We start from the raw sequence: 144179 nt of genomic DNA, 5'->3' as shown, positions 1-144179 counted from the left end.
AAAATGTTTGATGCCTCCCTTTTCTTCAGCACCGGCATGACTGGTCTTGTTAAAGCAAAAGGATAGTGGTGCATCTTCAGTTGATATTCTAAGACAATGTTTATTATTAACCATCGTTTACATAGTAAGAGAGCTTGGTGATATGACGTAAATCACATCCACAATATAATAAAATTCCGAAACAGTGGATGATTATATTCCCAAGATTAGGAATTTAAGTTCCATCTGGTACATGCACTAATTGCACAGAGTAGTCTGAATGAGTTAGAAATAATTTTAAAAAGAACTGCAGAACACGCCACTGGGCACAAATCAAGGCATGTTATAAGTCAAGTCAAGTCAAGTCGAGTTTATTTGTCACATACACATACGAGATGTGCAGTGAAATGAAAGTGGCAATGCTCGCGGACTTTAGTGCAAAAGACAAACAACAAAACAACCAAACAAATTCTAAACACAATCATAACACACATATTCTTTTTCATAATAAATAATGGAAGGAAAAACGTTCTGTAGAGTTAGTCCCTGGTGAGATAGGCGTTTAAAGTCCGAATTGCCTCTGGGAAGAAACTCCTTCTCAACCTCTCCGTTCTCACCGCATGGCAACGGAGGCGTTTGCCTGACCGTAGCAGCTGGAACAGTCCGTTGCAGGGGTGGAAGGGGTCTCCCATGATTTTGTTTGCTCTGGAGTTGCACCTCCTGTTGTATAGTTCCTGCAGGGGGGTGAGTGAAGTTCCCATAGTGCATTCGGCTAAACGCACTACTCTCTGCAGAGCCTTTTTGTTTTCACGGAATGATTATAAAATGTAAAAAAAAAAAGAATGAACTATATATTAACATTCTTGACATAATTTATTAGACTGCTTTTTTCCCCACAAAATGCACATGCTTCCATACATACTTAGATGTTAGATGTACAAGTGGTTAATGTCTTCAACTCCTCCACCTTACACCTTAATTTGTGACAGTTCCTTGCAAATCAGAAAGCTGCAATCTGTAAAATAAGAAAGGGTGTCAACGGCATATATTAACACATAAAATGCTGCCAATTGCTAAAGGCCATTAATCACAGACCTACTACATGCTTTGCTAATGTATTGATACTGAACTGAAAACATTTTAATCCGGGATTATGATGAAACATTCAGCTGCGTGATGGATCAATTTAGTTTAGTTTTGTTTAGTGATACATCGCGGAAACAGGGCCTTCAGCCCACCAAGTCTGTGCTGACCAGTGATCCATGTTGAGGAAGTCCAGGACAAGGTGTCACAGTTTAAGGATAAAGGGGAAATCCTTTAGGACCGAGATGAGAAGAACATTTTTCACACAGAGAGTGGTGAATCTCTGGAATTCTCTGCCACAGAATGTAGTTGAGGCCAGTTCATTGGCTATATTTAAGAGGGAGTTAGATGTGGCCCTTGTGGCTAAAGGCGATCAGGGGGTATGGAGAGAAGGCAGGTACGGGATACTGAGTTGGATGATCAGCCATTTTTTCGATGTTGACCTTTTTTTACTGACGTTGAAAAATATGCCGTGACCTAGCTGAGCCCTCGTGTACGCGGGGACTACTCTCGAGCATGAAGGAGAGTTTCAAAGACCTCCTAGGACCTTGTGTCGACCATGCGGTGAGTACGAGTCAAGAATAAACTCGCCAGAACTCGCGGATTAGGTCGCCGCAGTGGGACAGCCCCTTTACACTTCAGTTCCATTCACAACTCCCCAAACACTGAAGCAGTCCACTCCCTCTTTCAGTAGGGCTGGGACAACATTCAAGCAAGAGCTGTTAATTTTTTTTCAAAATCAATATATTGAATATTTTATAGAAACATAAACATAGAAATTAGGTGCAGGAGTAGGCCATTCGGCCCTTCGAGCCTGCACCACCATTCAATATGATCATGGCTGATCATCCAACTCAGTATCCTGTACCTGCCTTCTCTCCACACCCCCTGATCCCTTTAGCCACAAGGGCCACATCTAACTCCCTCTTAAATATACCTAATGAACTGGCCTCAACTACCTTCTGTGGCAGAGAGTTCCAGAGATTCAGCACCCTCTGTGTGAAAAATGTTTTTCTCATCTCGGTCCTAAAAGATTTCCCCTTTATCCTTAAACTGTGACCCCTTGTTCTGAACATCGGGAACAATCTTCCTGCATCTAGCCTGTCCAACCCCTTAAGAATTTTGTACTATAGAAATATTTACAGAATCAGCTGCTGACCTAATGCCTTTTGCTCCGTTTTAATCATTTACTGCCATCTAGAAGGACACGAGTTACAAGGTCATGGCAACATCTAGCCCTGCAGGTCCCTCTCCAGGTCACGCAGCATCCGGGGTTGGTAATATAGCAGGGTTGCTTTCTTGTGCAGAAAGGAACTGCAGATCCTTGTTTACCCTGAAGGTTGACACAAAATGCTGGACTAGGTCAACGGGCTAGGCAGCATTTCTGGGGAAAAGGGATTTGGAGTTTTGCATGTGGTTCTGGCCATCCCATCGCAGGAAGGATAAGGTGACATTTTGGTGCGAGATCCTTCTTCAGATTTCTTGCTCAGACAAATTCCTCAAACTCTGTGCCCAATTATACCTTCACTATAAGGGTTACAGGTTGCCACCATCTGCTCAAAGACCATTAGGAATAGGTATGAAATGTTCACTTTGCCATTTTTACTTACATCCATTACATAAATTAAATTAAAATTGAAATATTAACGCAGTCTAAGAAGGAGCAATAAAGAAAGTCATAAAGGAGATACTTTAGAAGGGAGATGGAATTATATTGGAAATAAATAATGAAATGTGGTTGAAGGAACAGCTGGCAAGAGTTAAAGACGGGATGGGAGAAGAGTCATAGAGTGATACAGTGTGGAAACAGGCCCCTCAGCGCAACATGCCCTCACCGGCCAACATGTCGCATCTACACTAGTCACACCTGCCAGGGACTGGCCCATATCGCTCTAAACCTGTCCTATTCAGTTGAAGTATGTTTTGGTTATAAAAGATGAGAAATTTTAAAGAAATTAATAAAGGGTAATCTCATGAGGGAGTCTGATCAGGCCCTTTAGCCCAATTTACCTGCATCGACCAACATGTCCCATCTACACTAGTCGCACCTGCCCACGTTTGGCCCATATCCTTCTAAACCTCTAAACCTGTCGTATTCATAGATGCTAACAGATCTCATGGCTGGAGAAGGTTATATGGGTTGGGAGAGGCGGGGAGACACCGGCATTTCGAAGGTTCCAAATTAATCCCTGGCTAGATTTTACATTTTCTTATTCATAATCCAAACATGCGTCATTCCATTTTACTTATGTTGTGTGCTCATAACTTCCCCTCTCCACCGTTGTACAGTTGTACCTTGCAGTGGTACAGGGTATTGGTGAGACCACACCTGGAGTATTGCGGACAGTTTTAGTCTCCAAGTCTGAGGAAAGACATTCTTGCCATAGAGGGAGTACAGAGAAGTTTCACCAGACAGATTCCTGGGATATCAGGACTTTCATATGAAGAAAGACTGGATAGACTCGGTTTGTACTCGCTAGAATTTAGAAGATTGAGGGGGGATCTTATAGAAACTTACAAAATTCTTAAGGGGTTGGACAGGCTGGATGCAGGAAGATTGTTCCCGATGTTGGGGAAGTCCAGAACAAGGGGTCACAGTTTAAGGGTAAGGGGGGAATCTTTTAGGAACGAGATGAGGAAAACATTTTTCACACAGAGAGTGGTGAATCTGTGGAATTCTCTGCCACAGAAGGTAGTTGAGGCCGGTTCATTGGCTAAATTTAAGAGGGTTAGATGTGGCCCTTGTGGCTAAAGGCATCAGGGGGTATGGAGAGAAGGCAGGTACAGGATACTGAGTTGGATGATCAGCCATGATCATACTGAATGGCAGTGCAGGCTCGAAGGGCCGAATGGCCTACTCCTGCACCTATTTTCTATGTTTCTATGTTTTCTGCTTCCATCGTTCGTACCAATGAAATATTAGTTTGGATTACTTTGTAAACACTGGAACTTATTTTACATCAGGTTGTTGTCGTTGCTGAGTGTGGCTGAGCGCTTGAATATTCATTGACTTTTATCATCCACATGTGGTATTTATAATGGTTCTTTAAACAAATCCCTGTGTGTTTTAATGTCACATGTCTTGTCCATGTCCCAAAGCTTCCCTCCCCACCTACCCAAACCAACAGTAGCTGTCTGTGGTTTGCTGTTTATTGCAAGGAGTGGCCTGCTGTTAACAGTGGCATTTCATTTGTATAAAGTGCTCCTTCAGTTGTATATCTTTAGGCACCATAGGTGACGAGAAATGATTCAAAACCTTGGTAGTGCTGAAGCTAACTGACTGACTAAAATTCAAACAGTGAAACCATCGTGCTGCAGAGATAAGCACCACAGGGTTTGATTAAACAATTAAACATTTACAGTGCAGCCACTCTTCACTGTACCAACTAAGTTTCTCAAATCATTGCCACAGGTTATTCTTCAAGAGTTATAAAGTCATAGGGAATGGAAACAGGCATTTTGGCCCAACTTGTTCATGCCGACCAAGATGCTCCATCTATACCACTTCCACCTGCCCACATTTGGCCCTTATCCTATCCATTTGCAATCCATGTACCTGTCCAAATTCCAAATGTTGTTATAGTATCTGCCTCAACTGCTTCCTCTGGCAGCTCGTTCCATATACTCACCATCCTCTGTTTGACAAAGTTGCTCCACGGGTTCCTGTTAAACATTCCCCCTCTCACGTTAAACCAATGTCCTCCTATTCCTGATGCCCCTACTCTGCGTAAAATACTCTACGCATTCACCCTATCTATTCCCCTTGTGAGCTTATGCACCTCTATAAGATCACCCCTCAGCCTCCAAGGAATGAAGTCTTGGCCTGCCCAGCACTCTCCCAGTAGTTCAGGCACTTAATACATGGCATCATCCTCGTAAATCTTCTCCATATTCCTTCCAGATTAACAACATCCTTCCTATAGCAGGGTGACCAAAACTGAACACAATATTGCAAATGTGGCCTCACCAATGTCATAGAAACATAGAAAATAGGTGCAGGAGTAGGCCATTCGGCCCTTCAAGCCTGCACCGCCATTCAATATGATCATGGCTGATCTTCCAACTCAGTATCCCGTACCTGCCTTCTCTCCATACCCCCTGATCCCCTTAGCCACAAGGGCCACATCTAACCCTCTTAAATATAGCCAATGAACTGGTCGCAACTACCTTCTGTGGCAGAGAATTCCAGAGATTCACCACTCACTATGTGAAAAATATTTTTCTCATCTCGGTCTTAAAAGACTTCCCCCTTATTCTTAAACTGTGACCCCTTGTTCTGGACTTCCCCAACATCGGGAACAATCTTCCTGCATCTAACCTGTCCAACCCCTTAAGAATTTTGTAAGTTTCTATAAGGTACTTGTAAATCTTGTAAATTCTAGTGAGTACAAGCCAGATCTATCCAGTCTTTCTTCATATGAAAGTCCTGCCATCCCAGGAATCAGTCTGGTGAACCTTCTCTATACTCCCTCTATGGCAAGAATGCCTTTCCTCAGATTAGGAGACCAAAACTGTACGCAATGCTCCAGGTATGGTCTCACCAAGGCCCTGTACAACTGCAGTAGAACCTCCCTGCTCCTATACTCAGATCCTTTTGCTATATATGCTAACATACCATTCGCTTTCTTCACTGCCTGCTGCACCTGCATGCCTACTTTCAATGACTGGTACAAAACAGATGTTTTGTACATGTAAAAAACATTTCTTTCAAGCAGAATTAATTCAGTGTCATCCTCTTAATCTGTACATTGCATTTTATTCCCAAACAAATACATCACCTATCATTGTTCTTCAGAGATGCTGCCTAGGGTGGAAGATTGTAACCTTCATGTGGTCCGCCCTGTTTCGACGAATACAATCAACCTGGCGTGCACAATCAAATAAGATCAAATGGAACAAGTTGTCCTACAACTTTAGGCTGTGCACGTCATACACAAGAAGAAAAAGAGATGCTGCCTGACATGCTGAGTTACTCTGTGTATATTTTTGGAAACCAACATCTCCAGTTCCTTGTGTCTGCGTTTTAATTGTTTTGTGAGATCACATATTCCGCTCCCCATTCTTTTTGCATTTCATGCTCTAAACCAATGAAGTATTAGCTGATTAAGAAGGAACTGCCAATACTGGTTTAAAATGTGGATTGACACAAAATGCCGGAGTGACTCAGCGGACAACACTGAGTGGAAAATAAATTCTCTGGAGAGAAGGAGTGGGTGATGTTTCGGGTCTGGACCCTTTTTCGGCAGTCTGAAGAAAGGTCTCATCCCGAAACGTCACCCATTCCTTCTGTCCAGAGATGCTGCCTGACCCACTGAGTTGCTCCAAAATGTTATGTCTATCTTCAAGTTTTATTTAAGTATCGAACGATTGAATTTAACATCTATACTATTACTAAAAGTCTCATCTTGACCACTTCCTGTCTAAGTTGTAAATATATTTTAGAAAAAAAACACTACCCTATATCGCTATGATTTTTTCGCCATCTTACTCACCGTCCTCCTCTCATCCAACCGCCTCAAGTTTTTTTCTGATCAGTGAAATAATAAAAAAAGTTATGAATGTTTAAAAAAATCATGAGATCAGCAGATTGGTCTTCTCGCCTGCCAGTGACCATGAAGGTAACGCCCCTAAAATCCAGGAGGTGGGGCTGTGTCTGTGAGCTTCATGCAGGCAGAGAGCAAGTTGAACCGGAAGCCTCTGACTGAAGTGGGATTGAGACCGAGAGCTGTGTGTGAGGCCGAAAGCTGAAGGGGCGGGGTGAGCTTAGTCTGCTGCAACCATTCCCCCCCCTTCCCACACCCCCCCTGTGTTCGCGGGCTGCTGTTTTCCCTGGAGGGGGCGTCTGTGTTCTCAGGCGGACTCTGCGGTGTTCGCGGGTGGGGGCAGTGACCTCCACAAGGAGCCAAGTGCCGATGAGTGCAGCTGGGGCTGGGAGCCACTGAGTGAGTCCGGAGCCGGGACCTGCAGCCGGTCGGAGCTGGAGCCACTGAGCCCACACAGCCCCCACTCCCCCACATCACCCCCTCCCCACACACACACCCACCCCCCCCAAACACACCTCACCCCCACACACACTCCTCCCCTACACACCTCCCCTCCCCCACACATCCCTCCTCCCCCCCGCCGCTGCCTTCCCCCCTCCCCCATGCTCCACCTTCCCCACACACACACCTCCCCACACACCCCCATTCCCCACAACCCGCCTCCCCCCACCCCACCACCTTCTCCCACACCACACCCCCAATTCCCACACCCCCCTCCACCACCCCTCCCCCCCCCCCCCCCACCACTCCCCCCCCACACCACCCCCCTTCCCCCCATTTCCCCCCCTTCCCCCCACACCCCCTTTCCCCCATTCCACGCCCCTCCTCCACACCAACCCCCTCCCCCACACCCACACCCCTCCCCCCCCCTCCCCCACACCCCCTCCCCAGAGTTGTGGAACATTGCTTTGAAGGAACGGGTTACGTTGGGGGAACAGGTGAGTGGTGGAATATTGCGTTGGGGAATGGGTTGCGTTGGGGGGGGACCAGGCCTCCCATGTGACTGGGACCCAACGGGTCCCACTGAGTCTAGTTTACATTTAGTTCTCATATTTTGCATTAAACATTTTCTGACCTAGTTCAGACTAAAACTATTTGAGAGAATTCCAAGTAAAGCCTACATACATTTCCATTTGAACATAAGAAACCATATCCAATTACTTAATGTCACTTTGAAAACAAAGGCATGTTGTTGCATTACAGCACATGTAACAGTACTTTACTTACCAATTATTAATATTTGGGAAAGATTTGGTTCTGAAACAAAAAGGCTGACACGTTATATGCACTGCAGGGCACTGAGGTTTACATAGATTGCTTCCATAAAAAATCTGAAAAGATGAGATCATTATAAGAATCTGAAAGCAAGAACATAATGCTGGAATTTAAATTGTGAACTGAATTAAATGGCTGCATACTGGCCCAATTATAACAGCTCCCTAACTTCACATGAGTTAAAGATGTATACAATATGCTGTCAGATCACTTGGCTTAATATATAAATTTGATTGGCTGACATCACTTTTGAGCCATTGTTCTGGAATAGAGACAGATTTATATCACAATAGTTCAAAGCTTTCCAACCGATGTATGTCCACTTTAATTAATCTTTGGTTTGGAAACCATGGGGTCAATAATAGTGGACAGCAATGTCAGATGTGTTGGTGTGCATTGATTACTGATTCCTGCAGGGCCCTGAGGTCTACTCCCTACATCTAGTGCATAATGAAGCAATAGGTGAGCACTGCTGGTGCTCGAGGTCTGTGTGCAGAAGAGCACGGCCTTATAATTAACAGCCTTCAAATTAGGCCCAGCCTGTGGCTGTGTATCTGCCATTTGATGAGATCAAGGCTAAACGTATTATTTCTTATATCAACACAGACAGGAGTCATTTTAGTTTAGTTTAGTTTAGCGATACAGCATGGAAACTGTCCCTCTGGCCCACCAAGTCCGCATCGACCAGAGATACCCTATCTTACGCACACGAGGGCCAATTTACATTTTACACCAAGCCAATTAATCTACAAACCTGTACGTCTTTGGAGTGTGGGAGGAAACCGAAGATCTCAGAGAAAACCCACGCAGGTCACAGGGAGAATGTACCAACTCCATACAGACAGCACCAATAGTCGATATCGAAACTGGGTCTCTGATGCTGTAAGCGCTGTAAGGCAGCAACTCTACCACTGTGGCACTCATTAGGTCCATCAATGTCCATGCCAGCTTCCATGAGAGCTACTCCACCTTGGTGCCACACCCCATCTCCTTATTTTCCTCTACCCCTGCAATTTATTATCAATCACACAGGCCCTTAAATTCCACTTTGACTCATTTTGCAATTAATCTACACAAGGGGGGGTCATACACCATAGCCAATTGAACTGTTAGCATGATTTTGCGATTTTGTAGTAAATCTATATGATTAGAGAACTTGCAAACTTCAGGTAGACAGTATCTATGTTAAGAACAATGCTGTCAGAATTGCAGAGTTCTAGAGCATGCATCACCAAACCAGGCCCTTTGGCCCAACTTGCCCATGCCACCAAGATGCCCATCTACTCTAGCCCCGCCGTCCTGCATTTGGCCCATAACACATAAACCTTTCCTCGCCATGCACAAGTCCAAATATCTTTTACATGTTGTTATAATACTTTCTCCTCTGGCAGCATGTTCCATCTACCCACCCTCTATGTGAAAAAATAGTAAGATTAAACGAGAACTTACCAGTTTGAAGTTTGATCCTTATTTTATGAGGAGTGACGTTGAGGGATTACGTGAAAACCCCGCCGGTACGCATGCGTGTCAATCTTCAAAGCAGCGGTGTGAAATCACAGATAACAGTAATGAACTGAACATAGTAAGATTAGAGAAATAGGATACCAGTTGAACTTTATGATCGAGGGTGGGCGTGGAGGGCACGTAATTCCTCAACGTTACTTCTCATAAAATAAAGATCAAACTTCGAACTGGTAAGTTCTCGTTTAATCTTACTATTTTACTTCGGGGTCACGTGAGTGACTACGTGAAGATTTTAAAGCTCTGTGATTTCATGCCGTGGAAATGAGTCCAGGCGTCATACACTGCATCAGTAGGCCAATGATGAGTGAACATTAAGAATGCATTCAGACATAACATAGATATAGACATGTTGATGCTATTAATGAACAATAGTGGCAATAGTAACCTCCCTCAACCTGGAGAAAGTATGAACTATACGTAAAATAGAGTTGGCAAATACCCCTGATCTGGCAATAGGTTTGTTCTGAATATTTGGACAGATCAATAGTTTGACCATCCTGCAACCGCTAGCTGATGCTGAGGTATAGCGGTCCTGGTGGAGTGAGACTCAATGTCAATGTACACTTCTGTATATGCCAGACCCATATAACCATCTGAAAAAAAAAAAAGAAAAATGAAATGATTCAATTTATTGTCATTGTCAGTGTACAGTACAGAGACAACGAAATGCATTTTTAGCATCTCCCTTGAAAGGGAGACACAGGGCGTCGCGGTGTGCCCGCGCCTGCCGCCGTAAGGATCGTAGTGATTCCTTCTAACAAGTTGTTATGTAACTAACAATATAGCTGTCAGTCTATAAAGCTCTTAGGAACCTTGACATACTGGTGTAAATGCGTGATCACACGCAACCCAAGGTCCATGGGATATGCAACTCTAGTTTGGTCTTGTGTCCCTGTCTAATCTGCTTGATTAATCATAAACAAAACATGTTATTATAGCCCGCGGATATGATCATCCTATCCAATGTTTCAATGACTGGACCCGTAGCGCTGTACTCAGTGCCATGGCGTAATCATTAGTACGTGAGTATGACCATGGACAGCGATGCCGCTGGTGCCCATCGGTGAAGTGACGTAGTACAATGTTAACAACCCATATCTCTGCGTCCCTATGCAAGGGAGGTTTTAAGCTGACGATACCTTCATATTCTAGATGTCAGAGGGTGAGGCCGGACAGAGTAGTTTAGGTTCTCCGCAGCCAAATGATGAGGAGGTACTTCAGGCACAGTAATGGAATATTAATTTAATGTTATAATCCCATAAAACTGAATTTAAATGTGACAGTCATCCGTGCCGTGTTAAAGGTAAGGAAGCAAAAACAATGCTTCCCATTTCCTATGCAGATTGCTGCTATTTGGTGCTATCCCTGCAATCTGTAGTGAGCACTCCTAATGCTTATGGTTTGACAACCCGAGCTGCAGGAACGATCTCTCAGAGTCTGTAAGTCTATGAATTGATTATATCATGCAGAGGATGGTTTCGACATCACAACCGAGCCAGCATCTATTTTATCCGGAAATAACCATTTAAGGTTTATGCTCATACTTCGCCTCAGCAGGAGCCATAGGTGTATTATAGTGCAGGCAGGCACTATGAAAACCCGGAAGCGGGAATCTTGCTGAATTTGCAAGACCCGTCTATTGAGGTGAAATGGAGGAAGACATAAAGAACATTCCTTCCTAGTGTAGCGAGAATGCACCCTTCGCCACTATATGCCTCGTTCACTGTTGATTGAGCCTGGATGCAAGCATCTCAATAATTAGTGTTCCATAGATCCACAATGTAATTAAATATTTTGTGATCACACATTCATTCTGTGTTGTCATTGATTTTGCATAATAATACACCAGTGCTAGATGCGGTTTGGTAAAACTATCACCGGTTACTTTGATTTGATTGTACCTTTGTGATTAACATATACCACCACCTTGTATCACCTTGGACTTATGCATGCAGTTTATGCATATCCACACACCCTATAATGCACAAATGCACCTGGTGTCCATTGGCAGTTGATACCATGACTAAACACTTGATAACTCATGATAATCCCATCTGCCTCCATAACTAGAGATGGTATTAGTAAATTACCCATCTTTGGGCAATAGCATCAGTTTGGAAATGACTGAAAATTTACGGATGAGAGGTTTTAGTGGAGCAAAGCTGTCCATCATTGTAACTTTGATAGTTTTAGCTAAAAATAGCAAGTCTAATTTTTTGTCTCAGAGCTGATCCCAGACAAATAAATGGATGATTATATCCCAATAATCAATAGTTTCAGTTGGTATCAACTTAATTTAAATTTAACTGGACGGGTGTGAACCAATTTCTCAAATATAGCTATGTGGCTGATAAGGCTAATGTTCAATATCATCCAGATTGGCCATGCCACTTATTTGTTAGCTCTGTGCAGTCGAAGCACTGATAGTAGTGATTTTGTAAATAATCTGGAAACTGGAGTTAGCCCATTTTGCAACGCTTCTGAGTGTATCATTGCCTCATCCAGTTAAATTTCAAATATCTTCAACGCTGTGAGCGGATAAACTAATCTTATGTTATCCCAAACCAGTGTAAATATTCAAACCAGTTTAATATTACCAACTTGTATCCGTGACAGGAGACATCATCGATGAGGTTCCATACCTTTATCAGAATGGGAGGACTTATACAACCCGACCCAGGAGCTGCCTCAAACATGTGTGCATGATTTTGCATCTGCTCCTGGGAGGTAGAGGAGCTCGAGTACGAGGTTGGCGCATCTTCCAGGAAGGCCGTTCTGGGCTGTGGCCTAAAAAACGACATTTGTCCTGGTTGTACGGCCTTCAAGCTTTCACCAGCTTCAGTTCATCGTGGTTTGCTGGTGGGTGCGTAGGGGTGCTGCCGTCGAAGATGTGAGGTCTTGCGTGATGATGTGGCCTTCCTGAACCCAACGGCCACTCGTCGAGCTCCTGCTGCTGGTAGTGTTGTTCCTGCACCCCCTGCACACTTGTGGTATCTTCAGCCAAACCCCTGTCTTCAGAGTCAGCCCAGAAGTGACTCCTAATGCTCCTCTCTGTCGAGGGAGATGCATTATGCAGCCCCCAATAAGGTGCTGCTATGGGTGTCCCAGGACCCCCTGGTAACTAGACTCCAATGCCGGAGCATGTCACATTGGAGCTTCTGATCCATCAACCGCTCCATGAGGGATATGCGAACACAGTTGCTCCCGCCAGCGGTGAGTCTTCACAGCCCGACTTGTCCGAGTCTTCGGCCTGTCCGACTTCTGCTTGGCTTTCCCACCAGTCTGAGGTGATGATTCCGACTGTGCAGGTGCCAGGTCGGAAACTGCTGATCAATAGTGATCCAGGTGCAGTCTACAGCTGCTGACTGCCCGCAATTCCACGGTCCTCCGCAGTCAGTCTGGATGCGGTCCATTCCTGTAACTTATTCTCACATAATAGCACAAAATGACCTTCTAGTAAGGAATTTACCTGCATGTCCTTTTTAAACCTTCTGCTGCAGGGCAACGCTCCTCCCGAGCCTGGTCTCATGGTCGTGGTTTGTTACAGCTGGGGTTCCTCTGTGGTCCTTGTAGAAACACTTCCATTGCGGGTTATTTCTCCCCCGAGCTTTTTCTCCACGGTCCCTTATAACAGGGCTTCTCCACAGTGTTCTCCAGGCGGGGCTCCCCCCCCGCACCCGATATGGGTATCCCCGCACTAACTGCAGCCGGGATATCCCCGCGGTCCCAATAAAAGGAATAGCCGTGATTTACAAAGTCGGGGGGGGGGGGGGTGGTATATGAGGCCGCTGGTTTTACTGCCAGCGGCTCAGTAGGCGACTTACCGCGGTCCGCTCATCGCATCCCGCAGTCTAAGGAGCGGGTTCCCCAGGTGCCACCGGCACCAATATGAAGCCACTGGCTCCACCGTCAACGGCTCAAAGGTGAATCCACCGCCACCCGATCCCCGTGTTCTGCGGCCTCTGGAGCCGTTCTGCAGGTGCCCCCGGCACCAATATAAAGCCACTGGCTCTACCGCCAGCAGCTCGAAAGCAAATCAACTGCCGCCCGTGGTAAGTAGAGGTTCCTGCAAGAAGATTTAAACCTGAAAGTTTAAAAAAAACTTACCTCAGGTCTGTTGGTGGCAGGAGAATCACGTCCACCCTGCCAGTCGTAACGCAATACGATAAACGATATGACACGCATGCGTACTGGACGGGGTCTTCACGTAGTCACTCACGTGACTCCGAAGTAAAATTGCCCCTCAGGTTCCATTCTTTCAGCACCTTCCATGCTGACTTCCTGCCTCTCACCTGCCTCAATCGCGCATTGGATCCTGCATCCTTGGTTTAAAACTACCCGCATAACACCATCAAACCATCGAGCCAGGATATTGGTTCCCCTCAATTTCAGGCGCATCTCATCCTTCTTGTACAAGTCACCTTGGCCCCAGAAGAGATTCCAGTGATCCCAAGATCTGAACCCTGCTTCTGCACCAATTCCTCAGCCACGCATTCATCTGCGCTATCTTTCTGCTCCTACCCTCACTGCAACATGGCACCGGGAGTAATGTGGAAATCACTAAGCTGGAGGTCCTGCTTTTTAACCTTCTGCCTAACTTCCTGTATTCATTTTGCAGCACCTCATCCCCTTTACTACCTATGACATTTGTGCCAATAGGCACGACGACTTTGGGCAGCTCCCCCTTCCCCTCCCCCCGTGAGAATGTCATGCAGCTGCTCCGAGGCGGTGGCATGGTGGTGCAGCGGTAGAGTTGCTGAGTTCCTGCGCTAGAGGCCCAGGTTCGATCCCGACTACGGGCGCTTGCCAGTACGGAGTTTGTACGTTCTCCCCGTGACCTGCGTGGGTTTTCTCCGTGATCTCTGGTTTCCAACGTACTCTAAAGAAGTAAAGGTTTATAGGCTAATTGGTTTACAATAAGTGTAAATTGTCCCTAGTGTGTGAAGGATGGTGTCAGTGTGCGATGGCCCTGCTTCCGCGCTGTATCTCCAAAACTAATCTAAGCTAAACGAAACATCCTGGACTCTTGCACCGGGTAGGCAGCATACGATCCTGGAGTCCTGAATGCTTCCACAGAATCTCCTGTGACTGATACTGCTGCTTACCCCTGACGGGGGGGGGGGGGGGGGGGGGGGGGTCATTCCCCGCACCCCTCACCAACAGTATCCAAAAGGGTATATCTGCTTTGAAGGGGAATGGCCACAGGAGTCACCTGTACTCCCTTTCTACTCCCTTTCCTCATAGTCATCCACCTACACTCTTCCTGTACCCTCAGCATGACCACCTCATTATAAATACCATCTATGAATATCTCACACTCCTGGTAGATCCTGTGGTCTTCCAGCATGTGCTCCAGATCCTTAATGTGGCATTTAATGAACTGCGCCTGGACAAAATCCCTGTATATGTAGTTATATACTGTAGTTATATACTGTATATATATAATACATATATATAGGGAATCATGTGTATGAAGGAACTGCAGGTGTTTTTTTTTTACCAAAGATTTCACTGCACCTTCAGGTGCATGTGACAAATACATTTGGCTTTGACTTTGACTTTGACAAATAGCTGGAGTAACTCAGCGGGACAGGAAACATCCCTGGAGAGAAGGAATGGGTGACATTTCGGGTCGAGACACTTCTTCAGAAGAAGTCTCCCATTCCTTCTCTCTAGAGATGCTGCCTGTACTGCTGAGCTACTCCAGCATTCTGCGTCTATCTTCGGTTAAGGAAATAATCTTGATTAAGTGCCGTAAAGGACAGACGACAAGAGAGGGGTGATGGAGGCTCGGTCAATGGATATTTTTTTAAGGTGGAGATTGATAGGTTCTTGGTTAATACAACAGTCAGTGGTTATGGGAGGAAGGCAGGGGAATGGGGTTGAGAAGGAAAGATAGATCAGCCACGATGAAATGGTGGAGTTGACGATGGGCTGAATGGACTAATTCTGCTCCTTTCACTTATGGCCATGAATGTATGACCAAAAGAGAAATAGGAAGAGAACTGTGTGTAGGGCTTGTGTTGGTTTATCAGCATTGCTAATAAAAGCTTCTCTCCAGAAACAGATGCTGACTGGCCTGCTGTGTACTTCCAGCAGTGCTATTTCAGATTGTTTGACAATGTTATTGCTAGGTTACTGGTAGCAAAGGAAATAATGCTGATTTGGATCATTTCCATGTTCATTGTCTCTCCGACTGGGCATCGAGCTCACATTGTGCATTTGCAAATCCCAACACTACCACGTTGACAATCCCAATTGCAGTGGGTGTTTCAATGGCAAGATTGGGGTACACACATCTGCACTGGCACCCTGCCAACCTTCAAAAGGCAACAAGCCCTTCAAACACAGCTACATTATTATGGTTATTAGGGGGAGGATCTGCCTCACAGATCAATGAACAGGCTAGGAGCAAACGTGAGGTTAACAACACAATCCGTAGAACCGGAAGAGAACAAAAATAAGTTCTAATTTTTTTATTTTTAGAATGTTCGAGTTGTAACCACCTGGCGTTAAACCACTGTTCTGTTACCAATATTGATTTATTATTCAATGTAGGCTTGAGGAATAGCAAGTTGCAATCTTGTGGACTGAACTTGTGGATGATTTTGAACTGTACAAATTCACGTAACTCACTTTCTCTGTCTGGATAGAGTGGCCAGGATAGAGTGGATGTGGAGAGGATGTTTCCACTAGTGGGAGAGTCTAGCACCAGAGGTTATAGCCTCGGAATTAAAATATGTTCCTATAGGAAGGAGATGAGTACAGATGTCTCTGCACTGTACACTACACAATGACAATAATAAAGATTGAATTAAATTGATTGAATCTGATGAGGATTTTCTTTAGTCAGAGGGTGGTGATTCTGTGGAATTCATTGTGGAGGCCAAATCAGTGGATATTTTTAAGGCCGAGAATGACAAATTCTTGATTAGAACGGATGTCAAGGGTTATGGGGAGAAGGCAGTAGAATGGGATTAGGGGGAGAGATAGATCAGCCAATGGCAGAGTAGACGATGGGCTGAATGGCCTAATTCTGCTCCAAACACATAAGTGGCCAAATTTGATGCTTCAAAGTTTCTCAATCCTTTAAGACCACCCAATTTGTTCAGCATTGTGTACCTTTTATATGTTTTTGCTCGTGTGTTTTCTCTCATTAAATGGATTAATTAATCTAGCAGCTCTTCCGCTACACCACCACGCCACTCCTTCTCTCTGTTAGGGGATGCCTGGACATAGAAACATAGAAACATAGAAACATATAAAATAGGTGCAGGAGTAGGCCATTCGGCCCTTCGAACCTGCACCACCATTCAATATGATCATGGCTGATCATCCAACTCAGTATCCCGTACCTGCCTTCTCTCCATACCCCCTGATCCCTTTAGCCACAAGGGCCACATCTAACTCCCTCTTAAATATAGCCAATGAACTGGCCTCAACTACCCTCTGTGGCAGAGAGTTCCAGAGATTCACCACTCTGTGTGAAAAAGATCCAGGTAAATGGGCAGCTTCATCAACAAATAACTCAAGGAACTATTAACAGGGCTGAGAAAATGCATTTATTTTAATTTGCAAATGAAGTGTTAAAAAAAAAGTAAGACAACAGCAATTGTGATCATTTCCAGCATCGATCAATTGAGGTGAAACTTAACCTCAATGTGAAGGATAAGTGTTTAAGCTGTTTCTGGGCCACGGCGTTGCTGGTAAGAAATATGTTTATTGGCCAGCCCTCATTGCCCTCATGAATACCGTGATGAGCCATATTTTTGAATCACCACAACCTTTGTAAGTGAAGGTGCTCCCACAGTACTGCTGGGCAGTGAAGGGGTCAGACCCAGGAACAATGAATGTCAGCTGATATATTTCCAAGTCTGTACGGTGTGTGAATTGGAGGGAAAGGTGCAGGAGATTAAGTTTCCATGTGCCTACCGCCCTTGTTCTTTATAATGGTGGAAACTTGGGAAATGCAGTCTACAGGGCCGGTCCCACGAGCATGCGACCTGCATGCGGCAAGCGTGACCAAACCGGAAGCGGGGGCCGTGCGGAGGTCGAGTGATCCCCGTACAGGGCCAGTCCCACCAGCATGCGACTGCATGTGGCGAGCTCGACCAAACCGGAAGCGGGGGCTGCGCGTAGGTCGAGTGAGTGACGTGAAGTTCGAGCGAAGTCCGTGGGATGTTTGCGCGTGGCGTACGACATTGAGACGGCACGCATGCCCGTCGAGGCGGTGCATACGGCGTCAATGTGGCTGCGGGCCGGCAGGACGTTGCTGCGCGGAATTTTTGGATAGTGACAGTTTTCCGGAGTCCCGCGCAATGTCGGTTCCAGCTCCGCACAACTCCATACGGCTCTGCCGATCAAAGTGGGACCGGCCCCGTGAAGCAGTACGGCTCAAGCGACCATGTTAGTTCGCGCTTGCCGCATGGAGTCGCATGATCATGGGACAGGCCCTTAAGGAGTGTGGGCAGTGTCTGTAGTCCAGTTTAGTTTAGAGCTGGAAGCAATCTGACCCAAAATGTAGGGGAGAGAGAAGAAAAAGACAATAATCAGAGAATAAGAGAGGGTGGGTTTCTTAAGTGTGTATCTTTTAATGCTAGGAGCATTGTAAGAAAGGTGGATGAGCTTAGAGCCTGGATTGACACCTGGAAGTATGATGTTGTGGCGATCAGTGAAACATGGTTGCAGGAGGGCTGTGATTGGAAACTAAATATTCCAGGATTTCATTGCTTCAGGTGTGATAGAATTGGGGGGGCAAGAGGTGGAGGTGTTGCATTGCTTATCAGGGAAGATATTACAGCAGTGGTTTGGCAGGATAGATTAGAGGGCTCATCTAGGGAGGCTATTTGGGTGGAACTGAGAAATGGGAAAGGGGTAGCAACACTTATAGGGGTGTATTATAGACCGCCAAATGGGGAGCGAGAATTGGAAGAGCAAATATGTAAGGAGATAAACCATATAACCATATAACAATTACAGCACGGAAACAGGCCATCTCGGCCCTACAAGTCCATGCCGAACAATTTTTTTATTTTTTTTTTCCCCTTAGTCCCACCTGCCTGCACTCGTACCATAACCCTCCATTCCCTTCTCATCCATATGCCTATCCAATTTATTTTTAAATGATACCAATGAACCTGCCTCCACCACTTCCACTGGGAGCTCATTCCACACCGCCACCACTCTCTGCGTAAAGAAGTTCCCCCTCATATTACCCCTAAACTTCTGTCCCTTAATTCTGAAGTCATGTCCTCTTGTTTGAATCTTCCCTATTCTCAAAGGGAAAAGCTTGTCCACATCAACTCTGTCTATCCCTCTCATCATTTTAAAGACCTCTATCAGGTCCCCCCCTTATACACAATACCATTAGTTTCAATATAATTATGGAGAGGGTCAGAACTGGACCTAGGGTTGAGATTTTTGATTGGAGAAAGGCTAACTTTGAGGAGATGCGAAAGGATTTAAAAGGAGTAAATTGGGACAGTTTGTTTTATGGGAAAGATGTGGAAGAGAAATGGAGTACATTTAAAGGTGAAATTTTTAGAGTACAGAATCTTTATGTCCCTGTTCGGTTGAAAGGAAATCGTAAAAATTGTAAAGAGCCATGGTTTTCAAGGGAAATTGGACACGGTTCGGAAAAAGAGGGAGATCTACAATAATTACAGGCAGCATGGAGTAAATGAGGTGCTTGAGGAGTATAAAGAATGTAAAAAGAATCTTAAGAAAGAAATTAGAAAAGCTAAAAGAAGATATGAGGTTGCTTTGGCAAGTAAGGTAAAAGTAAATCCGAAGGGTTTCTACCGCTATATTAATAGCAAAAGGATAACGAGGGATAAAATTGGTCCATTAGAGAGTCAGAGTGGACAACTATCTGCAGAGCCAAAAGAGATGGGGGAGATATTGAACAGTTTCTTTTCTTCGGTATTCACCAAGGAGAAGGATATTGAATTATGTGAAGTAAGGGAAACAAGTATAGCTATGGAAACTATGAGATTCAAAGAAGAGGAAGTACTGACACTTTTGAGAAATATAAAAGTGGATAACTCCAGGTCCGGACAGGATATTCCCTAGGACATTGAGGGAAGTTAGTGTAGAAATAGCAGGGGCTATGGCAGAAATATTTCAAGTGTCATTAGAAACGGGAATAGTGCCGGGGGATTGGCGTACTGTGCATGTTGTTCCATTGTTTAAAAAGGGGTCTAAGAGTAAACCTAGCAATTATAGACCTGTTAGTTTGACGTCAGTGGTGGGCAAATTAATGGAAAGAATACTTAGAGATACTATATATAAGCATCTGGATAAACAGGGTCTGATTAGGAACAGTCAACATGGATTTGTGCCTGGAAGGTCATGTTTGACTAATCTTCTTGAATTGTTTGAAGATGTTACTCGGGAAATTGATGAGGGTAAAGCAGTGGATGTTGTGTATATGGACTTTAGTAAGGCCTTTGACAAGGTTCTTCATGGAAGGTTGGTTAAGAAGGTTCAATAGTTGGGTATTAATGGTGGAGTAGCAAGATGGATTCAACAGTGGCTGAATGGGAGATGCCAGAGAGTAATGGTGGATGGTTGTTTATCAGGTTGGAGGCCAGTGACTAGTGGGGTGCCTCAGGGATCTGTGTTGGGTCCACTGTTGTTTGTCATGTACATCAATGATCTGGATGAGGGTGTGGTAAATTGGATTAGTCAGTATGCAGATGATACTAAGATAGGTGGGGTTGTTGATAATGAAGTAGAGTTTCAAAGTCTACAGAGAGATTTATGCCAGTTGGAAGAGTGGGCTGAAAGATGGCAGATGGAGTTTAATGCTGATAAGTGTGAGGTGCTACATCTTGGCAGGACAAATCAAAATAGGACGTACATGGTAAATGGTAGGGAATTGAAGAATGTAGGAGAACAGAGGGATCTGGGAATAACTGTGCACAGTTCCCTGAAAGTATTGGTATTGTGATCATTGGACCCGAACTGTTCCCCAACGCATACCTCCACCACCTGACCTGTCTCATTTCCTAACAGGAGATCCAGCACTGCCCCTTCTCTAGTAGGTACCTCTATGTATTGCTGCAAAAAACTATCCTGCACACATTTTACAAACTCCAACCCATCCAGCCCATTTACAGAATGTGTTTCCCAGTCTATGTGTGGAAAATTGAAATCTCCCACAATCACTACCTTGTGCTTACTACTAATATCTGCAATCTCCTTACATATTTGCTCTTCCAATTCTCGCTCCCCATTTGGCGGTCTATAATACACCCCTATAAGTGTTGCTACCCCTTTCCCATTTCTCAGTTCCACCCAAATAGCCTCCCTAGACGAGCCCTCTAATCTATCCTGCCAAAGCACTGCTGTAATATCTTCCCTGACTAGCAATGCAACACCTCCACCTCTTGCCCCTCCAATTCTATCAAACCTGAAGCAACAAAATCCTGGAATATTTAGTTTCCAATCACAGCCCTCCTGCAACCATGTTTCACTGATCTCCACAACATCATACTTCCAGGTGTCAATCCAGGCTCTAAGTTCATCCATATTTCTTACAATGCTCCTAGCATTAAAATATACACATTTAAGAAACCCATCCTCCCTTATTCTCTGTTTACTGTATTTTTCTTCTCTCTCCCCTACATGTTGTGTCAGAGTGCTACCATTCTCTGCCTCCTGCCTCACACACTGACTGCAAGCTTTCCCAATTTGAGTCCCTCCCCCCCAACCATACTAGTTTAAAATCTCCCCAGTAGCCTTTGCAAATCTCCCCGCCAGGATATTGATCCCCCTTGAGTTCAAGTGCAACCCGTCCTTTCTGTACAGGTCGCACCTTCCCTAAATGAGGTCCCAATGATCCAGAAACTTGAATCCATACCCACTGCACCAGTCCCTCATCCACTCATTTATCCTCCACCTCGCTCCATTCCTACTCTCACTGTCGCGTGGCACAGGCAGTAAACCCTTGTCCTGGACTTCCCCAACATCGGGAACAATCTTCCTGCATCTAGTCTGTCCAACCCCTTAAGAATTTTGTAAGTTTCTATAAGATCCCCCCTCAATCTCCTAAATTCTAGAGAGTATAACCTGTCGATCCAGTCTTTCTTCATAAGCCAGTCCTGACATCCCAGGAATCAGTCTGGTGAACATTCTCTCCACTCCCTCTATGGCAATAATGTCCTTCCTCAGATTTGAAGACCAAAACTGTACGCAATATTCCAGGTGTGGTCTCACCAAAAACCTGTACAACTGCAGTAGAACCTCCCTGCTCCTATACTCAAATCATTTTGCTATGAAAGCTAACATACCATTCGTTTCTTCACTGCCTGCTGCACCTGCATGCCTACTTTCAATGAATGGTGTACTATGACACCCAGGTCTCGCTGCATCTCCCCTTTTCCTAATCAGCCACCATTTAGATAAAAGTCTGCTTTCCTGTTTTTGCCACCAAAATGGATAACCTCACATTCATCCACATTATACTGCATCTGCCAAACATTTTCCCACTCACCCAGCCTATCCAAGTCACCTTGCAGTCTCCTAGCATCCTCCTCACAGGTAACACTGCCCCCCAGCTTAGTGTCATCAGCAAACTTGGAGATATTGCCTTCAATTCTCTCATCCAGATCATTAATATATATTGTAAATAGCTGGGGTCCCAGCACTGAGCCTTGCGGTACCCCACTAGTCACTGCCTGCCATTGTGAAAATGACCCGTTTACTCCTACTCTTTGCTTCCAGTGTACCAGCCAGTTCTCTATCCACATCAATACTGAACCCCCAATGCCGAGTGCTTTAAGTTTGTATATTAATCTCTTATGTGGGACCTTGTCGAAAGCCTTCTGGAAGTCCAGATACACCACATCCACTGGTTCTCCCCTATCCACGCTGCTAGGTACATCCTCAAAAAATTCTATAAGATTCGTCAGACATGATTTACCTTTCGTAAATCCATGCTGACTTTGTCCAATGATTTCACCACTTTCCAAATGTGCTGCTATCCCATCTTTAATAACTGACTAGCAATTTCCCCACTACCGATGTTAGACTAACTAGTCTGTAATTCCCCGTTTTCTCTCTCCCTCCCTTCTTAAAAAGTGGGGTTATGTTTGCTACCCGCCAATCCACAGGAACAATTCCAGAATCCAAAGAGTTTTGAAAGATTATTACTAATGCATCCACTATTTCTGGAGCTACTTCCTTGTATTCTGGGTAGGAGCCTATCTGGCCCTGGGGATTTATCGGCCTTTAATCCATTCAATTTACCCAACACCACTTCCCGACTAACTTGGATTTCACTCAATTCCTCCAACTCCTTTGACCCGCGGTCCCATGCTCTTTCCGGCAGATTTATGCCTTCCTTAGTGATGACGGAACCAAAGTAGTTATTCAATTGGTCCGCCATATCCTTGTTCCCTATGATCAACTCACCTGTTTCTGACTGCAAGGGACCTACATTTGTTTTTAACTAATCTCTTTCTTTTCACATATCTATAAAAACTTTTGCAGTCAGTTTTTACGTTCCCTGCCAGTTTTCTTTCATAATTTATTTTTCTTTTCTTAATTAAGCCCTTTGTCCTCCTCTGCTGGTCTCTGAATTTCTCCCAGTCCTCTGGTATGCTGCTTTTTCTGGCTAATTTGTACGCATCATCCTTCGCTTTGATACTATCCCTGATTTCCCTTGTTATCCACGGATGCACTACCTTCCCTGATTTATTCTTTTGCCAAACTGGGATGAACAATTTTTGTAGTTCATCCATGCAGTCTTTAAATGCCTTCCATTGCATATCCACCGTCAACCCTTTTAGAATTAATTGCCAGTCAATCTTGGCCAATTCACGTCTCATACCCTCAAAGTTACCTTTCTTTAAGTTCAGAACCATTGTTTCTGAATTAACAATGTCACTCTCCATCCTAATGAAGAACTCAACCATATTATGGTCACTCTTGCCCAAGGGGTCACGTACAACAAGACTGCTAACTAACCCTTCCTCATTACTCAATACCCAGTCTAAAATAGCCTGCTCTCTCATTGGTTCCTCTACATGTTGATTTAGATAACTATCCCGCATACATTCCAAGAAATCCTCTTCCTCAGCAACCCTTCCAATTTGATTCACCCAATCTATATGTAGATTGAAGTCACCCATGATAACTGTTTTGCCTTTGTCACACAAATTTCTAATTTCCTGTTTGATACCATCTCCAACTTCACTACTACTGTTAGGTGGCCTGTACACAACTCCCACCAGCATTTTCTGCCCCTTAGTGTTTCGCAGCTCTACCCATACCGATTCCACATCCTCCAACTAATGTCCTTCCTTTCCATTGCGTTAATCTCCTTTCTAACCAGCAACGCTACCCCACCTCCTTTTCCTTTCTCTCTATCCCTCCTGAATATTGAATATCCCTGGATCTTCAGTTCCCTGCCTTGGTCACCCTGGAGCCATGTCTCCGTGATCCCAACTATATCATTATCATTAATGGCTATCTGCACGTTCAACTCATCCACATTATTACAAATACGGCACTGTAAGGCAGCAACTCTGCCGCTGTACCACTGTGTAGGTCTTCAGGATGGTGATGAAGCCATTTGGCACACTTCCCTTCATTGGGAATGTTTAGAGTACCAAAGTGGGCACTTCATGCAATTTCAAGATACAAGTTCTGGTCACTCAGCTGCACAAAGGATGTCGTTAAGTTGGAAGCGTTCCAGAAAAGATTCATCAGGATGTCACCTGAATTCGTGGGCGTGAGTAATAGGGTGAGCCTGAGCATGGTGGGTGGTGGTTAAACAGTGACTTTATTGAAGTATACCGGATCATGCGTGGCATGGATAAAGTAAACCCTCACAGAGTATAGGATTCAAAGTTCAAAGTAGTTCAAAGTTCAAAGTAACTTTATTGTCAATTCAATTATGCAACAGTAGTTACACATAGGATTGAAATTACGTTTCCCCATACTCCAAATATGCAGTAATATTATAAACACAGACAGACAACATACCAATAAAAATAGACAATAGACATACATTATTTAAAATATTAAAATATTCACAGTATGCCAAAATGTAGCAAAAACTTTGAGGTATTTTATAAAGGGTGCAACAATGAAAGGTGCAATATAGAAAAAGTGCAAATTTTGTACTGGAGACATTGAGCCAAAGTTATTTTCACAGTTTGTTGTCTTTGTTTGGGTACTGTTCATGGAATTTTCTTAAGTGTGTTGAGTAGTCTGATGGCCTGAGAGAAAAAGCTGTTTTTGAATCTGGTGGTTTTGCTCCAGTTTGTGTGCTGGAGTTTGTGTTCAGGAAGTCCAGAGGCGGCACGCACACCCCCATCCACATTAACGGGACGGAGGTGGAACGTGTTTCTAGCTTCAGGTTCCTGGGAGTCAACATCTCCGATGACCTCTCTTGGACCCACAATACCTCTACTCTGATCAAGAAGGCTCATCAGCGTCTCTTCTTCCTGAGGAGACTGAAGAAGGTCCATCTGTCTCCTCAGATCCTGGTGAACTTCTACCGCTGCACCATCGAGAGCATCCTTACCAACTGCATCACAGTATGGTATGGCAACTGCTCTGTCTCCGACTGGAAGGCATTGCAGAGGGTGGTGAAAATTGCCCAACGCATCACCGGTTCCTCGCTCCCCTCCATTGAGTCTGTCCAAAGCAAGCGCTGTCTGCGGACGGTGCTCAGCATCGCCAAGGACTGCTCTCACCCCAACCATGGACTGTTTAACCTCCTACCATCCGGGAGGCGCTACAGGTCTCTCCGTTGCCGAACCAGCAGGTCGAGGAACAGCTTCTTTCCGGCGGCTGTCACTCTACTCAACAACGTACCTCGGTGACTGCCAATCACCACCCCCCCCCCCGGACACTTATTATTATTTATTCAAATCGTTTGCTATGTCGCTCTTCAATGGAGATGCTAAATGCATTTCGTTGTCTCTGTACTGTACACTGACAATGACAATTAAAATTGAATCTGAATCTGAATCTGAATCTGAATCTGAATCTCAGAGGCTTGAACGTATCTGCTATAGGGACATGCAATTACAACTTTCAAATGGTAATCGGACAGATATTTGGATAGAAAGGGTTTACATGTGATATGGGGCAAATACATGCAAATGGTTCTAACCCAGAATTCCAACTTAGTTGGCATGGAAAGGCAGGCCGGAGGCTTTGTTACTATGCTGCATACCCCTATGAATCTATAACACAATCTACAAGTTCACAAGTTCACAAATTATAGTAGAATTAGGCCGTTTGGCACATTGAATCTACTATGCCATTCAATCATGGCTGATCTCTACACCCTAATCTAATTTTACTGTCTTCTTCCCATAACCCTCGACACCCAAGCTGCCTCACAGCGCCAGACATCTGGGTTTGATTCTGACCTCGGGTGCAGTTGGTATGGAGTTTGCACATTCTCCCTCTGGCTGTGTTTGTTTCCGCCAGGTGATCTGGTTTCATCCCACATCCCAAAGATGTGAGGGTTTGCAGGTTAATTGGCTGTCCTGAAATTGCCCCTAGTGTGTAGGGAGTACAGCTTTTTCCTCTTTTCATGTCCATCTTGTTACAAATGTTGCCCTCACTGTCATCGTCCATCCTGAAAAGGGCGCAAGCTTCCGGGGGACAATCAGTGGAAGCCATCACTTGTTGCAATAGATGATGGTGGTAGCAGAATTAGCTCAGGATACTTAAAGTTTCCAGCCCCGCGATGTGGACACTTCTGCTATGGGACCAGGGAGTAGTCAAGAAAGCAGGATAGAAACATAGAAACATAGAAATTAGGTGCAGGAGTAGGCCATTCGGCCCTTCGAGCCTGCACCGCCGTTCAATATGATCAATGGCTAATCATCCAACTCAGTATCCTGTACCTGCATTCTCTCCATACCCCCTGATCCCTTTAGCCACAAGGGCCACATCTAACTCCCTCTTAAATATAGCCAATGAACTGGCCTCAACTACCTTCTGTGGCAAAGAATTCCAGAGATTCACCACTCTCTGTGTGAAAAATGGTTTTCTCATCTCGGTCCTAAAAGATTTCCCCCTTATTCTTAAACTGTGACCCCTTGTTCTGGACTTCCCCTACATCGGGACCAATCTTCCTGCATCTAGCCTGTCCAACCCCTTAAGAATTTTGTAAGTTTCTATAAGATCCCCCTCAATCTTCTAAATTCTAGCGAGTACAAGCTGAGTCTATCCAGTCTTTCTTCATATGAAAGTCCTGACATCCCAGGAATCAGTCTGGTGAACATTCTCTGTACGCCCTCTATGGCAATAATGTCTTTCCTCAGATAATGTAGAACTAGTGAGAACTAGTTGTGAGGAGGATGCTAGGAGACTGCAAGGTGACGTGGATTGGCTGGGTGTGTGGGCAAATGCATGGCAGATGCAGTATAATGTGGATAAATGTGAGGTTATCCACTTTGGTGGCAAAAACAAGAAAGCAGACTATTATCTAAATGGTGGCCGATTAGGAAAAGGGGAGATGCAGCAAGACCTGGGTGTCATGGTACACCAGTCATTGAAGGTAGGCATGCAGGTGCAGCAGGCAGTGAAGAAAGCGAATGGTATGTTAGCTTTCATAGCAAAAGGATTTGAGTATAGGAGCAGGGAGGTTCTACTGCAGTTATACAGGGTCTTGGTGAGACCACACCTGGAGTATTGCGTACAGTTTTGGTCTCCAAATCTGAGGAAGGACATTATTGCCATAGAGGGAGTGCAGAGAAGGTTCACCACGCTGATTCCTGGGATGTCAGGACTTTCATATGAAGAAAGACTGGATAGACTCGGTTTGTACTCGCTAGAATTTAGAAGATTGAGGGGGGATCTTATAGAAACTTACAAAATTCTTAAGGGGTTGGACAGGCTAGATGCAGGAAGATTGTTCCCGATGTTGGGGAAGTCCAGAACAAGGGGTCATAGTTTAAGGATAAAGGGGAAATCTTTTAGGACCGAGATGAGGAAAACTTTTTTCACACAGAGAGTGGTGAATCTCTGGAATTATCTGCCGCAGAAGGTAGTTGAGGCCAGTTCATTGGCTATATTTAAGAGGGAGTTAGATGTGGCCCTTGTGGCTAAAGGGATCAGGGGGTATGGAGAGAAGGCAGGAACTGTTTCTATCAATGCCCGTATCCTGCAGTTGTTTCATTACCTTCATCTTAGTTTATAACTCACAATGTTTATTTTAACTAAACCAACTGTACCATGGAATCTTAACACCATGATAAATCTATATATTGCTTCACTAACATCAGGATGAGAATATCCCTGCAAGCATTTTCAGTTTAGTTTAGTCACGTGTACCGAGGTACAGTGAAAAGCTTTTTGTTACATGCTAACCCAGTCAGCAGAAATATAATACATGATTACAATCATTTACAATGCATACATACATGAGAAGGGAATAACGTTTAGTGCAAGGTAAAGGCAACAAAATCTGGTCAAGGATGGTCTGAGGGACATCAAAGAGGTAGATAGTAGTTCAACACTGCTCTCTGGTTGTGGTAGGATGATTCAGTTGCCTGATAACAGCTGGGAAGAAACTGTCCCTGAATCTGGTGATGTGTGTTTTCACACTTCTATACCTTTTGCCTGAAGGGAGAGTGGAGAAGAGGGAATGGTCAGGGTATGACTCGTCCTTGATTATGCAGCTGGCCTTGCTGAGGCAGCGTGAGGTTTAAATGGAATCAATGAAAGGAGGTGGGTTTGCGTGCTGGCCCAGGCAGCAGGCCGGGGGATTCCCGGCAAGCGGACCCAACTCACTCGCTGCGAAGCAACGATGGAGTTCTCGCCTGCTGTGGGCCCACAGAGGTGGACCTGCCCGGTAGGCCTGGCTCGACCACCACCCTGAGACACTGGCGTCGATGGGCACCGCGCCACCGAGAGCGAGGAGAGACCGAGAGTAAGATGCACTGGCGGGAGCAATCGGGAAATGTCGGGAGGGGGGTTGCGATGGATGGCTTGCTATCACATGCCACATGCAGGCGTAGATAAGACTTCCGTATTTTTGTAACCTAGGTTGTCTGCAAAACAAAGCTTTTCACTAGGTATACACAAAAAGCTGGAGTAACTCAGCGGGTCAGACAGCATCTCTGGAGATAAGGAATTGGTGACATTCCCTATTCCTTCACCTATTCCTTCTCTCCGGAGATGCTTTCTGATCTGCTGAGTTACTCCAGGTTTTTGTGTTGATTTTCTGTTTATACCAGCATCTGCAGTTCCTTCTTGTACTTATCATGAGGTATATGCGACAATAATGTATCATTCATTGATTGATTGAATCATGCATTCATTCATCCATTCATTCATTTATGCATACATTCAATCATTCATCATTCAATCATTCATTCATTCATTCATTCATTCAATCATACATTATCATCCCAAATGTTTCTTATGTCAGCCATTTTCCCCCTCATGCTTCCTGTCATATATGTAAATGTACAGGTTAAACAAATTGTAAACTACTCATCTTTCTTACAATTTTCAAAATTTCCGACGTCCCATGTAAGTCTTTCACAGCAACCTTTGCAAAATATTGTCCTCCAGTAATGCAGAAGTTGTGTTATCCTTGGCATGTGTCTATAGTCTACTCATCATCAGCATTTAATGATTCAATAATTCCATGATACTTTATTGTCACACGTACCTAGGTACAGTGAAATGTTTTTTTTGCATAAAATACACAAAGTGCGCAGTGTTGGCATGTATCTGGTGCCGACAAAGATACAAAGTGCTCATTACAGTCCAGATGGTCCTTCTTTGTTCTTGGTACCCTCATCTTCCCCATCCCCCTTCCACTACCCACCCCTCCCCCCTCCACCTGCTGTATCCCTCTTGGTACTCGGCATCCCAACCATCCCACCCCCTCAAAAGGTTCGCCAGCGAGCCATCCGTCTCCTCTTGATGCATATCCTGCATCTATGTTATCTGTATCTAGCTAGTGGCTGTGATTGCAAAAGTCAAGGGAGAGTATGCACTCAGCATGTCTTCTGGATAATGAATAGGACTGAAGTAACAGGCCCTGAAAATTTATGTCAGCATGATGTGTGGATAAATGGGCAAGTGATATCCAAGAAGGAAGTTTACATCTGCAGATGTTGCTATCTGTGCTGAGCTGAGTCTGCAGAAGGGTCCCGACCCAAACTGACAGCTGTTCATTGCCCCCCTAGATGCTGTCTGCCTTGCTAAGTTCCTGCAGCACTTTATGTTTTGCCTCAAGCATTCTAGCATCTACCATCTCTTATGTCTCTATTTTGCTATATTTGATGCCTCAGCAAGGAAGGGCACCAACATAATCAAGGATGAGTCTCACAGCACTCTTCTCCCCTCTCCCATCAGGCAACAGGTACAGAATTATACATAGAAACATATAAAATTATAAAAGGACTGGACAAGCTAGATGCAGGAAAAATGTTCCCAATGTTGGGAGAGTCCAGAACCAGGGGGCCACAGTCTTAGAATAAAGGGGAGGTCATTTAAGACTGAGGTGAAAACATTTTTTTCACCCAGAGAGTTGTGAATTTATGGAATTCCCTGCCACAGAGGGCAGTGGAGGCCAAATCACTGGATGGATTTAAGAGAGAGTTAGATAGAGCTCTAGGGGCTAGTGGAGTCAAGGGATATGGGGAGAAGGCAGGCACGGGTTATTGATTGGGGACGATCAGCCATGATCACAATGAATGGTGGTGCTGGCTCGAAGCGCCGAATGGCCTCCTCTTGCACCTATTTTCTATGTGTCTATGTTTCTATGAAAACACATACCACCAGATTAAGGGACAGTTTCCTCCCACTGATATTGTGTAACAGTGGTCCCAATCGACCTCATTGGAGACCCTTGGACTATCTTTAATCAAACTATACTGGACTTTATCTTGCACTAAATATCATTCACTTTATCATAGAAACTTAGAAAAATAGTTGCAGGTGTATGCCATTCGGTCCTTCGAGTCAGCACCATCATTCAATATGATCATGGCTGATCATCTAAACTCAGTAGCCTGTTCCTGCTTTCTCCCATATCCCTTGATTCCTTTAGCCCTAAGAGCTATATCTAACTCTCTCTTGAAAACAGAGAGAGAATACATGTATAGTATCTGTACATTCAATTAATTAAGTTTAGATTAATTAGTCATGGTAAACATTGTAAATTGTTGCTAGTGTATTGGATAGTGCTAGTTTTTAGGAATCACAGGTCAGCACAGACTCGGTGGCTGAAGGGCCTGGTTCCGTACTGTACCTCTAAAACTAAAAAACATATTCGCCAAGTATGCAGTCGGACCTGCTGAGTTACTCCAGCTATTTGTGTCCTGAAGAGGGGCAATATAGTTCTGAAGACCCTTGGACTATCTTTAATATGGACTTTACTGGACTTTATCTTGCACTAAACATTATTCCCTTTATTAAGCATCTGTACACTATGCATGGCTCAATGGTAATCATGTATAGTCTTTTCGCTGACTGGTTAGCACGTAACAAAAGCTTTCAACTGTATCTGGGTACATGTGGCAATAAACAAAACTGAACTAAACTAAATAGTTTAACTAATTTTGAACTGTCTCTCCATTACAGGTGAGAATCAGGATGGTTAGTCGAGATGCCAATCTAAAAAAAATATTTAAGTATTTCTCCATCAAGTTCACAGCCTAATCTTGCAAAAGTCGTTTAACTGTTTCACCAAATGTTTGAGGCATGATCCTTTCACCTTAAGTGGAAGATGTAACTGAATGAACTCTTAGCAGCAATTACCTGAACATCCACAGTGGAAAAAGTCAGGCAAAATAATATTTTTGAACTCTTAGCACAATTAACCTCATCCAAGTGTGCAAATAATAGACTGAATGTATTAATGCTTTGCAGCAATGAAGCACATATGTCAATTACTTGATGCAACTGCATCAATACCCTTTGTTCAATTATAGAAATAAATGGCATACAGACAAATGATCAGATGTCTGTTGGTGCTATTAAAATAAAATGAAACATAAAATCAAAGGTTATTAGCTTAGTGAACATTTGGATCTATGTGAACTGTCATGGCCTAATTTGATTGTAACGACCCTAAATCAGAGCTAATACAAGTATTCACATCACTAAATCCTGCCTACCTCAGTTACACATGCAGGGTGTTTGTTTGTTTGTTTATTTGTTCCGAACAAGTAAAGACATAAATAGGAATAAATAACAACAACAAAATCGAAATAGTCAAACAATTGGACATTCCAGGCAATATTTGCAAAGCAATGAAAAGCATAAAGCAAAATTTAAATGTCCAACACTTTTTCTTTACAAGCTCGAAAAGGAGTGAGAAGAAGAATAACTTATTTAATCTCACCCCTTCTCCCTAAACCCTTCTTCCATATTTTAATAATTAATTAATTAATCATAATAATACCCCAGACAATTTTTAGAGATGCATACAGACATATATATACATACAACTGATATACACATACAAGTAATATGTATGAATTAACCAAAACACATAAATAAATAATAAATAAAATAATAAATAAACATTAACCCCTGTTTGTCAACCATCCCCTTCATCCCCGTACCTTGTGAAAAAAAGTTTTTTGTATGTCATTTTGAACTGGTTCATGTTTGGACATTGCTTTAACTCCACCTTCAAACTGTTCCACAATCCTACTCCACAGACCGAAATACAAAATGTTTTTCTGGTCGTGCGGACTCTTTGCACCTTAAAATATTCTTCTTAAATTATAACTCCCCTCTCGTTCATTGAATAATTTTTGTATATTTCCAGGTAAGTTTTTATTTTTGGCCCTAAACATTATCTGTGCTGTTTTAAATGCAACCAAATCTTCTAATTTTAATAATTTTGACTGTAAGAATAATGGATTAGTGTGACCCAGATACCTAACATTGTGAATAATACGTATTGCTCTTTTTTGCAGAATAGTTAATGAATGTAGCAAACTTTTATAGTTTTTAAGAGGGAACTGCAGATGCTGGAGAATCGAAGGTTACACAGAAAAGCTGGAGAAACTCAGCGGGTGCAGCAGCATCTATGGAGCGAAGGAAATAGGCAACGTTTCGGGCCGAAACCCTTCTTCAGACTGATCGGGGGTGGGGGTGGGTGGGGACAAGAAAGGGAAAAGGAGGAGTAGCCAGAAGGCTGGAGGGTGGGAGGAGACAGCAGGGGAGCTGAGGAAGGGGAGGAGACAGCAAGGACTAACAGAATTGGGCCGTCGTCACATACAAAAAGTAATCCTCCGTCAGTTTCGCCACCTCCAACGTGACCCCACTACTCGCCACATCTTCCCATCTCCCCCCATATCTGCCTTCCGCAAAGACCGCTCCCTCCACAACTCCCTTGTCAATTCTTCCCTTCCCTCTCGGTCCACCCCCTCCCCGGGCACTTTCCCTTGCAACCGCAGGAGATGCAACACTTGTCCCTTTACCTCCCCCCTCGACTCCGTTCAAGGACCCAAGCAATCGTTCCAGGTGCGACAGAGGTTTACCTGCATCTCTTCCAACCTCATCTATTGCGTCCGCTGCTCTAGATGTCAGCAGATCTACATCGGTGAGACCAAGCGGAGGTTGGGCGATCGTTTCGCCGAACACCTCCGCTCGGTCCGCAATAACCAAGCTGACCTCCCGGTGGCTCAGCACTTCAACTCCCCCTCCCACTCCGCCTCCGACCTCTCTGTCCTGGGTCTCCTCCATGGCCACAGCGAGCAGCACCGGAAATTGGAGGAACAGCACCTCATATTCCGTTTGGGGAGTCTGCACCCCGGGGGCATGAACATCGATTTCTCCCAATTCTGTTAGTCCTTGCTGTCTCCTCCCCTTCCTCAGCCCCCCTGCTGTCTCCTCCCATCCCCCAGCCTTCTGGCTACTCCTCCTTTTCCCTTTCTTGTCCCCACCCACCCCCACCCCCCGATCAGTCTGAAGAAGGGTTTTGGCCCGAAACGTTGCCTATTTCCTCCGCTCCATAGATGCTGCTGCCCCCCCTGAGTTTCTCCAGCTTTTCTGTGTAAACTTTTATATTTATTGCCCCAGACTTCTGCACAGTAATTTAAATAGGGTAAGATTAGTGAACAGTAGAGAATGCGGCGATGGGGGATTTTGATGCATCCAGACTAACTTTGCTCCAGCTTTTTGACAGGAAGGGGGGGGGGGAGAAGGGGGAGGGGGGGTGGGGGTGTTGGGGGATTGAAGGTGAAGGGGAGGGGGGGATACAGAGAGGGGGAAAGGAGGAGGAGAAGGAAGAGGGGGGGGAGGAGAGGGGAGGGGGAAAAGAGAAGTGAGGGGGGAGAGAAAGGGGGGGGAGGAGAGAGGGGAGGGAGAGTGGGGGGAGGGGAGAGATTGAGGAGTAGGAGGGGAGAGGAGAGGGGAGAGAGGGAGGGAAGGGGGGAGGAAGGAGGAGGAGAGGAGGAAGGAAGAAGAGAGGGGGGGGGGGGAAAAGGAGGAGGGGAAGGGGGGGAGAGGGAGGGAGGGATGTGGAAGCAGTGGGGGGGGAGGGAGAGAGGTGGGGAGATATGAGAAGAGGAGAGAGGATGGAAGGGGAGGAGAGGAAAGGAGGAGGGAGGGGAGGGGAGGGGAGGAGGAGGGGTAGGGGAGAGAGAGGGGAGGGAGAGGGGGGGGGGGAGAGAGGGGGAGGGAGAGGGAGAGGGGGGGGGGAAGAGGAGAGAGGGAGGGGAGGAGGAGGGGGAGGGGAGGGGGGAGGAGAGGAGGGAGAGAGAGGAGAGGGAGAGGGAGGAGGGGGAGGGGAGAGGGGAGGAGAAGGGGGGAAAGGAGAGGGAGGGGGGGAGGGGGAGGAGAGAGGAGGGGGGAGGAAGAGAAGGAGAGGGGAAGGGGAGAGGGAAGGGGAGGAGAGGGGGGGGGGGGGAGGGGAGAGGGGGGAGAGGGGGGAAGGGAGAGAGGAGAGGAGGAGGGAAGGGAAGAGGGAAAGGGGGGAAAAAAAGAGGGGAGAAGGGGGGGGGGAGGGGAAGAAGAGGAGGGGGGAGGGAAAAAGGGGGGAGGAAGAAGGGAGGAGAGAAAGAGGGAAGGAGAGGGGAGAAGGAAGAAGAGAGAGAGGAGGAGAGGAGGAGGGAGAGGGAGAGAAGGAAGAGGGGAGAAGGGGAGGAGAGGAGGAGGAAAGGGGAAAAGAAAGGGGGAGGGGGGGAATGAGGGAGGGAGAAGAGGGGAAAGGGGGAGGGGGGGGGAAGGAGGGAGAGGAAGGGGAAGGGAAGGGAGAGGAGAGGAAAAGGAAAGGGAGAAGGAAGAAGAAGGGAGGAAGAGGGAGAAAGGGAAAGAGGAGAGAGAGGGGAAGAAAGAAGAAGGAGGAAGAGAGGAGAGAAGAGGAGGGAGGGAAGAGAGGGAAGAGAGAGGGAGGAGGGGGGGGAGAAGGAAGGGGGGAGGGAGAGGGGGAGAAAGGGGGGAGGGAAGGAGGGGGGGGGGAAGGGAGAAAGGAAGGGGGGGAGGGAGGGAAAAGGGGAGGGAGAGGGGGGAGGAGAGGGGAAAAAAAGGGGAGGGGGGGGGAAGAGGAGGAGGGGAAAGAAGGGGGGGGGGGAGAGGGAGAGAGGAGAGAAGGAGGGAGGAGGGGGAGAAGGAGGAGGGAGGAAGGGGAGGGGAGGGGGGAAGGGAGGAGAGGAGGGGGGGGAGGAAAGAGGGAAAAAGAAGAGGGAGAGGGGGGGGGGGGGGAGGAGGGAGGGGGAGGGAGGAGGGGAAAAAAGGGGAGAGAAAAAGGGGGGGAGAGGAGAGAGGAGGGAGGGAGAGAAGAGGAGGGAGGAAAGGGAGGGGAAAAGGAGAGGGGGAGGGAGGGAGGGGGAGGGGGAGGGAAAGGAAGGAAGAAGAGGAGGGGGGGAGGGGGGGAAGGGGGAGGAAGGAGAGGAGAGGAGAGGAGAGGAGGAGGGGGAGGGGGAAAAGGGAGGAAGGGGGAGGGGGAAGGAGGGAGAGAGGAGAGGGAGGGGGAAAGAAGAGAAGGAGAGAGAAGGGGAGGGGAGGGGAAGGGGGAAGGAGGGGGAGGGGGAGGGAGAGGGGGAGGAGGGAGAGGGGGAGAAGGGGGAGGGGGGAAAAAGGGAGGAAGGGGAAAGAGGGGGAAGGGGGGGGGGAAGGAAAAGGGGAGAGAGAAAAAGGGAGGGAAAAGGGAAGAGAAGGGAGAAAGAGGAGGGGGAGAAGAGAGAGGGGAGGAGGGGGGGGAGAAGGGGAGGAGAGAGAGAGAGAAGGAGAGGGAAGGAAGAAGAGGGGTTAAGGGGGGGAGAAGGGGAAAAGGGAGGGAGAAGGAGAGAGGAGGGAGAAAATGAGGGCGGAGTGAGAGGGAGAAGGGAGAAGAGAAGGAGGGAGAAGGGATGAGAGGAGGAGGGGGGGGGGAGGGAGAGGGGGAAGAGGGAGAAAAGGGAGGAAGGGGAGAGAGAAAGGAGGGAAGGGGGAGGAGAGGAGAGGAAGGGAGAAGGGGGGGGGAGGGGGGGAGGGAGGGGGAGGGGGAAGAGGGGGAAAGAGGAAAGGAAGGGAGAGAGAGGAAAAGGAAGAGGGAAGGAGGGAAGAGGGAGAGGAGAGAGGAAGAGGAGGAAGGGGAGGAGGGGGGGGAGGGAGGGGGAAAAAGAGGAGGAAAGAGAAGGGGAGGGGAAAGAGGGAAAAGAAGGGAGAAGAAGGAGAGAAGGGGAAGGGGGGGAGAAGGAGGGGGGGAGGAAGGAGGGGAGGGAAGAGAGAGGGAAGGGAGGAGAAAAGAAGGAGAAGAGGAGGAAGGGAAGAGAGGGAGGAAGAAAAAAGGGGGGAGGGGGGGAGAGGAGGAAGAAGGGAGGAAGGAGGAAAAAGAAAGGGAAGGAGGGAGAGGAAGGGGAAAAAAGGGAGGAAGAGGGGGGAGAAGAGAGGAGAGAAGGGAGGAGAGGGAAGAAAGGGGGAGAGGAGAAGAGAAGAGGGGGAGAAGGGGGAAGGGGGGAGGAGAAAGGAGGAGGAAAAGGAGGAAAGGGGAGGGGGGAGAGAAAAAGAGAGGAGAGGAGGGGGGAGGGAAAGAGGAAAGAGAGGAAAAGGAGAGGGGGAAAGAAGGGAGGGGAAAGGAAGGGAGGGAGAAAGGGGAGGAGGGAGGAGGGAGAGGAGAAGGGGGAGGAGGGGGAGGGAGGAGAGGAAAAGAAGAGGGGAGAGAGAGGAGGGAGAAGAGAGGAAGAAGAGGGGGGGAAAGGGGAGGAAAAAGAGAGGGGAAAAAAGAGGGGGGAGGGGGGGAGAGGAGAGGGGGAGAAGGAAGGGGGGAGGAGGGGGGAAGGAGAGAGAGGGAATGAGGGGAAGGGGAGGGGGGAGGGAGGAGAGGAGAGAAGAGAGAAAAAGGGGAGAAGAGGAGGGGGGAGGGGGGGAGGAGGGAAGAGAGGAGAAGAGGGGGGGGGGGAAGAAAAGGGAAAGGGGGGAGAAAGAGAGAGGAAGAGAAGAGAAGGAGGGGGGGGGAAGGGGAAAGGAAAAGAGAGGGGGGGAGAGAAAGGAGAGGGGAAGGAAAAAAGAGGGGGGGAAAAGAAAGGGAGGGGGGAAGAAGGGAAAGAAGAAGAGAGGGGAGGAAAAGGGGAGGAGAGGGGAGGAAGGAGGGAGGGGGAGAAGAGGGAGGAGAAGAGGAGGAGAAAGAGAGAGGAAGAAGGAGGAAAGAAAAGAGGAGAGGGAAGAAAGAGGGGGGAGGGGAAAGAGAGGGGAGAAGGAGGGAGGAGGGGGAGGGAAGGGGAGGGAGGAGAAGGGGGGGGGGGGGGGAGGGAGAGGAGAAGGGAGGAGAGGGGGGAGGAGAGGAAGAGGGGAGGGGAGGGAGGAGAGGGGGGAGAGAGGGAGGGAGAAGGGGGAGCGAGGGGGATGGGGGGGGGGGGAGAGAGGGGGAGAGAAAAAAGGGGAGGAGGGGAAAGGAAAAAGAAAGAGGAGGGGAAGAGAGGGGGGGGGGAGAGGAGGAGAGAAGAGGAAGGAGGAAAAGAGGAAGGAGGAAGGGAAGGGGGGGGGAGAGGAAAGAGAAGAGGGAAAGAAGGGAGAAAGGGAAGGGAAGAGAAAGGGAGAGAGGAGGGAAAAGGAGGGAGGGAGGGGAGAGAGGAGAAAGAAAGGAGGGAGAGAAAAGGAAGAAGAGGGGGAGAGGGGGAGGAAGGGGGGAGAAGGGGAGGAAGGGAAGGGAGGAGAAGGGGGGAGAAGGGAAGAGGGGAGGGGGGGGAAGGGAGAAAGGAGAGGAGGGAAGAGGGGGAGGAAGAGAGGGAGGAGAGAGGAAGGAGAGAGGAGAAGAGAGGGAAGAGGGGAGAAGGGAAGAGAGGAAGGAAGAAGGGAAAAAGGAGGAGAAAGAGGGAGGGAGAGAGAGAGAAAAGGAGGGGAAGGAGGAAGAGGGAGGGAAAAAAGGAGAGAAGGAAGGAGGGGAGAAAGAGGGGGGGAGGGGGGAAAGAGAGGTGAGAAGAGGGAGAGGAGGAGAGGAGAGGGGGAGAAGGAGGAGGAGGAAAGGAGGAGAGGAGGAGAGAGAGAGGAGAGGAGGGAAGAGAGAGGAAAGAGGGAGGGGAAGGAAAAAGGGGAGAGAGAGGAAGAGGGAGGGGGAAAGGAAAAGAGGGAAGGGAGGGAGAGGGGAGAGAAAGGGAAAGAAGAGGAGGGAGGAGAGAGAAGAGAGAAGGGGGGAGGGGGAGGAAAAAAAGAAGGAGGAAGGAGAGGGGGAGAGAAAAGAGGGGGGAAAGGGGAAGGAAAAGAGGAAGGGAGGAGAGAGAGGAGAGGGAGAAGGGGGAGGGGAGAGGGAAGAGAGGAAAGAAAAGAAGGAGGGGAAAAGGGGGAGGAGGGGAGGAGGAAAAAGAGGAAGGAGGGGGAGAGAGGGGGGGGAGAGGGGGGAGGGGAGAAAGAGGGAGGAGAGAGGAGGAAGAAGGGGAGAAGGGGAAAGAGAAAAGAAAGAAAGGAGGGGAGAGAGGGAGGGAGAGGAGGAGGGGGGGGAGAAGGGGAGGGAGGGGGGGGGGAGAGGAAGAAAGGGGAAAGGAGAGGAGAGGAAGGGAGGAGGGGAAGAGAAAGGAAAGGAGAAGGAGAAGGGAAGGAGGGAGAAAAAGGGAGAGGAAGGAGAAAAAAAGAGGAAAAAGAGAAAGGGAGAAGAGGAAAGAGGAGGGAGGGGAAGGGAGGGAGGAGGGGGGAGGAGGGGGGGGGGGGGGGAGGGGGGGGGGAGGGGGGGGAAGGGGGGAGGAGGGGAGAGGAGAGGGAGAGAGGGGGGAAGGGAGGGAGAAGGAAGGTGGAAAAGAAGGGGGAAGGGAAGAGAGGGAGGGAAGAGAGAGAAGAGGGGGAAGAAAGGGGAGGAGATGGAGGGGAGAGGAAGGAAAAGGGGGAAAAGAGGAGGAGGGGGGGGGAGGGAAGGAGAGGGAGGGAAAGAAAAGAAAGGGAGATGAGGAGGGGGAGGAAGGGGGGGAGAGGGGGGGGGGGGGGGGAGGGAGGGGGGGAGGGGGGGGGGGAGGGAGGGAGAAAGAGAAAGGGGGAGAGGGGAGGAGGAGGGAGGAGAGGAAGGAAAGGGGGGGGGAGGAGGGGAGAAAAGAGAAGGGGAGGGAGGAGGGAAAAGGGGGGGAAAGAAGGAAGGGGAGGAAGAAAGGGGAGGGGAGAAGGGGAGGGGGGAGAGGAGAGAGAGAGAGGAGGAGGAAGAGGGGAGGAGAAGGGGGGGGGTTGGAATAAAGGAGAGAGAGAGAGAAAGAGAGGGAGAGAGAGAGAATGAGGGGAGAGGATGATGGAAGAAGTGAATGAGTAGAGGGAAGGAGAGAGAGGGAAGGAGAGGGGGGAGGGAGGGAGAGAAGAAGGGGAGAGAGGAGAGGAGGGATGGAAGGTGAAAGGGGGGAGAGGAGGGATGGAGGGAGAGGGATAAAGGACACGAGGGAGAGAGAAAATGAGGAGAAAGAGGAGAGGAGGGATGGAGAGAGAGAGAGGAGGAGAGAGGGGGAGTGAGAGAGAAAGGGGAGAGAAGGGAGGGGGGAAAGGAGGGGAGAAAAAAGGGGGGGGGGAGGAAGAAAGGAAAGAAGAGAGAGGAGGGGGGGAAGAAAAGGGAGTGGGGGGAAGAAAGAAAGGGAAGAAAGGGGGGAGGAGGAGAGGAGGGGGGAGGAGGAGGAAAGGGGGAAGAAGGGAAGAGAGGGAGGAGGAGAAAAAGGAGAAGGGAGGAGAGGGGGGGGGGAGGGAAGAAAGGGAAGGGGGGAAGGGGGGGAAAGAAAGAAGAGAAGAAAGGGGAAGAGGAGGAGGAGGGGAAGAAAAAGAGGGGAAGAGAGGGAGGGAGAAAGGAAGAGAGGGGAGGGAAAGAAAAGGGAAAGGAGGAAAAGGGGAAAGAGGGGGAAGAGGGAGAGAGAGGAAGGAGAGGGAGAGGGAGGGAGAAAGGGGAGAGGAGAAAAGGAAGGGAAGGGAAGGAAGGGGGGGGAGGAGGGGAGAAAGAAAGAGGAAGAGGGAAGGGGAAGGGAGGAAAAAAAAGGAGGGGGGAGAAGGAGGGGGAAAGGAAGAAGGGAGAGGGGAAAGGGGAGGGAATGGAGGGGAGGGGAGAGGAGGGAGAGGGGGGGAGGAAGGGGGGGGGAGGAGAAGAGGGAAGGGGAGGAGAGAGAGGAGGAGAAGGTGGAAAAAAGAATAATGAAGGAAAGAAGAAAGAGAGAAAGGAGGGAAGGGGGGGGAGAAGAAAGGATGGAGAGGAAGGAAGAGAGAGGGTGAGGGGGAGAAGAGTAGGGAGGGAAGAGGGAAGGAGGAAAGAAAGGAAAGGAGAAGGAAAGAGGAAGGGGGGGGAGAAGAGGGGAAGGGAGAAAGGAGGAGGAAAGAAAGGGGGAGGGGGGAGGGGGGAGGGGGGAAGGAGGGGGGGGGGAGGGGAGGAGAAAGAGGAAAAGAGGAGAGGATGGGGGGGAGAGGGGAGGAGGGGGGGGGAGGTGGAGGAGAGGAGAGCAGAGGGGGGGGAGGGGAGGGGGGGATTTGGGGGGGGGGGGGGGGGGAGGGGCGGAGAGCAATGAAGATCGGAGAAGAGGAGAGGAGAGGAGAGGAAAGGGGAGGGGAGGAAGAGAGAAGGAGAGGGAGGAAAGGGGGGGAAAAAAGGGGAAGAAAAAGGGGGGGGGGAAAGGAGGAAAGGGAGGGAAGAGGGGGGAGGAGATGAGGGAGAGAAGGGGGGGGAAAAAGGAAAAAAGGGAAAAAAAGGGAAAAGGAAAGAGAGGGGGGGAGAGAGGAGAGAAGGGAGGAGGGGAGAGGGAAAAAAAGGAAAAAGAGTGAAGAGAGAGAGAGGAAGGGAAGGGGGGGGGGAGGAGAAGGGGAAGAGAGGGGAAGAAAGGAAGAAAAAGAGAGAAAGAGAGGGGGGAGGAAAAGGGGGGAGGGAGAGAAAGAGGAGGGAAAAGAGGGGGGGGGGGAGGAGGGAGAGGAAAGGGGAGGAGAGGAGGAAAAGGAAGAGGAGAGAAAGAGAAAAAGGGGGGGGAAGGAGGGGAAGAGAAAGAAAAAGGAGAAAAGAGAAGAGAGGAGGAGAGAGGAGAGAAGAGAAGAGAGGAGGGAGTATTGGAGAAAGAGAAAGGAGGGAGAGGAGAGGGGAAGGAAGAAGAGAGGGAGAGGATGAGGGAAAAAGGGGAAAGGGAGGGGAGGGGAGGGGAAAAGAAAAGAGAAAAAAAGAGGGGAGGGTGATAGGGGGGGAAAGAGAGAAGGGAAGAGGAAAAGAGGAAGAGAGGAGGGGAGGAGGGGCAGGAAGGGGAAGAGGAGGAAGAGGGAGGAGGGAGGGGGAGAGAGAAGAGGGAAAGGAGGGGGGGGGGAGGAGGAAGGAGAAAAAATGAAGTGGAAGAAGAGGGGGGAGGAGAAAGAAAATAAGAGGAGGAGGGAGGGAAATGATGGGGGAGGAAGGGGAGGAAGAGGGGAGGGGAGGGGGGAAAGGGGAGAAGGAAGGGGGAGAGAGGAAAAAGAAGAGGGGGTGAGGGAAATGAGAAAAGAAAGGAAGATGAAGATGGAAGGAGGGGGAAAGAGAGGGGGGAAGAAGGAGAGAGAAGAGGTGGGGGAGGAAAAAAAGGGAGGAGATAGGGTGGGTTGGAGGCAATTATGGAAGGTGGTTTAGGGGGAGGGAAGGGGGGGGGAGGGGAGAGGAGGAGAGGGACCAAGAGGAAAAGAGGAGTGGAATGGGGAAATGGGGGGAGGAGGTTTGAGATGGGGAAAGGGAGTAGGAAAGAAAGGGAAGGGAGAAGGAAGGGTGAAGAAGGAGGAAGGGGGTGGGATTGAAAAAGGAAAGAGGAAAAGGAAGGAGAGAAGAGAGAAGAGAGGGGGGAGGGGAGAAAAAAAAGGAGGAAGGGAAGGTAGGAAGTGGGGGAAAAAAAAAAGAAATAGGGGGAAAAGGAAGGGGTGAGGAATGGAAAGGAACTGAAAGAAGAAGGTGAGCGAAGGGGAGGTTAGCATAATGAGTGAGGGGGAAAAGGGGAGGAAATAAGATGTTCCCAAAGAGGAAAAAGGATAAAGGAATTAGAGGGAGTAGGAAGGAATTTGAATAAAATTGCTCCATTAGGAGGGTACATTTCAAAAGAATAAAGGGGAGATGGGAGGGGAGGAAAGGGAATAGAAGAAGAGAGGGGGGAAGAGGAGAGAAGTGGAGGGAAGGTAGGACGAGGGGGAGAAGAAAGGGATGGAAGAAAGAAAAGTTGGAAGGAAGATGGGGGTGGGAAAGGATAGAGTGTGAGAAGGGGAGTGGGGAAAGGAGAGAGGAGGGGAGTAGGGGGGGGAGGTTAATAGGGGGGAGGGAAGAGGTCAATGGAGGGGATTGAAAATGAAAGAGTAAAAAAATAGGGAAATCAAAAGATGGTAGAAGGGAAAGATGGATCGAAGCAAAAGAGGGAGTTTTTAAGGGACAAAGGAAAGGAAGGTGGGTTGGCTCCAAAAGGGATCCCTGGGAACTGTATAGATAAAAGGAGTTTTGGATGAGAAGGGGATCTAAGAGGAATTGCTTAGGGGGCTTTGTTTATTGTCCCAGAGCATTTGATGAAGGAGGGTTTTTAAAATGAAGGGTTGAAAACCTTAAGATTAAATGAAGGAGGGAAAGTAGATGGGGAGATAAAAGGAAGGGGATAAGGGGGGGGTAAAAAAGAAGGGAATATCTGTTACTTTGGTGAGGGGGGGGGGTAATTTAATAAGAGGGGAGGGGAAGGCATGGAGAATACCTGAATTATTTGTAGGGCCCCGTCATATTGATACAAATTTGATAAAGTCTTACATGCTTTTTGACAATTGACAGTTTTAGGTAATCCGATTTTCCAGCTGATTCCATCCATTATAAACCCCACCATTCGTGAATCAGTTCAATTTCAAACCCCCATTTATCTTTATATTTGCTTGTGTATTTGTTCTGCAATTACCAAATAACATTATTTTGGTTTTTCTCAAGTTTAATGATATTTTGTTCCTGTCAAACCATGTTTTCAGTTTGCCCATTTCCTTTGTTATTTTGTCCAGTAGTTGTTTTAAATTCTCCCCAGAACAAAAAATATTTGTATCGTCTGCAAACAAGACCAGCCTCAAGGCATTGGACACATTACAAATGTCGTTTATATGCATGATGAATAGTTTTGGACCCAACACTGACCCCTGGGGGACACCACAAGCAATGTCCAAACATGTACAATTGTAGCTGCCCAGCTTCTCAAACTGTTGCCTGTTACTTAAATAGCTTTTTATCCAATCCAGTACTAGACCTCTGATACCATACCTTTCTAATTTTTTAAATAAAATATCATGATTGATCGTATCAAATGCTTTCTTTATATCAATAAATATCCCAGCTGCATATAGTTTATTGTCAATAGCGTTTGTGATATCTTCAATTGATTCTATTATTGCAAGTGATGTTGATCTGTTTCATCTGAATCCATATTGACTTTCAGGGATTAGTTTATGCTTTTCTACAAATATGTCTAGTCTATTGTTGAACATTTTTTTCTAGTATTTTGGAGAACTGAGGGAGTAAAGAAACAGGTCTGTAGTTTGTGAAATGATGCTTGTTCCCAGTTTTGTATATTGGTATGACTTTTGCTATTTTCATTTTGATTGGAAAAGTACCGGTTTGGAAAGATAAATTACATATGAATGTTGGAGGTTTGGAAATCCCCTCAATGACCATCTTAACTAACAACATGTCAATGTCGTTAAAATCAGTAGACATTTTGTTTTTATATGTTTTAACAATGTCCAACAGTTCTTTTTCATCTACTGCCATAAGAAACATAGAGCATAGTGTTGATGCTACTGTTCAATTTACTGAACAAGCTTGCACTGTTTGCTGTGATTTGCAAATGAAGTTGCAGACAGCCCATCACATGTACCATCAAGTATCACTGACCTAAATGGGCATCTTGGTTGTTTCTATCAACAAAGATAATAATCTTCCTTCACATCTCCTGAATAGAGTCAAAGAGCACATAAACAAGTCCTTCACCCCAACTCGTCCATGCTGACCAAGACGCCCCATCTAAACTAGTTGCGTTTGCCCATATCCATGTCCCTCTAAACCTTTCCGCTCCATGTATCTGTCCAAAGTAGTGCTATTGTACCTGGCTCAACTACCTCCTCTGGCTGCTCATTCTTTATACCCAATAGGAAATATACAACTACACTAAGTTGGAAAGGGTACAGAGAAGATGTACGAGGATGTTGCCAGGACTAGAGGGTCTGAGCTATAGGCTGAGGTTGAGTAGGCTGGGACTCTCTATTCCTTGGAATGCAGGAGGATGCAGGGTGATCTTATGGAGGTGTCTAAGATCATGAGGAATAGATTGGGCAGATGCACAGAGCCTCTCGCCCAGAGTAGGTGAATCAGTAAGTTGAAGGGGAAAAGATCTGAGGGGTAACTTTTTCACACAAAGAATGGTGGATATATGGAACAAGCTGCCAGAGGAGGTAGTTGAGGCAGGGACTATCCCAACATCTAAGAAGCAGTTAGACAGTTACATAGATAGGACAGATTTGGAGGGATATGAACCAAATGTTGGCAAGTGGGACTAGTGTACCAAGTTGGACCTGTTTCAACACTGTATCACTCTATGACTCTCTGACTAGGTCTTGTCTATGGAAGGAATGCACTACAATGCTGAGAACTATATGCTACACTCTATATCTATCCCTTTGCTCTACCTATTGTGCATGAGTTTGATGCATGTGTTTATGACAGTATTATCCGATCTGTTTGGATTGCATGAAAAACAAGTTTTCACTGTACCTCGATAAATGTGACCATAATAAACATGAACCTAAAAGTCCTTGTGGTTCTTTGACTTAAAACAACTGCTTATCCCCAGAGTTTGGTATGCTCTTGAAAATACTAAATGCTTTTATTAGTCAACAGTTGGACATGATCCATATAGTTCTTTCAAGGAAAATCACAATTCCACAGTTTACTTTAATGAGAAATACACTCAAATTATATTTTCAACAAACACTAATTAATCTTAAAACTTTTTTACCTCAAACAAAATTCTATTTACTTCACCAATCATTAGGTCATAGGTGATAGGAGAAGGATTATGCCATTTGGCCCATCAAGTCTACTCCGCCATTGAATCATGGCTGATCTATCTCTCCCTCCTAACACCATTCTCCTACCTTTTCCCCATAACTCCTGACACCCATACTAATCAAGAATCCATCTATCTCTGCCTTAAAAATATCCATTGACTTGGCCTCCGCAGCCTTCTGTGGCAATGAATTCCATAGATTCAGCACCCTCTGACTAAAGAAATTCCACCTCATCTTCTTTTAATCAAATTTGTTCGTATGCGTGCTTGTTTGACACAATGGCCATAAAACTCAGTTATAACGAAGGGAATTTCCTTGCTTAAAATTTTTTTATATATTGCAAGAATTGAAATAGTGACATTTAGAATTATGTTTTGCCTATTTAAATCAAAGTTATTGATTAACCGTCCTCACTTCTAATTAAGATGAATTTTGAAATGTGAGCAATTAAATTAAATTGATCTATTGATGTCAAGTGTGAAATTGCGGCCAACTTTGCCTGTGAATATATGGTTCATTTCACAATAAAGCAGGCAAGAGATCAAATCCAATATAGTTCTAACCCTACGATCCATAAATAGGACGTGAGCAAGAGGCACAGGTCAATTGTGGTGGATTGCAGGGGCAGTAGAATATAAATCTATCAATGGGAGATACAAGAACAAGAAAACAATCTCTATCTATGTAGCGCCTTCCACTTGCTCAGTAAACTCCGAAGCTGTTTACCGACGATGAAGTACATCCAAAGTATAGTCACCTGGGAAATGTGATTTGTTATTTGTGCTGCACCAACACATCATTGAACATTGTGCTAGAAATAAAACAGAAAACCCTGAAAGAGATTAAAAACCGATAGTCATTCGATAGTTGGTCACAGCAATGTGGATCAATATTGATCAAACAGGTGGATCAATATTGACCTCAGAACTCTGCCTTTTGGACAATACTTTGGGATCTTATACTTCATAAGTCCATGTTCATAAGGAATAGGAACAAAAGTAGCCCATTTAGCCCACCAAGTCTACTCCACCATTCAATTATGGCTGATCTATCTTTCCCTCTTAACCCCATTCTCCTGCCTTGTCTTCATCACCCCTATCACCCTCTCCTGCCTCAAATGGCAGACTGGACCTCAGACTAACATTTCACCTGAACTACAACACCTCCAACAGTGCAGAACTACTCAGATCTGTATCAATATGTCATCTTGATTCACCTGCTCAAGTCTGCAGATTGGGGCTTGAAGTCATGACCTCCCGATTAGGGCCTCTGTGTCTGCGTTGACGAATTAGATCAAAACATTTGTTCCCATGTCTGTATCCTGGAAGATTGAGCTGCCAGTCCTGCTTTTCCCTGAACCACTTCCCCTAATTCAACATGCTGATTCATGATTGAAGATCATCTGATTTATCGATGAGGCTCCTTAGGTGAAAGTAAATGTTGTTGAACTTGCCAGCTCTCCCACATATCCCTGATCTTCTATATGTTGCAGGAGGAACATACATCTGTTTTAGATTCCCTATTGTTTATCCCTAGTCTCTCCTACTAAAATAAAAGAATACAAACCTTAAGGGCCTGTCCCACGAGCATGCAACTGCATGCGGTAAGCGCGACCAAACCGGAAGCGGGGGCTGCGCGGAGGTTGAGTGATCCCTGTACAGGGCCTGTCCCACGAGCATGTGATTGCATGCGGCAAGCGCGACCAAACGGGAAGCGGGGGCCGCGCGGAGGTCGAGTGATCCCGTATGAGTTGATGTGAAGTTCGAGCAAAGTCCGCGGGAAGTTCGCGCTAGGCGTACGCCATCAAGACGTTGTCGGCGAGATGGTGCGTACGGCGTCGAGACGGTGCGTACGCCTGTTGAGGAGGTGCGTACGGCCTCAATGCGGCTGCGGGCCGGCAGGCCATTGCCGCGCGGAATTTTTGAACAGTGTCAGTTTTACGGAGCCCCGCGTGATGTCGGGACCAGCTCCGCACAACTCCATACAGCTCCGGCGATCGAAGTGGGACCGGCCCCGCGAGGCCATACTGTTCAAGCGACCACGTTAGGTCGCATGCTCGTGGGACAGGCCCTTACCTGGTCACAACCCTCTTACCTCCTTGAAGCCTGATGTCACCAATGTCTACATTTTAACCTCAAAGGCAGCACCTCACAGCCCCTCCTAAAATAGTTATTATCATTCCACCTGCCTCACTTTTTACATCTCTCGCTCTCGGTCGATCCTGAAAATCAAACTAAAAGAAGTCAAGAGCTACAATATATTTGAACTGCCATGGAACCCACACAGTGTAAAGAATTAACTGTACTCAAACTCAATGGAATAAACTGATTTTATTTCCAAAATCTCACCCAACAGAAGCACTTTTATGGTTAACTCTAAACATTGGCTAAGCCATCATAACATGCTCTTCTACCCAGTACTTAGGCCACAAGCCTGTTGAATAAACTCTAAGTAAAATTAGTTTATAAAGAATTGGTGGGTATATGAAATGAGCTGCCAGAGGAGGTAGTTGAGGCAGGTACTATAACAGCATTTAAGAACATGGATAAAATAAAGTTGAGAGGGATATGGGGCCAATGCAGGCAGGTGGGACTAGTGTAGATGAGCCATTTTGGTTTGCAAGTTGGGCCGAAGGTGGACACAAAATGCTGGAGTAACTCAACGGGACAGGCAGCATCTCTGGATAGAAGGAATGGGTGACGTTTCATAGAAACATAGAAACATAGAAACATAGAAATTAGGTGCAGGAGTAGGCCATTCGGCCCTTCGAGCCTGCACCGCCATTCAATATGATCATGGCTGATCATCCAACTAAGTATCCCGTACCTGCCTTCTCTCCATACCCTCTGATCCCCTTAGCCACAAGGGCCAAATCTAACTCCCTCTTAAATATAGCCAACGAACTGGCCTGAACTACCCTCTGTGGCAGAGAGTTCCAGAGATTCACCACTCTCTGTGTGAAAAAAGTTCTTCTCATCTCTGAGTTTTAAAGGATTTCCCCCGTATCCTTAAGCTGTGACCCCTTGTCCTGGATTTCCCCAACATCGGGAACAATCTTCCTGCATCTAGCCTGTCCAACCCCTTAAGAATTTTGTAAGTTTCTATAAGATCCCCTCTCAATCTCCTAAATTCTAGAGAGTATAAACCAAGTCTATCCAGTCTTTCTTCATAAGACAGTCCTGACATCCCAGGAATCAGTCTGGTTGAGACCCTCTCTTCAGAGGGCCTGAAGGGCCTGTTTCCACGCCAGATGACTATAATTCTATGAATCTCTAGGTAAAGGCTTCTGATCAGGAATATTTTAGGATCTATCTGCAAAAAGATTTTTGTAATCTATATATTTACATAAGTAGGATTGCTACAAAAAATGCTCATGATGCTTGGTCACTCCCAAATTGATTGCAAAATATTGAGATCTTCCTCTTGTTACAATACCGACTAAGTAACCACTATTAATCAGCCATGTGGTACGACGATCATTCACATTCAATCACATAGCAACAATACTGAGCCCTTTTGCCAGCCGACTCCAATGCAGTCAGATTTGAAAACAAAAATACACCTGGATGAGTTACTGCTCCTTTTAGTCTTTTATATTCACGCAATTTCTTCTTATAAATCAATATAATCACCTCATTTCAATTATATTGAACCTTTGCCTCAAGGTTTCAGCAACATATAAGATACTGTTTGTGTCCCTCCGTTATTAGCTCTTTCACAGCCAACAGTGGACCTTTGTGGGCTCCACCTTTCCTGAGCCATCGGTGCTGGCACTGATTTGTTAAGTACCTTGTCATACCTCTAGTTCCCCCCTCCCCTGACTCCCAATATGAAGAAGGGTCTCGACGCAAAACGTCACCTATTCCTTTTTTCCGGAGATGCTGCCTGACCCGCAGAGTAACTCCAGCATCAAGTTGTTTAATTTATTTGCTTAGACATTAATTCCCCTTGTTCCAATTACTGCTGGATTATTTTTTTAATTCTGAGAAATTGAGCATTCCTTGAATGTCTGTGGGGATCTCTACACTTTAGTTCTTACTGGCCAAAGAGGCGCCTCAGTTCAACTTATCTACACTGAGGTGTAAAGGATATGGATAGAGAGAGTCTCCTGTTTCTGATGTAAGCAGCTTATGTTTCTTTATCCCAATAGCACAGTTTGATGTGAATCCCATTACTCCATCCCTAGGGCCATTGATTGGATCACCAGGGATCAAACAGATCCATATCCTGGCTATTGCTCAAGCCATTTATCTACCTCTGTCACCAAAAATATAATAATTTTAACTTGCACTTTTAAAAAGGCACGGTAATATTTCCTTCTTATCTATACAGTCTGTGTTGGAATTAATGGTCTACTGTGGTGGGAAGGTTGATTAGCTCTTGCGCTGTATCAGATGATCCCAGTAATTCAGAAGCAGGTTGGAAGCTGCAGTGTTTTAACTTCAAAATATTTTGTAAGAACAGAATTAGTCCCGTTTTTATCACCAGAAAACAGCCTCCTCTCAGAAGACTGCTCGATATATGAAATAGACTTGGGGGGAAGAAAAAAAAGCTACAGCTTAAACTGAACCATTTAACTGCTTCAAAAAAGGAGCTGGATGAGGATCTGGTTGGAAAGCGGATTAAAGGTTAGGGAGATAAGTATAGAACTGAGCAAATGCTCCATGAGCCATAATGCGTTCTTGTGTTGCTGTTATCTGGAAGACAGCAGGTGGAGGTTGAATCTGAAGTGTCAACGAAAAATGAATATTTTTTAAAGAATGACAACACCCTTTAACTTACCAATTAATTTTAAAATACAATGGGCATAACATTCAATAGCACAAAAACACTCAATATGGTGGGTTGTATGCACACATCTCTGGAGGTAGATCCAAAGGATATCACCAAGTAGGTATGTTTTTAAATAAAATGTTGAACCACGCTGCTCAGGACAGCAGTCCTGAACTTCTATTTACCTCACTAGTGCCCCTTGAAATATCTTTGATCGGACTTTACTGGCTTTATCTTGCACTAAACGTTATTCTTTTATCATGTATCTATACACTGTAAATGGCTCAATTGTAATCAAGTATTGTCTTTCCGCTGACTGGATAGCATGCTACAAGAGTTTTTCACCGTACCTCGGTACACGTGACAATAAACTAAACTGAACAACTGCACGAGAGCTGCTTATACATATTGCAGATCTACCAGCTTCTAAATGTCAATACCAGCACCATACTGTTCCCTCACAATCATAATCTTTAGCCAAACTTCACCATCTCAAAATTGCCTACACCTATAGTATCACGTAAGTTACAGTAGTCTGAGGCACACTATGGTCAATGTGCGCAACAGTCTTAATGCAAGAACCCTTCTTTGCATCTAATTCTCAGAGTGGTATAAACATTTTTTATTGACACATAACAAATCTTCAGAGCGTTTGATGAGTTGTGTTGAGGTACCATGATTGAACAGATCTTAGGAGTTGTGTGGAGGTATAAGTGAGGTGGCTTGACGGTCCTTTTTTGTCTCCTGCTTATTTCTGCAACCATCACACTGAAATGAATATTTTTTTGTAAATGTCTTCTTTTAAGCTTTAACAATTCTCTGCAGAAAGGAGAGTTACAGGTATAGAGGACAATATTTATCCATTCTCGGAGAGGGATATGGAATAACCCATGACATCCATTCTCAAGGTTCACTATTATTGTAATCACTTTAACACAATATTCTTAAAGGATTGGACAGGCTAGATGCAGGAAATATGTTCCCGATGTTGGGGGAGTCCAGAACCAGGGGTTACAGTTTAAGAATAAGAGGTAGGCCATTTAGGCCTGAGATGAGGATAAACATTTTCACCCAGAGAGTTGTAAATCTGTGGAATTTTCTGCCACAGAACGCAGTGGAGGCCAATTCACTGGATGTTTTCAAGAGAGAGTAATACCCCTGTCCCACTTAGGAAACCTGAATGGAAACCTCTGGAGACTTTGCGCCCCACCCAAGGTTTCCGTGCAGTTCCCGGAGGTTTTTGTCAGTCTCCCTACCTGCTTCCACTACCAGCAACCTCCGGCAACCACCTGCAACCTCCGGGACCCGCACGGAAACCTTGGGTGGGGCGTAAAGTCTCCAGAGGTTTCCGTTCAGGTTTCCTAAGTGAGACAGGGGCATTAGATTTAGCTCTTTGGGCAAAAGGATTCATGGCATATGGGGAGAAAGCAGGAACGGGGAAATGATTTTGGATGGTCAGCCATGGTCATATTGAAGTGCTGACTAGAAGGACCGAATGGCCTATTCTTGCACCTATATTTCATTGTTTCTATGTTTCTAACTCCTGGAGTCAATTAACTCAATATAGCAGAGGCACCTGCTGTAATCCAGGTTTTACTGTCAATCGTAAGGTATATTGTGATAACTGTTAGTCAATGAAGACTGAAATTTTTTATCATTTTGTTTAGAAGCTGTAGGTAAAACCCATTAAAACATTTTAAAAACTTAGAAAACAGAAAAATAGGTGCTCGTGGAAATCTTTTTTTTTTTTTAACTTACATACTGACACTACGTAGGAATTTAATTATAATAGCAGGAGATCATGGTCGATGGAAAATAAAGATTTTTGCCAACTGTTTTACTGCAATGGTGCACTGAGATAGCATAACTAAGATCTAATTTACATACTGAAATTATAAGCTGAATTGAAGAAGACATTTTTCTGAAGAGTTTCAGATAATTGTAGAATGTTTTGTCAATCCCGGGCATGTTATTACATTGGACAGTGCACTCATAGTATGTTGTCATATCACTCATCCTAGTATCCTTGACCTGAATCCACAAGATTACTATCATTTTTTTGTTCCAAACATCAACGCCCCTCGCCTGTGTTCACCTATTACCTGCCACACTTTGTCCTGCCTCTCCTCTCCCAACATTCTTTCCCCCTCCCCCTCACAATCAGTCTGCAGAAGGGTCCCTATGCATGTTCTCCACAGATGCTGCCTGACCCGCTGAGTTACTCCAGTGCCGTGTGTACTTTTTCATGAATCAACATCTGCAGTTGCTTGTTTTTACTACAATTTATGTACTACCTTAACTTCTCAAAAGGTTGAAAAGTCTATTTTGAACAGGCAAAAACCCATGCTGACTAATAGGAACATTGGCGTTAATGTAGAAACAAGTCAACTTCCCCTCAAACCTATTCCGTCATTTAAGCAGATCATGACTGATTTGATTGAACCACACTTTGGTATTTCTGCCCATCCCTGTGACCTTTGCACTCCCTAACACAGTCATGCTTCTGGCACAAAAGCAAATTATCATGTACCTCATTAGAGGGAAGGAGAGCATGCCGGGGATCCCAGGACATCATAAGCATGACCTATATCATGGGATCATACTTATCTGTAGTTTAACTGCAGCTGCTATGTGCCACTTTTGTGGAGTTGGTAAATAATATCTGCTTATAATAATATTCAACAGGAACGCAGGAGTTTCAGGACATGTTCAATCCATCCATCCATCAAGAAATCAATCAATCAATCAATCAATCAATCAATCAATCAATCAATCAATCAATCAGTTTTATTCGTCACATACACATAGAAGTGCAGTGAAATGAATTTGCCAGCAGTGGTACAATCAAAAAAGAACACACAATACACAATAAAATTAAACACAAACATCCACCACACCATTCTTCATAAATGCATTCTAACAACATCTTCATCTCATGCAAATACTGAACTCATATTTCTTGTGTATAGATATTCTACATTGCATTAGAGTTTGAATTTAGTTTATTGTCACGTGTACCGAGGTATAATGAAAAACGTTTGTTGCTGTTAACCTGTCATCAGAAAGACAATACATAGAAACATAGAAACATAGAAAATAGGTGCAGGAGGAGGCCATTCGGCCCTTCGAGTCAGCACTGCCATTCATTGTGATCATGGCTGATCGTCCCCAGCAATAACCCGTGCCTGCCTTCTCCCCATATCCCTTGACTCCACTAGCCCCTAGAGCTCAACCTAACTCTCTCTTAAATCCATCCAGTAATTTGGCCTCCACTGCCCTCTGTGGCAGGGAATTCCACAAATTCACAACTCTCTGGGTGAAAAAGTATTTTCTCACCTCAGTCTTAAATGACCTCCCCTTTATTCTAAGTCTGTGGCCCCTGGTTCTGGACTCGCCCAACATTGGGAACATTTTTCCTGCATCTAGCTTGTCCAGTCCTTTTAGAATTGTATTTGTTTCTATAAGATATCCCCTCATCCTTCTAAACTCCAGTGAATACAAGCCTAGTCTTTTCAATCTTTCCTCATATGACAGTCCCGCCATCCCAGGGATCAATCTTGTGAACCTACGTTGCACTGCCTCAATCACAAGGATGTCCTTCCTCAAATTAGGAGACCAAAACTGTACACAATACTCTAGATGTGGTTTTGAGTATTCATGATTACAATTGAGCCATTCTCTCTTTGAAAAAGTGGAAAGCAATCAAGTCAAGTGAATTTGAGAGACAAAGTGCTGAAGTAACTCAAATGACTCAGGCAGAAATTCTGAAGAATATAGATTGGTGATATTTTGGGTTTGAAGAAAGGTCCTGACCTAAAACATCACCTATCCATGTACTCCAGAGATGCTGCCTGACCCATTGAGTTACATTAGCACTTTATCTCTCGAATTCTCTTGACTTGATTGGTATTTACTTTTTCAAAGAGAGTATGACTCAATTGTAATCATGTATTATCTCTCTGCTGACTGGTTAGCACGGAACAAAATCTTTTCACTGTACCTAAGTAAACCAGCATCTGCAGTTTCTTGTTTCTTCAAGTCAAATCGAGTTTATTGTCATATACTTGGGGGATTGGTACATTGAACAATTTACTTGCAGCAGTATCACAGGAATGTAGACTCAGATAACACACAGAAAATAGACTATTAAAAAGATGCTCATAAGTTATACGATAGTGAGAAGAAAAAAAATGTGCAAAGACATTAATGTAGAACCCAATTAAAAATAATCCCATGTTAGTGCAAGTGATATTACTTAGTGTTCCTTTGCTGTGGTAGTATTACGGTTGTGCAGATTGGTTCAAGACCCTTATAGTAGCTCTTCCTAAACCTGGTGGTGTGGGATGTCTGCTTTCTGTACCTCCTGCCTGACAGTTACATGAAGAAAAAGGCACGGCTTGGCTGGTGGGGATCTTTGATGATAGATGCTGGCTTCTTGAGGCAGCATCTCATGTTGATGCTTTTGATGGTGGGGCAGACTGTGCCTGTGATGAACTGTGCTGAGTCAGCCAGTCTCTGTAACCTCTTGTACCCCTGTGCATTGAAATTGCTGTAACAGACCATGATGCAACCAGTGAGGATACTTTGTATAGTTTGCCAGTACAGTTTGCAGAGTTGTAGAAGTTTGTTAAAGTATTCACAGATTTGCCAACATTCATTAAACTTTGAAGAGAGTAGAGATACTGGGGCATTATTTTTATGACTACAAATGTTTCAAAGATTTCAAGGGTCTTATTGTCACATGTACAAATTAAGATACAGTGATATGCGAATTACCATACAGCCATTCAAAAAAAAAGCAACAAGACACACAACTACATAAAAGTTAACATAAACATCCACCAATTCGGATTCCCCACATCCCTCACTGTGATGGAAGGCAAAAAAGTCCAATCTTCCTCTTTATTCTCCCACGGTCGGGGCAGTCGAAACACCTGCGTCGGGGCGGTCAAATCTCCTGCGGCTTGGAGTTCCCAGAGTCAGTCTCTGATCGGAGACCGCGGGCTCTGTGATGTTAAAGTCCACATGCACCTACGGTTGGAGCTCCATGGTCGACCCCTGGCAAAGGGATCGCCGGCTCCATTATGATAAGTCCCATCGCACCTCAAGCTCTCAAAATCGATCTCCAGCAAAGTCCGCCAACTCATCGATGTTAGGCCGCAGTGTGGGTGGAGATACAATATGGGGGAAAAAATCGCATCTCGATCGATGTAAGAGATTAGAACAAGTTTCCCCCAACAGAGACATTCCCAATTGTTATCTGACAATGGAACCATCCTACCAACAAATAGAGAGCGGTCCTAATCTACTATCTGCCTCATTGAAACCCCTCGGACCAGTTTTAATTGGACTTTACTGGACTTTATCATGCACTAAATGTTATTCCCTTATCATGTATCTGTACATGGCTCGATTGTAATCATGTATTGTCTTTCCACTGACTAGTTAGTACACAATAAATAGCTTTTCACTGTACCTCGCTACATGTGATAATAAACTAAACTAAACTAAACTAAAGTGATGTTAATTCTTTCTCAGGATCAAAGCTTTTGCTGCTGCTTTCTGATTACAAGCTACTCACATGTTTGTGCCTGGGTATGGATGAGAATTCTTGGCATTTTTTGTTGCCATTTCTATTGGGATTGCTATTTTGCTACAAGGCCAAACATCGTGCTTGACAATTTGCCTGGAATCTGCTGATCAGTTAAGTCACACACAAATCTATCTCACAGAATATAATGGAGCATTCATCAAAGTTGCAATGACTAGATAAATCCATTCATGCAACTATGTAGTCATTTCATATTTCTTCTGCTCTGATTCTTCCTGCTAAACTTGTAACCTTCGACTATATGAAATGATTGGGGATTGAATACTCGCTGCCTGCACTTTTCCGTGACGGAATATCACTTGCATTGTGTGGGGGCTACCAGAATATTAAGCATACAAGGGGTCTCACAGCTGAACTCCATAACTGGAATGCCCTTCTATATTTAATTAAATCAGTAGTCAGTCCTGCACATTTGATATTGTACCAAGGTACCATGGTCTAAGCGGAAGCTCAGAGGGGATAGAGCCTTTTCTGTTGCTGCCCCGGCACTCTGGAACACCTTGCCGCTGCAGATCAGACAGGCCCCTTCACTGTCCATCTTTAAATCCTCCCTAAAAACTCACTTTTATTCACTGGCTTTCGACACTGGCTGAGACATTGTTCCTGTTTTAGTGCTTTTAATGTCTTTTAATTTTTTACTGTTTTTATAGTCCTGTCGTCTTAATGGTTTTAGTAGTTTGTAATAACTTTTTGTTGATTTCCCATGTACAGCACTTTGTGGTAACTGATGTTGTCTAAAAGCGCTTTATAAATAAAGTTATTATTATTATTATTATTATTATTGTAGTGATATTGGTAGATTATTGTCACAGGTACAGTGAAAAACTCTGTTTAATGTGGTATCCATGTAAATCAGACTAAACATGTGTACATAGGTAGTAGAAAAGAGAAAATTATCAGTGTGCAAAGGTTGCCTTGAGGTAGATTGAACATTTGGAAATGGATTCTTGCCATTTTGGAGGCCCATTAAAAGGTCCAAAAAAAGTGGGGAAGACACTGTTTTTGAATCAGGTGAAATGTGACTTCAAGCTTTTCTATCTTTGGGTGGCAGAGTGGCACAGTGGTAGAGTTGACGCCATACAGCACCAGAGACTGGGGTTTGATCCTGACTATGAATGTTGTCTGTACAGAGTTTGGACGTTTTCTCTGTGACCACATGGGTTTTCTCTGGGTGCTCCGGTTTCCTCCCACACTCCAAAGATATACAGGTTTGTAGGTTAATTGGCTTTAGTAAAAATTGTAAATTGTTCCTATTGTGCAGGATAGTGTTAGTCTATGGGGTGATACCTGGTCAGCATAGACTCAGCGGGATGAAAGTCCTGTTTCCTCGCTGTGTCTCTAATGTGTAAAGTCTAAAGTTCTTCCTGACAGGAGAAAAGAGAGGTTAGACTGGCTGCACTGGGAATGATCCATGACTAAGGCTGGCTACTTTCCCAAGGCTATGAAAACTATAGATGGAGTCAATAGTGAGGGAAGATGCTGGAGTAACTCACCGGGACAGGCAGTATCTCTGGAGAGAAGGGATGGGTGTTGGGGAAGTCCAGGACAAGGGGTCAAAGCTTAAGGATAAGGGGGAAATCCTTTAAAACCGAGATGAGAAGAACTTTTTTCACACAGAGAGTGGTGAATCTCTGGAACTCTCTGTCACAGAGGGTAGTTGAGGCCAGTTCATTGGCTATATTTACGAGGGAGTTAGATGTGGCCCTTGTGGCTAAGGGGATCAGAGGGTATGGAGAGAAGGCAAGTAGGGGATACTGAGTTGGATATCAGCCATGATCATATTGAATGGTGGTGCAGGCTCGAAGGACTGAATGGCCTACTCCTGCACCTAATTTCTATGTTTCTATGTTTCTATGTGATGTTTTGGGGTGAGCCCTTCCTCAGGAGGCTGGGTTTCGTGATCTTCTTCCTATCGAGTAAACACACGAGATTAGAAGTTGTTCAGCCAGAGCTGAACACACTTCTCGACATCTGCATACGATGGTGTCTGTCATAGAAACATAGAAACATAGAAATTAGGTGCAGGAGTAGGCCATTCGGCCCTTCGAGCCTGCACCGCCATTCAATATGATCATGGCTGATCATCCAACTCAGTATCCCGTACCTGATGTATCTCCTCATCTCGGATTTCCCCCTTATCCTTAAGCTGTGACCCCTTGTCCTGGACTTCCCTAACATCGGGAACAATCTTCCTGCATCAAGCCTGTCCAACCCCTTAAGAATTTTGTAAGTTTCTATAAGATCCCCTCTCAATCTCCTAAATTATAGAGAGTATAAACCAAGTCTATCCAGTCTTTCTTCATAAGACAGTCCTGACATCCCAGGAATCAGTCTGGTGAACCATCGCTGCACTCCCTCTATGGCAATAATGTCCTTCCTCAGATTTGGAGACCAAAACTGTACGCAATACTCCAGGTGTGGTCTCACCAAGACCCTGTACAACTGCAGTAGAACCTCCCTGCTCCTATACTCAAATCCTTTTGCTATGAAAGCTAACATACCATTCGCTTTCTTCACTGCCTGCTGCACCGGCATGCCTACCTTCAATGACTGGTGTACCGTGACACCCAGGTCTCTCTGCATCTCCCCCTTTCCCAATCGGCCACCATTTAGATAATAGTCTGCTTTCCCGTTTTTTTTTCCTGTCTTGCGCTTCTTGTGCGTGGTGGTGGAAAAGATTGGTGAAACCAGGGAACGTGAACTCGCTTTTTGACCCCAGTGAGCAGAAGTTCCTTGATGTGTTCACATTTTTATGCAAATTTGTGTAATCTTAAACAGTTGCCATATCATGCAGTAATACACCCAGATAGGATGCTTTCCATTGTCCATCTGTAGACATCTTCAATTTGGTCGTAGATTCATAGGCATGCAGCATGGAAACAGACCCTTCAGCCCAATTCATCCATTATTTGCCCAAATCTAGCTCATATCTCTCCAAACCTTTCCTATCTAAGTACAAGGAAATGTGTTTTTTAAACATTATTATTGTATCTGCCTCAACAACCTCCTTTGGCAGCTCATTCCTTATACCCTACACCTTCTGAGTCAATAGGTTGCTCCTCTGATCCCTATTAAATCTTCCCCCTCTCACCTTGAACAAATGTCCTCTGTTTCTTGATTCCCCTATGTGTAAAATAATCTATTCATTCCCCCTATCAATTCCCCTCTTCCTTTCACTCCTAAGATCACATAGAAACATAGAAACATAGAAATTAGGTGCAGGAGTAGGCCATTCGGCCCTTCGAGCCTGCACCGCCATTCAATAAGATCATGGCTGATCATCCAACTCAGTATCCCGTACCTGCCTTCTCTCCATACCCTCTGATCCCCTTAGCCACAAGGGCCACATCTAACTCCCTCTTAAATATAGCCAATGAACTGGGCTCGACTACCCTCTGCGGCAGAGAGTTCCAGAGATTCACTGCTCTCTGTGTGAAAAAAGTTCTTCTCATCTCGGTTTTAAAGGATTCCCCCCTTATCCTTAAGCTGTGACCCCTTGTCCTGGACTTCCCCAACATCGGGAGCAATCTTCCTGCATCTAGCCTGTCCAACTCCTTAAGAATTTTGTAAGTTTCTATAAGATCCCCTCTCAATCTCCTAAATTCTAGAGAGTATAAACCAAGTCTATCCAGTATTTCTTCATAAGACAGTCCTGACATCCCAGGAATCAGTCTGGTGAACCTGATCACCCCTTAGCCTTCTGTGCTCCAAGGTTGTGGTGGCCCCCTCCCTTTCCCATTGGAGATCTACCAGAAGTGCTGCATCTGCAGAGCCATCTCCATCATTAAGGACCCTTACCATCCCTCCCACTACACCTTCTCACTCCTACCGTCTGGGAAGAGGTACAGGAGTATCTGCTGCAGAACCAGCAGAATGCTAAACAGCTTCTTCCCACAAGCAATAAAAATGGTTAACGGACTGTGTCCGCTCCCCATACACATACACCCCCACATCTAAACTCGCCCAACACCTTGCCAGCTGGTCACCTGTCAAGGTCAAGCCACTGAACAGCACCTTAAATTGTTCCTTGTTAGGGATTGATTGTTCTGTCTGAATGTCTGTTTTAGTTCTATTTTAGTTCTATTTTAGCGGTGATAATTTGTAACTTGTATTTATTGCTGTTTTGAATAATTGCACTGATGACAAAACTGATGAGAAACTATTTTTTGTTTCTTCTGTGTATGCAAGTACTCGGTTAAATGACAATACAGTGAATACTGAATACTGGATACTGAAATACTGAATAAAGTCCTAGCTTGCCCAAATTCTCCCTGTTCCTCAAGCCCTCGAGTCCTGGCAACATCCTCATATCTTCTCTGCAGCCTTTACAGCTTACTGGCACCTTTCCCATAGCAGAGTGATACAATACTCCAATCCGGCCTCACCAGTACTAATCAACATCCTGCTGTAATTCCTGATAAACATCTTCACTGTCTACAATACCACCTACATTAGTGACACCTCCAAAATTACTAATCATGCCTTGTGCATTCTCATTCAAATGATGATAAATTGTAATGGGCCGAGCACCAAACCCCGAGACACACCATTAGTCAAAGCTCTCCAATTCAAATAAAATTCTTCCACCACCACCCATTACTTTATATCATGAAGCTAATTATGTATCCAGTTAGCAAGCTCTCCCTAGATCTCATGTGATTAACCTTTCTGAGCAGCCTACCAAGTAGAACTTTATCAAAGGTCTTGCTGGTCGATATGAACTATGTCTACAACATGTTCTTGGTTATTTCTTCAATCAAACTCAATCAAATCATGCTCCTCAATGAGAAAATATTATTGGAAGTAAAGAACACTCCCATTCCTCCTTTTTTTAAATTTAGTTTAGAGATACAGTGTGGCAGCAGGCCCTTTCGCCCCCCAAGTCCTCACTGACCAGTGATCTTTGCATGCTAACACTATCCTACACACATTAGGGACAATTTACAATTTTACCAAGCCAATTAATCGACAAACCTGTGCATCTTTGGAGTTTGGAAGGAATTCGGAACACCCAGGGAAAACCCACGCCGGTCACGGGGAGGACATACAAACGGCACCCATAGTCAGGATCAAATCAGGGTCTCTGGCACTGCAAGGCAGCAAATCTACCACTACATCTTAGAATGTCCACAACATTTTATCTTTCCATATTGAGGATTCATATTCCTGAAAACAAATTTGGTGTTTGCAAGTGGTAGTTTGTGCTGCAGCCTAGATCTCCTGTGCCTAGATTCTAGGTGAAGGGGGAAAGATTTAATAGGAATCCGAGGGGTAACTTTTTCACACAAAGGGTGGTGGGTGTATGGAACAAGCTGCCAGAGGAGGTAGTTGAGGCTGGGACTATCCCACCGTTTAAGAAACAGTTAGAGAGGTACATGGATCAGACAGGTTTGAAGGGATATGGACCAAGCACAAGGCAAGTGGGACTAGTGTAGCTGGTACAATTATTGGCCGGTGTGGGCGAGTTGGGCCAAAGGGCTTATTTCCACACTGTATCACTCTATTACTCTCCCACTAGTTGAAACATCTTCTCCACATCCACTGTATCCAAGCCTTCATTATATTTCAATGAGGTCCCCCTTCTTTCTTCTGAATACTAGCAAGTACAGCCCTGTGCTGTCAAACGCTCTTCATGTGTGAACCCACGTGTTCCTTGGATCATCTTGTAAAATATTAAGCACAAAGCACTGATTTGTGTGTTTAATTCTGGGCATCTGACAAAAAAAGGACAAAGAAGATTCCAAGCATTGTTTGTAACCCTTAGAAAAGATGAAGTAGTTCTGCTTAGTGAAGGCCTTCATCTGTGTGGCGTCATTCTGTGATTTTAACTGACCTTCATGTTTTTTTTTCAAAACATTTTAACCAGAAAGAATCTTTTCTAAATGTCCTCTGGTCTCTGTAAACCACTCAGCAGCAGGCAAGTCAACGCATGATTAATGCATTTTCTCAAATTCCACTTTTGGTAAAACAGCAGAGGAATTAAAGGTGAATGCACCAGTATTTATTTACTGATATCCCACGGTGCAATGTTGTGACATCCAGCATGAGCAATCACACTCATCGCATTTCACCATTTGTCCTTGAATTACTTGGTTGCATGGGCCAAATCTGAAGTGATCATTACCTGGACTTTGACAAGTTACGCTTTGACTTGTGATATTTCTTCTGAGCTAATGTTATAAATATTCACTTTTTTTTGTTCTCATCCTTCAAAAAGTGTTACATTTAAAGCATGACTTCAGGATCTATTTCATCATTGGATTATGAAGGAATCACAGACCAAGGTCAGCCCTGACTATGAATGGAAGTTACATGACTGAGGAATGACAAGTAACATGATCAAACTAGTGGACCTGTCATGACTGATATAGACATTTCCAGATCTGTATTCACATCAGCTTAAAGTCCTAAATTAACAATGAAACACATCAATGATAAAATAGACAATAGACAATAGGTTTGAAACATTCAAAAATTATTTAACGAGCGTGTGGGGGGTTTACAATTTAAGAGGAATATTTAATTTTAAGAAACAAAGAGTCCGTACGACTAGAAAAAGCTTTTGTATTTCGGTTTGTAGAGTAGGAGTGTGGAACAAATTGAACGAGGAATTAAAGCAATGTACAAACATGAATCATTTTAAAATGATATATAAAAAAATAATTTTCAAGGGGTACCGGGATGGAGGGGATGGTTGACAAGTGGGGGTTAATGTTAGTCTATTGCTTTACAATTGTTTACTTATGTTTGGTTACTTCATATATGAAGTTTGTATGTGTATAATAGTTGTATGTATATATATGTCTGTAGGTATTATGGGAAATTGCCTGGGGTAGTATTATTATTATGAATTAATTAATTTTTAAATATGGTAGAAGTGTTGGGGAAAAGGGGTGAGATTTGATAAGTTATTCTTCTTCTCACTCCTTTTCGAGCTTGTACAGACACAGAGTTGGACATTGGAAATTTGCTTTTTGTTCTTTTCATTGCTTGTAAATATTGATTGTAATGTCCAATTGTTTGATAATTTCGATTTTGTTACTATTAATGTCTTTAATGTCTTTACTTGTTCGGAATAAATAAAATAAATAAATAAATAAATAAATAGGTGCAGGAGTAGGCCATTCGGCCCTACGAGCCAGCACAGCCATTCAATGTGATCATGGCTGATCATCCCCAATCAGTACCCATTCCTGCTTTCTCCCCAGAGAATTCCACAGACTAAATACAACATTCATAGCAAAAGGATTTGAGTATAGGAGCAGGGAGGTCCTACTGCAGTGAGACCACACCTGGAGTATTGCGTACAGTTTTGGTCTCCTAATCTGAGGAAGGACATTCTTGCCATAGAGGGAGTACAGATAAGGTTCACCAGACTGATTCCTGGGATGTCAGGGCTTTCATATGAAGAAAGACTGGATAGACTTGGCTTGTACTCGCTAGAATTTAGAAGATTGAGTGGGGATCTTATAGAAACTTACAAAATTCTTAAGGGCTTGGACAGGCTAGATGCAGGAAGATTGTTCCTGATGTTGGGAAAGTCCAGAACAAGGGGTCAGAGTTTAAGGATAAAGGGGAAATCTTTTAGGACTGAGATGAGAAAAACATTTTTTACACAGAGAGTGGTGAATCTCTGGAATTCTCTGCCACATAATGTAGTTGAGGCCAGTTCATTGGCTATATTTAAGAGGGAGTTAGATGTGGCCCTTGTGGCTAAAGGGATCAGGGGCTATGGAGAGAAGGCAGGTACAGGATACTGAGTTGGATGATCAGCCATGATCATATTGAATGGCTGTGCAGGCTCGAAGGGCCGAATGGCCTACTCCTGCACCTATTTTTTATGTTTCTATGATATAGTCTCAAAATGCCACGTTTGAAACCAGATGTCCACTTTCCATTGTTATCATCGTTTTAAGAAGTAACACACACATATGTACGTATATATATGTGTGTGTATATATATATATGTATATATATAATACATTTTTAAGAGGAACTGCAGATGCTGGAAAATCGAAGGTACACAAAAATGCCGGAGAAACTCAGCGGGTGCAGTAGCATCTATAGAGCGAATGAAATAGGCAACGTTTCGGGCCAAAACCCTTCTTCAGACTGATGGGGGGTGGCGGGGAGAAGAAAGGAAAAAGGAGGAGGAGGAACCCGAGGGCTGAGGAAGGGGAGGAGACAGCAAGGGCTAACAAAATTGGGAGTATATAATAAGTTTATTGGCCAAGTATTCATATAAAATAAATTTGCCTTGGTGCTCCGCCCGCAAGTAACAACATGACATACACTGACAGTTTGGAATGACACAAACATTAAACATTAATAATAAAACATTATTATTATACATGTGCATTAAATAAAATACCAGAGCAAAAGGGGTCTACAGATATTTTGGTTATTAAGTAGAGCTATTACTCGTGGGGAAAAAAGCTGTTTTTATGTCTGGCTGTGGCAGCTTTGACAGTCCGGAGTCGCCTTCCAGAGGGAAGTGATTCAAAGAGTTTGTGACCAGGGTGAGAGGGGTCAGAGATGATCTTACCCGCTTACTTCCTGGCCCTTGCAATGTACAGTTCATCAATGGAGGGAAGGTTGCAGCCAATAACCTTCTCAGCTGATCGGATGATTTACTGTAGCCTCCGGATGCTTGGTGGCTGAGCCAAACCAGACCATGATGGACAAGGTGAGGACAGACTCTACGATGGCTATATAAAATTGGACCTTCATTGCCTGTGAAAGATTGTGCTGCCGCAGGAAGTACATCCTCTTTTGTGCCTTTTTGACTGTGGAGTCGATGGTGACCTGTCTAGGAAGGAAGTGTAGATGCTGGTTTATACCAAAGATAGACACTGGAGTAACTCATCGGGACAGGCAGCATCTCTGGATAGAAGGAATGGGTGATGTTTCGAGTCGAGACACTCCTTCGATCAAGAGATACTGCCTGGCCCGCTGTGTTACTCAAGCATTTTGTGTCAATATCAGGCACATGCCGTCAGGATGGGCAAGGTAGGCACTGCCTACTCTGACTTAAATTATAAAATGGTAATTACTAAATATAAATAGTGAAGGCATGGGAGAATAATGCCTATCTAAGCAATCGATCTCTTAGGTAAGCATAATACTCCGTGCCTTTCATCTGCAGCACTTGCAACACGTGAAGGTCAGTGCAGCCCACGTGCCGTCAACGCTGCTTGAAGCCGTCAATGACAAGCGAGCTTCAACTGAAGGCAGCTGAAATTCTGCCTTTGCTGTACTGCGCATGCACAGCGCTAGTTTCTTGGTGAGTTTTTCAAGTATGGATTGCCATTATCTTAAGTGTATCTTAGGAAACAAAGAGAGAATAGTGGAGTTTGTGTACCAATAATGTGGTAAGTACATTTCTTGGTGCTATATGTTTTTAAATACCATATTTCCCGGGGTGGGTGGGAGGGGGGGGGGGGGGGGGGGGGTGGAGAGTTCCTTTCACAGCGTGTGGGCTGTGAAAGGAGTCTGGATTGGGATAAAGTTGCGGGGTGGGCAGGAGTGTTGTGAAGGGGGGGATCGGGATCATGCCATATAACCATATAAGATAGAACAATTACAACACGGAAACGGGCCATCTCAGCCCTACAAGTCCGTGCCGATTCCTGGCCCTACAAGTCCGTCCGTCCATGCCACTAGCGAGTCACCGCATTGAGGCGAGGGGGTGGGGGGGGGGGTGGTGGTGAGAGAAGTAGCTTGGGTGGCTGTGAGCGGCCGCCGGGCCGGACAGTGGAACCGGCCGCCACCTCAATGCCTTCTGCTGGCCCCCGCTCACCTCTGTCCTGCCGCTCGTTGGCCTCACTCATGTTTGCCGCTTCCTGCAAATCCTTAAATTCCGACAGCGCGATTGAGGTTACTCAGCTGTGGGAATTTAAGGATTTGCTGGAAGCGGCTGACAAGAGCGAAGTCGGCGAGCGGCAGGTGAGAGGTGTTCTGACGGAGAGCACTGCCAGAGGTGAGCGGGCCGACAAAAGGCGCTGAAGTGGTGGCCAGTTCTGCTGTCGGGTCCCGGCGGCCGCTCGCAGCCACCCGAGCTGCTTCTATCCCCGGCTACAATGCGGTGGCTTCGCGTCCGGAATGCCGCAGCAGCGGTGAGTGAGTGAGCTACTGGTATTATCCCCGACCCCCTCCATCTCAACACTCCTGCCCTCCCCGCAACTTTATCCCTGGTCAGACTCTCCACACGCTGTGAAAGGAACTCTCCCCCCAATTAGTCCCTTGAACAAGTCTTGTCATTCAATAAGATGGCAACTAATTCAACTTTTCACTGTTTCCCGTTTTTCCCACCATCTCACCACCTGCCATCATCCTTCACCCCACCCATTCAGTAATTCAGAATAAAGGAGACTTGGAAGCCTTGGGCAAATTAAATTGTCACTGTCTTTATTTTTATTTTTTATTTTTATGGAGAGAACAATCTGCGCATGCGCGGTTTAAGTTTTTTTAAAGCCGACTGATTGCCTACCTTGAGTAATTACTCACGGCACGTGTCTGGTCTATATATATATATACTTCTAAATTTGCTGAAGGATTTCATAGCAGATGTAAAGGCTGCAGTTTGCAATTTTCAAAATATCAATCATAATACAGCACATCATCAATATGTTAATCAGGGCTGTTTTAATTACCCCCTCTGATGCAATCTTTTGATGGTTACAATACCAGTGGTACCTTCTAATCATCAGACCACCACACAAAATGTTCATTATTGAAGTGGCAATGTGACCTTCTCCTGTGATGTGCTATCTCCCTCATTTTTAAAGTGTGCCGTTCAGATAAAACATCCCACTTCAATGGTACCCAAGTCTAAGAACGTAGCTCTCCTCAAGAGCGTATAGATTGCAGTGGTTCATATTTCTAATACTGCACACTTAGATTGGAAGAAGTGCATTTTAGGCCAACAGGTGAAAAAAAACACATCTTCTTGCCACAAACAATGCACATTAATGTCAAAATATATATTGAAAAACAACTCATTGCATCACTTTGAAATTTCAAACAAAACAAAACTAGCTGTACAACTATTTTATGGTTTCATGATTTATGATTTGTCCCCCGCCTACAATCAGCTCACCATTCCGTGATGTATAAATGTTGCCTGAGCATTTACGATGTTAGAACACAGAAATGTACAGGACTGGAACAGGCTCATTGACCTACAATGTCTGGGCCGAACATGATGCCCAGTTAAACTAATCTCATCTACCTGCTCATGATTCGTATCCGTTAATTCTCTGCATATTTATGTGGCTATCTACAAGCCTATTAAACACTACTTTCATATCTGTCTCCACTATCATCTCTGGCAGCACATTCCAGGCACACAAACCCTCTGGGTAAAACATTTGCCATGCACATCTCCTTTAAACTTTGGCCTCTCACCTTAAAGCTATGCTGTTCAAAATTGTCATTTCTAGCTGTGAGGAAGGTTCTGACCGTCTATCCTATCTGTGCCTCATAACCATATACACTTCTATCAGGTCTCCCGTTAACCTGTGGCGTTCCCAACAAAACAATCCAAGTACCTCTAATCGCTCCTTGGCTAATAGCCCCCACAGCTAATAGCCCCCAGTCCAGCCATTACTCTGGTAAACATCTTCTGCACACTCTTCAAAGCATCCACATCCCACCTGTAATGGTGCAACCAAAAAGTGCACGTAATCCCTCAAATGTGGCCGAACCTATGTCTTATATCTGAAGATCCCTCTGTACATCAATGAACTTATGATAATGTACAGAATCAATAGAATTACTAACCTAGGCCAGGTGTATGTCAACATATATGCTCTAACCTCAAATGCACAATTCCAGCTCTTTTCCAGCTAATTCCCCAACTGCAATCAGTCTAAGGAAGGGTCCCGGCCTGAAATATTGCCTCTCTATGTCCCCCAGAGATGCTGCCTGACCCGCTTAGTTATTCCAGCACTGTGTTGTTTTTTGCAAAACGGCATCTGCAGTTCCCTGTTTCATGAAAACAAAATGCTCACTTACTTCAGTTAGAATTAATAACCTTATTTTGCATGATATTTATTTTGTCTGATATTATTTTAAACCTAAGTGTGGCTATGAATTATTCCTTCTCTTTTGAATGCTAATATTCCATAATTCATCAACTGTTGCAGGATTAAATGGAGAGTAACTGATTTAATAGAGCTTTTGTACCAAGAAGGGAAAATTGGAGGAACAGCATATCGTATTTCGCTTGGGCAGCTTACAGCCCAGTGGTATGAATTCTGATTTTTCTAACTTAAAACATGCAGAGATTTCTCAAACTTCATAACCATGGCATTCCCTCTCGTTTCATCCCTCCCCCACCCAAGTGGTATCAGCATCGCGTTTTCACCAACAAACAGCTAACAATGGCCTTCCCTTTATTATAGTCAATGTTTTGCATATCTTTCATGAGCCTGTTCCAGTCCTGTACATTTCTGTGTTCTAACATCGTAAATGCACAGGCAACATTTAAACATAGTGTACAAACTCCGTAGAGTTTGTTTTTAAATCTCTGAATGGGCTCGCCCCGCCTTACCTCTCTGAGCTGCTCCACCCATACGCTCCTGCCCGGTCCCTCAGGTCAGCTGATCAGCTGCTCCTGGAGGTACCGAGGTCTAATCGGAGGCTCAGAGGGTATAGAGCCTTCTCTGTTGCTGCTCCGGCACTCTGGAACACCCTGCCGTTGCACATCAGACAGGCCCCCTCACTGTCCATCTTCAAATCCAGTGTTAAAACACATTTGTACTCCCTGGCTTTTGACCATGCCTGAGACTTTGCTTCTGTTTTTGGTGTTTTTGATGTTTCTTTATTTTACATGTCTTTTCCTACTATTTCTTTTGATTGTTATTTTTGGTGTGTATTAACTTTTGTGTCAATGATTAGTGATGTACAGCACTTTGTTGCAACTATGATTGTTTTATAAATAAAATTATTATTATTATTATTATTATTATTATTATTAATCTCTCCACATAATCAACAATATCTCTTGTTTCCTTATCCCCTGACTGGTTTGAAGAAGGGTCTGGACTTGAAACATCATCCATTCCTTCTCTCCAGAGATGCTGTGTCCTGCTGAGTTACTCCAGGTTTTTGTGTCTATCTTCAGAAAAAAGTTATTCTCTAGCAGGGATAATCAGAAGGGTCCAAACATGTGTAAATTCCATGGTTTTGTTTCATATTTTCTCCATATTATATTATTCATGACATTAAGATACAAATGTTACATTATAGATGGCAATCAGTTTGTGAAAGGAGCCATTCCATTGAAGGGAAGTAGGTCAAAAAGTCATAAGTGGTAGGAGTAGAAATAGGCCATTCGGCCCATCAAGTCTACTCCGCCATTGAATCTATCACTCCCTCCAAACCCCATTCTCCTGCCTTCTCCCCATAACTTTTGACCCCCGTACTAATCAAGAATCAATTTATCTCTGCCTTAAAAATATCCATTCACTTGGCCTCCACAGCCTACTGTTGCAAATAATTCCTTAGATTCACCACCCTCTGAATAAAAAAAATAATCTTCTCATCTCCTTCCTAAAAGAACACCCTTTAATTCTCAGGCTATATCCTCTAGAGAATTCTGTCAATCCCATCGCCTCTCTCCTTCCCTGTAGCTCTGCATGCTACATTTTTCCCCAAATGCTTATTCTTATTTGCCTGTTGAAACTCTTGATGGACCCTGATGCTGCAACCTTTTACAAGCAGTAAATTCCAGATCATACCCTTCTCATATTCATATTCCACACTCTGAATAAAAAAAAATAAACACCCTTTAATTCTCAGGCTATATCCTCTAGAGAATTCTGTCAATCCCATCACCTCTCTCCTTCCCTGTAGCTCTGCATGCTACATTTTTCCCCAAATGCTTATTTTTATTTGCATGTCTTGATGGACCCTGATGCTGCAACCTTTTACAAGCAGTAAATTCCAGGTCATATCCTTCTCATATTCATATTCCACACTAAACCCCTGTATATTATGACCATCTCCTTAAAACTATTATAAATGCTGGAGTAACTTAGCAGGACAGGCCGCATCTCTGGGGAAAAGAAATGGATGATGTTTCGGGTCAGGACTCTTCTTCAGACTTAGTTTAGTGTGGAGAGACAGCGCGGAAACATGCCCTTCGGCCCACCGAGTCCGTGCCGACTAGCGATCCCCGCACATTAACACTATCCTACACACACTGGTGACCATTTTACATTCATACCAAGCCAATTAACCAGCGGACATGCACATCTTTGGAGTGTGGAGCGAAGAATACATAGAAACATAGAAAATAGGTACAGGAATCGGCCATTCGGCCCTTCGAGCCTGCACTGCCACTCAATATGATCATGGCTGATCATCCAATTAACCTACACACCTGTATATCCTTGGATTGTGGGAGGAAACTAAAGATCTTGGAGAAAACCCACTCAGGTCACGGGGAGAGTGTACAAACTCCGTAGAGACAGGACCCTTGATTGGCATGGAACCTAGATCACTGCCGCGGTAAGCGCTGTAAGGCAGCAACTCTACCGCTGCGCCACTGTGCCGCCCCTATTAACCTATTAACCTTATTACCTAAACCTATTAACTAAACCTATTAACTCTCCCTTCAAAAATGGAAACTGTTTAACTCAACATACACAGGATGTAACGACAAGTAACCTTATCATTTCTTCTCTTAACTTTTTTTCTTCAAGCCGATTAACCACAGTTTCTCCAGCTTTGACATTTTATTTGAAATCCCTTCAACTAGAAACTATTCAAGGAAATGTGCTCTATACCCTCTCTAGGACCTTTATATCCATCCTGAAGCAAAGTGCCTTGAATTTATTGCAATGTTCCAGTTCTGGCACAAATGGGGTTTATAAGCATCCATATAACCTCGATGCTTTTTGTTCCCTTATGTTGCTTTTATTGAGCCAAACAGTCCATATTACCATACCATTTTCCTACCACTTTCAAAGGTTTGTGCACAAATTTAACAGGGTCATGCAGACGTTGTAGAGCACTGCTCCAAAGTTATTTCTCCACTTTGATTCTGTCGGAATGTAACACTTCATATGTTGTTGCATTATATTTCATCTGCTTCCAGCAACCTGATTCAGAAGCTAGGGGGAAAAAAACTGGTTAAAAATAGAAATTTCAGCAAAAAAATCCAGCATTTCAATGCACAAAATGAGGCACAGATCAGGTCCAATGATATCCTAGCAGCGATAGACAGCACGCATACAGAAGGAGGTAGGACTTAAGATAGAATGTTACTCTTCAGATATTTGCACTGCATAACTGACTGCAAGAACCAGAGTCACCATTTGCCAAAACTATTAAATGAAAAGAAAATTAGCAGAAATTCTCACAACAGAAATTAAAGGGTGGTTATCTTTGTTTAGTTTAGAGATAATGTACGGAAGCTGAGTCTTCGGCCCACCGAGTCTGCACCGACCAGCGATTACCACACACATTAACACAACTCTACACACACGCACTAGGGACAATTTACATTTATACCAAGCCAATTAACCTACAATCCTGTATGCCTTTGGAGAGTGGGAGGAAACCAAAGACCTCGAAGAAAAGCCGTTCAGGTCACACGGGAGAACATACAAACTCTATAAAGACAGCACCTGTAGCCAGGATCGAACCCTGGCCTCTGGCATTGTAAGGCAGTAACTCTACCGCTATGCCACCGTGCCGCTCTAATGTGGTGTAAATTCAGTATTCAGTATTCAGTATTTACTTTAATGTTATTTTAACTGAGTACTTACATACACAGAAGAAACAAAAAAATATTTCTCAATCAGTTCCCGTCAGTGCAGTTAATAAAAACAGAATAAATACATATAGCTTTAAAATTAAAATTAACATATCTAAAATAGGCCTAAAAAGTAAAATATAAACAGACATTCAGACCGAACAGTGGCTTTTCTTTGTTTAAGAAGGAACTGCAGATGCTGGAGAATCGAAGGTACACAAAAAAGCTGGAGAAACTCAGCGGGTGCAGCAGCATCTATGGAGCGAAGGAAATAGGCAACGTCTTTGACAGGTGCCTAGCTGTCAAAGTATGGACGAGGTTAGATTTGTTGGTGTATGATGTATGGGGAGGGGACACAGTCCGTATGGGGAGGGGACATATCCCCCAGTTGATGCAAATAAAGGGATATTGTGTATGAAAACAAACAAAATTGGGTTAGGTCATTTTATCAGCCATACTTGAATGCCATCTGGAACATCACGATATTTCAACAAACTATCTAGTTTAGTTTATTATTGTCACATGTCCTGAGATACAGCGTAAAGCTTTTGTTTTGCATGGTATCCAGTAAAGAAAAAGACTATACTTGCGCACAATCAAGCTGTTCACAGTGCAAAGATAAAGGATAATGGGCACACCATTTAGTGCAAAGATTCCACACAAGTCCAATGCCAGCAAATCATCAGAAAGATAAATGTCTTTCTTCTTAAGTTTGTATGCCTTCCCTAAAAATACAAATCACTTTCTGTTGTTAATATTTTATTTTAGTAATGGGTGTTATCCATATTTGTTAAATTCCAAGACTTCAAATGAATAACAATGATGTTGTAGCATAGTAAAATGATTACACAGCGTAATTACCAAGCACTGCTCTTACTGTGCAGATAGATCTGCCTGGCTATTTTTCTTGCTGCAGTGGAGATAATTATCACCTCTGGGCTTGCTTTTCAGCTCTTTATTAATGAAATATCTTTATCTTGCCCACCTATTTTGTATCATTAAGGAATTCTCTACAACCGTTAATTCCTTCGGCAAGAAAATGTTTGTTTCAACGGTACCTGTGATAGTCAAATATGATCTTTCTAAATCTCTGATGGCTTTTTATGCGTTGTTTTAAAGCATTTATTAATGAATAGCTCCAATGAACACTCCCTCTTATTAGTCCTATACCTCATTCAGGGTTTCAATGCCTCTCACTCCACTATAGTTAGTCAAAATAAACATGCACCTTCTTAGATGTTATCTTGGCATCTTGAGAATTTGATCTGAAAGACTGGCAATGATTTAAAATTGATTGAGCTATTTCTATTCTTATCTCTGCTGGTAATGGTTCTTGACCGACAAGGTTTGTGTTCTTTTTATACAATTATTGATGAGTTAGGTTACACATATCTATTTCAGTCTACGTCTTTCAATACACCAACATGGACCTCCTTGACCAGCATGTTCAAGTTCAAGTTCATTCAAGTGGGTTTATTGTCATGTGTCCCTGATAAGACAATGAAATTCTTGCTTTGCTTCAGCACACAGAACATAGTAGGTATTTACTACAAAACAGATCAATGTGTCCATATTCTTTTTACCAAAGCCAATTAACCTACAAACCTGTATGTCTTTGGAGTGTGAGAGCACCCAGGGAAAACCCACGCGGTCATGGGGAGAATGTACAAACTCTGTACAGACAGCACCCGTTGTCAGCATCATACAAGGTGTTTGGCGCTGTAAGGCAGCAACTCCACTGTTGTGCCACCATGCTACCAGCATGCCAGTGTTGCTAAGCGCAATAGACCGATATTGATATAAAAAGCTGGAGTAACTCATCGGATCAGGCAGCATCTCTGGAGAGAAGGAATGGGTGATGTTTTAGATTGATACCCTTCTCTCCAGGGATGTTGCGTGTCCCACTGAATTTCTCAAGCTTTTTGTGTCTATGTTGGGTTTTTCAACAAGCATCTGCTGTTCTCTCCTACATAGGCTGATATTGATAAACGTTTCTCCCAACCTTCATTAAACAAATATCCTTCCCCAATCTATCAGCTAAATTTCACACAACCTGTTACCAAATTAAGAAGAATTGGCCATTTGGTTTCACAAGGGGTGGGTTAGAATAGAATAGTTTCTTTATTGTCTTTGTAACATGAACCATGTACAACAAAATTTAAAAATGTCAGCCAGTCAGTGCACCATTCAAACATTTCTAAAAGCTAACGATACATACAAGATAAAATATTAAAAGATAAACAACTAAAATAAATATCACGAAAATAGCACGCATAAACACCCAACCCTCCATCCTTCTGTCGATTTCACAGTGTACCACAGTCCCTTAGTATGTATCGCCCCTGCGTTCCTTGGCGGCTACATTTAGTGCTTTTATAGCAGTGGGGTAAAAACTGTTTTTTAGTCTGTTCATCCTTGTCCTTGTAGATCTGTACCGTCTGCCTGACGGCAACAGTTCAAACAGGGAGTGTCCGGGGTGGGAAATGTCCTTTATGATACTCTGGGATTTTTTGATGCAGCGGGAACTGTGTAAGTCCTCCAAGGTAAGGAGGTAAGGTTGAGTTTGATCTTGCATATTAAGACACACAATGAGATCATCCACCCTCAAGTCCACGTTTGTTCTCTTTCTCCTTCTCACCCTTTGGCCCTGTAACATATTCTTTCTCATATGCCCATTGGTTACCTACACCGGAGGTCATTTATGGTAACTAATTAACTTACCAACATCCTTTTGAGATGTGGAAGAAAATTGGAGGGAATCATTATAGTGATGAGGAATATGCAAACTCCACAGAAACAGTATCAGTTAGGGGTGGCATGCTGGCACAACAGTAGAGTTACTGCCTTACAGCGCTAAACAACCTGTATGATGCTGACTGCGGGTGCTGTCTGTACAGTGTTTGTACATTCTCCCCATGACAGCGTGGGTTTTCCCTGGGTGCTCTCACACTCCAAAGACATACAGGTTTGTAGGTTAATTGGCTTCGGTAAAAAGATTGTGCATTGTCCCTAGTGTGTAGGATAGTGCTAGTGCATGGGGATTGCTGTACAACTTGGACTCAGTGGGCCAACACTGTATCTCTAAACAAAACTAAAAGGAACACCACGGGTAATGATTAAACACATGTCCCTGTAGACTACTATAGTCGGCATAGATTAGTTTTAGTGTTAAACAGTAAATGGTACTTAACAGAGGAATACTTTAAGAGAGATTGCAGGAGGTAGATTTTCCAAAGTAGGGAGTACAGTAGTAGTATGCGGGGTGAGATAGAAGAAGGTGGAAAGGGCAAATTGTGAGAGGATAAGCTGCGCATTGACTCTCCAAAGATGACAGTCAACATTACTGAAATAATGTCTGATATGAAACCATCTGCAATGTATCCACCACTTGTCAGGCTTTGTCCTGTCTCCCACCTCTCGTCCAGCTCTCCCCCCCCCGCCGCCGCTACAATCAATCTGAAGAAGGGTCCCGACCAGAAAGGTTGCTTATTCATGTTCTCCAGAGATGCTGCCTGGCCCGCTGAGTTACTTCAACACGTTGTCTCTCTTTTCATAGCGAAAGTATTTGAGTATAGGAGCAGGGATGTTCTACTGCCGAAGCTGTAGCGGTGGCAGCGGCAGCAGCAGCGGAGACCTGAATCGGCACCGAAGCTGTAGCGGCGGCAGCGGCAGCGGAGACCTGACTCGGCCCTGGAGCTGTGGCGGAGGCGGTGGAGACCTGACTCGGCCTCTGAGCTGTGGCGAGGCAGCGACCACCCGCGGAGTTTGAACCGTCGCCTCGACGCAGAGGGAGAACAAAGAGGGAAGAGCCAGAGACTTTAAGATTTTGCCTTCCACCACAGTGAGGAGGTGTTTGGTGAACTCACTGTGGTGGATGTTAAATTTGTGTTGATTGTGTGTTTTTGTCATTTTTTTAAATTATATGTTTGACTGCAGGGAAACAGAATTTCGTTCAGACCGAAAGGTCTGAATGACAATAAACTAATCTAATCTAATCTAATCTAATCTACTGCAGTTGTACAGGGTCTTGGTGAGACCACACCTGGAGTATTGCGTACAGTTTTGGTCTCCTAATCTGAGGAAAGACATTCTTGCCATAGAGGGAGTGCAGAGAAGGTTCACCAGACTGATTCCTGGGATGTCAGGACTTTCAAATGAAGAAAGACTGGATAGACTTGGCTAGAATTTAGAAGATTGAGGGGGGATCTTATAGAAACTTACAAAATTCTTAATGGTTTGGACAGGCTAGATGCAGGAAGATTGTTCCCGATGTTGGGGAGGTCCAGAAAAAGGGGTCACAGTTTAAGGATAAGGGGAATTCCTTTAGGACCGAGATGAGGAAAACATTTTTTACACAGAGAGTGGTGAATCTCTGGAATTCTCTGCCACAGAAGGTGGTTGAGGACAGTTCATTGGCTATATTTAAGAGGGAGTTAGTTGTGGCGAAAGGGATCAGGGGGTATGGAGAGAAGGCAGGTACTGGATACTGAGTTGAATGATCAGCCATGATCATATTGAATGGCGGTGCAGGCTCGAAGGGCCGAATGACCTACTCCTGCACCTATTGTCTATGTTTCTATGTTTTTGTAAAGCAGCATCTGCAGTTCCTTGTGTCCACAGATTTAGCGTGACTTTGAATCCAAGTAGCCCAATCCTTGTGATTATCACAGGAGAGCTGTGTGGAAGGAGGTTAGCAGGCACGGAAGAATGGTTTTTCGTGGTTATTGAAACATTATTCAACTTGTTCTTTTCTTCCTCTTTTACTAAATTGGAAAAATTTCAGGATGAAGCCATTGGCATTTGAAAGAAAGTTGAGTACAAATAAACAAGCAAAAAAGGAATATAAATCTAGATGGCTGTGCAAAAATGAGAACAAAAGGATGTGTCAACACAAGTGCAGCTTTATGCTGGGTATGGGCTGACTTAACCAACACAAAGCACAGTAATTCTTTCCTGAATCTACTTCACCCACTCTAAATGCCTGAAGCAATTTGCTGAAGTTGTGGGAGACTAAATTGACTAGTTTCCACGTCTAATGGAGCTGTTCCTTAAATGTTTAGAATCAGTGAATGTTCCAATCATTTGATTTGCTACCTCGGGAATTTCATATTTAAGCTCCCGGAAAGGCTTACAACAGAAAACATCTCCCTACCTTTTCTTGTTATGTTGAAAAAATGAATCATCTGCTGTAATTTTGGAATACATATTCTCAATGTATTCTCTAATTTCAATTCATATCCCTCTACCTTCACTCTCTTTCATGTCCCCTCCCACCCCATTCTGCACCCATTTCTCCCACCATCTCTCACCCCATCCACACCCTCGCCTTTCCCTTTCTTTGTGCAATCACCTTTTATCTCCGAGTTCCTCATTTTCCTTTCATCCACCCCATCCCCTTCCATCTACATTCTTCCCTCTGGCTTTATATTTCACTCCTTTTCTCTCCTTATTCGACACCATTTTGTCTCCTTTTCACCTCTAGACTCTCACTATTCCACCAATCTGCTAATCAAGCCTCTCTTACCTGTATCCACCTTTTACTCTCCAGGCTTCGATCCAAACGTATCTTTTTTTCCATAATTTAGCTTTTGGTGTGCTGGCCTTTATAAATCAGAGCATTGAGTATAGAAGTTTGGATGTAATGTTAAAATTGTACAAGGCATTGGTGAGGCCAATTCTGAAGTATGGTGTACAATTTTGGTTGCCTAATTATAGGAAGGATGTCAACAAAATAGAGAGAGTACAGAGGAGATTTACTAAAATGTTGCCTGGGTTTCAGCAACTAAGTTACAGAGAAAGGTTGAACAAGTTAGGGCTTTATTCTTTGGAGCACAGAAGGTTAAGGGGGGACTTGATAGAGGTTTTTTAAATGATGAGAGGGATAGACAGAGTTGACGTGGAAAAGCTTTTCCCACTGAGAGTAGGGAAGATTCAAACAAGGGGACATGACATGAGAATTAAGGGACTGAATTTTAGGGGTAACATGAGGGGGAACTTCTTTACTCAGAGAGTGGTAGCTGTGTGGAATGAGCTTCAGATTCAATTTAATTGTCATTGTCAGTGTACAGTACAGAGACAACGAAATGCCAGTGAAGGTGGTGGAGGCAGGTTCATTTTTATCATTTAAAAATAAATTGGATAGTTATATGGACGGGAATGGAATGGAGGGTTATGTTCTGAGCGCAGGTATATGGGACTAGGGGAGATTATGTGTTCGGCACGGACTAGAAGGGTTGAGATGGCCTGTTTCCGTGCTGTAATTGTTATATGGTTATATGGTTAATTTCACCTCCCTATTACAATCCGTCTGAAAAAGGGTCAGGACTGAATCGTCACTTTTCCATTCCCTCCGCAGATACTGCCTGACCTCTTTTTTTTAGTTTAGTTTAGAGATACAGCGCGGAAACAGGCCCTTTGGCCCACCGATTCCACGCCGACCAGCGATCCCCGCAGACTATTATTATCCTACACACACTAGGGACAATTTTACCAAGCCAATTAACCTACCAGCATGCACGTGCATGGAGTGTGGGAGGAAACCAGAGCTCCTGGAGAAATCTCACGCAGGTCACGGGGAGAACGTACAAACTACATACAGACAGCACCCGATGAAACCCGTTTTTTTGGCCCAGTAAGTCAGCAACTCAACCGCTGTGCCACCGTGCCACTCTGACAAGGAAAAGCAGTGAGGTTGGTTCTTCTTCAGATTCAGATTCAGATTCAGATTCAGATTCAGATTCAATTTTAATTGTCATTGTCAGTGTACAGTACAGAGACAACAAAATACATTTAGCATCTCCCTGGAAGAGCGACATAGCAAATGATTTGAATAAATAAAATAATTGAATAAGTGTCCGGGGGGGGGTGGTGATTGGCAGTCACCGAGGTACGTTGTTGAGTAGAGTGGCAGCCGCCGGGAAGAAGCTGTTCCTCGACCTGCTGGTTCAACAACGGAGAGACCTGTAGCGCCTCCCGGATGGTAGGAGGGTAAACAGTCCATGATTGGGGTGAGAGCAGTCCTTGGCTATGCTGAGCGCCCTCCGCAGACAGCGCTTGCTTTGGACAGACTCAATGGAGGGGAGCGAGGAACCGGTGATGCGTTGGGCAATTTTCACCACCCTCTGCAATGCCTTCCGGTCGGAGACAGAGCAGTTGCCATACCATACTGTGATGCAGTTGGTAAGGATGCTCTCGATGGTGCAGCGGTAGAAGTTCACCAGGATCTGAGGAGACAGATGGAACTTCTTCAGTCTCCTCAGGAGGAAGAGACGCTGGTGAGCCTTCTTCTTCTTGCATACGGCGTGCACAGCCTAACTTTGCAGGACAACTTGTTCTATTTGATCTTATTTGATTGTGCATGCCAGGTTGATTGCATTTGTCGAAACAGGGCGGACCCCGTGAAGGTTGCAATCTCCCACCCCAAGGTTGGCTCTTCAATTTGCCCAGACAAATGTACTTGTAATTGGTGTACTACATTGATGGACAGAGTGAAAATAACATCCCATGAAAATAGTTTTGAATGCAATGAGCAATGTAAGAGGCAATGTCTTAGATCAGGAAGCTCAATCCATATCTACAGGTGATTGAACATGATAGGAATGCATATATGCTTACAAAGCTTTTCATGGCCTCAGTCAATTGCTTTCTGAATTCAGTGTTATGTGCTAAATGTGATGAGCAATTTACCCAGAACAAGCTTACAGAAACAGCAATGTAATGATACCTGGACCTTGGTCAGAAGAGGAACAAACATTTATCTGGGCAAATAAAGAACCAACCTCACTGCTTTTCCCCAAAAGTGTAGTATTTTTGCATTTCATTTCAACAAGGGCCAAATGCAGAGAAATCTATCAGAATGGGAAATTGGATTGCAGTCAAAGTCCCATAGGCAACACAGTAAGCATGCTATATTAGTACCAGTTTGTTACTGTTAAATGTTTGCATGTAAAAGAATACGCACACTAATTTCGAGAATCAGAGGGCATAGCTTTGGTCCAATGAACCAGATATGATAAGAGAACTCGAGGTAAAGGAACCGCTTGGAGGTGGTGATCATAATATGATTAGTTTTTATCTGCAATTAGAGAAGGAGAAGGTTAAATCAGAAGTGTCAGTGTTGCAGTTGAACAAAGGGGGTTATGAAGGCATGAGAGAGGAGCTGGCCAAGGTAGACTGGAAAGGGATCCTAACAGGAATGACGGTGGAACAGCAATGGCAGGAATTTCTGGGCATAATCCGGAAGATGCAGGGTCATTTCACTCCATAAAGGAAGAAAGATTCTAAGGGGAGTAGGAGGCAACCGTGGTAGACAAGAGAAGTTAGGGATAGAATAAAACTAAAAGAAAAGATGTATAACACAGCAAAGAGTAGCCGGAAGCCAGGGGATTGGGAAACTTTCATAGGACAACAGAAGGAAACAAAACGGGCAATACGGGCTGAAAAGATGAAGTACGAGGGAAAGCTGGCCAGGAATATAAAGAAGGGCAGTAAAAGCTTCTTTAGATATGTTAAGGAAAAAAGAGTAGCAACGTCAAATGTGGGTTCCTTGAAGGCAGACACGGGTGAAATTATTATGGGCAACAAGGAAATGGCAGAAGAGTTGAACAGGTACTTCGGATCTGTCTTCTCTAAGGAAGACACAAACAATCTCCCAGATGTACTGGAGCACACAGGATCTAAGGGGGTAGAGGAACTGAAATAATTTTCATTAGGCGAGAAATAGTATTGGGTAGGCTAATGGGACTGAAGGATGATAAATCCCTTGGGCCTGATGGTCTGCATCCCAGGGTCCTCAGGGAGGTGGCTCTAGAAATAGTGGACGCATTGGTGATTATTTTCCAATGTTCGATCGATTTAGGATCAGTTCCTGTGGATTGGAGGATAGCTAATGTTATCCCACTTTTCAAGAAAGGAGCGAGAGAGAAAATGGGGAATTACAGACCAGTTAGCCTGACTTTGGTGGTTGGAAAGATGCTGGAGTCAATTATTAAAGAGGTAATAATAGGGCATTTGGATAGCAGTAAAAGGATTAGTCCATCAGCATGGATTTATGAAAGGGAAATCATGCTTCACTAATCTTCTGGAATTTTGTGAGGATGTGACAAGTAAAATGGATGAAGGGGTACCAGTGGATGTAGTGTATCTAGACTTTCAGAAAGCCTTTGATAAGGTCCCGCAGGGAGACTGGTGACTAAAATTAGAGCACATGGTATTGGGGGTCGGGTGTTGACATGGATAGAAAATTGGTTGGCAGACAGGAAGCAAAGAGTAGGAGTGAACGGGTCCTTTTCTGAATGGCCGGCAGTGGCGAGTGGAATGCCGTAAGGCTCGGTGTTGGGGCCGCAACTGTTTACCATATATATTAATGATGTGGAAGAGGGAATTAGGAGCAACACTAGCAAGTTTGCGGATGACACAAAGCTGGGTGGCAGTGTGAACTGTGAAGAGGATGTTACGAGATTGCAGGGTGACCAGGACAGGTTGAGTGAGTGGGCAGATGCGTGGCAGATGCAGTATTATATAGATAAATGTGAGGTTATCCACTTTGGCGGCAAAAACAAGGAAGCAGATTTTTATCTCAATGGGGTTAGGTTAGGCAAGGGGGAGGTACAGCGAGACCTGGGCATCCTTGTTCACCGGTCACTGAAAGTTGGTGTGCAGGTATAGCAGGCAGTGAAGAAAGCTATTGGAATGTTGGCCTTCATAACAAGAGGATTTCAGTATAGGAGTAAAGAGGTTCTTCTGCAGTTGTGTAGGGCTCTGGTGAGACCACATCTGGAGTATTGTGTACAGTTTTGGTTTCATAATTTGAGGAAGAACATCCTTGCGATTGAAGCAGTGCAGCGTTACGAGATTGATCCCTGGGATGCCGGGAGTGTCATATGAGGAAAGATTGAAAAGACTAGGCTTGTATACACTGGAGTTTAGAAGGATGAGGGTAAATCTTGATGCAAGCTAAATGCAGGAAAAATGTTCCCAATGTTGGGCGAGCCCAGAACCAGGGGCCACAGTCTTAGAATAAAGGGGAAGCCATTAATTTGCCCACCACTGAAGTCAAACTAACACGTCTATAATTGCTAGGTTTACTTTTAGAACCCTTTTTAAATAATGGAACAACATGCACAGTACGCCAATCCTCGGGGACTATTCCCGTTTCAGCCTCCTAGCATGCCATTCGCTTTCTTCACTGCCTGCTGCACCTGCATACCTACTTTCAATGACTGGTGTACCATGACACCCAGGTCTCATTGCATCTCCCCTTTTCCTAATCGACCACCATTTAGATAATAGTCTACTTTCCTGTTTTTGCCACCAAAGTAGATAACCTCACATTTATCCACATTATACTGCATCTGCCAAACATTTGCCCACTCACCCAGCCTATCCAAGTCACCTTGCAGCCTCCTAGCATCCTCATCAAAGCTAACACTGCCCCCCAGCTTAGTGTATTCCGCAAACTTGGAGATGTTGCATTCAATTCCCTCGTCAAAATCATTAATATATATCGTAAATAGCTGGGGTCCCAGCACTGAGCCTCGTGGTACCCCACTAGTCACTGCCTGCCATTGTGAAAAGGACCTATTTACTCCTACTCTTTGCTTCCCGTTTGCCAGCCACTTCTCTATCCACATCAATACTGAACCCCCAATGAAGGGAGAAAGACTTTATAGGAATCTCATGGGTAACATTTTCACACAAACGGTGGTGGGTGAATGGAATGAACTGCCAGAGGAGGTTGTTGAGGTAGGGACTTTTAAGAAGCAAATAGACAGGTACTAGGATAGTAGACAAAAATGCTGGAGAAACTCAGTGGGTGAGGCAGCATCAATGTAGTGAAGGAAATAGCAACATTTTGGGTTGAAATGGCTGAAGAAGGGTTTTGACCTGAGTCGTTGCCTATTTCCTTCACTCCATAGATGCTGCCTCACCCGTTGAGCTTCGCCAGCATTTTGGTCTACCTTTGATTTACCAGCATCTGCAGTTCCTTCTTAAACAGGTACTTGGATAGGACAGGTTGAGAGGGATATGGTACAAATGCAGGCGTGGGACTCGTGTAAATGGGAAACGTTGGTCGGTGTTGGCAAGTTTGGTCTCAACCCGAAACGTCACCCATTCCTTCTCTCCAGAGATGCTGCCTGAAGTACTCTAGCATTTTACGTCCATCTTCAGAGTAAGTTCAAGTTCAAGTTCAAGTTCAAGTGAGTTTATTGTCATGTGTCCCTGTATAGGACAATGAAATTTTTGCTTTGCTTAAGCACACAGAAGATAGTAGGCATTTACTACAAAACAGATAAGTGTGTCCATATACCATAATATAAATATATACACACATGAATAAATAAACTGGTAAAGTGCAAATAACAGAAAGTGGTTATTAATAATCAGAGTTTTGTCCGAGCCAGGTTTAATAGCCTGATGGCTGTGGGGAAGTAACTATTCCTGAACCTGGTTGTTGCAGTCTTCAGGCTCCTGTACCTTCTACCTGAAGGTAGCAGGAAGACGAGTGTGTGGCCAGGATGGTGTGGGTCTTTGATGATACTGCCAGCCTTTTTGAGGCAGCGACTGCGATAAATCCCCTTGATGGAAGGAAGGTCAGAGCCGATGATGGACTGGGCAGTGTTTACTACTTTTTGTAGTCTTTTCCTCTCCAGGGCGTTCAAGTTGCCGAACCAAGCCACGATGCAACCGGTCAGCATGCTCTCTACTGTGCACCTGTAGAAGTTAGAGAGAGTCTTCCTTGTCAAACCGACTCTCCGTAATCTTCTCAGGAAGTAGAGGTGCTGATGAGCTTTCTTGATAATTGCATTTTGTGTTCTCAGACCAGGAAAGATCTTCAGAGACGTGCACGTCCAGGAATTTGAAGTTCTTGACCCTTTCAACCATCGACCCGTAAACCAGCATCTGCAGTTCCTTCCTACAACAAAAGTATTGCCTTGGTTCACCACAGAGGTTGAAGAGACTGTTTTTGTGCTGTACTGTTCTGTGTTATGTTCACAAATTTCTGCGAAAACATAGTATATTCGAACACGGCATTCCTTCAGCATTGCATTGACGTCTGCTTAGATGTGTTCAAGTCGAATTCAAGGCCAAAATGTTTCAAACAGTGAAGGTTACTACTGTGCCACAGCAGAGACAAGAGGGCTACCATTGTGCCACAGCTCCCTCTAAGGGCCTTCGACCGTTATGTTCAATGTCTTGAACATTATTACCACAGGTACTGGAGAAGATGGATGATTTCATTTGCTTAGTCTATCAAGAAGTTAAACGTCTTTCAGACTTTAGAAATGCAGCACGGAAAACAGGCCCTCTCGGCCCACCGAGTACATGCCGACCAGCAATCACCCGGTACACTTGCACTGGTCAGAAACATATTTCAATCATAAATTAACAGGAAGACATGCAGGAATTTAACTTTGATCCATTTTGTAGGACATGTTAATGATATCCCTGTTACACAAGCACATGCAGAAGTATACACAGACACACCCACAATGTGCCTACCATATCTTGTGTTCGATCATTTGCCGGTGCTGGCAATTCTAGCCCCAACAGTACACAATGCTGTTTTGGAGACAAGTAGCCAAGGTGAACCTCAAATGCACACAATTATAAAAGAAGGTTGATCATCCAACATTTCACGAACAGATTAGTTTAGTTTTGATTAGAGACACATTGCGGTAAGGGGCCCTTCGAAACATTGACCCCTCGCTGGCCAACGATCCCCACACACTAACACTATACTACACACGAGGGTAATTTACATAGAAACATAGAAACATAGAAATTAGGTGCAGGAGTAGGCCATTCGGCCCTTCGAGCCTGCACCGCCATTCAATATGATCATGGCTGATCATCCAACTCAGTATCCCGTACCTGCCTTCTCTCCATACCCCAAGCCAATTAGCCTACAAACCTGCATGTCTTTGGAGTGTCGGAGGAAACCGGAGCTCCCGGAGAAAACCTACGCAGGTCACGTGGAGAAACTCTGTACAGACAGCACCATGGACAGCATCTTCTTAGTCAGGTTCTCTGGCAGCAACTCTAGTGCTGTGCCTGCCACCATGTTTCCAAGTGGAACGTTCAAAGAAATAGCCTTATGGGCCTGTCCCACTTAGGCGACTTTTTAGGCGACTGCAGGAGGCAGTCACCACATGTTCGCGGGTGGTTGCCAGGGAGTCGCCTTCATGGTCGTGAGGAGTTCCCACATTCTGGGAACTAGTCGCGGCCTCATTATCTTTGCTGTGAATTTTTCAATATATTCGACTAGAATGAAGCCACCATGGAGAGTAGCGAGAACTTTCGAGCCGTAGGTGGGTCGCCAGGAGGTCCTAATGGGTTGCCAAGAGGTCGAAGGTTCTTCGAGATTCTCGTAAGTTGTAGCCGGTGCTGACCTGGTAATTTCATTGGCCCATTGGGGAAATAAAAGGTAAGCAGTAGTTCTGAAAACCAAGGATAACCGACCGGTAATGCTAAATGGCCAGCAAGCTTCACAGCCATGTATTTCTGGCTTCTTAAAAGTTGTCACCACTCCTTCTCCCCCCCTTCTACACCTCTCTCTCCCTCCTCTTTTAAAGGACTTACCGTACACTGTGCTTTAGCCGCCTTTTTACAGCGGCAACATTCCTGTTCATCACGGGGTCTGTTTCACCTTGGCATTGCACCGTGTGAATTTTTTGACAGCAGTCCCCCGCTTGCCCTGTCCCCGCCTGCATAACGGGCTGGGGAAGGAAGCGATGTGTTTTTGTGTGTGTGTGTGTGTTCCACTCTGACAGTCGCCATTCCAGTTGCTGGTTTTTCAGGCGGTTGCCGGCAACTTGACAGTCACCGGCAGTCTGCTGAAAAATCGCCTAAGTGGGACAGGCCCATTTCCAATGGAATGACAGTGCCAAAGGAGTACCTATCTTCTGGAACAACAGGAGTGGCTGGGCCAGCAACCAGGACAGTGTTTAGCGAATGACCTGGCCGACACCTGCTATCCACTGGGAGTGTCCGAGCCTACATTGGGATAGTGCTAAATATGCATCTGACCAATACTGAAGCACACCAAATATTATATCACCCAAAGGGCGGAAGGGTGGTGCTGTGGTAGAGTTGCTGCCTTACAGCGCTTGCAGCACCAGAGACACGGGTTCAATCCTGACTACAGGTGCTGTCTGTACAGAGTTTGTACGTTAAAAGATGAAATAGCGGCACATTTGAATAACAGTAACAGGATCGGTCCGAGTCAGCATGGATTTACGAAGGGGAAATCATGCTTGACTAATCTTCTAGAATTTTTTGAGGATGTAACTGGGCAAATGCACAAGGGAGAGCCAGTGGATGTAGTGTACCGGGACTTTCAGAAAGCATTTGATAAGGTCCCACATAGGAGATTAGTGGGCAAAGTCAGGGCACATGGTATTGGGGGTAGAGTGCCGACATGGATAGAAATTTGCTTGGCAGACAGGAAACAAAGAGTAGGGATTAACGGGTCCCTTTCAGAATAGCAGGCAGTGACAAGTGGGGTACCACAAGGCTCGGTGCTGAGACCGCAGCTATTTACAATATACATCAATGATTTAGATGAGGGGATTCACAGTATCATTAGCCAATTTGCAGATGACACAAAGTTGGGGGCTTCAGGATGTTGTAGGTCACGGGCCGGTGGTCGGAGCTCTTCTCTGGCTATCCCCGGTGAGGGATCCCAGGCTCCGGTAAGTCCGCAGACCGTGGCTTCAGGATGTAACAGTCCACGGGCCAGCGATCGGAGCACTCCCTTCTGGCAACCCTTCGCAAGGGCTTGCCCGCTCCATGATAAAGTCCATACTGCGCCCGCTGCTGAAACTCCGGGCCAAACTGCGGGAAAGTTTAGAAACTCCTCTCCAATCCATGCTGTTAGTCTGAAAGGGAGGCGACATGGAAAAAATGACCTCTCCATTGAGGAGGCGACCGAAAGCTGTTCCCCTCCCCACCCTTCCACCCCCCTCACCACTACCCACACAAGACACACCGAGAGACACTAAAACAAACATTTGGACACACTAAAAAAATTAAAAAAAATTAAAAATAATGCACACGCTGCTGGCAAGGCAGCCATCTCGCATTGCCCCCTCCGATCATGGTTCTGTTTTCGGAACATATGACAATAAAACCCTCTTGACTCTTTTTGAGTAAATTAAATCCTGTTGGGTCCATTGCAAATATTTGAAAGCATCTCTAGTCTATAGCACAGCACTAAAAAGGTTTGTTGCTGAATACATTGAATTGTCAGAGGTGGACACTGGGCCTCACATGGCCTGGGCATCACATTTTCGGGGTGGACTTCCGGGCGGGGGGTGGCATTACTGTGGATTCAAGTGCGCTCTCGTAATTTTGTCCAGGTCAAAGGAGGTGCCAGACCACCAGGTGCTGGAAAATTGTTGGTGGACCTGCATAAAGTCTACAATTTGTAACATCGGTTCATGCTGACTAATGCCCCTGTCCCACTTAGGAAACCTGAACGGAAACCTCTGGAGACTTTGCGCCCCACTCAAGGTTTCCGTGCAGTTCCCGGAGGTTGCAGGTGGCTGCCGGAGGTTGCAGGTAGTGGAAGCAGGTAGGTAGACTGACAAAAAGATCCGGGAACCGCATGGAAACCTTGGGTGGGGCGCAAAGTCTGCAGAGGTTTCCGTTCAGGTTTCCTAAGTGGGACAGGGGCATAAGGGTGTGTGCACATGCTGGGCTAAAGAAGGGTCTCGACCCGAAATTCACGTATTATTTTTCTCCAGAGATGCTGCCTGTCCCGCTGAGTTACCCCATCATTTTGTGTCTATCCTAGGCTTTGTATACTATTATAGCCAGAATCATAACTCAGCTATTTAATATAGAAAATCCTTATTGTTTTCATTAAGACATCAGTTATAGAGTACATTAAGTACATTTTATGAACATCCACAGCTGCATTAATGAAAAAATGCGGAACATTTTGTCATTTCAGTTCAGCAAGAGCAAACCATTTCATATAAAATGTTGCCACAACCTATGGCAATATAGCAGTGACACATAATTCCTCGGCAATAAAATCAATGTAGGGTGAGGATCATCGTTTACTGATGACTTTCACAAATAAGTGTATGAAAAGTGAATAAGCAATTAAATCTGTCCAACATTTCAGCCATTTCAATATTTTCATTAGCTTCCATCACGCCACTTTAAAGTGAGCAATCCCTTTTGCTGATTTTAATGATCCATAATTCAGCTCTGCTAAAGAAAAAGCCTGTGGACCATGTTCTCTGGAATTTGTCTTTTGTTCTTTCAGATGGCTGATCAGAGGATGCATGTACTAGACTATCATCATTTGCTTATCACATTAAACGACCTTCATTTTACTCGTTCTGCCTCAATCACCATCATCACTTATTCAGACCTTTAGTTTAAAATACTCCTGACACACGGCCTTGGATTACATCAAACCTTCCCCAACTTAATTCATAGAAAGATAGAAACATGGGTGCAGGAGAAGGCCATTTGGCCCCGAGCCAGAACAGCCATTCAATACGATCATGGCAGGTCAACTAAAATCAATACCCCGTTCCTGATTTTTCCCCATATCCCTTGATTCCTTTAGCCCAAAGAACTAAATCTAACTCTCTCTTGAAAACATCCAGTGATTTGGCCTCCTGAGGCAGAGAATTCCACAGATTCACAACTCCCTGGGTGAAGACGTTTTTCCTCATCTAAAAAGACCTAAAAGGCCTACCCCTTATTCTTAAACTGTGACCCCTGGTTCTGGACTCCCTCAACATCGGGAACATTTTTCCTCTATCCAGGCTGTCCAATCCTTTAAGAATGTTATATTTTTCTATGATCCCCTCTCATCTTCTAAATATGAATCTATGCCTCTATAGTGTTATTCCTTCAGAATAACTGTGCTCCGAGCAGCAGTCAAACTAACATAATGTGAATGCAGACACAAAATGCTGTAGTAACCCAGCGGGACAGGCAGCATCTCTGGAGAGAAGGAATGGGTGATGTTCTGGTCAGGACCCATATTCAGGCCCAAAACGGCACCTATCCCTTCGCTTCAGAATCAGGATACAGTGAAATTTGAATTACCTTACAGCCATGCTAAAAAAGCAACTGCTTAAAAGTTAACATAAACATCCACCACAGCTGATTCCCCACGTTCACTGTGATGGAAGGCAATAAAGTCCATCTTCTTCCTCTTTATTCTCCCACTGTCCGGGCAGTCGAACCATCTGCAGTCGGGACGGTCAAAGCTCCCGCAGCCGGCGGTAGAAGCCTCCGCGTCAGGGCAGTCGAAGATCCTGCAGCTTGGATTTCCCAAAGTCATTCTCTGACCAGAGACTGTGAGCTCCATGATGTTGAAGTCCCGCAGACTCCCGTGGTGGAGCTCAGAGATCAATCCCTGGCAAAAGGATTGTGAGCTCCGTAATGTTAAGTCTGCATTCACCTCGAAATCGGTCTCCAGCAAAGTCCGCCAAATTTTCTGCAACCAAAAATTGGCAATGGAGAAAATCGATAAACCTGTAGCCGTAGGTACAGTTGTCAAGGTGTCGCCGTGTAGTTGTAGGTAGTCGTACGTAGTTTTAGTTAATCGCCTCTGCTAACCGGGCATTTTCATTAGTTCATTGGGGAAAAAAACGTAAGCACGAGCTTTCAGAACCAAGGATAAAGGGCCTGTCCCACGAGCATGCGACTCCATGCGGCAAGCGGCTCGCGGGGCCGGTCCCACTTCGATCGCCGGACCCGTATGGAGTTGTGCAGAGCTGGTCCCAACATCGCGCGGGGCTCCAAAAAAACTGACTGTGTTCAAAAATTCCGCGCGGCAACGGCCTGCTGGCCCGCAGCCACCTCATCGCCGTACACACCGCCTCGACGCCGTATGTCATGCGCGAACTTCCCACGGACTTCGCTTGAACTTCATGTCACTCACTTGACCTCCGCGTGGCCCCCAATTCTGGTTTGGCCGCATGGAGTTGCATGCTCATGGGACAGGCCCTTAACCAACCGATAATGTTAAATGCCTGCCAAACTTCACAGCTGTGTATATCTGGCTTATTAAAAGTTGTCTGGTTTCTTAAAAGTGTCTCCACTCATTTCTCCCCCCCCCTTCTCCTCCCCCCTTCTCGCCCCCCTCCCCTCACCCCTTCTCACCCCCTCCCACCCCTCCCCCCTCTTTTAGAGGACATACCATACACTGTGCTAGCCATCTTAACGTTAATTGGCTTGATGTACTGTATGTGTGAATTGTGTCTGTAGGATAGTGTTACTGTGGGAGGTAGATAAAAATGCTGGAGAAACTCAGCGGATGAGGCAACATCTATGGGGAGAAGGAATAGGCAACGTTTCGGGTCGAGACCCTTCTTCAGACTGATGTCATTACCCTTGCGAGGTGCTGTTCCTCCAATTTGTGCTGGGCCTGACTCTGGCAATGGAGGAGGCCCAGGATAGAAAGGTCAGATTCGGAATGGGAAGGGGAGTTGAAGTGCTGAGCCACCGGGAGATCTGGTTGGTTATTGCGAACCGAGGTGTTGGCCGAAGCCTGCGCTGGTCGGTGCAGACTCAATGGGCTGAAGAGCCTGTTTCTGCACTGTATCTGTACACTAATATAACAAAAACACTACCTGAGATACCAATGTATTCAATAATGTTGCAGGAAAAATATTTCTGTGACAAATAGAGAGTGTGGATTATTCTCCCATGTCTACTGTTATTATCACATTCTATTGCATGTGCATTCTTCCGACAATCTAAATTATTCTATTTGATGGTGCAAATTAACTTTGGAATAAAAAACACAAAGGTTTTAGTAGGCAGGAGCCTTTGTGAAAAAGACAGCAAGATGTATTTTTCAGACAAGTAATAGCATTTCATGGCACAGAGTGGGTTGTACTGATCACAATGAACCTTCTACTTCATTACTTAAGACTTTACATGCAAAATACTATCAGTGCCACTTAATAATAAATGTGGCTTCAGGCAAAAAGATCTCACTTACAGTGAAATTAGATCTTGCAAAAATTCATACTCAAAGTTAGAATGTAACCAAATGGTATCAACCTGCCGTTTTAATGAACTGACTCCTCTCTATTAGCAATAAGCATTGCACCAATTATCCACAGTTGCCACAATCCCGACTGTGCCTCAACATCATAAGGTGTGATGGATATTCACTGTCCAGGGCCAAAATGTTTATTGCTAGCTTCAGCGTTTAAACACAACAACAAAAAAACTGTCCAAGGTCCACTCTGCTTATTGCTAAACTCAACACTCACAAGCATACCAGAAAAACTATTTAAACTTCTAATCAATAACCTTTGCCTATCCACTTGACACGATTAAGGGAAACAAGACGTTGTTATACCATGATGACCCAGTAATGCGAACAATATCAGGAAAGTTTAGCAGCAGTTGTAAAATATCACATACAAGTGATGTTTGTTACAACACGATTAGTAAAGACACACACAGAAAAGACATAAATAGTAGAAGTCAAAAGGAATTAGTAGGTTTAGTTTAGCTTAGAGATACAGCGACGAAACAGGCCCTTCGGCCCACTGGGTCCGTGCCGACCAGCAATCCCTGCATATCAACACTATCATACACACACTAGGGACAATTTTTACATTTACCAAGCCAATTAACCTACAAACCTGTACGTTTTTGGAGTGTGGGAGGAAACCAAATATCACAGAGAAAACTTACGCAGGCCACGGGGAGAATGTACAAACTCCATACAGACAACAACCGTAGTCGGGATCGAACCTATGTCTCCAGCGCTGCATTCACTGTAAGGCAGCAACTATACCACTGCGCCACCAGGCAGCCCTTTTTTTTACAGTGTTACTGAACACATTCTGAATGTAATCCCCAAGTTCGATCCAAGAAGGGTATCTGCTGAGAGCTTTATTCCTACAATAGTTGACTTGTTTGGCTGTTTTATAATTCTTTGCAAGAATTTTACTTGTGCTTTGGAAATTTTTGCAAAATTATAACCTCTATTGGAAGTTACTGCTCATAATAAAACTTAAAATACGGTTGGCTACACTCAATATCATCACATAGGAAGCCTTACAGTTATGCATTTCTTTTAACTCTTGGTTAGATATTTCATGCTTTTAATGAAATCAACCATTATGATTAAGTGATAATTTTCCCATGAATCTCATTTGCACTGTTTTGTATTTCAAATCTCTTATATTTAATCTCCTATGTTTCATTGCAGGAAATATGCAGAAAGCTTGAGAATTAATCTAGAGTTGTGGCACTCCAAATAGACTATAGTAATGTCATCCCATTACAAGCAATTGAATGTCACTAATTCAGGAAATTGTCATGGGACCTGTCAAAGATAAATTGCTACGCTTCAAGAAGACAGAAAGGGATAGGGTTGGGTACAGTGCTTAAAAATGCTTAAAGTCCTCTTCATGCATTATAATAATTCTGTGCTTTAATGAAGGTTGAAACTGAGCATGTGTAACTGATACTCACAGCAGGAGGGAAGAGACAAGGACTTTAAGACTTTTGCCTTCCATCACAGCGAGGAAGGCCTAGTGGACTCACTGTGGTGGATGTTATATCTGTGTTAATTGTGTGCTTTGTTATTTTATTCTATGTTATGACTGCAAGGCACAAAATTTCATTCAGACTGAAAAGTCTGAATGACAATAAAGGATACTAGGCTTGACTTCATACTTGATACTACTTTAGTAAGATTCTGTTCTCTGTTGTCAAAGGACAAATGGAAATCGTAAAACAATAAAATAAGGCCAATAGGATAACAGGACATTTCCTTGTCTGTAATGGTGTGAAATTCAACTGTGTTTACTCACCTGTGTCTTTCAGAGGTGCACGGATGTATACAGTATTTGTAGCATACAGTATATACAGTATACACTATTTGTAGCATACAGTATATACAGTATACAGTATTTGTAGCATACAGTATATACAGTATACAGTATTTGTAGCATACAGTATATACAGTATACAGTATTTGTTGTTATACGGTCATTTGATAGATGGAAAAGTGCTAAAGTGCCTTCTACAGTAAACAAAACATTGAAGGGAAATTTTGTTCGTTGAGCAGATTCCTAGATTGCTTCCTGTGATCACTGTATTTGGCACGGTTGAATAAAGACGTGTTAGTCTTATCCAATCTTAATGTTGTGTTTCAAAGTTTGCTTTGACAAATATTTGTAATATTTAGTTCATTGGTACCCTCCTATGGTCAAAACTATTTTAAGAGGTTAAGGGAACACACTCTCATTCAAATCCTTAAAAGGTTTCAAGGATCGGTTCCTGTGACTGTGGGGTAGCCAATGTATCCCACTTTTTAAGAAAGGATGGAGAGTGAAAACGGGGAATTATAGACCAGTTAGCTTTTCATCGGTAGTGGGGAAGATGCTGGAGTCGATTATCAAAGATGTAAAGCAGCGCATTTGGAAAGCAGTGACAGGATCAGTCAAAGTCAGCATGGATTTATGAAGGGGAAATTATGCTCTACTAATCTTCTGGAATTTGTTGAGGATGTAACAAGTAGAAGAGATAAGGGAGAGCCGTGGATGTGGTGTATATGGACTTTCAAAAAGATTTCGACTAAGTCCCACACAAGAGATTAGTGTGCAAAATTAGAGCACATGGTATTGGTGGTAGGATATTGACATGGGTAGAGAACTGGTTGTCAGACAGGAAACAAGGAGTAGGAATTAATGGGTCCTTTTCAAAATGGCAGGCAGTGACTAGTGGGGTGCAGCAAGGCTCATTTACAATATATATTAACGATTTAGATGAGAGAATTAAATGTAACATCTCTAAGTTTGCGGATGGCACAAAGCTGGGTGATAATGTGAGCTGCGATGAGGATGCTATGAGGCTGCAGGGTAATTGGATAGGTTGGGTGAGTGGGCACATACACATGCAGTATAATGTGGATAAATGTGAAGTTATCCACTTTGGTGGCAAGAATAGGAAGGCAGATTATTATCAGAATGGTGCCAGATTAGGAGAAGGGGAGGCGTAACGAGACCTGGGTGTGCTTGTAAATCAGTCACTGAAAGTAAGCATGCAGGTACAGCAGGCAGTGAAGAAAGCTAATGGCATATTAGCCTTCAATGCGAGAGGATTTGAGTTTAGGAGCAAGGAGGTCCTACTGCAGTTGTACAGGGCCCTGGTGAGACCACCCCTGGAGTATTGTGTGCAATTTTGATCTCCTAATTTGAGGAATGACATTATTGCCATTGAGGGAGTGCAGCGTAGATTCACCAGGTTAATTCCCGGGATGGCGGGACTGACGTATGATTGAAGAATGGGTTGACTGTGCTTGTATTTGCTGGACTTTAGAAGTAAAAGAGGGGATCTTATGGAAACATATACAATTCTGAGAGGATTGGACAAAGTGGATGCAGGAAAATGTTTCCCGTTATTGGGGGAGTACAGAACCAGGGGTCACAGTTTAAGAATAAGTGTAGGCCATTTAGGACTGAAATGAGGAAAAACGTTTTCATGCAGAGACTCGTGAATCTGTGGAATTCTCTACCATAGAAGGCTGTGGAGGCCAATTCACTGGATGCTTTCAAGAGAGAGAGAGAGATTTAGCTCTTAGGGCTAATGGAATCAAGGGATTATGGGGGAAAAAGCCAGTATGGGGTACTGATTTTGGATGATCAGCCATGATCATATTGCATGGGGCTTGAAGGGCTGAATGGCCTACTGCTGCACCTATTTTCTATGTTTCTGTGAAAATCTATTGCATACATCTGTAAAGGATGCATTCACTATGCTCATCACGGAGTTGTTGAAAACATACTCTCATCACATCATAATAACATTGGATACTATAAATTATCCTCCGTTCAGGCTCATGATAAAAACATCAAAAGGTGATGTGCATGTGAGAAATAATAAATTATAGTGCTAAAAGGAAATAAGGAGAGAGAGAGAGAATGGTGGAATCAGAATTGATTGGGTGGCACAGTGGCACAGCAGGAACGTTGCTGCTTTATAGTGCCAGAGACTCGGGTTTGATCCTGACTGTGGGTGCTTTCTGTACAGAGTTTACTTTGACTATCATAACAGGTATCCTCCATGGATGTTCCCACATCCCGATGATACAAACAAAGGCTGGCTGATTAGTTGATCATTTAATTGCCTCAAATGTGTAGGTGACTGGTAGAGGACTGGGGAAGTGGAGTGAATGAAAATTAGGTTTAAAGTATGATTTATGTAAATGCGTGATTCATGGCCAGCATGGAATCCCTGGCCTGAAAACCTGTTTTCATATTGTATCGCGCCACTTTGTGAAATAATTGTCAGCTTCAAACAAAGTAATCCAACACTTCCCTTCCCTCCCCATATTTTCATGCAGCTTTGCAATCTATTCTGTCTCACAACAGTCCCCCAACTCCCCTTTGATCCTTTCGCACTTATTTATATGTGTGGTGATTTACAGTAGCCAACTAACGGCAGAAAATTAACAGCAGAAAATTGTGGACGCAGCTTAGACCATCACACTTCCATTGAATCCATCACGCTGCCAAAACAAGGCCGGAGGCATAATCAAGGATGTCTCACTATAGACACTTCCTCTTTTCCCCTCTCCCATGAGGAAATAATTATTGCCAACTATCACCAACTAGCGAGCAGTCCTGGGCTACCACCTACCTCATCGGGGTCACTCGGACTGTTTTAATCAGACTTTACAGGACTTTCTCTTGCACTAAAGTTTATTCCCATTATCCTGTATCTGTACACTGTGGAGGTCTTAATTATAATCATGTATAGTCTTTCCGCTGACTGGATAACACGCAACAAAAAAGATTTTCAATGTACCTCGGTACACGTAACATTAAACTAAACTAAGCTAAACCTATCTGCATATCTTTAGCATGTGGGAGGAAACTGGATGAAAATGTTCATCATCATGGTGAGAAAATGAAAAAAATTGTCCATTTGGGTAGCCGCCCCGAATCACGATCAAACCCTTATCTCTGCAGTTGTGAGGTGTCTTGAGTTTCACGTATTGAAATGTCACAAATCTTGAAGGGAAGTACTCAGTTGAATTTCCAGAGTGATAAGCAAGGGCCCAGAAAGTGTCATTATTAAACTTTACCCTGGAAATCAATGATTTTCATTCCAGTTGTACCGGATAAAACACATCACCACGCGATTGTATTTCCCAGCCTTACTTTTATCCTCTCCATCAACACCTGAACAATTATTAGATTGCTGAGTGAAATTGATTTGCATCAATGAAATAAGCATTATCTTCTACCAATGCAAGATGGATCTTCAGAGAAACACCCACATAGGATTACTGCAAGAAGTTTGCCAACAAGTGGGTCTCTTAATCAAAAGTTCAGCACTTGTCCATTCCTAGACTTTCCGGTGATAATTCACAATTCATTCCAAAAGTACAGTGATCCCACACATACTGAGATGGAAGCAACAGCAATGATGTGATGTTTTAGTTTTTAGTTTTTTTAGTTTAGTTTTGGAGATACAGCACGGAAACAGGCCCTCTCATGGATCACTTGATATGAAACTCCGGCAAACAGGCCCTTTGGCCCACTGAGTCAGCACCGTCCAGCGATTCCCGCACATTAACACTATCCTACACACACTAGGGACAATTTCCACTTTTCCAAGCCAATCTACCTACATGCCTGTACGTCTTTGGAGTGTAGGAGGAAACCGAAGATCTCGGAGAAAACCCACACGGTCACGGGGGGAACGTACAAGCTTCGTACAGACAGCACCCGTAGTCGGGATGGATCCCGTGTCTCCGGCGCTGCAAGCACTGTAAGGCAGCAACTCTATCGCTGCGCTACCGTGCCGCCCTTCAATGCTTGGAGAAGAATGAATGATGTGTAGAAAAATATTCCGAAAAGCAAGCCCTGGAGTGAGTAGGTAACCTAAGGTGAATGGCTATATGAGTGCAGAGATTGGCATACAACATGAATGGAAATAGAAAGCAAAGCCCTATCTGCTAGGTTAGGATGTCAGATAACAGGTAGGGTTATTAATATTTATCAGTCGGCATTCTATTGAAATCTTTAATTTTATTCTGAGCTGGCTGTAGGGAACAAACCTTTCCTTCTGCCCTAAGCAATTGCAAATATTTCCTAATCCCTGTAGCAATCATCCCTTCCTGACCCGTCGTGCATTTGTTACATTTTCTGCTTTTGTTGTCCTTACAGCTCTAATGACATTGCTGCGATATTGAAGCAACTGCCTTTGCAACACCCGATACATTCTGCTGCCAACTACCAAACCCACCCCATTAGTAACTGTAACTGAACCACATTGCTCACAACTACAGCATGCTATTTGATCTGGTGCTCTTGTTCAGACCCCATACCATCTCCAATACAAGAACTCTCTATTTTCAACTCCCGGTCTTTGCTTGCATCTGCACCTGCCTCAGCTCGTCTGTTGCGGATATTTTGGGTCCAAGATAATATTGGGTCCACGGGCTTTGCAAGTTGACAAGCAGACAGAAAAACAACATAGAAACATAGAAAATAGGTGCAGGAGGAGGCCATTCGGCCCTTCGAGCCAGCACCGCCATTCATTGTGATCATGGCTGATCGTCCCCTATCAATAACCCATGCCTGCCTTCTCCCCATATCCCTTGATGCCACTAGCCCCTAGAGCTCTAACTAACTCTCTCTTAAATCCATCCAGTGATTTGGCATCCACTGCCCTCTGTGGCAGGGAATTCCATAAATTCACAACGCTCTGGGTGAAAAAAAAATTCTCACCTCAGTCTTAAATGACCTCCCCTTTATTCTAAGACTGTGGCCCATGGTTCTCGACTCGCCCCACATTGGGAACATTTTTCCTGCATCTAGCTTGTCCAGTCCTTTTATAATTTTATATGTCTCTATAAGAATTTCCCCTCATCCTTCTAAACTCCAGTGAATACAAGCCTAGTATTTTCAATCTACACATCGCATTCCCTGCATCAAGAGATTTTGTTCCGAACTATTTATTTAATCAGAGTATGACTACCTTATTGTAATTTCACCTTGTTTCGGAAGGCTTGCAGGTTCATCTATCCTCCCTTCATCATTTTAAATGACTATTTCAGATGGTCTTGGTTTTTGGTAAATGTGAAGATTAAGTGTAATCCCGATGGAGAATTTTTCAAAATCACGATGGCGTTAAGGGAAAGATTTGCACATTTGCTCATGGGTTTACACACCTCCTGTATTTCAAGCTCCCCGAGGTGCATTGACTGTAATCCCCCCATGGGTTTTGAAAGTGGAAGCTCCCCACACCCCCCCCCCCCCCCCCCCCCCCCCTCAATGTGGGTTGCTCCTTGAAACTAAAAATGTCCATTCATTTGATGTGTCGATGATGAAATGTTCATCACGTTCACTGCTCTTCACGGCAAGAAGCAGAGCTGCCGCAGTGAATGGGTAGATAAATGAGAGGAGATATGGAGGTCAGTTCCACTGGCACCTCAAGCTGCTGCTTGTCACTGAAAAAAAGTTTATTGATTACCTGGTCCCTCATACCCGAGGCTGGAGATTCTGCCGCCTGTAATTGAAATAAATGGCTTTTCAAATGAGAGTTTTCCAAATGACACCCAAATTATTGCCATGATTTAATTTCCTGCTCAGGACAGCAGACTGAGGAAAATCATTTCAGCAGCTCATTTAAACACACGGTAGTGTGGTTTAAACCTGCCATCAACTGAAATAGGCAGTATAATTAAATATTTCACAATTGTAATTATTCTCCAGATTAGTATTACAGTAGGATTTAATTTTTTTATTTTTTCTCATCTCATTCAAATGGGTGAGGCTGTTACTCTAAAGTTGCCAAACTGCAGATGGAATAAAATGTAGCAAAGAGTGCAGTCATGCATATTGGTACAGGGTAGTATGAATGAAGGTGTAGACTGGTTTCTAAATGGGGTGAAGAATCAGAAATCAGAGGTGCAAAGAGACTTGGAAGCGCTGGTGCAAGATTCCCAAAAGTTTAATTTGCAAGTTGAATCGGTCGCATGAAATGCAATTTTGCATTGATTTCAAGAGGACTAGAATTTAAAAAACAGGGAGGTCATGCTGAGGCTTTATCAGGCAATGGTCAGACCGCACTTGGAGCATTACGAGCAGCTTTGGGCCCCATATCTTTAGACTTTTAGCCTATAGACTTTAGAGACACAGTGCGGGAACAGCCCTCATCCCACCAAGTCCGTGCTGACCAGTGATCGCCCTGTACACTAGCAAGAGGCTTAGTTGGGTGGAATCTATAAACTGCTTCCAGGAAACCTTTTTGAATCAACACATAGGTAGTCCTACTACAGAGGGGCATGAATGGTGGGAGGGGGGTGGGGCAGGGGGGTGGAGGGTGGGGGTGGAAGGGGGGGGGGGGGGGGGGGGGGGGGGGGGGGGGGGGGGAGGGGGGGGGGGGGAGGTGGTGGTGGACAATAGTGTAAATGATACCAGGCAAGTAGTGCGAGTCAGTGGGGTGGATTTGGAGCTATATTTATGGGCTCTTAGATTCAGATTCAGATTCAGATTCAGATTCAATTTAATTGTCATTGTCAGTGTACAGTACAGAGACAACGAAATGCATTAGAGACAACGAAATGCATTACCTCTTAAGTTCCCCCCGGAGGGATTGAGTGGATTGAGCGTTCTGGATGCCACATAACAGGAATGCTCATGGAATGGTGTTCAGGTTCTTAGACCAGTGGTCTGGTCTACGATCCTGAGGTGTAACATTTTATATCCAAATTGTGGACAAATGATCTTCTCCCCTGTTGCACTCGCCAGTGAGAATTGTCATTCCAAACACATTAACCCATCCAGACCAAAGTTAGGTAACATCTCTGGGAAAAGGAATTGGTGACATCACCCTTTTGTCTGTTCAAGTATGTAGCCTTCTGCCTGAAGAAAGAACTCGACTCAAAACACCACCAGAGATGTTGCCTGACGCTGAGTTACTCTGGTATTTTGTGTCTATCTTCGGGTGTAAACCAGCATCTGCAGTTCCTTCCTAAGAATGGATCGACTGGGCTTATATTCACTGGAATTTAGAAGGATGTGAGGGGATCTTATAGAAACAAATAAAATTCTTAAGGGATTGGACAGGCTAGATGCAAGAAAAATGTTCCCCATGTTGGGGGAGTCCAGAACCAGGAGTCACGTTAAGAATAAGGGGTAAGTCATTTAGGACTGAGATGAGGGAAAACGTTTTCACCCAGAGAGTTATGAATCTGTTGAATAGAAACATAGAAACATAGAAATTAGGTGCAGGAGTAGGCGATTCGGCCCTTCGAGCCTGCACCGCCATTCAATATGATCATGGCTGATCATCAATCTCAGTATCCCGTACCTGCCTTCTCTCCATACCCCCTGATCCCCTTAGCCACAAGGGTCACATCTAACTCCCTCTTAAATATAGCCAATGAACTGGCCTCAACTACCCTCTGTGGCAGAGAGTTCCAGAGATTTGTGTTCACTCTCTGTGTGAAAAAAGTTCTTGTCATCTCGGTTTTAAAGGATTTCCCCCTTATCCTTAAGCTGTGACCCCTTGTCCTGGACTTCCCTAACATCGGGAACAATCTTCCTGCATCTAGCCTGTCCAACCCCTTAAGAATTTTGTAAGTTTCTATAAGATCCCCTCTCGATCTCCTAAATTCTAAAGAGTATAAACCAAGTCTATCCAGTCTTTCTTCATAAGACAGTCCTGACATCCCAGGAATCAGTCTGGTGAACCGTCTCTGCACTCCCTCTATGGCAATAATGTCCTTCCTCAGATTTGGAGACCAAAACTGCACGCAATACTCCAGGTGTGATCTCACCAAGACCCTGTACAACTGCAGTAGAACCTCCCTGCTCCTATACTCAAATCCTTTGCAATGAAAGCTAACATACCATTCGCTTTCTTTACTGCCTGCTGCACCTGCATGCCTACCTTCAATGACTGGTGTACCATGACACCCAGGTCTCGCTGCATCTCCCCCTTTCCCAATCGGCCACCATTTAGATAATAGTCTGCTTTCCCGTTTTTGCCACCAAAATGGATAACCTCACATTTATCCACATTATACTGCATCTGCCAAACATTTGCTCACTCACCCAGCCTATCCAAGTCACCTTGCAGTCTCCTAGCATCCTCCTCACAGCTAACACTGCCCCCCAGCTTAGTGTCATCCGCAAACTTGGAGATATTGCCTTCAATTCCCTCATCCAGATCATTTATATATATTGTAAATAGCTGGGGTCCCAGCACTGAGCCTTGCGGTACCCCACTAGTCACTGCCTGCCATTGTGAAAAGGACTCGTTTACTCCTACTCTTTGCTTCCTGTTTGCCAGCCAGTTCTCTATCCACATCAATACTGAACCCCCAATGCCTTGTGCTTTAAGTTTGTATACTAATCTCTTATGTGGGACTTTGTCGAAAGCCTTCTGGAAGTCCAGATACACCACACCCACTGGTTCTCCCCTATCCACGCTACTAGTTACATCCTCGAAAAATTCTATAAGATTCGTCAGACATGATTTACCTTTCGTAAATCCATGCTGACTTTGTCCAATGATTTCACCACTTTCCAAATGTGCTGCTATCCCATCTTTAATAACTGACGCTAGCAGTTTCCCCACTACTGATGTTAGACTAACTGGTCTGTAATTCCACATTTTCTCTCTCCCTCCCTTCTTAAAAAGTGGGGTTACGTTTGCTACCCGCCAATCTTCAGGAACTACTCCAGAATCTAAAGAGTTTTGAAAGATTATTAATAATGCATCCACTATTTCTGGAGCTAATTCTCTTCCTCAGAAGGCAGTAGTGCCATTCTCTGGATGTATTCAAGAGAAAGATATCTCTTAGGGCTAACGGAATTAAGGGTTATGGGGACAAAGCAGAACGGGGTACTGATTTTGGATGATCAACCACGATCATATTAAATGGTGGTGCAGGCTCGAAAGGCCTAATGTCCTACTACTGAATCTAGTTTCTATGTTTCTTACATGGACTTGTTTTATGTGGGTCTCGGATAATATCTGGAATTAATATTTAACCTTCTGTATTTTTACCATAACATTCCAGCCGCCTTCGATATACTTTTACTTCAATGCACAGCAGAGATACATGCCTCTGATACTGCAGAGGGATGAGGCGTATCTTGGGTTGACTCACGGTGGGTGACTCAATCTACAACGGAAGTTGTTGGGGGAGCTGAGCCACGGGCCTTTAATGCTAAGGTAGTGTCGCAACCATGGGGAGAGGGAGAGTTCTACACATACGAGATGTGCAGTGTATGTAACCTTTTATCCCATGCAAGATTCAGCAGCCGGAATTCCTATCTGGAATAGTCCAAGTTTTATTTTAACTTCACAATCTGGTGAAAGAACTCTAAAAGCTGTTTTTGAAGGTACATTGTCTCAATGTTGTTGTTTTAGGCTTCCTGCCTAAAAGGAACCAGAAGTGAATGCAGAACCTATTTAGTGCAGTGAATAAGGGTGAAATCTAATATCAAGGTATTTCAACTTCAACAACCTTTTGCACATTGAGATGTTTTCTTATCAGGCTTCTGAAAGACTCCAATCCCAAGACAGTGTGACCTAATCCTAAACTTCCCAAACAGATAAACAATTTCCTCTCTTTGAAACTTTTCATCTCCCATGCTGTCTGGAAAATGTTAACCAGGCCACTCCTTTGCCTTCCAAATCAATTTTATATTTATATTCTCTCCACATACATTAACACTTAGAGTTCAGGCATTATTCTGGTTAATACACTCTGCACCACCTCCACAGCCAACACGTTATTTTTAAGTAAGATCAGCGGTGTCAACCAACAAATTGTATATTGCTCTTCCGGTAAGACAATAGATTTACAGAGGCGAGTGTAACAGGTCCACCCTGGGACACTTTCCAAGCTGCAGGAGTACATGCTGAGGGATAAATTTAAGCTTGGTGCAACCATTGCAAAGGCTCCATGGAGAAGGACTGCAAGCTGAGATCCTGCTGTGATATGATATTGAGGGATTGGGTCCTGTATAACAGTCTGTAAACACTCGATGGGCTTAATATCCAAGGAGGCCGTATGAGTGGTATTTGTGCTTTGTACTTTTTTATTTACTTGCATTTTAATGTTGCTTTTTTTACCTGCACTTTTTTTAACTATTCGTACTGTTTTTATCAGGAACTGGATTGTTTTTTATTTATGCGTAAAATGTTTAAGTTTTTATATGCGATGCTCCGGTATTCCCTGGGAAACGTCTTCTCATTTTGCACTGTACGACTGTTGCTTTGCATGGTGACAATACAGGATGATAATGATAATGATAGTAATGATAATGATATGTGAACTTGATGACACCACAATGATTTGATACACGTGTTGGCAGGGTTCTGGGGAATGTTGTAGAGCAGAGGGGTCTGGGAGTGCAGGTACATATTTCCTTGAAAGTGGCATCACAGGTAGATATGGTGGTCAGGAAGGCTGTCGGCACAATGGCCTTCATCAACCAGAGGACTTGAGTATAAAATATGGGAGGTTATGTTAGAATTTGTACAATGCATTGGTGAGGACACAAATGTAGTATTGTGCTCAGTTTTGGTCACCCTATTATAGAAAGATGTTCTACAGCTGGAAAGGGTGCGGAGAATATTTACGAGAATGTTTCTGGGACATGAGGATCTGAACTATCGGGAGAGGTTGAGCAGGCCAGGACAATTCTTTGCAGCACAGGAGGATGAGGGGTGATATAGAGTTGTATAAGAGCATGAGATGAATATATAGGGTAAAGCACAGTCTTTTACATAGAAACATAGAAACATAGAAATTATGTGCAGGAGTAGGCCATTCGGCCCTTCGAGCCTGCACCGCCATTCAAAATGATCTTTGGCTGATCATCCAACTCAGTATCCCGTACCTGCCTTCTCACCCATTTACACCTCTGATCCCCTTAGCCACAAGGGCCACATCTAACTCCCTCTTAAATATAGCCAGTGAACTGGCCTCGACTACCCTCTGTGGCAGAGAGTTCCAGAGATTCACCACTCTCTGTGTGAAAAAAGTTCTTCTCATCTCGGTTTTAAAGGATTTCCCCCTGATCCTTAAGCTGTGACCATTTGTCCTGGACTTCCCCAACATCGGGAGCAATCTTCCTGCATCTAGCCTGTCCAACCCCTTAAGAACCAGAGTTTACCCAGAGTAATTAAGAACAAATGGACATAGGTTTAAGGTGGGGGAGATTTAATAGGAACCTGAGAGGCAACCTTTTTACAAAGAAGGTAGTGAGTGTATGGAACGAGCTGCCAGAGGAGATAGTTGAGGTAAGTACTATCACAATGATTAAAACTCATTTAGACAGGTACATGGATAGGATAGGTTTAGAAGGATATAGTCCAAACACAAGCAGGTGGGACTAGTGTAGATGGGGCATGTTGGTCAGTGTGGTCAAATTGGGCCGAGTGGCCAGTTTCCACACTGATGACTATGACTCTATATGACAAATGTCAACATTATGAATGTGTAGACTGGGCAAAACTATGAATTATAGAGAAATATACATGCACTGATATCATAATTCATGTATATTTTTTGTGAATTATGTTTATTTTTTAAATAGAAATAAGCAAAAGATGCAATGAAAAAATGACATGGGTGTTTTGGGCAATAAGTATACTCTAGCTAATATAATTGAAACAATGTATCATATTAAGTTGGCAGGAGATTGCAGTGCGTATGTTTGCTATGGGACTGGCTGTAATTGAACAATGGTCTTGTCACCAGAACTCGCTGGTGAGCTTGTGCACTTGTTGGTTTCATTACCAGAAGGCTGACGTTGCAAGACAAAGACTTGAATGAATACGCCACAGTCGTTACAGACTTCGTAAAGAAATGTGTGGAGGACTGCATCCCTACAAAAACCTTCTGAGTGTTTCCCAATCAGAAACCTTGGATGAACTTTGAGATCCGCACTCCCCTGAAGTCCAGACCCAGGGCATTCACCTCCGATGATACAGTGGCCTACATGAAGACCAGATACGACCTTGGTAAGGCCATCAAAAAGGCCAAAAGGGACTTCTGCTCCAAACTGGAGGACGAGACAGATGTTCGGCAGCTGTGGCGGGTCTGAATGCAATCACCACCTACAAGGCGAAACCAGGAGGCAGCTCGAATGTCGGTGTAACATCACTCCCTGACGAGCTCAATGCGTTTTACGCACGCTTTGACAGGGAGAATACTGATGTGCCTTCCCGATCCCCCATTCGCTGTGATGGTATTTAAGTCTCAGTCACAGAGGCCGATGACAGGAAATCCTTCAGAGGGGTGAACCCCCAAAAAGCACCTGGTCCTGATGGTATACCCGGTCGTGTTCTAAAAACCTGTGTGGAACAACTGGCGGGAGTTTTTACGGACATTTTCAACCTCTTACTACTGAGGTCTGAGGTCCCCACCTGCTTTAAAAGGGCATCAATTATACCGGTGCCCAAGAATAGTAAGGTGACGTGCCTCAATAACTATTGACCAGTGGCACTAACGCCGGTGGTGATGAAGTGCTTCGAGAGGTTGATCATGGAGCAAATCAACTCCTACCTCAACAAAAACCTGGACCCACTGCAGTTCGCTTACCGCCACAACAGATCAACGGTGGATGCGATCTCGCTGGCCCTCCACTCCACACTGGACCACTTGGACAACAAAAACTCATATGTCAGGCTGTTATTCATTGATTACAGCTCGGCATTTAACACAATCATCCCCTCCAAACTGTTTACCAAACTCGCAGAACTGGGTCTCTGCGCATCCCTCTGCAACTGGATCCTCGACTTCCTCATCCACAGACCACAGTCTGTTCGTATTGGTGGAAATGTGTCAGCCTCGATAACAATCAGCACAGGAGCACCTCAAGGCTGCGTGCTCAGCCCCCTGTTGTGCTCACTCTATACTCATGACTGCGTAGCGAACCACAGTGCGAACTCCATCATCAAGTTCGCTGATGACACCACTGTTGTGGGGCGTATCACTGATGGGGATGAGTCAGAATATAGAAGACAGATAGAGCAACTGTCCATATGGTGCCAGCGCAATAACCTGGCCCTCAACAGCAGCAAGACCAAGGAACTGATTGTGGACTTTGGAAGGAGTAGGAGGGGACCACAGCCCCATTTATATCAATGGGTCGATGGTTGAAAGGGTCAAGAACTTCAAATTCCTGGGCGTGTACATCTCTGAAGATCTTTCCTGGTCCGAGAACACTAACGCAATTATCAAAAAAGCTCATCAGCACATCTACTTCTTGAGAATATTACGGAGAGTCGGATTGTCAAGGAAGACTCTCTCTAACTTCTACAGGTGCACAGTCGAGAGCATACTGACCGGTTGCATCGTGGCTTGGTTCGCCAATTTGAGCGCCCTGGAGAGGAAAAACTACAAAAAGTAGTAAACACTGCCCAGTCCATCATCGGCTCTGACCTTCCTTCCATCGAGGGGATCTATCGCAGTCGCTGCCTCAAAAAGGCTGGAAGTATCATCAAAGACCCACACCATCCTGGCCACACACTCATCTCCCTGCTACCTTCAGGTAGAAGGTACAGGAGCCTGAAGACTGCAACAACCAGGTTCAGGAATAGCTACTTCCCCACAGCCATCAGGCTATTAAACCTGGCTCGGACAAAACTCTGATTATTAATAACCACTTTCTGTTATTTGCACTTTACCAGTTTATTTATTCATGTGTGTATATATTCATATCATGGTATATGGACACATTTATCTGTTTTGTAGTAAATGCCTACTATTTTCTGTGTGCTTAAGCAAAGCAAGAATGTCATTGTCCTATACAGGTACACATGACAATAAACTCACTTGAACTTGAACTTGAAGACCTCCAGACTTATTTCTCATAGCCCTATGGTCATGCACAGTGTGGAGGAACAAAGGGATATTGAAGGATATCTATTCTAATGTTAAGCTTTGCACCACAGGCAAGTACGGTCATAAGAAAAACAAACCAAACATTTCAGTTTATTTTCAGACAGACATAATTGAAAATTGAGGAAGATGTAGAGAGTCATAGAGTCATAGATTGATCCAGTGTGGAAACAGGCCTTTGGCTCAACTTGCTCACACCAGCCAACATGCCCCAGCTACATGTCCCACCTGCCTGTGTTTGGTCCACTAAACCTGTCTACGTCTATCAAATCATAGTTATACCACAATCTGAGTACTGAAACAGTCTGCTTACCATATTGTAAATGTGCTGGGGAGGTTCCAGAGAAGATTTACATTGGATTACAAGCCAGAAGTGTGAGGATATACTTATCATTAAAGTTGGAGAAACTGTGTTCTTTTTCTCTCGAGAAAAGAATGCTGAGGAATGTCTTAATAAAAGGTGTTTAAAACTTTTGAAGCATTTCAATGGAATAGATGCCAAGAGAATGTTTTTTGCCTGTGGGGATAAAGCATAACTACAGATCACAGTGAACAAACAATTGGGGAATTCAGGAGGAACTGAAGGAGAAGGTGGAAAAAACAGCTATGCTCGCACACAATGTTTTTGAAATGAATCGAAGAGGAATAATGCAAGGAGGCAGAACAAGTGCCTGTGCAATTGCAAGTAGAAGATTACTCTTAAGGAAAGAAGGGAGGAAGCTCTGTTGGAGCACAAGTACCAGCATGGACAGGTTGGGCTAAAAGGTGTATTTCTATGCTTTGTATTCCATGTAATTGGGCTCCATGGATTAGCTAAAATAAACCAAGCACACAAAGCAGCTGAAAAAAATGTTGACAGATAGTAAAGGTGTTCTCCACAGCTTCACCCTGATATTCAGAGAAATTCAAACAATTAAAAACATACGTTAGAAATAAATATATATATTTCTGTGGCAGACTCCTGGGTCTAAGTGCTGGCGCATCCAGCATGATCATGCTCGATCAATAGACTTCATGTGGAGTGGCAGAGAGGATATCACCCACAACTTCTAGACGCTTGCATTTGCACTGCACTGCCGCATGGATCTGCCAAGTACTGCTAATAGAAGCCCCAACATGTTCTGCACCAAGAACAACTCTTCAAAACATACCTCCTTCACTGTAAAGACATTGCAAATATTCTGAAGTCAATAAATGTTCAATCATTCATTTTCTAATACAATTCTCATGATACTAGCGATCTGTGTTTATTTAAATGAACTAATTAATTACATTAAAAAATGTGAGCATTTGAGGCTGTGGGCTTGTACTCACTGGCATTTAGAAGGATGAGGGGTGGGGGGCCTCATTGAAAGTTACCAAATAATAAAAAGCCTGGATCGAGTGGATGTGGACAGGATATTTACACTAGTGGCAGAGTCTAAGACCAGAGGGTACTTCCTCACAATAAAATAATGTACCTTTAGAAAGGAGATGAAGAGGCATTTATTTAGTCAAAGGGTCGTGAATCTGTGGAAATCATTGACACAGAAGGCTGTGCAGGCCATGTCATCAGGTATTTTTAAGGGTGTCAAAGGTTATGGGCAGAAGGCAGGAGAATGGGGTTGAGAGAGAAAGATTGGTACTGTTCAGTTTAGTTTATTGTCACATGTACCAAGGTACAGTGAAAAGCTTTTTCTGCTTGCTAACCAGTCAGTGGAAAGACAATACTTGATTACAACCGAGCCAATTACTGCACACAAATACAAGTTAAGGGAATAACATTTAGTGCAAGGTAAAGCCAGTAATGTCCGATCAAAGATAGTCCAAGAGTCAACAATCTGCCCTAACTTGACAAAAGCAACTGATTTTGTCAAAATCGAGTTATTTTACAATGTTTTAGGGCATTTGAGATATGCTCTACACAACGGTGAACAAAATAAGTCTTCTCTGAGTACAATTTGAAAATATTTATACCAGAGAAGTAAGAAATTCCATCACAGAGAGCTGAAAGAAAAACTCGTTTTCCTCATTTATAAGAAAAAGCCTTTCTGTCAGTTGCTTCATCTTGTCAAAGTAGTACAGCAATGAGGAAGATAGTAATTCAGGAGTGCTCTCTGGTTGTGGTAGGATGATTCAGTTGCCTGATAACAGCTGGGAAGAAGCTGTCCCTGAATCTGGAGGTGTGCGTATTCACGCATTTATCTTTTGCACGATGGGAGAAGGGAGCAGACGGAGTAGCCAGGGTGCGACTTGATTTTGTTGCTGATAGATAGATTAGCCATGATTGAATGGTGGAGTTTACTCAATTGGGTATATGGCCTATTTCTGCTCCTGAAGGGCCTATCCCACTTACATGACATCTTCGGCAACGGCCGGCACCTGTCATAGGTCGGCGAAAACTTTCAACATGTTGAAAATTCAGCGGCAACCAGAAAGATGCTACGACTCTTTGGGTGACTAGGAGACCTGTCACGACCAGGTCGCAGGTGTCGTGGGGTGTCACCAGGGGGCATGTCGCCAGGAGGTCACCTGTATGGTTGTGAGAGCTTGCCAGGGGTCGCCTGTTTGGTCGTGAGCGGTTTCCTGGTCACCCAAAGAGTCGTAGCGTCTTTCTGGTAGCCGCTGAATTTTCAGCATGTTGAACATTTTCGGCGACCTATGACGGGTGCCGGCAGTCACCGAAAAGGTTGTGTAAGTGGGACAGGCCCTTAAGACTTATGAGCTTATGAACATATGTGTAACCTGGACATACCGTACTCTTTTAACATTATATAACTCAAGATAATGACAAAATTGACCAAACAGTTTCAAAAATTAACCAGATTCTTTTCAGCTATGAATTAAGAATTATTTCAGTACTTCTCTGGTACCATCTGTGTTGTATCTATAATGTTAATTTGATAATTATGCTAAAATTCAAATTAATTGATTTCACATTCCCTCTCCCACGTAAACTTTATTCATCCTCTCTAGCCAATGAATAGTAAAGGGGGTTATTAAATGAAAAGCACAAATGGATCATTTCTTTGGAAAGTTTTTTAATTTCCTTACAGCACCAGAGACCCGGGTTCAATCCTGACTATGGGTGCTGTCTGTACGGAGTTTGTACATTCAGGGAGAATGTGTAGAGTTATCATCAGTTTCCTCCCGCACTACAAAGACGTACAGGTTTTTCGGTTTAATGGCCTTGATTTAAGTGTAAATTGTCCCCAGTGTATGAGAATGTTAATGTGCGGGGATCGGTCGACTGAAGGACTTGTTTCCGCGCTGTATTTCTAAACTAAACTAAACTAAATTAAGCTAAACTATTGGAAGGACATTATTGCCATAGAGGGTGTGCAGAGAAGGTTCACCAGACTGATTTCTGGGATGTCAGGACTGTCTTATGAAGAAAGACTGGATAGACTTGGTTATACTCTCTAGAATTTAGGAGATTGAGAGGGGATCTTATAGAAACTTACAAAATTCTTAAGGGGTTGGACAGGCTAGATGCAGGAAGATTGTTCCCGATGTTGGGGAAGTTAGGACAAGGGGTCACAGCTTAAGGATAAGGGGGGAATCCTTTAAAACCGAGATGAGAAGAACGTTTTTCACACAGAGAGTGGTGAATCTCTGGAACTCTCTGCCGCAGAGGGTAGTTGAGGCCAGTTCATTGGCTATATTTAAGAGGGAGTTAGATGTGGCCCTTGTGGCTAAGGGGATCAGGGTGTATGGAGAGAAGGCAGGTACGGGATACTGAGTTGGATGATCAGCCATGATCATATTGAATGGCGGTGCAGGCTCGAAGGGCCGAATGGCCTACTCCTGCACCTAATTTCTATGTTTCTATGTTTCTATGTTGAATAGGTTCATATTTCTTTCTACTCAAGTCTCATCTGAGATTTAAAACGAACAGCACCAACGAGCCTGACGTGTGATAATTAAACTCACAAATCCACATTCAGCTCCCACACTACAACTCTCATGATACAGCAAAGGACAACAGGGAGGCACCTCAAACAGCTGCCGCACAGGGTTTGCAGTCAGTTGTTAGCAACAAATAGCAATTGAACGAATATCTGCAAAGAAGCGAGGCTTACTCACCATGAGGTGTTGATTTAAATGGTTCCATTTTCAACAACCATAATCAATATGCATCTTGTGCTATTCAAAAACAGTAAACGCTACCCAGGAAAATATAGCAGAATATCAGAATCACACTAAAGAGAAACAGTAGCGGCACGGTGGCGCAGCGGTAAAGTTGCTGCCTGCCAGTGTGCTTGTAGACTCTGGTTCAATCTTGACTACGGATGCTGTCTGTTGGGAGGTTGTATGTTCTCCCCGTGACCTGCGTGGAGATCTTCCGTTTCCTCCCATAATCTAAAGATGTACAGGTATGTAGGTACATGTAGGTATGTAGGTTTCACGGAACACCTTTGCTCAGCCCGCCTGAACCAACCTGATCTCCCGGTTGCTGGACTCTTTAATTCTCCTACCCATTCTTACACAGACCTTTCTGTCCTCAGTCTCTTCCATTGTCAGAGTGAGGCTAAACGCAAATTGGATGAACAGCATCTCATATTTCGCTTGGGCAGCTTGCAGTCCAGTGGTATGATAATTGATGTATCTCACTTCAGGTAGCCTCGGCATTCTCCCTCTCTCTATCCCTCCCCCACCCAAGTTGCACCAGCTTCTCATTTTCACCCAACAAACAGCTAACAATAGCCTGTTTCCTTTATCATCGTTACTTTTTTGCATATCTTTCATTCATTGTTCTTTATTCTCTCCACATCACCGTCTATATCTCTCGTTTCCCTTATCCCTAACCAATCTGAAGAAGGGTCTCAAGCCAAAACATCGCCCATTCCTTCCCTCCAGAGATGCTGCCTGTCCCGTTGAGTTACTCCAGCTTTTGTGTCTTTTTTTAGCTATATAGGTAAATTGGCTTGGTAAATGTAAAAACGATCCCTAGTTGTGTGTAGGATAGTGTTAATGTACAGGGATCGCTGGTCGGCACAGACTTGGTGGACCGAAGGACCCGTTTTCATGCTGTATCTCTAAACTGAACTAAACTAAACTAAAAATAGCATTACTGGAACTAAAACAGCTACACTCGTGCGTTTCATCAGATCCCTTTGTTATTTATAACCATTTATTAATTTTGCTTCTGTGATTCTGATAAATAGTTAATGGTAAAATTAACCGTACATAAATCTATGCCAGGTGTTCTGAGATCCAATCCAGAATAGCTGGAGGCTGCCTAGATTACAAAAAAACAAGGCAGCATGAGGATTGTAGCTGGCCTTAGTAATCATGTTGACAAGGTCAAGAAACCACACCATTTCTCATCGTGGCCTCAGTGGTTCTTCGACATTCTTATGCTGGTTCAGAGCATCTTTTTATGCAGATAAATAGGCCGGGCCATAAATCTTGCACGGAGGTTCATAATATCCAGGAATATATTAAGGAAGAAAATGAATGCACTTTCACTGTGTAATGACATAAATGAAAGAAACATGTGCTTAAAATGGAAACAAATTTGTATACACAACCAAAACCTCAGGTCATATATCATTAGGTCATTAGCAATGTCAACTGGATGCCACTTAATGGATAATGTGTTCAATCGGGCTACCGTCCTTGAGTGTGTGGACACATTTAAACATAGAACTATATGCATACAATGATTCAGACACCAATAAAATTATTAAACACACGCATTTGTTTCAAAGAATCACATGATAATTTACGTAAATCACCAGCTGTGACTTCTAGAAACAAGGAACTTCAGACACTGGTTTACAAAAAGAAGACACAAAGTGCTGTAGTAACATAGAAACATAGAAAATAGGTGCAGAAGGAGGCCATTCGGCCCTTCAAGCCAGCACCACCATTCATTGTGATCATGGCTGATCATCCCCTATCAATAACCCGTGCCTGCCTTCTCCCCATATCCCTTGACTCCTCTAGCCCCTAGATCTCGATCTAACTCTCTCTTAAATCCATCCAGTGACTTGGCCTCCACTACCCTCTGTGGCAGGGAATTCCATAAATTCACAACTCTCTGGATGAAAAAGTTTTTTCTCACCTCAGTCTTAAATGACCTCCCCTTTATTCTAAGACTGTGCCCCCTGGTTCTGGAGTCGCCCAACATTGGGAAAATTTTCCCTGCATCTAGCTTGTCCAGTCCTTTTATAATGTTATATGTTTCTATAAGATCCCCCGTCATCCTTCTAAACTCCAGTGAATACAAGCCTAGTCTTTTCAATCTAGTAGCTCAGCAAGTCAGGTGGTATCTCAGGAGAACATGGATGGGAGAAGTTAAGGGTCCTGACCCTTCTTCAGACGATGGGTCCAGGCCAAAAACGTTGCCTTTCCATGTTCTGCTAAGATGCTGCCTGACCCGCTGAGCGACTTCAGCTTTGAGTTCTGTAAGGTTTACCAGAGGCTGTGGCAGAGTCGTCACTTCACTGGTGCTTGGTACAGAATCCCTACACTGCTTGGTTGACACTAGTAGGTAACAATTGTTGAAAGGAATCAGAGGGGTAACTTTTTCACACAAAGGGTGGTGGGTGTATGGAACAAGCTGCCAGAGGAGGTAGTTGAGGCAGGGATTATCCCATCGCTTAAGATCCAGTTAGACAGGTACATGGATAGGACAGGTTTGGAGGGATATGGATTAAGCACAGGCAAGTTGGACTAGTGTAGCTGGGACATTGTTAGCTGATGTGGGCAAGTTGGGCTGAAGGGCCTGCTTCCACACTGCATTATTCTTTGACTCTATGACTCTCTATGATAGACGTTTGAGGTATGTGGGTGGAAAACCTGTCTCTGGACCCATGTCAAATTTATATTTCAGATCTGAGATGCCAGCATTAACTTTTGTTGGTGTCTAAATCAGTGCATGCATTTGGTTTTATGGTAAAATATATCAATGTACTCATTGGTGGTAGAATCTTTTTTCTGCAGGTGCTGCCTGACCTGCTGTGCATTTACAGCATTTCTGTGTATGAATGAACTGCAGATGCTGGTTTAAACCCAAGATAGACACAAAATGGGGAGTAACTCAGTGGGACTGGCAGCATCTCTGAAGAGAAGGAATGGGTGACTTTTCAAGGCGAGATCCTTTCTCGACCCGATACATCGCCCATTCCTTCTCTCCAGAGATGCTGCCTAAGAAATGGGCTTTTGGACTATCCAAGATCACAGCTTGTTTGTAATGTCCATTGAAAAATTTGGCAATTTCCGAGTATGACATGGGCCATCTTGTTTAATTACAAAGTTAATTTGGTGTCTAATTAAACTTATTGTCCCTCAGAGTTGCTCCAACATTTTGTGTCTACCTACAGCATTTGCTGCTTTTATTTCAGATTTCAACTTTTGTAATTCTACAGTAATCCCATTTTATTCTCCTAATATCACCTCCCATAAAATCACCTCCCTTCCCTTCAACTCATTCCGAGCCCTATCTCATCCCCGATTCTTTCACCTGCACACTGGGGCCAGTATCCAAGAGGGTGTTTAGAACAGTATGTGGATGATGCAACCCGACGAGGGGACATACGGGACAATGTGTTGGGAAAGAATGCTGGGCAGGTGACTGGTCTTTAAGTGGAAGACCATGTTGAGAACAGTGATTACACCTCCATAAGTTTTAGGATAGTTATGAATATGGAAACCTCCGGACCATGGGGGAATTTACAACATACAGCAATGATTTAGATGAAGGGATTCAAAGTAATATTAGCAAATTTGCAGATGACACAAAGCTGGGTGGCAGTGTAAACTGTGAGGAGGATGCTTTGAGAATGCAGGGTGGCTTGGGCAGGTTGGGTGAGTGGGCAGATGCTTGGCAGATGCAGTTTAATGTGGATCAATGTGAGGTTATCCGCTTTGGTAGCAAAAACAGGAAGGTAGATTATTATCTATGCAGTGTCAAGTTGGGAAAAAGGGAAGTACAAAGGGATCTGGGTGTCCTTGTTCATCAGTCAATGAACGTAAGCATGCAGGTACAGCAGGCAGTGAAGAAAGCTCATGGCATGTTGGCCTTCATAACAAGATGAGTTGATTATAGCAGCAAAGAGGTCCTTCTGAAGTTGCACAGGGCACTAGCAAGACTACACCTGGAGTATTGTGTGCAGACTTGGTCTCAAAATTTGAGGAAGGACACTCTTGCTATTGAGGGAGTGCAGCGTAGTTTCACAAGGTTAATTCCCGGGATGGCGGGACGGTCATTTGCTGAGAGAATGAAGTGGCTGGGCTAGTATATTCTGGAAATGAGGATGAGAAGGGATCTTATTGAAACACACAAGATTATTAAGGGTTTGGACACGCTAGAGGCAGGAAACAGGGGCCACAGTATACGAATAAGGGGAAAGCCATTTAGAACAGTTTAATTTGATAGTTCTTCACTACAGTGGTACTCTTTAGACAATAGACTTTAGAGATACGGCGCTGAAACAGGCTCTTCTGCCTACTTGGTTTGCACCAACTAGCTATCACCCCGTACATTAATACTATCCTATACACTCGAGACAATTTTACCAGTTAACCTGCAAACCTGTACGTCTTTGGTGTGTTGGAGGAAGCCAGAGCATCGGGAAAAACCCACAGTCACAGGGAGAACCTACAAATTCAGTACAGACAGCACCCATGGTCTGGAATGAACCCAGGTCTCTGGTGTTGTGAGCAACAACTCTACTGCACTGCCCTGTCAAGGCGAGGGAAGACAAGAGGGAGACGAGAAAAGATAAAATGAAGTAACATTATCAAATTCACTCCTCTCCATTATAAAAACCTTTGAATAATGTTCTGCAATTTGTTCTCTATTACTTCTCTATACAATAATAAAACAATTGCTAACTTATATCCGTGAAGAATTTCAAACAATTCAATGCTCAGTACAATTTCCTAATGTCAATTGAGAAATGAATACAAGTCATAACAATAGTCGTGTAGGATTTGTTATCAGTAATTTGAATTTAACGTACGTGACTAGGGTCAAGAGTAAATTTGGAGATTGTAAATGAGGAACTCAATGGGTTAAGTTGATGACATAAGAAACTGCAGATACTGGAATTTTAAGCCAAACACAAGGTCTCATAACTCAACAGGTGGGGTAGCATTTGTGGAGAAAGTGGACAGGCAATGTTCCGGTTGAAACCCTTCTTCTAACTGTGGTGAGGAAAAAACTGGAGAATAAATTTGGGAGCAAGTCAAAGCCTGTCAAGTGATAGGTGGATACACGTGAGTGGGTTTTTTATTTGAGGATGGGTGGATTAAGAGGCAAAGATGAGATCTGAAATGGACTGGAGGAATTGTTCTTTATACTCCCCCCACCCCCCCCCCCCACCCCTCCCCCTTCTCACTATTTCCTGTGCCTCCTCCACCCTGATGTGCAGTAATTTCTCCCACAATCGCACTCCTTTCCCACTCCCCTACCCATCCATCTATATACTTCTCTCTGGCTTAACATTTCACCCCTCTTTTCTCCATATTGACACCCTTTTGTGTCTCCTTTTCACCGCTAGTCTCAGTCACTTAATCCCTCCATCTGCCAGTTAATTACCATTCCTTCCACGGATTCTGCCTGATAAGTTGAGCTGCTCTCACACGTGTTTTGATTAGGTTGGAGCAATCATTTCCTAGAAGCATGGACTTTTGGATAAATATATTATTTAAAAAAATAATCGTTACCGGACGTTTAATCTGAAATAGTAGATATTGTCCAAAGGAAAAATGCAAAGAAAAATCAAAAATGTAGTCTCTGGGTGAAAGTGACATCATGCTGTTTGTTTTGCCATATTCCAAGAGAAAGATCTGTATTTCTGCAGGGCCTTTCAAGTCATGGTGAGTCACGTTTATTGTCAAATGTGTAAATACGGTGAGGTACAGGTACGAGAAATATCTTACTTTCAGTTCAGTTCAGTTGAGTTCATTGTCACATGTATCAAGGTATAGAGAAAAGCTGTTCTTAGAGACATAAAGTCATAGAGTGATACAGTGTGGAAACAAGCCTTTCGGTCCAACTTCCTCACACATGTCCCAGCTACACAAGCCCCACCTGCCTGCGCTTGGTCCATATCCATCCAAACCTGTCTTATCCATGTACCTGTATAACTGTTTCTTAAACATTGAGATTGTCACAGCCTCAACTACCTCCCCTGGAAGCTTGTTCCATACAACCACCACCCTTTGTGTGAAAAAGTTACCCCTCAGATTATTATGAAATCTTTTCCCCTTCACTTTGAACCTATGTCCTCTGGTCCTTGATTACTCTGGGCAAGAGATTCTATACATCTACCCGATCCATTCCTCTCATGATTTTAGACACCTCTATACGATTACCTTCATCCTTCTGCGCTCCAAGGAATACAGACACAGCTTACTCAACCTCTCCCTATAGCTCACACCCTCTAGCGACATCCTCGTAAATCTTCTCTGAACACTTTCAAGCTTGTCAATATCCTTCCTATAACATGATGCCCAGAACTGAACACAATACTCTAAATGCGGTCTCACCATCATCTTATACAACTGCAACATGACCTCCCAACTTCTATACTCAATACTCTGACTGATGAAAGCCAATGTGCCAAAAGTATTTTTGACCACCTTATCTACCTGCGACTCGACCTTCAAGGAACCATACACCTGAACTCCTAGATCACTCTGCACTACAACACTACCCAGAGGCCTACCAGTCTAACCAGTCAGCTAATCAGTCAGTGAAAAGTCAATACATGATTTACAATTGATAGAATACATGAATACAATTGAGCCATTCGCAGTGTACAGGTAGGTACATGATAATGGAATAGATTTTAATGCAAATTGAAGCCAGTAAATTCTGATCATATATAGTCCGATATAGTCAGAAGACAGTAGTCCTGCTCTCTGGTTGCAGTAGGATGGTTCAGTTGCCTGATAACAGCTTTCAGCCGCATGGCTGGTGCATATACTCCTCCAAACACACAAAACAAAGTATACATAAAATTCATATTGCCAAGATGTCCCAAAGTGTTCTGCCATCAAAGAAGTACTTTTGAAATGTTGTCAGAAATTTGTATTGAAGGAAATGTGTAATCCAATTTGGACAGAGCACCAGGTCTGAAGAAGGATCTTACTCGAAATGTCACCCATTCCTGCACTCCAGAGATGCTGCCTGTCCTGCTGAGTCACTGCAGCTTTTTGTGTCGATCTCCTGAAAAAAAAATGTGATAATGACACCTGTGATGTGCGATGAAGCACATTTGTTATTCCCATAACATTGGGAATAACACCCTTGCTTTTCTTTAACATGGTGCCAGCGGATCTTTTACATTTTGCTGATTTCTCAGATCTCTATTCGGAAAATTGTCACCTCTAATATTGGGCAGCGGTAGAGTTGCTGCCTTACAACGCCAGCGACCCAGGTTCGATCCTAACTACAGGTGCTGTCAGTGTAGAGTTTGCAGGTTCCCCCTGTGGCCACATGGGTATTCTCAGGGTGCTCCAGTTTTCTCCCACATTTCAAAGACATGCCGGTTTGCAAGCTTCTGTAAATTGGCATAATTTCATGTTCATAAGTTCTAGGTGCAGAATTAGACCATTCTGTACATCGTGTATTCTGCCATTCAGCCATGGCTGATCTATCTTTTCCTCAGACCCCATTCTCCTGTGTTCTGCCCATAGCCCGTGACACCCTTACTAATCAAGAATCTGCCAATCCCTGCCTTAGAAATATCCATTGATGGCCTCAACAGCAATCCGTGGCAGTGAATGCCACAGATTCATCACTCTCTGACCATAGATATTCCTCCACATCTCCTTTCTAAATGTACATCATTTTATTCTGAGGCTACGGCCACTGGTCTTAGACTCTCCCACTAGTGGAAACAGCCTCTCCATTGTATCCAGGCCTTTCACTATGCGGTAAGTTTCAATGAGACCCTCCCTCATCTTAACTTCCAGCGAGTACAGGCCCAGTGCCATCAAATAGCTCCAGAAATAGTGGATGCATTAGTAATAATCTTTCAAAACTCTTTAGATTCTGGAGTAGTTCCTGAAGATTGGCGGGTAGCAAACGTAACCCCACTTTTTAAGAAGGGAGGGAGAGAGAAAATGGGGAATTACAGACCAGTTAGTCTAACATCGGTAGTGGGGAAACTGCTAGAGTCAGTTATTAAAGATGGGATAGCAGCACATTTGGAAAGTGGTGAAATCATTGGACAAAGTCAGCATGGATTTACGAAAGGTAAATCATGTCTGACGAATCTTATAGAATTTTTCGAGGATGTAACTAGTAGCGTGGATAGGGGAGAACCAGTGGATGTGGTGCATCTGGACTTCCAGAAGGCTTTCGACAAGGTCCCACATAAGAAATTAGTATACAAACTTAAAGCACAAGGCATTGGGGGTTCAGTATTGATGTGGATAGAGAACTGGCTGGCAAACAGGAAGCAAAGAGTAGGAGTAAACGGGTCCTTTTCACAATGGCAGGCAGTGACTAGTGGGGTACCCCAAGGCTCAGTACTGGGACCCCAGCTATTTATATATATTAATGATCTGGATGAGGGAATTGAAGGCAATATCTCCAAGTTTGCGGATGACACTAAGCTGGGGGGCAGTGTTAGCTGTGAGGAGGATGCTATGAGACTGCAGGGTGACTTGGATAGGCTGGATGAGGGGGCAAATGTTTGGCAGATGCAGTATAATGTGGATAAATGTGAGGTTATCAATTTTGGTGGCAAAAACAGGAAAGCAGACTATTATCTAAATGGTGGCCGATTGGGAAAGGGGGAGCTGCAGCAAGACCTGGGTGTCATGGTACACCAGTCATTGAAGGTAGGCATGCAGGTGCAGCAGGCAGTAAAGAAAGCAAATGGTATGTTAGCTTTCATTGCAAAAGGATTTGAGTATAGGAGTAGAGAGGTTCTACTGCAGTTGTACAGTGTCTTGGTGAGACCACACCTGGAGTATTGCGCACAGTTTTGGTCTCCAAATCTGAGGAAGGACATTATTGCCATAGAGGGAGTGCAGAGACGGTTCACCAGACTGATTCCTGGGATGTCAGGACTGTCTTATGAAGAAAGACTGGATAGACTTGGTTTATACTCTCTAGAATTTAGAAGATTGAGGGGATCTTATAGAAACTTACAAAATTCTTAAGGGGTTGGACAGGCTAGATGCAGGAAGATTGTTCCCGATTTTAGGGAAGTCCAGGACAAGGGGTCACAGCTTAAGGATAAAGGGGAAATCCTTTAAAACCGAGATGAGAAGAACTTTTTTCACGCAGAGAGTGGCGAATCTCTGGAACTCTCTGCCACAGAGGGTAGTTGAGGCCAGTTCATTGGCTATATTTAAGAGGGAGTTAGATGTGGCCCTTGTGGCTAAGGGGATCAGGGGGTATGGAGAGAGGCAGGTACGGGATACTGAGTTGGATGATCAGCCATGATCATATTGAATGGCGGTGCAGGCTCGAAGGGCCGAATGGCCTACTCCTGCACCTAATTTCTATGTTTCTATGTTTCTAAATGCTCATCATGATCCCAACCATTCCTGAATCATTCTCTGTATACATCCTCTGGACCCTCTCCAAATGCAACACATCCTTTTTCAGTTACGGGGCCCAAAACTGCTCACAATTCATGTCCTTAGATTGTAGGATAGAATTACTGTACGGGGTGAATGTAGGGCGGCGCGGACTCGGTGGGCTGAAGGACCTGTTTCCATGCTGTATCTCCAAACTGAACGACAATTAAAATACAGCAGTGCTTCCACCGGGACTAACAATATGGGTCTGGAGTGTGACTTTAACCCATAACCTCAGACTAACTCAAGAAGCAGGCTGTAGATGCAAGGCTTGTCACTGGTGATACATTATCCATATTATTTTTGGCTTGTTATTCATTTAATCTGGAAGGTCATTCATTCCATGTGGAGTTAGCGTCTCCTGATTTTTTTTCCCCGTACAAGAGGCAGAATGACCTGTATCCTTTCTTATAATCAAACCAAATCATTCACAGCAATTAAATTGTTTTAAAAGAAAACAGTTAAATAATACGTTCACGCTTTATTCTGGATCTTTTCCCAAACTTTCAGGTGTCTAACATGCATACAAACAAAAATGATTTTCCATTCAAAGGAAGAAAGCGACAGTACTTAGATAAAAGCAGATAATAATGTTCATGCCTTTTCAGTGTAGGCTATAAATTTCACCAGGAAGGACAAAAAAGTTAATTTATAAAATAGTAGCTTGGGACATACTACAGCTGAGATACCCTCCAGGTGTAAAAGATTATACCATTCACTTAAAATCTCGACAAGTTGACTCCAGATTATATACCACTGAAACTAATAAATTGCATGGTGTGGTGAAGCTAATAGCGAGTTCCACTGTCACAAATACTGTCCTCTCCCTGCAAATAGTCTGAATGGAGGTGGTGTAACTTTACAATCAATGCTTACACTAAATGCAACCTGCTCCTTTACAATTGAATTCAAACAAAATAATAACAAGGTGTTGCTGGAATCACATGAACACATAGCTTGCGGTAAGTAACATGTCCTCCTTGAAGCTGCATTTACAGTATCATTCACAATATCACAATATTCTTATGCAGTGTTGCTCGAAAAAATAGTCATTGTCGGAAAGTGAAAGAGCTGATGTTTGCCAAGCGATCTTTCATAGGCAGCACCAGAATAATAAGAGTTCGTTCAAGAGAGTGTGTTGTCGTGTGACCCTGATAGGACAATGAAATTCTTGCTTTGCTTCAGCACAACAGAACATAGTATGCATAAACACAGAACAGATCAGTGTGTCCATATACCATTATATAAATATATACACACGTGAATAAATAAACTGATAAAGTGCAAATAAACAGATAATGGGCTATTAAAGTTCAGAGTTTTGTCCGAGCCGAGTTTAATAGCCTGATGGCTGTAGGGAAGTAGCTATTCCTGAACCTGGTCATTGCAGTCTACAGGCTCCTGTACTTTCTACCTGAAGGTGTGGGTCCTTAACATAGAAACGTAGAAACATAGAAATTAGGTGCAGGAGTAGGCCATTCGGCCATTCGAGCCTGCACCGCCATTCAATATGATCATGGCTGATCATCCAACTCAGTATCCTGTACCTGCCTTCTCTCCATACCCCCTGATACCTTTAGCCACAAGGGCCACATCTAACTCCCTCTTAAATTTGGCCAATGAACTGGCCTCAACTACCCTCTGTGACAGAATTCCAGAGATTCACCACTCTCTGTGTGAAAAATGTTTTTCTCATCTCGGTCCTAAAAGATTTCTCCCTTATCCTTAAACTGTGACCCCTTGATGACCTTGATGTCCTTGATGATATTGCCAGCCTTTTCGAGGCAGCGAGTGCGATAGGTCCCCTCGATGGAAGGTAGGTCAGAGCCGATGATGGACTGGGCAGTGTTTACTACTTTTGTAGTAACAAGATAACTTAAAGTCATGCTGTACGGAAACAGGCCCTTCGGCCCAGCTTGCCCATGCCGACCAAAGTGCCCCATCTACACTTGTTCCACCTGTTTGCGTTTGGCCCATATCCCTGCAAACCTTTCCTATCCATGTACCTGTCGAAATGTCTTTTGAACCTTGTTATAATTTCTGCCCATATTCTGCAGCTCATTCCATATACCAACCAACCACCCTCTGTGTGAAAAGGTTGCCCCACAGATTCCTATTAAATCTTTCCCATCTCACCTTAAACCTACATCCTGAAGAAGGGTCTTGACTCGAAACGTCACCTATTCAGGCAGGGGAGCTTAGTTTAACTTGGCATCCAGTTCGGTTGTCGGCCAATGGGCCTGTTCCTATGCTGTACTGGTCTGTGTTCTAACCTTGTAAGTGCGTAGCCAGCATGTACACATCTGGGAATAGTCAGCTGATTGTATGCACATTTATGACACATTACTCTTTCACGTCTGGATGCTGGTGACAAATCATAAATCAGAAATTAGCTGCGCAGTTAATTTTATTTTGTTTAAAATTTCAAGGTGATGCAATGAGTTTTGTTTTATTTTAGTTTAAATATACAGCATGAGAAAAAAGCCCATCGAGTCCGACTAGCAATCCCCGCATAATAATATAATAATAATTAATAATAATAATAATAATAATTTTATTTATAGAGCACTTTAAAAACAAACATAGCTGCAACAAAGTGCTGTACATCACTAATCATTGACAAAAAAGTTAATACACACCAAAAATAACAATCAAAAGAAATAGTAGGAAAAGACAAGTAAAATAAAGAAACATCAAAAACACCACAAACAGAAGCAAAGCCTCAGGCATGGTCAAAAGCCAAGGAGTACAAATGCGTTTTAACACTGTATTTGAAGATGGACAGTGAGGGGGCCTGTCTGATGTGCAACGGCAGGGTGTTCCAGAGTGCCGGAGCAGCAACAGAGAAGGCTCTATCCCCTCTGAGCCGCCGACTAGACCTCGGTACCTCCAGGAGCAGCTGATCAGCTGACCTGAGGGACCGGGCAGGAGCGTATGGGTGGAGCAGCTCAGAGAGGTAAGGCGGGGCGAGCCCATTCAGAGATTTAAAAACAAATAACATTATATCTATATTATTACATTACATAGAAACATAGAAATTAGGTGCAGGAGTAGGCCATTCGGCCCTTCGAGCCTGCACCACCATTCAATATGATCATGGCTGATCATCCAACTCAGTACCCCGTACCTGCCTTCTCTCCATACCCTCTGATCCCTTTAAGCCACAAGGGCCACATCTAACTCCCTCTTAAATATAACCAATGAACTGGCCTCAACTACCCTCTGCGGCAGAGAGTTCCAGAGATTCACCACTCTCTGTGTGAAAAAAGTTCTTCTCATCTCGGTTTTAAAGGATTTCCCCCTTATCCTTAAGCTGTGACCCCTTGTCCTGGATTACAATGCAATGTTCAAGGCTAGAACTTTTTTTTTTTTTTTCCGCCTGTGGTCCTTAAATTTATCTCCTCATATTTAAGTGTGCAGTGAACTTCAGTATTAGAAATATGAAACACTGCAATGTATACGCTCTTGAGGGGAGCTAAGACTTGGGTACCATTGAGCATTGAAGTGAGATGATTTATCTGAATGGCACACTTTAAACATGAGGTAGACAGCAAATCACAGGAGAAGGTCACATTGCCACTTCAATAATGAGCATTCCATGTGGTGGTCTGATGATCAGTAGATACATGCGTGTACTGTAACCATCTTAGAGGAGTAAATAAAATAGCCCTCGTGATACAAATTGAATTGAATAGAATTACATTGAATTGAATTGAACACTTTATTGTCATACATGTGACAAGTCACAGTGAAATTCCTTACTTGCGTACCCAATGTATGCAAATAGTGGCCCATAAAGGGTGCTTACAAAGTTTATAAATCCCCCCCCCCCCCCCCCCCCCCCCCCCACCAAGTGCGGCAGGTCCCCCTTTGTTCTTCCAATTGATGACATGCAGCATTATCACTGATATTTTGAAAACGGCATCCACAATTCTCTGCAATTTCTGGCAGTCTTGGGCAGAACTGTTGCCAAACCAACTTATGATGTAAGGTACACAAAAAAGCTGGAGAAACTCAGCGGGTGCAGCAGCATCTATGGAGCGAAGGAAATAGGCAACGTTTCGGGCCGAAACCCTTCTTCAGACTGATCGGGGGTGGGGGTGGGCGGGGACAAGAAAGGGAAAAGGAGGAGGAGCCCGAAGGCTGGGGGATGGGAGGAGACTTCTTAAACAACTTATGATGTATCCTGATAGGATGATTTCTACTGAAATTGGTAAGAGCTGTAGGAGACATCCAAAATGTCCTACGGCTTCTGAGGAAATAGAGGCATTAGTGTTCTTTCTTGGCCATATTGTCAACGTGGTTAGACCACAACAAACTATTGGTGATATGAGGAACTTGAATCTCTTGCCCATCTCCACTCCAGCACCATTGATGGATATGATAGTTTAGTTTAGTTTAGTTTAGTTTAGTTTAGTTTAGAGATACAGCACGTAAACTGGCCCTTTGATCCACCAGGTCTACGCCGACCCGCACATTGACAGTATCTCACATACACTGGGAACAATTTACATTTACACCAAGCCTATCAGCTTACAAACCTGTACGTCTTTGTAGTGTGGGAGGAAACCAGAGCACCCGGGGAAAACCCACATGGTCATAGGGAGAACATACAAACTCTGTACAGACAGCGCCCACTGTCAGGATCAAACACAGGTCTCTGGCACTATGAGGCAGCAAATCTACTGCTGCACCACAATGCCACACAATCTAAATAGATAGAAAGTTTAAGAAGGAACTACAATGCAGGAAAATCGAAGGTAGACAAAAGTGCTGGAGAAAATCCACAGGTGCAGCAACATCTATGGAGCGAAGGAAATGGACAACGTTTTGGGCCAAAACCTTAAAGATGGTTTTGAATAAGATGCCGGAGTGTATGAAATTGAGGTTGAATCCTCAAACTTGCTATTCAGATGACAGTATGCTTGCAATTGAAATCCAGCTGACATGATTTCTCATGACTGTTATATTTATATCATTCAGTCAGCTACGGACACTCCTGAATGAAATGCCATGGACAGATGATCGGGGTCGGAGCTCTGAAATTTAACATTAAATTTAGCAATGATTCTACAGATCCTATGCAGCTACTTGGAAACGTGGAAACATTTTACTTTAAAGTTAAGTTCACAGTAGTTCCTAAATACTCTGGCTGTGACTATCCTGCATTAGATTCCTTCGCCAAAATTTCAAAACTGGAACCAATCACTCTTATCGAGTTGAATTCTATCACTCTTGCACATAGAGCAAATTATAATCATAATCAAGACTTCATTGAAAAGTGTCATCCAGTTATTCCTAGTGTATTTATACCATGCATCCTTCATGTGTGAAAGCATGATGCTTCACCTTCACTCCTCTGTTCCATTTTGAAACTAATTGGCTTCACAAACCTGTCACCTGAATACGCCCCCTTCTTGGAATGTGCTTCAGGACCTAGAATTTCACAATAAATTTAATCCATTAGCGAGACAAAAATTAGGCCAAACCAACATGGAACTGGAGTACCGCTGGGCCTCTGTTAGATATTTTTCTCACTTGAACCAATATAACAGAAACATTCTAAGTAGACCAATGTAAATTAGAGCATTATGACCATATAGAAACATAGACAATAGGTGAAGAAGAAGGCCATTTGGCCCTTCGAGCCTGCACTGCCATTCATTGTGATCACGGCTGATCATCCACAGTCAGTAACCCATGTCTGCCATCCCCATATCCATTGATTCCGTTAGCCCTTAGAGCTCTATCTCATGCTCTTTGAAATTCATCCAATGAATTGGCCTCCACTGCCTTCTGTGCCAGAGAATTCCCCAAAACCACAACTCTCTGGATGAAAATGTTTTTTTCACATCTCAGTTTTAAATAGCCTCCCCACTCTTCTTAGACTGTGGCCCCTGGTTCTGGACTCCCCCAGCATCGGCAACATTTTTCCTGCATTTAACTTGCCCAGTCCTTTTATAATTTTATACGTTTCAATAAGATATCCTCTCATCCTTCTAAATTCCAGTGAATACAAACCCAGTCTTTCCAATCTTTCCTCATATGACAGTCCTGCCATCCCGGGGATTAATCTTGTGAACCTACGCTGCACTGCCTCAATAGCCAGGATGTCCTTCCTCAAATTAGGAGACCAAAACTGCACACAATACTCCAGATGTGGTCTCACCAGGGCCCTGTACAACTGCAGAAGGACCTCCTTACGTCTATACACAAATCCTCTCGTTATGAAGGCCAACATGCCAGTAGCTTTCTTCACTGCCTGCTGTACCTGCATGTTTACTTTCAGTTACTGATGTACAGGACACCCAGGTCTCGTTGTGCTTCCCTTTTTCCAAATCTGACACCATTGAGATAATAATCAGCCTCCTTGTCCGTGCCACCAAAGTGGATAACCTCAAATGTATCTACATTATAATGCATCTGCCATGCAACTGCCCACTCACTCAACCTGTCCAAGTCACCCTGCAACCTCCTAGCATTCTCTTTGCAGTTCACACTGCCACCCAGCTTTGTGTCATCTGTAAATTTGCTAGAGTTACTTTTAATCCCATCATCTAAATCATTGATATATATTGTAAATAGTTGCGGCCCCAGCATCGAACCTTGCGGCACTCCACTCGCCACTGCCTGCCATTCTGACACAGACCCGTTTATTTCTACTCTTTGTTTCCTGTCTGCCAACCAACCCTACCCCCAATAACATGTGCTCTAATTTAGCCCACTAATCTCCTACGTAGGGCCTTATCAAAGGCTTTCTTAGAGTCCAGATACATTACATCCACTGGCTCTCCTTCACCCATTTTACTTGTCACATCCTCAAAACATTCCAGATTAGTCAAGCAGGATTTCCCCTTCATAATTCCATGCTGACTTGGACCAACCCTTTTACTGCTATCCAAATGTGCCTTATTAAATCTTTAATAATTGACCCCAGCATCTTCCCCACCATCGATGTCAGGCTAACTGGTCTTAAATCCCCTGTTTTCTCTCTCGCTCCTTTCTCGAAAAGTGGGATGATATTAGCTACCCTCCAATTCACAGGAACTGACCCTAAATCTATAGAACATTGGAAAATGATCACCAATGCATCCACAATATCTAGAGCCACCTCCTTGAGTAACCTGGGATGCAAACCATCAGGCACTGGTAATTTATCATCCTTCAGTCCCATCAGTCTACCTAATACTATTTATCGCCTAGCACAAATTTCTTTCAGTTCCTCTGTCACCCTAGATCATCTGTCCTCTAGTACATCTGGGAGATTGTTTGTGTCTTCCTTAGTGAAGACAGAACCAAAGTGCCTGTTCAATTCTTCTGCCATTTCCTTGTTCCCCATAATAATTCAATCTGTTTCTGCCTTCAAGGGGCCCACATTTGTCTTTGCTAATCTTTTTCTCCTAACATACCCAAAGAAGCTTTTACTATCCTTCTTTATATTCTTGGCCAGCTTACCCTCGCACTTCATCTTTTCACCCCATATTGCCCTTTTTGTTACCTTCTGTTATCCTTTGATAGTCTCACAATCCTCTGGCTTTCCGCTATGTTATATACTTTTTCTTTTAGTTTTATTCCATCCCTAACTTCCCTTGTCAGCCACAGTTGCCTCTTACCCCCCTTAGAATCTTTCTTCCTCTTTGGAATGAAATGACCCTGCATCTTCTGGATTATGCCCAGAAATTCCTGCCATTGCTGTTCCACCATCATTCCTGCTAGGATCCTTTTCCAGTCGACCTTAGCCAGCTCCTCTCTCATGCCTTCATAATCCCCTTTATTCAACTGCAACACTGACACTTCTGATTTAACCTTCTCCCTCTCAAATTGCAGATTAAAACTTATCGTATTATGGTCACTACCTCCTAGCGGTTCCTTTACTTTGAGTTCCTTTATTAAATCTGGTTCATTAGATAAAACTAAATCCAGTATTGCCTTCTCTCTGGTCGGCTCCATGAAAAGCTTTTCTAAGAATCAATCTCGGAGGCAATCTACAAACTCCCTTTCCTGGGGTGCTGCACCAACCTGATTTTCCCAGTCTACCTGCATATTGAAATCTCCCCTAACCACAGTGGCATTAACTTTGTTACATGCTGATTTTAACTCCTGCTGCAACTTGCACCCTGTATCCAGGCTACTGTTTGGGGTGCTGTAGATAACTCCCATTAGTGTCTTCTTACCTTTTCAATTCCTCAATTCCATCCACAGCAACTCTACATCATCCTTATGTCACCCCTCGCAAGGGACTGAATTTTATCACTCACCAACAGAGCTACCTCACCTCCTCTGCCCACCTGCCTGTCCTTTCTATAGGATGTATAACCCTGAATATTCAGTTCCCCGTCCCGATCCTCCTGCAGCCACGTCTCTGTAATCCCCACAGTCATATCTACCAATCTCTAACTGAGCCTCAAGCTCATCCACTTTACTTCTTATACTTCATGCATTCACATATAATTCTTTTAACCCATCACTCACCTCACTTTTCACATCGATTCCTATTTCACTTTCCAATAATAGTCAGTACAATTTACAACAGTTCAATGTATTCAGCCGCTTAAAAGCCATTTGTGGTTGTCAGAAATGTTATTATTTAGTTATTTAGTGTTATGACTTTAAAACTGTATTTTGGTGAGGTGGGAAGATTAAGATATGTTTTCTCTATTATTGATTTTTTGGAATTTTTCACACGGTAACAGAGGGCCTTTGAGGAAAGTGCTCAGAAGGTAGTGGAGGACAATTCTCTGGATGCTTTCAAGAGAGAGTTTGATAGAGCTCTTAAAGATAGCAGAGTCAGGGGATATGGGTGCAAAAATGGGGTACTGATTGGGGATGATCAGCCATGATCAAAATGAATGGCGGTGCTGGCTTGAAGGGCCGAATGGCCTATTCCTGCAACTATTGTCTATTGTCTACTGCTTAGACACTACCATAATTCACCTCACTTGCTACACAATGGGGTTCCTTGTGGGAATTGTGTTTTACCGGGATCAACCTTCACACTTATAGATAATACCACAGCATAATTCTTGGCTTTCCCTGATGTTCAGAATCGAGGTAGGAACTAAACCGTGACACCTTTGCAGAAAATAAAATCCATGAACCTCTTCGGAAATGTTAAGCAATTCATGGGCTGGATTTTTCTTGGGGTGGGGGGGGGGGGGGGGGGGGGGGGGGGGGGGGGGGGGGGGGGGGGGGACTAGGGGGGGGGGGGGGGGGGGGGGGGGGGGGGGGGGGGGGGGGGGGGGGGGGGGGGGGGGGGGTGGGTGGGGGGGGGGGGGGGGGGGGGGGGGGGGGGGGGGGGGGGGGGGGGGGGGGGGGGGGGGGGGGGGGGGGGGGGGGGGGGGGGGGGGGGGGGGGGGGGGGGGGGGGGGGCGACTAGCATTCCATTATTAATGTGCAAATTGGACAGTAGGTTCTGGGAATCATGAAATATGCTTTATATTGTAGATGTCCACAAATTGTTATTCAATTCGCACTAGCTAATTCACATAAATAATACTCTAATTAACACACACACAATATTTGTAAAAAACACTGCAGTCCTGAAGTGAATAGCATAACTACCTTTTCAATAAGGTGAAAATATTTCATATGTTGTCATTCAACAAATTATGGCACAGAAATGGAGGAAGTATCTGAATTTAACTCTGCTTACAAAAACAAAGCAAAAGCACAAGGAAATAGGAGCAGGAATGCATTTCGTTGTCTCTGTACTGTACACTGACAATGACAATTAAATTGAATCTAAATCTGAATCTGAATCTGAGGAATAGGTTCTAGGTGCAGTATTAGGCCATTAGGCCTATCAAGTCTACTCTGCTGTTCAATTATGGCTGATCTATCTTTCCCTCTCAACACCATTCTCCAGGGTGCACAAAAATGCTGGAGAAACTCAGCGGGTGCAGCAGCATCTATGGAGCGAAGGAAATAGGCGACGTTTCGGGCCGAAACCCTTCTTCAGACTGATGGGGGGTGGGGGGGAGAGGGAAGGAAAAAGGGAGAAGGAGGAGCCCAAGGGCGGTGGGATGGGAGGAGACAGCTCGAGGGTTAAGGAAGGGGAGGAGACAGCAAGGGCTAGCAAAACTGGGAGAATTCAACGTTCATGCCATCCGGACGCAAGCAACCCAGGGGGAATATGAGGTGCTATTCCTCCAATTTCCGGTATTGCTCACTCTGGCAATGGAGGAGACCCAGGACAGAGAGGTCGGTTTGGGAATGGGAGGGGGAGTTGAAGTGCTGAGCAGGTAGGTTATTGCGGACTGAGCGGAGGTGTTCGGCGAAACGATCGCCCAACCTCCGCATAGTCTCCACGATGTAAATCAGCTGACATCTAGAGCAGCGGATGCAGTAGATGAGGTTGGAGGAGATACAGGTGAACCTTTGTCGCACCAGGAACGACTGTCCTTCGCTCCATAGATGCTGCTGCACCCGCTGAGTTTCTCCAGCATTTTTGTGTACCTTCGATCTTCCAGCATCTGCAGTTCCTTCTTGAACACCATTCTCCAGCCCTCCCCATAACTCCTGACACACGTACTAATTGAGAATCTGTTAATCTCTGCCTTAAAAGTATCCATCGAAAAGGCCACCAGTCCCCTCAAGTCTGCCCCACTATTTAATATGACCACAGCTGATCTATGTTGACCTCAACTCCTCTCCCAGTCCCATAACCTTCAATTCCTCCATTTTCAAGTCTTTTAAATCATAAGCCCTTATTCTGTAGCCATGTTCCCGTTTTTGTGACTCTCCCATTTGTTGCAAATCAACCAACCAATGCAACTAAAACTTTCTTTACTAGTTCTGGGCACCTTTATTTGACATTATAATTGCCACTTTATTTGTTTGGTATAATTGCAGTTATAAGCACGCGTCTTACAGAAGCAAGGGAAAGGATCATCTAGTCCCTTGAACCCATTGCACAACCAAATTCCATTAGCGGACCCCAGGCTCCGTGAATGAAAAGTATTCCACATTAATGGCTGCATCACACTGGATTCAGGTTCAGTAAAATGATCGAGAGAAAGGTTAGAATGAAAGAATTATTAAAAGTTAACACACATTACAGAGAAACCTATTTTAATTCTCCAGTGACTAAAATTTGAAAGCATGAAAATTCTGCATTCGTTGTGGTTGCATTTTAACACTGAAGAGTTTGACCTGCAGCAATTAACACTAACACTTAACTCCTTGTTCTAAAAAAAGATATGTTCATGTGAAAACAATTTGCTAAAACTTCTTATGACAAGTTTGCTTGATCTTGTATGTGTGCATGAGAGAGTTTGAGTGTGAGTGTGAGGATGAATAGTAAGGTTAAACGAGAACTTACCAGTTTGAAGTTTGATCGTTATTTTATGAGGAGTACGTTGAGGGAATACGTGAAGAACCCCGCCAGGACGCATGCGTGTATTTCTTCAAAGCAGCGGTGTGAAATCACAGATAACTGTAATGACTGAACATAGTAAGATTAGAGAAGAAGATACCAGTTGAGTATATGATCAAGGGTGGGAGCGGAGGGCACGTACTCCCTCAATGTACTCCTCATAAAATAACGATCAAACTTCGAACTGGTAAGTTCTCGTTTAATCGTACTATTTTACTTTGGAGTCACGTGAGTGACTACGTGAAGATTTCAAAGCTCTGTAATTTCATGCCGTGGAAACGAGTCCATGCATCGCATCTGCCTTAATGACTGTGGGAGGAATTGTGTTAACAAGATTAGACATGAATCCGATATTGAAATCCATGATAAATTTATTAACACCAAATTATAGCCCCTATTTATGGGGTGAAATTATATTACAGAACTTAAAATTGTTTCTGCAAACGTTCCAGGTTTAATTACTGGTTTATGATAAAATAGGTGGAATGTTTTCTCCCTTGACCATCCTGCTGTCTTGAGGATTTGGTCCATCGGTACATCCAACTGCATAGCTGCCCATGTAGCTTCAGCCCTGGTGGAATGAGATTTTAAAATGTTAGTATCCACCCCAGCCTTTATTAGAACCTATTTCAGCCATCTTGAGATGGTCTGGACCCTCACTTTTTTGTGTGGTTGCTTGTGGCTGATTAGTAGTGCCATCTCATTGCCTCTGATGATTTTCATGTTCTCCATATCTATATTACTAAAAGTCTGTTCTTGACCAGTTTTGGCCAACTGTGTTGCAATATCCGAGAGAACGCCGCCACGTACGGCCGTCATTTTTGGCCACCTTTTGCTCATTCTTGTATTCTTGTATTCAAATTTTATTGTCGTTGCCTCACTTTGAGACAACGAAATGAATTTCCCGTACAGCAGTATCGTTAAAAAAAAAAAAAATCACAAGAAAAATAATAAAAATAAATAATAAATAAATAATAAAAACATATTAAAAAAAATAAAATTGAAATTGAATTAAAAATTTAACAAAAGCACAAACACAAAAAGTCCACAACACAACATAACATAAATGGCACCCAGGTGAGGACGGCACCATAGTCCAGCCAGCCTCCCCTCCGTGTCCATCCATAGTCGGGGCCTTCCGAGCACCTGCAGTCGCCGCCCCGGGTGGCCCGATGTTCAGGCCCTCACGCCGGGCTGGTGGAACGCCGACGCCGAACCCCGACGGTGAGCAGCCTCCTCCTCAGCGGCCCGGACCTTCTGATCAGCCGCCTCCCGCTGCCGGAGTCTGCAGCTCCTGAGTCCGCTGGCCGAGCCGGGCAGAGTCGCAGGACCCCGCGTTGTAATCAGCGCCGCCCGCGTTGGGAGCTCTGCAAACCGCAGCTCCAGGATGTCGGTGCAGCAAGTCCAGCACTCCGGGCTCCAGACGGCGACCCCCGGTAAGGCATCGCCAGCCCCGCGATGTTCCAGCGCTGTCCCGCCGCTGCTGGAGCTCCAGTCGATCCAGGCAGGAAAGGCTGCGCCAATCCAGGTAGGTAGGCCGCTGTGGGGGGGGGGGGGGGGAAGGACGCGACTCGAATAATAGTCGCGTCCTCACCAGGAAGCGGCTGAAGGACGGTAACCCCCGCACCGTGCCCTCTTCCCCCACATAAAAACACAAAAAAACACAAAAAAATACACTTAACATAACCGGGCTGTAGGTGGAGGCTGCTGGCACCAGCGCCACCGGAAGTACAAGAAGTACTTCAGAGCCCCCCTCCGCCAGATGTGTGCTGAGGATTTTTCCCATTGATTAAAAATGACAGACATATTAATGTTTTTACAAAATTCCCCATTCTATCTGCTGCCCCCGCTGGCGGCAGGAGGGAGGGACTATAAAACCAGGAAGTGGCGTGCCACATAGTCTCTGCAAGCTGGAGGATGGCAGAGTGTCACATTTCTCAGAGCTGTGAATAACACTGAACACACGTCTACTCAAATGTAAGTGCCCTTAGTGGTTCTAAAATGCTTGCAGAATGTGTCTATTGGTTCTAAAGCATGCAAAAAAAGTGTCTATTGGTTCTAAAGCTTGCTAAAAAATGTCTATTGGTTCTAAAGTTTAAAGCTTCTAAAGCAAAAAATGTCTATTAGTTCTAAAGCTTGCAAAAGTGTCTCTATTGGTTCTAAAGCTTGCAAAAAATGTCTATTGGTTCTAAAGCTTGCAAAAAATGTCTATTGGTTCTAAAGCTTGCAAAAAATATCTATTGGTTCTAAAGCTTGCAAAAAGTGTCTCGTTTGTTGTTTCTTCGATTTGAAACTGTTGGTTCTAAAATCGTTCATACTAGCGCTCCAGAAAGCGCCCCCCCTCCTTCCCTCCCCTCCCCTGGTTGGCTTGGCTTGGGTGTGTCTTGAAATTGAAAGGCACTACTTACTGCAAATGGTGGCTTTGGAGCTTTGGCTTGAAGTTGAAAGGCACTATTACTGCAAATGGTGGCTTGGTTGCTTTGGCTTTGAAGTTGAAAGTCACTACTTACTGCAAATGGTGGCTTGGGTTTGGCTTGAAGTTGAAAGACACCACTTACTGCAAATGGTGGCTTGAAGTTGAAAGGCACTATTACTGCAAATGGTGGCTTGGTTGCTTTGACTTGAATTTGAAAGGCACTACTTACTGCAAATGGTGGCTTGTGTGTGGCTTGGGTGTGGCTTGAAGTTGAAAGACACCACTTACAGCAAATGGTGGCATGAAGTTGAAAGGCACTACTTACTGCAAATGGTGGCTTGGATGCAATGGCTTGAAGTTAAAAGGCATTACTTACTGCAAATGGTGGCTTGAATGCAATGGTTTGAAGTTAAAAGGCATTACTTACTGCAAATGGTGGCATGAAGTTGAAAGGCACTACTTACTGCAAATGGAGGCTTGGTTGCTTTGGCTTGAAGTTGAAAGGCACTATTACTGCGAATGGTGGCTTGGTTGCTTTGGCTTGAAGTTGAAAGGCACTACTTACTGCAAATAGTGACGGATGCAATGGTTTGAAGTTAAAAGGCATTACTTACTGCAAATGGTGGCTTGGGTGCATTGGCTTGAAGTTGAAAGGCACCACTTACTGCAAATGGTGGCATGAAGTTGAAATGCATTACTTACTGCAAATGGTGGCTTGGGTACATTGGTTTGAAGTTGAAAGACACTATTGTAAATGCACTTACTTCTGTTTGCACTGTATATTGATTTTAGATAAAACGCTACCACTTACGGCTGTGATTTTTGGCTATCTTACTCAGTCCCCCCTCCGCTGAGCAGGTGCAGATAATTCTTCCCATCAATGAAAAATAAATGTGTTATTAGTTTTAAAAAAAAATGTTGAGAATCTCTCTCCGGTCAATCACTCCATGAAAGCCACAACTTTTCTGGTGGGGGGGGGGGGGGGGGGGGGGGGGGGGGGGGGGGGAGGGTTATAAAACTAGGAAATGTTGGGGTGGCTCAGTCTCTGCAAGATGGAGGAGGGAGAGATCATGACTCCCTGTCTTTAGTGGCTTTGCCACCTACTTCAAATGGTATGAAACTGCACTTGAATTTGGTGGCCTTGCACCCTGCTAGAAGTGATCAGAAACTGCACTTGAATTTGGTGGCATTATACCCTGCTTGAAATAGAATTTCAAGGATTAGCTGTGTCAACTACCAGCGCACCAGCCGTGCGTGAGTGAGTTGCCAGCCCAACAGGCTTGATTCGACTGAGACGCCAGCCCAAGAATCCAATTGGCGGACAATTTGCATACTAGCCCTCTGGAAACCAGTCCCTTCAGCCCACACAACAACCCATACTAGCACTCCAGAAAGCCCCCCTCCCCCCCCCCCCCCCCCCCAACTGGCCACCAATATTAGAATTGGTGGAGAGGTGGAATATTGCGTTGGATGACCAGCCCTCCTGTGTGACGCTGGGACCCAACGGGTCCCACTTAGTCTAGTATAACAATAAATGTCTTACTATACAGAGATGATCATCTGTCGGGTAAGCCCTGAATTCTATATTGAGACCTGCTGACCCCTGTCTGTTCTGCTTGACTAATTCATATATATGAAATGGTATATTCCCAGGTGAAGAAGTCATGTTGTCCAGTCTTAATTTATGTAACGACTGTACACTTTTTGCCGTGACCAAAGCCATCAGCATGACTGTTTTCAGTGTCAGTCTTTGTTGGGACAGAGCTGTTGCTGGAGACCAATTCCTTATCATAGTCAGGACAATACTCACATACCATATTTGAGAGTACCTGATTCTTGGGGGATTGATATTAAAAATTCCCCTTATAGGTTTTGTTACCAGGGGGTGAGTCCCAACAGAATGACGCTCTGATCCTCGCCATAGATATGTGGACAGGGCACTTCTGGCGCAATTGATGGCACTATAACTGAGCCCCTCGTCATAATGGAGGCCTGCCAGGAATTCCAGAACAGACGGGATGTTCATTGATCTGTAGCTGATGATGTTTCTGTGACAATATATCTCACATTTCCTGATGTATACCAGATACTGTTTTTTGATGGACTGTCTGTAGGCCGCTGAAATAATGTTCACTGTTCGGTCCGTCAGTCCCAGCTGCAGTAGAGGTATTTTTAGACTCTACAAATTAATAAGTTCATATAGTTATGACATGTGTGGCTTTCCCTTGTTACGGGATAAACCAATAAATCTGGTATATTCAGGATGGTGATGCATGGTTCTAATACCATGTCGAGTATCACAGGGAACCATGGTTGAGTAGGCCAATCGGGTACTACCAAAATACCAGACGCCGAGTCTTGCTGTATTTTCCTTAATACCCGACTGATGAGGCAGAAAGGAGGGAATGCATAAATAAACAATTTCCCCCAATGCAGCGAAAATGCATCTGTCGCCGCTGCCCAGGGTCTGGTTCCCATGAAACATAGTTTGATAACTGGTGATTAAGTCTGGATGCGAATAGATCGATATCTGGTGTTCCATACCGTGCTGTAATATCAGCAAATACTTTTTTATCCAACATCCATTCGGTGTTTTCATTAAATTTGCGTGACCTGGTGTCTGCCACTAAATTTAGTTTACCTGGTAGGTAAGTAGCTGATATCCAAATATCTCTCTGGATATACCATTGCCAAATTCTATTAGCCAGATTGTCACATGATGTCGATTTGTTTACACATAGAAACATAGAAACATAGAAATTAGGTGCAGGAGTAGGCCATTTGGCCCTTCGAGCCTGCACCGCCATTCAATATGATCATGGCTGATCATCCAACTCAGTATCCCGTACCTGCCTTCTCTCCTTACCCCCTGATCCCCTTAGCCACAAGGGCCACATCTAACTCCCTCTTAAATATAGCTGTACACCCATGTGGTTGATATATGCTACCACGGTGGTATTGTCAATCTGTAGTCTAACATGCTGGTGATATGACCCAGAACAATATGACTTAAGGCCATGGGATGCACCCAACATTTCCAGGTAGTTTATGCCCAGTGTTTGTAATAATGACGCCTCCTGTGCATTTCATCTACCTCCACAGCTGGAGATGGAATTGGTAGCACCCCAACCAAGTGCACTGGCATCAGTTTGTAGTACCATAGAAGGGTTGCTGATAATGATTGGATTGGAACAAATAATCCATTGTGGTGGAAGGCGTTAATTTAGATTTAACTGGATGGATGATAAACCCCAGTTTTTCAAATAATTGTTTTGTGGCTGTTACAGTTTGTTTGGCCAATTCCAAAGTTTTGCCCACAATAAGTATGTCATCTAGATATGCCATGACCATGTGTTTTTGTTTCCGCAGAAACGCTAGGGCTGGTTTCAAAATTTTAGTGAACAGCCTGGGGGCTGATGTTAACACATTTGGTAGCGCTCTATACTGCCTGAGCTGTCCCATCCAGTTGAATTTTAAATAACATCTGTGATCACCTTGTATAGGCACTGAATAGTAAGCATCTTTTAAATCGATGCTAGCCATGAAGTAACCTTTGGAAATCAATTGTTTAGCAGTAACAAAGGTTTCCATTTTGAAATCAATATATATTGTACAAATGTATTCAAATTGGTCAAATCTATGATGATGCGACAACCACCATCTTTTTTGGTTTTTGTAAAGATATTAGACACGAATTCTAGCGGTTCGTGTTTGGTTTTTTCAATTACCCCTTTTGCGTAAAGCCGCTCCAGTTCAGCATGTGCTTCTGATTTTTCTTTACCTGAAAGTACGAACATTCGGTTTGGTACATGCTGAACAGGAGGGCTGTATTTGTGTATAAATTCTATGGTATATCCCTGGATACTGCTTAAAATATAAGTGTCTGTAGTTAACATACTCCATGCATCCAGAAAGAAGTGTAATCTCCCACCAACCTCCATACTCTCTTCAATTTTTAAGGAACCAGACCCACCTACCTCCATAGTTACCAGTGGCAGGTTTACTTCTTTTTGTAAATCCTTCGTGGAGGTTGAGGCGCCGGTGTCTGGGTTTGTGGTTGGGTTGGTGTTGGGGGTTTGCGCATCTTCCACGAAGGCCCGTCTGGGCCACGGCCTAAAAAAGACCGATGCTCGGTGTACCTGGCCTTTGAGCTTTCACCAGTTTGTCTTGTTCTACTGGTGGGTGCGTAAGGGTGCTGTTTATGGCCATAGTAGGTTCTTGATGATGTCGCTTTTATGAGCCCCATGGTTTTTGCCTCCTCATCGAGCTCCTTGACTTGCTTGGATAGGTTTCCTCCAAATAGTAAAATTGTGGTTTTGTGTTTCCAGGTTTGCACAGACCTTTCGGGTTTAAAGACCTTTTCGGGTTTAAAGCAGGTCGGATGGCACTCTTCCTGATGCTGTTTATTTCGTATTGTGTATTGCAAAGCAGTGCCAGTGCATCCTGTTGATCCTGCGACATCTCCTTCTCATCTACTGTGCAGGTGAAAGCTGTTATTCCCGCTGTTAGAAGCTTTAGTACTTTTTGGAGTTTGACATCCAGGCCTCTAACTCCTACTCATACGTGTTTCCATATGCAATTATTTACGATAGGAACATTCAGGGATATACAGTTTCCTGGAGCCAAGTGTCTTGCCGTGGTGTCCATCACAGCCTGTTCCTGTAGCTGCTTAAATGACATATAATCAATACTGGCAGCTAGTTTTTGTTCCAGGTTTCGGCCAGTCTGGTCTGGCTGTATGAAGTTGGACACCATGTCTACTAGATTTTCATCTTACTGCACCCCTTGCACACTTGATTTCTGTTCTGCAAACCCCTCTTCAGGATCAGCCCAGAATTGACCCCCAGTACTCCCCTCTGACGAGGGAGATGCACTGTGCAGCCCTACAAGAGGTGTTGCTGTGGGTGTGATAAATTGCCCACGGTGACTGGACTCCATCTTCCGGAGCCTGTCACGTTGGAGCATTTGCTCCATAAGCCGCTCCATCCGGCTCCAGCGCTCACGATCGCTGGCCGCTCGCGGTTGCTCGAAGTCGGACTCGGCCGAGTCAACGACTCTGTTGGATTTTTGTTTTGCCTTACCGCCCGGCCACGGTGTAGATCTGGCCGGTGCGGGGGCGAAGTCAGGCACAGCTGTTCCCATTACGGGTGATTCATGTGCCGATGGCCACTGCTGGCTGCCCGCAACTCCGCGGTCCTCCCCCGCCAGCTTTGTCGCAGCCTTCGTCGTTTTCTTGGACTTGTCCATTGACTCCCCACCTGTAAAACAGTATGGGAACAACAAAAAAAGACCGCAGAGTATCTCTTACCTGCAGGTCCCAGCTTTTAAACTTGCCGCTGCGGGGGAATGTCATTCCACCCAGCCTGACTGTTTCGCAATGCATGTAACGATATGACACGCATGCGTCCTGGCGGGGTTCGTCACGTAGTCACTCACGTGACTTTGAAGTAAAATGTAAGTGTGAGGGTGATTGTGAGTGTTTCTGTGAGTGTGGGTGAGTCTGGGTGTGAAGGTGAGTGTGGGTGTGAAGGTGAGTGTGAGTGTGGGTGATTGTGCGTGTGTTGCGTGTGCGTGTGAATGTGAGTGTGAGTGTTAATGTGGGGATGAGTGTGAGAGTGAAGGCGAGGGTGAGGATGAGTGTGAGTGTGTGAGTGTGCGAATGCGTGTGCGAGTGCATGTGTGAGAGCGAGTGTATGTATGTATCTACTCCCCAGCTGCATTCCGATATTGGGTCAATTCCCCAGTTTACATTGGAACAGCAATTGAATATGCAGTACTCAATGGAATCCAATTGGCTCCGTTATATTCATAGTTTTTGATTCTTTGACAGCTGACTAAGCTAGTGCCCATGGTACTTTCTCAGAGATTTTCCAACTACTACATGGATGGGGTTCTGCTCCTCATCACATCTTCCACATTTGTGGCCTAAGGCCCTACCACCACAGTAAGTTTATACACTGTGGAGAACAACAACCTTAAGTTACAGCACTGGCAGTGCCAGACACCCGGGTTCGATCCCGACTATGGGTGATGTCTGTATGGAGTTTGGACGTTCTCTCCGTAACTGCGTGGGTTTTTTCTGAGATCTTCGGTTTCACACTCCAAAAACATACAGATTTGTAGTTTAATTGGCTTGGTATAAGTGGAAGTACAAGTGTGTGTAGGATAGTGTTAATGTGCAGGGATCGCTGGTCGGTGCTAACTCGGTGGGGCAAAGAGTCTGTTTCCACACTGTATCTCCAAACTATACTAAACTAAACTAAACTAGTACTTTGCTGGAGTTTCGTACCAAGTGATCCATGAGATAGAAATTCTGGCACACTAATTTATGAAGAAATATTCAGATTAGACTAATTCAAATTTTCAAACATATTGAAATAATTGACTCCCTTCTATTGAATTATTCATCCAGGGTTTTTGATCAGTTGTTCATAAGTTCATCAGTTCTAGGAGCACAATTAGGCCATTCAGCCCATCAAGTCTACTCCACCATTCAATTAGGGGTTATTTATCTTTCCCTCTCAATCCCCTTCTCCTGTCTTCTCCCCATAATCCCAACAACCTTACTGATCAAAGTTGTTCAGTAGCATGAACAGTAGCTACTTTAGATAATTCTAAATAATATAGAACCCATTCAATGTATGTGCAGTAATACAAATTTAATTCTATAATTTATAGCCAATTAAACCTGGTAATAATGGGCTGTTTTCATTTTAGGATGTCGTTTCAAAGAAATAACATGTAAATGTTAGGATGTCGTTTCAAAGAAATAACATCAATAGATGACATTTTATGGTTAACAAGACCAAGTGGGACCCGTTGGGTCCCTGTCACATGGTAGGCCTGGTACCCCAACGCAACCCATTCCCCAATACAATATTTCACCACTCACCCATAGCCGACAACTGCGCAGGGGCTGCTCATTTCGTCTTGTGCATCCTCCCTCATTAAAAAAAAATGAATTTGCACTTGCCAGCTAGCAGAACTCAGTGTACTGTGTCTTTAAAAAATGCATTTGCACTTGCTAGCTAGCAGAACTCAGTGTACTATGACTTTAAAAAATGCATTTGCACTTGCTAGCTAGCAGAACTCAGTGTACTTGGATAGCAACAACTTTGCAAGCAAGGCTACAATCCCATTGTGACATCACAGCTCTAAACCCAAGGAAAAAGCAGTTATATTTTCCAAGTTTCTGCACATATGTGAACATTTTAATAAATAATTCAAGAAATAATGCATGACATTTTCAGATATGTCAATTTTTTACATATGGCATAAATCTCTATCAGAATATGTAAAAATTTCACCATTAGCGTGTTTTCGAGGAGATGTGAAACGCGCACGAACATCACCCAAATACATGCACATCCAAGATGAAAGTTTTGTGAGTATACTAGACCAAGTGGGATGCGTTGGGTCCCGTCCCTTCAACGTGCGGTTGTGAGGGGAGAGGGCGGCCTGCGGCGTCACACACACAGTAACCAACCTCTCATACACACACACTCACTAACCACCCTCCCCCCCTGACAAACACACACTAACCTCCCCAATTTAAATTATATTAATATTATTGATTCACTCCTTTTACCCCCATGCCCCGCCTTATCCAGTTACACATAGCCCCCAACTCGCAGGCGCGGCTAGAGAGGGAGGGGATAGAGAGAGGGGGACACGGAGACACAGAGAAGGACACTGAGGCACAGAGAGGGACACAGCAGCACAGGGAAGGACACAGAAGCACAGAGAGGGACGCAAAGACACAGAGAGAGAAACATAGGTACAGAGAGGGACTGAGAGGCACACAGAGGCACACAGAGGCACACAGAGGCACACAGAGGCACACAGAAGGACACAGAGAGACACCGAGGGACACACAGGGGGACACAAAGAGGGACACAAAGGGGGACACACAGGGGGACACACAGGGGGACACACAGAGGGACACACAGAGGGACACACAGGGGGACACACAGAGAGACACACAGGGGGACACAAAGGGGGACACACAGGGGGACACACAGAGGGACACACAGAGGGACACACAGAGGGACACACAGAGGGACACACAGGGGGACACACAGGGGGACACACAGGGGGACACACAGAGGGACACAGGGGGCCACAGAGGCACAGAGAGGGTTGCAGAGAGGGACATAGAGAGCAACACAGAGAGGAACATAGAGGCACAGAGAGGGACACAGAGGCACAGAGAGGGACATAGAGAGGGACACAGAGAGGGACATAGAGAGGAACGCAGAGAGGGACACAGAGGCACAGAGAGGGACACAGAGACAGGGGAGCTTGTTGCCTTTTGGAGATGGGGTTTCCGGATGTCCGCTACCTTTTGGAGCTGGGGTTTCCGATTGGCGGCGTCTTTTGAGCGGGCGGCCCTGCTGCTGCGAGCGGGCGGACGGTCAAAAGCAGTGGAGGGCCAGCCGATCGTGGCTTCCACTCTTGTGACAAACGATCGGGTGGGGGAGAAGGAGAGGAGGTCGTCCCTCGTGACGGCCAGAGATTGCCAGGTGGGATTGGGATCACCAGCGAGGAAAAGGCGTCATGTTTCCCCCAGTCTCTGCGATCGACAGAAGAATCGCAGGTCTCCATAGATGGCCTCTCCCACAGGGAGTAATGACAACCACAGCCACCTTCCCACCGCTCTGCCCCGCACCCACACGGTGATAACAACCGCCACCGCTATGTTCTAGAACTTCAAGAAGCTCAGCGGAGCGCGCAACACGACCTGAGCAGCAGTTTCAAGATGCTCAGTGACAAATTTAAAGAAGTAAACATTAAGAAGTACAGAAGACATAACAGGGGTGACGTTACTCACAGCGCGAGCAGACGCAGGCAGGCAGATCCATTGTGATGTCATCAGCGAGACCATCTCTTTTGTTTTCAAAGTTATATGAGATTTGTGAACATTTTCATAAATAACTCGAGAAATAATGCATGAAAGTTTCAGGTGGCGAATTTTGACAACATGGCATAAATCTCTATCGGAATTTGTAAACATTTCACCGTTAGCGTATCGTGTTTTCGAGGAGATGTGAATCACACACGAACATCACACAAATAAATACACATCCAAGATCACAGTTTTATAGTTATGAAATGGATAGATAGATAGATGTTACATTGTGTCAATGCCAAGTGGAGTGTTATGTTTAGTTTAGTGTAGAGATCAGGCACTGGAAACAGGCCCTTCAGCCCACCGAGTCCTCGCCGACCAGTGATCCCCGCACATTAACACTACCCTACACACACTAGGGACAATTTTACATTTACACCAAGCCAATTAGCCTACAAACCTGTATGTCATTGGAGTGATGGAGGAAACTGAAGATCTCAGAGAAAACCCACGCAAGTCACGGGGAGAACATACAAACTTTGTACAGGCAAGCACCCGTAGTCAGGATCGAACCCGAGTCTCCAGCACTGTAAGGCAGCAACCCTACTGCCATGCCGTCATGCTGCCCTGTTGCAAACAGATTTCAATTTTTAAGTGTGATATAAATGAGAAATTTGTTCCAGAGCAGCCATGAAAAAACTTTAATTTTCTAATTTTACAAAATCGTGTCCCATATATGGAATAAAACTTATGCCTAATATCCTGAATTGTCCCGAATCGGGAAACAGTTAAAGCATCATGTAATCATGCTGACAGTTCACACATTCATTATTCCTGAAGCTGAATAATTCTTTGTCATCAGGGGCTTAATTATATTCTCCCAAATCTAGTAATTAACTCAAACAAGAATCACATTCAGTGTTAATAACATTGTCTACCATTATCAGTTCTATCAGACATCGGTGGCATTAGCAACCCTGTAGAAAATTAATGTGTGGAAGTTTTTAAAAATTAATCTTTTAATTAAAGAAGTTTTGCTCTGGCTTAAGTGACTGTGTTGAAAACTGAGCCGAACACAACACTTCTATTTGTGTTTGTTTCTCTCTCTGCAGTTTAATTAAAACAATTTTGCACCAAGTTTCTCTGGGCAAAGATCTAACCTCACAGTTATTTCCATGCCCTGTGCTGTTGGACCGAGAACACTAAATGTGCAACGTGCTCATCCGTGGATTTGCTCACAAGAAATTGCAGGGAATGGTGGATGCAGCCCAATCCATCAAGCAGACTGCCCAACCTTTCCTCATAGCTCAGGCCTCCCGAGACCTGGCAATAGATCAGTGGTAATGGCAGGCAGTGCACCACGTGGGTATATCTCCTAGCGAGAAAACATGTTAGAGATCTCAGTCATTTGTCCCACATGTCAAACAAAAGGAGTTATACCCTGTATAACTATTTGCTGATGATTTCATAGAAACATAGAAACATAGAGATGTTCCTGCAAATGAACAATAGTGTTGATTTTCCAAGCGAGGATACAGAATAGAAAAACTCAGTTATACTGGAAGAGAGGCAGATGAGATTATTTAGTGTGGTGCAAATTATATGGAAAGTTATTAATTTTGCTGGCACCATGAATCACCAGGAGACTTTTTGCGAGGGCATTGGAAAAGTACAAAGGGACATTTTAACACGGCACCCTCTGTGATTCTCAGGAGTTGAAGGCTTGATACGTATGACCAGGGACTGCAATAAATGGATAGACTGGATAGACTCGGTTTATACTCTCTAGAATTTAGGGGATTGAGAGGGGATCTTATAGAAACTTACAAAATTCTTAAGGGGTTGGACAGGCTAGATGCAGGAAGATTGTTCCCGATGTTGGGGAAGTCCAGGACAAGGGGTCACAGCTTAAGGATAAGGGGTAAATCCTTTAAAATCGAGATGAGAAGAACTTTTTTCACACAGAGAGTGGTGAATCTCTGGAACTCTCTGCCACAGAGGGTAGTTGAGGCCAGTTCATTGGCTATATTTAAGAGGGAGTTAGATGTGGCCCTTGTGGCTAAGGGGATCAGGGGGGTATGGAGAGAAGGCAGGTACGGGATACTGAGTTGGATGATCAGCCATGATCATATTGAATGGCGGTGCAGGCTCGAAGGGCCGAATGGCCTACTCCTGCACCTAATT

The sequence above is a fragment of the Leucoraja erinacea genome, chromosome 2, assembly GCF_028641065.1.
Source record: "Leucoraja erinacea ecotype New England chromosome 2, Leri_hhj_1, whole genome shotgun sequence".
Lineage (NCBI taxonomy): Eukaryota > Metazoa > Chordata > Chondrichthyes > Rajiformes > Rajidae > Leucoraja > Leucoraja erinaceus.
The sequence above is the reverse complement of the archived record's forward strand: the minus strand, read 5'-3'. Positions refer to the sequence as shown.